Below are 144,179 nucleotides of genomic sequence, written 5' to 3'. Positions count from 1 at the left end.
ATTTGAGCAAGTTTGTTTTTGATTTGGGGTTTTCATTAATCTTATAAAAGATCAACCTGCGTCACCTGCTCAGCCTGGACCCACATTTCAGATTCAGTTCCTGGCTCTCACCTCCAAGGCTGGGGCGGGATTCCTAGGGGACTAGGCCCCTGCAGCCCAGAGCTAATCTGATGGAGGGTCAGCTACATGCTTCCCAACTTCAATCAAAAAGTTTGATGTTAGGGGTGTTGGTAGAATTTTCTCTTAAACAAGATCCTAAAGTCAGCAGGACAGACCAAAAGTGCTCACAATCAAAATTATCATTCAAACATGGGCAGATTACTTTTCCCACATTGGTACAGGTACAGAATCACCACAACAGTACCATGGGCTTGTATTTTGCAGGCTGCAGTTTTACCTTCTGAGGGGCTAAGACTGTAGCATCTCACACACACTCTGTTCATGCACAGATGCTTAGAAAAGGCTATACACAATGACAATTGAAATGGTTCTCTCTTTCTCTCTATGCTTTGCATGGACATTCAGATGTTGCACATTTGCACTCTTAAACATTAAATACATGGATGATAGGACCTGATTGCACCCGTGGGAGACCTTGAAAGACATAGAAACTTAGGGAAAAATCTAAGGTTTTTAGACTCATTTAAAGAGCAATTTCCTTTAAATTTCACACTCTTCTGCTAGAGACTTGCTGGCAGTATTTATTTCTTCTATTTTGATAATCCAGACTATTGTCAGATACTCTTCTTGCTTATCTTTTTGCTGACCAACTTAGATTCTCTGGCCACTTTTATAAGGACGTGAGGCATCTGACTTTCCATGGTAGACCAGATGCATTTAGAGCCTGTTTTTCATGCTTCCCTGCGTTCTACTCCCTTGGGAAGAGCCCTGCACACTGACTCTGGGAGAGGCCACATTACTTGCTTTGACCGGTGGAGCAATAGCAAACTCGGCACACACAGAGACTTGAAAAAGCACTTGTGCCTTTCTGCCCACTGTTTTCAGCCCCTGCCACCCCTGATTATAGGACCAGGCCTGCTGGAGAAATGTGAGGGACACGTGAGGAAGGCCAAGTGACCCTGCTGACAGCCAGAACATCTGCAGCTAAGTTCACATGGGTAAGGTCCCAGCCAACTGCTGTCTAGGACCTGAACGCCACCAGCCTATCCCTTGCTCGCAGACATGAGGCCAAAGGATGCTTATTGTTGCACACCACCAAGGTTGGGACTGTCACTCAGAGTTTGTGTGGCAATGGATCCCTGATACTTCCCCTCATCTCAGCGTCTGTTTTGGCACATGTGGCATCAAGAAATGCTTTGTGGAAAAGAAAGACATAAAGTAGTTCAAATTTATAGCCAAAAAAAAAAGGAGCATTAGGGACTCTCTGCTTAATAGTATTTTTTTGCTTTTTTTAAGATTTCAGATTAATATGAGGGTACAAACAATTGTTAGGTAAGGTCCCTCTTGTAGTTGTGTCCCACATCCAGGAGCTGTGCCACATACCCTTACATTGTGCCCATTAGGTGGGAGCCCACCGGTCCCTCTCCCTCCTCTCAACTCCCTCTTCCCTCCTCCCTCCTCCCCCCAACTTGAATTGAATTGAGTTTTTCTCTGGTGTGGGTGTGTATTAGTTCTTCTACTGGCTTCAAATTAGTATTGTGTACATTTGTTAATAGTAGTTTTTGAATTTTTTTTTTAATTTATTTCACTCAGACTGCGTGAAAGGGAGAGAAGAACGATCATCAATGGCAAATGGCAATTGCACTAAAGCAACACCAAGAGCCAGCTTCATGCTCAGGAGAGAACGCTGCACCGCCTCCTCATGGTTTCCAGTGCTCCACACATTCAGAGAGACCTCTCTAGTAACCAACTATAGAAATGACCCCTGAAAGTATAGTCTTGTTTCTGAATGTTTTTAAAGCAGAGGAACTTTTATAATAGGAAATCATATTCTGGATCCATCATATAAAAAATTGGATTACTTGTGGCTAAAGTGCATGCACAGAAGAGTTAACAACGGAGTATCACTCCCACTGCCCACCCTTAGCCACACAGAGGCACCTTCCTGGGGCTCCAGATCCCTGTGGGCATAGTTTGAAACCACTGCCTGTTTTATAGACAAAGAAACCAACACTGTAAAGGATCCAAGCAATGTGCCCAAGCTTCCTTATTGGACATTACCAGAGATTCAAATGGCTCCCAGATGAACACTTCCTGGTCATCTACCTGCAATAAATACCTACTATTACCTCCCAAAGGCTACCGCCAAGGGCCCCTCCCTCATGCCTTCCAGACTCCACAGTTTGGCCACAGCACACCTATCCTGGACACTATTTGGCAAGAGAAAATAAAAAGTAAAACCACCTTATAATTGTGGAAATTATCTCAAGATAGATAAACCATATACAGCTACAGTAACACCAATGTTCTAGTATCCCTTAGAATTTCCTTTTCCTTCCATTCACTTTCCTTCTCTCCTATCAGCTCATCTACGTAATCCTTCCTCTTCATTTTTTCCCCTGGCTTTTACACTTTGGATCCTGAAACAAGTGCTGCTTTTTTGTCCAGTTTCTTCACAACAATCTTATTTCTTATTATGCTGCCTTTTTGGTTTTCTTACTTCTAGTATTTCTACAGTTCTACAACACTCGTCTTCTTACAAATATCAAGGTATCTAAATCCATGTTTAAAATTTCAGTACTTTTTTATTTATTTTATTAAATCATAGCTGTGTACATTGATATGATCATGGGGCATCATTCAGTAGCTTCACAGACCGTTTGACACACTTTCATCACACTGGGTAACATAGCCTTCCTGGCCTTCTCTCAGTTACTGTGCCAAGACACTTACATTCCACATTTACCAAGTTTCACATATACCCTTGTAAGATGCACTGCTGGTGTAATCCCACCAATCCCCTTCCTTCTACCCACCTCCCCACTCCCTCCCCTCCCTTTCCCCCTTCCCTCTATTCTTAGGTTGTAGCTGGGTTATAGCTTTCATGTGAAAACCCTAAATTAGTTTCATAGTAGGGCTGAGTACATTGGGTACTTTTTCTTCCATTCTTGAGATACTTTACTAAGAAGAATATGTTCCAGATCCATCCATGTAAACATGAAAGAGGTAAAGTCTCCATCTTTCTTTAAGGCTGCATAATATTCCATGGTATACATATACCACAATTTATTAATCCATTTGTGGATCGATGGGCACTTGGGCTTCTTCCATGACTTAGCAATTATGAATAGGGCTACAATAAACATTCTGGTAGAAAAAAAGGTGATCAAGCATATCCATATAGGGTCAGAAGAGATCAAACTTTCGCTCTTTGCAGATGATATGATTGTATATCTGGAAAACACTAGGAACTCTACTACAAAACTCTTAGAAGTGATCAAGGAATACAGCAGCGTCTCAGGTTACAAAATCAACATTCATAAATCGGTAGCCTTTATATATACCAATAGTAGTCAAGTTGAAAAAACAGTTAAGGACTCTATCCCATTCACAGTAGTGCCAAAGAAGATGAAATATTTGGGAATTTAACAAAGGACGTGAAAGATCTCTGTAAAGAGAACTATGAAACTTTAAGAAAAGAAATAGCTGAAAATATTAACAAATGGAAAAACATACCATGCTCATGGCTGGGAAAAATCAACATTGTTAAAATGTCCATACTACCCAAAGTAATATATAATTTCAACGCAATCCCTATTAAAGCTCCACTGTCATACTTCAAAGATCTTGAAAAAACAATACTTCGTTTTATATGGAATCAGAAAAAACCTCGAATAGCCAAGACATTACTCAGAAATAAAAACAAAGCAGGAAGAATAATGCTACCAGACCTCAGACTATACTACAAATCGATAGTGATCAAAACAGCATGGTATTGGCACAAAAACAGAGAAGTAGATGTCTGGAACAGAATAGAGAACCAAGAGATGAATCCAGCTACTTACCGTTATTTAATCTTTAACAAGCCAATTAAAAACATTCAGTGGGGAAAAGATTCCCTATTTAACAAATGGTGCTGGGTGAACTGGCTGGCAACCTGTAGAACACTGAAACTGGACCCACGCCTTTCACCATTAACTAAGATAGACTCTCACTGGATTAAAGATTTAAACTTAAGACATGAAACTATAAAAAATACTAGAGGAGAGTACAGGGAAAACCCTTGAAGAAATGGTCTGGGCGAGTATTTTATGAGGAGGAACCCCCAGGCAATTGAAGCAGCTTCAAAAATACACTACTGGGACTTGATCAAACTAAAAAGCTTCTGCACAGCCAAGAACACAGTAAGTAAAGCAAGCAAACAGCCCTCAGAATGGGAAAATATATTTGCAGGTTATGTCTTCGACAAAGGTTTAATAACCAGAATCCACAGAGAACTCAAACACATTAGCAAGAATAGAACAAGAGATCCCATCACAGGCTGGGCAAGGGATTTGAAGAGAAACTTCTCTGAAGAAGATAGGCACGCGGCCTTCAGACATATGAAAAAATGCTCACCATCTTTAATCATCAGAGAAATGCAAATCAAAACTACTTTGAGATATCATCTAACTCCAGTGAGACTAGCCTATATCACAAAATCCCAAGACCAGAGATGTTGGCGCGGATGTGGAGAAAAGGGAACACTTTTGCACTGCTGGTGGGAATGCAAATTAATACATTCCTTTTGGAAAGAGATATGGAGAACACTTAGAGATCTAAAAATAGATCTGCCATTCAATCCTGTAATCCCTCTACTGGGCATATACCCTGAAGACCAAAAATCACACCATAACAAAGATATTTGTATCAGTACGTTTTCTGTAGAAAAAGATGTTATAATCCTGAGTCTACATAAAATGTACCCTTTCTTATTGTTTCCTTTCTTTAGAGAGCTATCCATATTAAAAATCTAAGTAACTTATTAATTGATAGAACCTCCTTTTTAGTGCATCAGACCTTCTCTCTCAAGGTATCCTGCAGTTCTAGAACTAGAAAGTCAATTTAGCCTTTGGTCTGCAGAAATCAATTTAGCTCATTTTCTTGGACAACAAATATAGAATCAAGACAGTGGATCCTGTCACTTTGATGGCAATTTTCATGCATGCTGGAATTTTCTAGAACCATCTCCCGGTGTTCTTCTGTTTACTAAGGACAAAATAACAAAAGAAATTGTTTGCAATTGAGTGCAAATTTTTTAGAGGCAAAAATTACAAATTGTTTCAGAGAAGGAAGTTTTGAATTCATGACTAGGAAGGTTAAGATATTTTTCTCAGCCCCCATCAAACCATTTCAATATATCAGAAAAGATAAACCTTTTGGAAAAGTCAGTACAGATTACATCTCCCATGGTTCTGAAGAGACCTAACTAAATTAATAAGAAGTTTGGAACTGAACAAAATTGAGATTTTGTGGAAACCTGATCTATACACTGATATATTTGAGCATAGTTATTTTTTTTCTTGCCTTCAGGATACAGAAAGATATTGTCATTTGTTCTCTTGGTAGGCATGTGCTTTTCCATTTTTATTTATCTATTCATGTATTCATGAAGTAATAATCACTTGTGATCAACTGTCTGTTTTCCACAATTTCAACACAGATCATTTTTAATACTCAGTAAATGCCTGTTATTAACAATTATATAAATATGTCCAATTAAAATGATCGAAAACTTTTTTGAGGAGTACAAACCCGATTTTGTACTGTCTCCAACATCCTAACTTAGAAGCCACCTTCTCAACCCTTCAGTGGGAGCATGGGTTTGGGAGTAGGTGTGTGGTGTGGGAGGGGATTTAGGCCTGAAGGCAGATTTGCTATAAAAATCCACCTCTTCATCTGCATACAAAAAGACTAGGAATCTGCCAGCACAGTCTGAAGACAGGTATTGCTATTTTGCATTACTATTATTCATCATCACAATGCATCATCATTTTGCTTATTCCTCCTTTTATGGCCTAGAAAGAGACATGAATAGGACAGAAACACCTCCACTTCTCCCCAAATGTAGAAGAATCAAGTATATTTAAGCATCTACTATTACCCGCATATGTCACTTTCCAGAACCTCTAAATGCTGGATGTTCTCATCAATGTACCAGCCAGAAGTTTACTTTTTTAAAGGAAAGGAAGAAAGGTAATCACATACAGAATCTTCCAGATCACTGCCCAGGATTTGGTTAAAAGATATTAAAAAGAAAATAAATATATTGAGCTGATATTAAGATAGTACATGGTTGGCTTTAATGGTGTTGGTGATGTAAATTAGGAGGAAAACTTTACTGGATTTGAAGATGAATGAGCTATTACCTTGTCCTTTTTACTAAAGGATGGCGCATCCCTATGCTCTTTTTGTTTTCCCCTCTGCTATGTTGGATCTACTTTCTTGAGCAGTACAGAGAGGTGGGGGACGTCCTCAGAGAATAGAACTATGAAGTTTCCTGTAGGCCACTCTGCTCCCAGCTGCTTTGGGAAATAGGCTTCCAACAACCTTCCCTTGGCGCACCCTGCTCTTTGTTTATAAGATAGCACTTACAAAGAGACAACAAAAAGAACCCCTGGACCTTGTCTCTTCTCCCTTCCAAACTAGGTTGCTCACTCAGAAGTAGACAGTAATTTCAGGTGCACTCTCATTTCCTAAAATACGCTCACATCTACCTAATGATTCTTGGCTCTCCTATGTCTTGGGACAAAGGTTTTAAACCCAACTATAATTCAAGTTGCTGGCTAAGGTGACACATTGACTAAAACTCACTTTCAATAAATATTTTTAATAAATGAATGAATAAATGAATTCCCACTGAAATATAATCAGGTAATGAATCAATGAGTGAAAATTCTTCATGGTTTTAAACTGTGGAGAGGGTACTGGGTATCTGAAGTTGGGTGGAGAGGAAGGGAAGAGGAGGTTTCCAGTGAGTCTAGTTGCAGAAAGGCACCTGGCAGGAGAGGGCACAGCTCCAGGACTTATGGTTCAAAGTGGGATCAATCTTTTTTGCTTTGACTAGGACAAGGACAAACAGAAGCCTTTTCAGATGGCATTTTTGTTCAGTTAGTACACTCAGGCCAATCTGTTTTTTTATGATTTATAAGGAGTGAGTCTCATTTTTAATATGGGCACTTTATTATAAAAGAGCTTTGCTCCTAGGGGATTTGTTAATTGAGATGTCACTGTATTCCTGACGGTTGTGAATCTTCATCCTCAGAGGACAGATACGACCTTTTGGAGATAGCCAAAAGTCATTTAGAACTGTGTGGTGTGGGTGAAACAGGCAATCCAGCTGAGTAACACAGTCAAAGGACAGAATAAAGAGAAGCCATAAAACAGGGAGAATGATTCTGACGTGTGGCCTATAAAGGGGCTGAAGCCAGCTAGAGAGGACCCCAATATGTTGGGAGCAACAGCTTTAGAATAAATTCATTACCTTCCATGGTGGCTCCTCAGAAAGGAGACTTCATTTGCATGTCACCATTTGGATATATTTACATTAAAACAAAATTTAACATGTAACTAATATTCATATGTGTCATGGGTACATAGTATTTTTAGACTGCACAGGAATCTTTTAATTCAAGATTTAAAGATTTCAATTCAAATCTTTTAATTCAATTTAACTCAAAAAGATGTATTTTGCACCACCAATTGTATACCAATTACTACGGTAGGCAGATGCTAAACATCTGGACAGAAATCGTGTAAACATGGTTTATATATGTAAGTTAATTTCAGGCACGCATTTTCTTATGGATGCAGGTGGACAGAGTGGCTCGGGTCTAATGTAATGATACAAAACAATATTCTCTGTCTCATTCTGACTACTGAGGTTTCTCCTCCAATAGTCCTGAAAGTGTCTAACAAAGTATCTTGTTTCCCTTTAAGTGAACCAAAGTTTTAATGAATAATATCCTTGAAAATGGTATAGTTCCCAAATTTAGAAAATGAAAATACAGGACATATTGCATGGGAAATCTTACACTAAAAAATTATTCGTCATTTATCTGAAATTCAAGTTTAAATGGACATCTCGTGTTTGTCTGGAAATGCTACAAAAGGAACTAAAAAGCAGGGGGTCGGGGGTCAGCAAGAACGATTAGTGGAGAGAGAGGTCTTTGTGCTTCCCTCAGCAGGGAATTGCAGGGTCTCCACATACTTAGAACAGCACAGACAGGTGTGTCGGTGGGGGGGCCCCAGGGAACAAAGAAAGAATCTGTGCAGGTGTTGTTTCTGGGAGGTAGGGGGGCTGGAGGATTGACTGAGGGGTTTCCAGAAGCTCTGGAGACACTGCATGTGAAGTGTTGCGGGTGTAAGAGAATTGAAAAAAAAAGAGAAGGAAGGGGATTTTTCCACATATTGCTGTAGATTATGAATTGGATCCCTTTTAACAAGTAAAGATTAAAATTGCTTTTTAAATTACTTTCAGTTAACTGGATTGTGTTTCTTTCAGAGATATGCGCTAAGATTAAGTCATAAATCCTTTGGGCTTTATTTGCTTTGCAAACTGTAATTTTTCCTGTTTTCCTCCTCTCCAGTTCCCTGTGGTGGAATATGCCGCCAAGCTACCACCCTGGAGGCCACTGCCAGGAAGCCACTGGGCACACAGGTGTGTGACCCCTGCCCCTCTCGGCATCTGCTTCAAGCTTGTCTCTCCAGCCCACTTCTGGCTTGGTCTAAGACGTCATCAGGGGAGCCTGAGTTTTCCATGTCTAACAGATTATAACAAAATATTCTCCCTGTGAGTGTGTGTATGTGTTTGTGAAATGTATGTGCTTATGTAGTTATAGGAGTTGCCCACTAACAAGGACTAGAGTTACTGATACGCTAGAAGACTGAAACCATTAAAATAAGACAAATAAAAAGGGAGGGAGGCTTTTCTGGAACTTCAGATACCTTTAAATTAGAGAAAACAATGACCTTCTTCCCACCCTTTTCATCTGGCCTCCTAGGATACAGTAAAGAATGGATTTCTTTCGAACTGATTCACCTGTCAATAATGATCTTGCTATTCCTTGAAGATAATCTTTTTTATTTTCTTTTTAAATGGTCTTTTTTATTTCAGATAATCTTTAACTTACTTGTGTATCTCATTATGTTTTGGCATGTTTCCCTTTATGTTCACTACCATGTTATCTACTAAATTATCCAGGCAACTAAATCTAGGCTTTAATTCCCAGTATGTTTTCAGAGATTTGTATTCTTTCCTGTTTCTACTAGCACAGAGTTCTTAGAAGAAAAATGTATCTGTCTCAAATCACAATGAAAGGTCGTCTTTAATGGGTAACAATTAACTTAAGAAAAGTTCTTACATACTTCTGAGAGTACGTAAGTAGTATTATTTTCCAACGGGTTTAATCTCTTTAAGTTTTCTTTTTCCCATTAACTTTTTCCCCTTTTTTTCTAAGAAATGTGTAGTTGGCATTTACTGCAAGATACTAAACCAGAAATGCCAGATGATCTCCTTGCCATTCAATAAACCTCTCACTCCTGCCTTAAAAGTTAACAGGGAACAATTATTGTGACAGAGTAATTTGCAACCATGATGGGACGTTGTGAATTGGCAAAGAATTTTCATCGACACCAGTAGGTGCTTAGGAAGGAGGCTATTTTAGTTTCTAAATTCACACCTTCTTTGAAAATTCAATTTTCAGTGGGAAAAAGTGATTCTTTCACTAGTTTATCTAGAGTCTTAGAGTATTCTTAAACTGCATCTCTTTTTCCCATCAGAGGCAGCATTTCATGGAAAAGAAATAGGTAGCTTTCCACTCTGTGTGATTTGAGGGGTGCTCAAAGGGCAGGTTTCTTTTGCAGTATCCCTACCACAGGCCTGTCTTCCTTTAAGGAAGAGAAACCCTCTCCCATGCAACTTTTTAACATCTTTTTTTTTTTTTGAGTCAGAGTCTCATGTTGTTGTCCTTGGTAAAGTGTGGCATCATCGCTCACATCTTTTTTTAAATCTTTGCATCCAAATAAGAGACATATAACACTTAGGTCTGCCCAAATTAGGCAGTCTTTGAATGTATGTTTGTGGAATGAAATTGAGCTACCTTGCCTGAAGGCAAAGGACAAACAAATTAGCAAGTAAACAGAGAAATATGCCTAAAGTGTGAGCAGTAGGGCTTGAGTGATTTCTATCTAGGAGTTCTCTAGTTCTCTCTTCCATTGCAGCCTGCACAAACTAGCATCAATGAATGGAAGAAAAATTAAAAGGCTCATCAGATTTATGGATGACCTAAAGTGATGAGGAATATGGAAAATGACTATATCTGGATACTAAATGTTTTTGACAGGCAAAAGCAATAATGAGCTGACTAAGATAATCAGATTTAACAGGGATAAATAAAATGTCTTGCAGTTGGGCTCAAAAATCCAACTGTATATCAGCAATTTAAGTGAGATCTAGCTTAGCAATCTTTGAGGTTTAGTCTATAGCAGTGACTTTCAACCAGTATGCCATGGGAGGATCTTAGGCGTGCCACAAAAATTTTTATAGATCATTAATTATTTTCAAAAGAAGTTTAAAGGGGCGGCGCCTGTGGCTCAAAGGAGTAGGGCACAAGCCCCACATGCCTGAGTTAGCAGGTTCAAACCCAGCCCCGGCTATAAACTGCAGAAAAAAAAAAAAAAAAAAGAAAAGAAAAAGAAAAAGAAGTTTAAAGTCCAGTAAGTATATTCCTTTTTTTACTCTTTTTTTTTATCAACATAATTTAAATGTGTTGCAGAAGTTTAACTATAGCTTCAAGTGTGTGCTGGGATAAAAAAAGGTTGAAAAACATTGGCTCTATAGGAAGTTTAATATTTTCTAGATTTACCCTAAGAAAGTCATATCCAAGGCTAGGTGCAGTGGCTCATGCCTGTAATCCTAGCACTCTGGGAGGCTGAGGCAGGTAAATCACTTAATCACTTGAGCTCAGGAGTTCAAGACCAGCCTGAGCCAAGAGCTAGACCCTGTCTCTAATAATAGCTGGGCATTGTGGCGGGTGCTTGTAGAACCAACTACTTAGGAGGCTGAGGCAAGAGGATTGCTTGACCCCAAGAGTTGGAGGTTGCTGTAAGCTATGACTTCACAGCACTCTACCCAGGGTGACAGAGTGAGACTCTACCTCAAAAAAGAAAAAGAAAAAAAAAAGTAATATCCAAAGATGAGGTAGGGATAAAAACCAAAAGCAAAAGTTAGTAGCTGGAAGAGCAGGTCAGACATAGTTTATAGAACAGGTCAAAGAACGCTAGTTGACAGAAAATCTATACGTTACAACCTGGTGCTTGGTGCTGAATTCTCTAGAAGAAAGAGTCAAAGGCAAGAATTAAAGTACAAAAACTCAGGGTGCTGGGAGTATAGGAAAAAGGGACAAAGGTAAAGAAAGATGCTAATCAGCCTGCAGTGCTGCATTTCTATGCTGGTCCTACTTCGTAAGTTAAGAAGCACAGTCAGCATGTGAGTGGCAAAGAGGACTTCTTCAGAAGGGAGGCAAGAAGACAGAAAGGACAGGGAATTTGGCTGCCTCCTTCCTTTCTCCTGTTACCTATTGGGCAAGACCCAAGTAAACTCATCTTCACTTTCAGGTAGTATTGTCTAGCTCCTTGATGGCTACTCATGAAAAGGATGCCACCCAGATGCATCGGTGTGACTTTCTATCCAAGATTAGTGTTGGGTTAATAAGTATGATTTCCTTAAGTACTAAGTCTGACAGTTGGTATCTCTGACTTTGACACGTCTTGTTTTATTTTTATTGTGAAGGTCCATCCTTATTCTTTCAAATATGCATTTTATCCTGTGATTGTCTTTCAAAAATTTTTAGAGAAATTTATGTGAAATCATGCATAAGTAAAAAATTCCTGTTATTTTTTAATATGAGCTCCTTCATGGAACAAATGCAATGCAGGCAGCTTGAAATATCAATGAAGAGTTTGGGAAGGATGCAGCTAATAAATGCACAGTAGATGGTCTGAGAAATTCTGTTCTGGTGATTTCAATCTTGAAAATGAGCCACAGGATCAACCTGAGACCAAGGATAATGATGAGCTGTAAACTGTAGTGGAAATGAATACATCTCAACCTATGTGTGAATTAGCAGCAAAGTTTGACTTTACTATTTCAACAACATTGGACCGTTTGAAACAAATCCAGCAAGGTAAAGAAGTTGGATGGGGGGATTCCTTTAATAGTAAAGGAGCAAACTCATCATGGGTGGGGTGCTAACCAAGAAAGAGAAAGATGGAGACAATCAAGGGAAAGATGCACATAGTTTTGTCCAATAGAGGATCCTTTTATCTGGTTTTTGGCATGTGGAAGATGGGCAGATAGGGCAACAGAAGAAGACATGCTGGGCCAGAAAGAGAAAATTGAACAATGTGTCCTCCCAAAGAATCACTGCCATCTTAAGCTATATCATGGATGTAATGGCTCTTCTATCTCAAAGAATGTGAAAGACTCACTGTTATTTAGTCATGAACAACCCATTACTCACAGCCTGTGTTCTTTTCAAAGGCCCATAAAAATGTTTTAAGACCTCAAAAGATTTACTGTTTCCAAAATATAAAACTGATAAACCGAAATTAATAAATGTTTAATTAAACATCTACAAAATGTAACATGATATCAGCTTTATTATTTGTTATAGCTAGTGTTCGTAAAAAATTTTATTACATTTGAAAACAATTTGTAGGTTATATTTTCTCATTTCATAAGAATTTCTGAGTATGAACAATGCTTGCCAAAAATCATTGCCAATCATAAATGAGTTACTGTTAGATAAAATTTTCTTCAAAGATGTTTTAAAATGTGTTCAAATACTTTATGATAAAAAAATGCATTTCATGTGGGCTATCAATGTACTTTACTGTGCTTTATATGATGTAGTAAAATGTCCAAAAGTAAGGGTTACTCTTAAGACCTATTTGCTGTCATGTGAGGAAGATGGTCTTTTCTTCTATGAACAAGGCAGACACTAGGCTTTGTCTTCAATCCCAGGAGATAACCCTTTTTAGAAAATAGTCACATGGAGTTTTGGGGATGAACTTTTGTTCAGGTGTCACACATACCCCATATTAGCTGTGTGAACCAAGGTCACTTACTATTTCTTTATGAGACACAGTTCCTCATGGCTAATACAGGATTGATAAACTCCACCTTGCAGGGTAGTTGGGATTATCATAGGACCTATTTCAGGACCTAATGCATAGTGGATCCTCCATAATTATCCTTAGTAATGGTGTTTTCATTGTACAGGCTGGAGGAGGAGAGCCAGATTGCAGAAGTGTCCATATTTTATAAAAAGTTGAAAAAACTAAGGGATTTTATACTGAAGAAGAGACAGAAACACAAATGGACAACAGACTTGTTAGGGGTGGATAAAGGTCTACTCAACTATGCATAAGACCCAATTGACACTATAAAATGCACACTGAAGGAATTAATAAATTCATAAACGAAAGAGAGCTGCATTTCAATACACAATAGGCTGTAAAGTGGGAGAGAGATTAACCTTCATTTTTTTGATTTTAAAGGGCATAACTAAGAAGAGTTGTCCAGGCAGCCACGCGGCCACGGGCCCAGGCAGCGGGCAGGGACGCGGGCACCCTCCCCGCTCCGGCCCCCGCGAGATCTAGAAAAAATAGTTCCATGCTTCCTAGGGAATCAGAAAGATCCTGAATAATGAGTGCAACCTTATGTAATAAGAACCAATCTATAATTGCTTTACTAGGTTTATACCCAGAAGACGAAAGGTCACAATATAACAAAGACATCTGTACCAGAATGTTTATTGCAGCCCAATTCATAATTGCTAAGTCATGGAAGAAGCCCAACTGTCCATCGACCCACGAATGGACTAGCAAATTGTGGTACATGTATACTATGGAATATTATGCAGCCTTAAAGAAAGATGGAGACTTTACCTCTTTCATGTTTACATGGATGGAGCTGGAACATATTCTTTCAAAGTATCTCAGGAATGGAAGAAAAAGTATCCAATGTACTCAGCCCTACTATGAAGCTAAATTATAGCTTTCACATGAAGGCTATAACCCAACTATAGCACAAGACTATGGGAAAGGGCCAAGGAAGGGGAAGGGAGAGGGGAGGTTTTGGTGGAGGGAGGGTAATGGGTGGGGCCACATCTATGATGCATATTAGAATGGGTACAGGCGAAACTTACTAAAGGCAGAATACAAATGTCTACATACAGTAACTAAGAAAATGCCATGAAGGCTACATTGAACAGTTTGATGAGAATATTTCAGATTGTATATGAAACCCGCACATTGTACCCCTTGATTGCACTAATGTACACAGCTATGATTTAACAATAAAAATAAATAAAAAAAAGAACCAATCTGGAAGTATCGCTTTACCAGGCTATACTACATGGCTATCATAATTAAAGCAGCATGGTACTGGCATACAAATAGAGACACAGACCTGTGGATCACAGCAGAGAACCTACACATGAAACCATCCTCATAGCCCCTCTGATCTTTGACAAACCAGACAAAAACATACACTGGGAAAAGGAATCTCTATTCAATAAGGGGTGCTGGGAAAACTGGATAGCCACATGTAAAAGACTGAATCAGGACCCACATCTCTTGTCACTCACAGAAATTAATCACAGTCGACAATAGACTTAAACGTATAACAAGAATTCTAGAAGAAAATGTTGGAAAATCTTATAGATAGTGGCCTTGGTAAAGAATTTTTGAAGAAGACCACAAAGTAGTCACAGCAACAACAGAAATAAACAAATGTGATGTGATCAAATTAAAAAGTATATGCCCAGCCAAAAACACAATCAGTAGAGCAAATAGACAACCTACAGAATGGGAGAAAATATTTGCATGCTGTTCATCAGATAAAGGGCTGATAACCAGAATCTATAAAGAACTCAAGCAAATCAGCAAGAAAAGATCAAACATTTAAAAAGTGGGCAGAGGACATGAACAGAAACTTTTCAAATAAAGATAGACTAATGGGCAAAACACATGAAAAAATGCCCCTTGTCTCTAATCATCAGGGAAATGCAAATTAATACCACATTAAGATATCAGACTTAACTCCAGTGAGACTGGCTTATATCAAAAAGTTCCCAAGCAACAGAAGCTGGTGTGGATGTGGAAAGAAAGGAACACTCAGACCCTGTTGGTGGGACTACAAACTAGTACAACCTCTATTGGAAATTCTATGGAGATACCTCAAAGAACTAAAAGTAGACCTCCATTGATTTGGCAATCCCACTACTAGGTATTTACTCAAAGGAAAAAACAAAAAAATTTATGAGGAAGACTCTTGCACTCAAATGTTTATTGCAGCATAATTCACAGTGTCAAAAAGATGTGGAAACAACCCAAGTGTCCATCAATACATGAGTGGATTAATAAAATGTGGTATAAAAAAAAGAAGAAGAAGAGTTATCCAAAGTTATATGGGAAGCAAGTATCTCCTTATTTTAAGGAACAAGTTTATCACATTTGAAACTGGCTAAAATGAGGGTGGAATTACTGGGATGGGGGTACATTTCCTAGAAAGAGACATGTGGAGGAGAGACTGGAGGGCTTGCTACACTACATGACACCAGGGACCCGTTTAGCAACGTTGCCCTTCTTATTACCACTTCGGCTTGGATCAGACAATAACCTGATGGTCAGTAGGTTCTCAATTGTAATTCCCAACCTTACCACGCTAGCACTGAACAATAAGATGAGATCAGGCCTCTGGTTTGGGCCCACTGAGAAAAACTCACTGGTTTATTGTGGAACTCCCACCCAAACAGATGTGAGACAGGAGGAGAAAGAATGAGGGAGGGTGTCTCACCCTGTCCATTGAGAAGCTGTTCTTCTCTTGGTTGCTTCCTATTCAGTTATGAATACGAGCCTAACAGAAACCATAAGCACTTAATACCTTGGATAAGAGTAAAAGAGAAGCTGCCCCAATTCTCTGCACGTGGCCAGGAATTCTCAGATTAACTAGAATTCAATCCAAGTGCTGGCTGAATTGAAAAGTAATGTTAAAAGAAAAAAATATTTTTGGACAATGGATAATTTGTTGAAGTTATCAGAAAGACAACATACTTAAAATGAGGTGTAATTTCTGCTGTGATGCTTAAAATCTACTTTATCTGGGGGAGCAGTGTTGAGTGTCGTGGCTGTGTTCTTCCGGAGGTCTAAGGTTATGATTTAGTTTCTGGGCTCCACTGAATGTCAGTGGCCACTCAGTGCCTCTTTCTGACTGCCTTATGTTTGATATGGACAACTTCTTAGTTATTTCTAGAAAGGACACAGCCTCTCCAGATCACTAGGTCACCATTGCACAAACAAGTGTGGCGTGAAATAAGACAATATTTGATCAAAAAGGGCAGGCCAGTGATGTGCTTTCAGGTGTGTTTTCAAGTTTCTGTTCTCAGCTGTGGCCATTCTTTCCTCCCCTGTCTTCATTGATGTGTCTCAGATTCTGACTTGTGAACCAGGGCCTGGGCCTTTTTAGCAAGGAGTACAGGAGACCTCTTATCTATGCCTGTTTATATTTTGCAAAAGAAAACTGCAACTGAATTGTGACCACATGTTTCTCTTTTTATCATTGGCCGGGTCATGGAAAAGAAGCCACTTTCCAGCTGGGCAATAAACCAGCACCTTTGGGCAACTCGGACTCCCTTTATTTTTCTCTGTGTCAGTAAAGCAGTAGCTCTGTCCTTGTAAGAAGCTGTGTCATCTAGTTTACTGGAAAGTCTAGAAGACTTAGGTTTAAGTCTTGAATCAGTGCTCATTCATGGCCCAATTTTAGGTAAAAAAGAAAATGTACTTCCCTTGATTTTAGGTCCTAATCTGCAAAACTGCAATAAAAATCCCTATAGCTACCATTTCACAAAGTAAAGAGAATGGGTGTGAAAATGTGCTCCGAGGAAGCCCCATCTTTCAGCCTTAATGAAACTTTTTACAAAACATCTTCCCTGAGTGTAGGAAAGTGATTCCACTGAGAAATGCCTTGCGTTGTTTTTCTAGCAGGGAGGGGAATTTGTGCTGCGTCATTCTCATTCCCTCACCTGGTTTCCCTGGGGACTAGATGGCTGAGTTTGGGGCACAGTCCAAGTCTAGGAAACAGTCTTTTTATTCCCCATTGTGTGAAGTTAATTGGCCCTTGTGGAAATCAGACCCATGCCCTTGGACTAATTAACACTATTGCCTATTAGCTCCAGCTGAACTAACTTCCTCAAACTTATACTCATTTTATTTAGTAGATAGCAATTTGCATTTTTAAAAGATAGCCTGCCCACAGCCTCTGGCTACTAAATATGCTTCAAATTCCATACAAACTCAAAGCTGTACAGATTGAATATTACACTCTGGCTCCTGAGGTGTTAGGAACTATTTAAATCTTGTTAATTTGTCAATGTGGCACGGGTGGGGGTGGGGTATGGGTGTAGTGACTCTGCCACTTACTAAATGACCTTCCTGGAGTAAGTGATTAGCCTCTCAGGGCCTATTTCTTCTTCTTCAAAGTAAGAGAGTTGACTCAGTGATCTCTAATGCCCATCCTGGGTTTACAATTCTATGATCTTTACAATGACATGCTTTGGGAGCATGGAGCTTCATTAATAAACAGTAGTGTTCACGGCCAGGAGGAGAGGAAGGCTGGGTTAATCCGTGGTCCTCTTCCTCATGCCCCATACACGTAATGCTTAATGAAAGTTAATGGGAATTAGAAACATCATGAGCAAAACAATCGATGCCCAAACCTTTAGCCAGTGACCTCCTAGTATGCTGTCTTGTTGCCTGTACCTGGTCATCTTTTCATAACTCAGGAGGCCTGAACACTGAGCACAATGGGCTGATACGAGATTGACGGCAGGACACACTGACCTCTGTGGGGAAGATGGGATCTCATCAAAAGCCAAATCCTCGTGGCAGAGAAGCCAAGAGAGATTGGAGAAGGAGACGATGGAGGCACGTGCATCCCACCCCGCCCTTCCTGGGGTCCAGAATGAGGTGCGCCCAGTAGAATCTGCCAGAGGGATTCACAGGGAGGTCTCACAGTATGCTCTTCTCAGGAAGTATTTCTGCCATATGTCATTGTTGCAACCGGCATTGCGACTGTGATTTTAGGTTATTAGAGCAATAGGACCTGATGATGAATTATATGTAAGTCGATGTTATTTAACCAATGCCTCATGATTTCAGTTAAATTTCCTGGCTTATTTGTACAGAGGGGACTGGCAGACCCCGGTCCAGGATGGTGCCTCCTCCACTGCCCTGGACTGTTCTCTGGCAGTGTGACCCACTGTGTGGCACCACGGTCCCAGCACAGTCTGCGGTGGTTTTCTTTCCTGCAGGAACCAAAGATAGCAAACAGGAGGAGCACACGTGAAGGAGCCTTTCCTGCCGAGCACCAGCTGGACGCTATCTGGGATTTCTCACTGTTCCCTGCATTCTTACCCTTGACCCCTTGGTGCTATCCAGTTCCCCCTGTGTCAGATCCCTCTGGAAGTTGTGATTTCCTCTCCTGTCAGGCAGCAGGAAGGGGAGAAAACTGCAGGCCAACCTTTGCTCTGAGAGAACTGGAGAGTTATTATCAAAGGAGGCACATGACAGGGCGTGCTCAGGAAATATTGATAAAGTGAGAGAGAGAATGAGGAGAGAGAGATGCCTCCCTGGGCTGCACCACCCCCACTGAGTCACCCCTTCTCTGGAGCTTGAGATACTATGTCGGCTATTTTGAAGGCTGGCCCAAACAGACTTCTGTAATGCTTCCTACCTGCATTACAGAATTGTTCCCAGTCAAGTCTGGCAGATGAAGTCATGGGCTCCTTATCAATAAAATGAGAATAATATTAAAACCTACCTTGTATGGAACAAATGAATCAATATACAGAAGAGGCTTAGAATACAGCCCGACATAAAGTAAGTACTTCATAAGAGTAAGTTACTGTTAGTAAATTATCATTAATTATCATGTGATCTTGGGGACCATAACTATGGTAATAGACCATTTCCCACCATAGTTTTGCTCAACAAATGGGCAAGAAGACCTTCAACTTAGCAACATAAATGCATTCCCATACTTATTGCTCTCTGACCCTGTTCTTGCCGACTCCAACCCTTTTCTGCAAATCTTGGCCTTTGATTGACTTTAGGCTGTCGGAGTTTTACTGTTTGCACTTGTTTTTTTATTTAAAGAATGTATTGAAAGCCCAGGTATAAAGGCAGAAAAAACTGGAGCTGGTCTCAACCCAGATATTTACCAGCTATTTAACTTTGGACAAGTTCCTGAGTATTTCAGAACAGTTTCCTTCTTTGTAGAATGACATGGCAATGCCATTCATGCCTGACTGTCCCATGATCCAAGAGACACTACAGTGTGAAAAGACACTGGGACGTGTACATTACTATACAGACAGAAGCAGAGACTACAGATCCTTGAGTTAGTGTTTTTCTATAATGGTTAGCCCAACACTTATTACAAAGGAAGTCTTTATTGATGGAGATTTGTCATGAGGCCTAAGAATCATTAAGTTGCCTCTCATCGCAGCTGCATCATAGCTTACATGTTCAAAAATCCCAGGCTCCTCATGGAAAGAAAGCTTGGCTGTTCAATATTCGGCAATGCCACCTTCCCCACTAAATTTTAGCACTATAATCACGCTGCAAGCTCTGTCTGTTCACTGGAAGGTTTTACCTCTTGCCTTTAATGAAAAATGACAGCAAAATCTTCAGAAGGTTTGGTGTTGAGATTATGTCTTTTACATTCCTACAGTCTCTGTTGTTTAGTTCAGCTTGTCAGGCTGTCAGATAAAGGCCCATGGAGCGTTCTACAGGAATTATTAACGAAGATTCGACTCGTTTTTCTTCTAGAAATGGATCACTTCACTTTTCATCTCACTGCTTTTTACATTAACAAACTAAAAATAGCCATGAGTATTTCAGGCTAGGAATTATCAATATTTGGCAGTGGATTCCTTGCTTTCCAGCTGTTACATTGGGTTCTTTGTCTAGTTAGGACACAAATAAATGAATAAATCGTAATAGCATAATCTCCAAATAAGTATTTACGTATTTTTACTCAGAATGTGAAAAGCTGAATTGGTCCCAGGACACCTTGTTTCAAGCATAGACCTTATTTTGCTTACCCTGGAAAACAGGCATTTAAACATTAAGTGTGGCTATAGGGAAGTGGCCCACACTGAATTCATACTGTCCCAGCCCAACTGCTGTCCTTCTGCAAATGTCCATTCAGAACGATGTGGACAGCTGAATCTCTGCTGGCTATTGGCTCATAATCACACTGTTATTGTTTACACGTGTAAATTCACTGTGGTATGTTGCAGTTCCCCCGCTCTGCAGAATCCATTGTCGTCCACCCTCATCTGAGCTCCTCTTTGACAGAGCAAGCCACGTGTGTCAGAATATCATATGGATGAAGTTTGACATCTTTATTCATCTTCTATTTATGGGATGAACGTACAGTTAAAAGGTGGCTTGAGACCATCAAACCCACGTCTAGCTGTGATCTAAGTGGAATTTAACGTAGGTCTCCTGAGGTGAAGGGAGAAATGAAGGAAAGAAATGAAGTGCCTGTTTCAATTTAATACTCTAAGACTTTTTTTTTTAGGGGGAAAAAAATCAAAAGGCTAGGGCCTTCCTGGGCCCCCTGAAGTTTTAGGGTTTCAGATGCTCAGAGATACAATCTGTGCAATTTCTTGGCATCTGTTTTTTCCAGACAGTGTATTAACACTATAAAGTAGCCTGAACAGTGGGGTCCTCCCTACTGGGGGCCCACTTCAAAGGCAATGTTTGAAGTCCCCCTAATGCTGGCTGTGGGTGAAAGTGCTGATTGTTGTGTTTAGTTTATTAATTACTTGAAACAGAAAAATAAAAGCTAATCTTCCTCTAAATTTCTCTCTGCCTTCCTTCTTTGAGTTAACATCCTCCAGTGTTTTTTTTTTTTTTTTTTTTTTGTCAGACACAAGCAACTTCACTTTCAAATATTGGTATGTTCTAATTATTTAACACCTTTTAATCTGAGGATATGGATATGTTTTTCCCAAAAAGTATATGTATTTTTTGCCCTATATTCATAAAACAAAACCTTAGAGAGTAAGAGAGAACAGTACACTCTCCCCAAGTTAAACCATGAGACATAGATGGGGATAGGAAGAAAGCCCAGATATTTTACTCAATTTCATCAGAGAAGGAAAAGTCTTCCCAGCACATGTGACTCTAAAATCTCTCTGAAACAGGAAAGAAAAAAAAGTTTCCTTGCTTCCCCACAAGCCAAATATCCCCCCAAGCTTTACTTGCAATTAGTTGTTTCACTCCAACCACAGCCTGCTTTTTGCTAAATATTTTCTCAAAACTAAATCCAGTCAACAGAGTTCTGTGTGGTGTGATGCAAAACAAAAACACTCCAACGTTCATGTGTTGTCACCAGACAAAAATTTGCTAAGAACAAGCAGAAATGAGGAGTTAATGGATCCCATATGTGGCCACTAACATAGGTTTGAGATTTTTCCAAGAGATTTCTATAGCAAAAAACTAGATCAAACTCCCATTTTCCTGTGAAACAGGACAACTAATGCCCAACCCATAGTCCCCCCCACTTTACCTCAGCAGACATGGACAGAAAATTTGGGTACAGTATTTGTTTTGCAAGGAGCTGACTGCAACATGTCATCTCCTGGAGATGGAAAGAAAGCATCTGAGGATATAACCGGTTTCTACACAGCACAAGCAGACCAGCCTTCACATCCTGCCTTGCTTGGTATTAAATTTATCCTACAGAGGAGGCTACTCAACTGAGGGGGATAGTTGTAGAATTTTCTTCATCCAGGAAAATTGCACTCTCGCAAAAATAACTGTTTTCTTCAAATGTCAATCAGGTCTTTAAAATGTCGAACTTGACGGAGGGGTCAGGAAAGGTATTTCCTTTGGACATGTTTCAGAATCACATCGGGCAGTTGCTCAGCACACGTGGTTTCCCACACTGTGACTGTGGCTGTGTTGGAGTTAACCACATTAGGCACGGGCTCCAGCACTGTGGCTGTGGATGTGTTAGAGCTGACCACCTTAGGCACGGGCTCCAGCACTGTGGCTGTGGATGTGTTAGAGCTAATCACCTTAAGCACAGGCTCCAGCACTGTGGCTGTGGATGTGTTAGAGCTGACCACCTTAGGCACAGGCTCCAGCACTGTGGCTGTGGATTTGTTAGAGCTAATCACCTTAAGCACAGGCTCCAGCACTGTGGCTGTGGCTGTGTTAGAGCCGACCACCTTAGGCACGGGCTCCAGCACTGTGGCTGTGGCTGTGTTAGAGCCGACCACCTTAGGCACAGGCTCCAGCACTGTGGCTGTGGCTGTGTTAGAGCTGACCACCTTAGGCACGGGCTCCAGCACTGTGGCTGTGGCTGTGTTGGAGTCGACCACCTTAGGCATGGGCTCCAGCACTGTGGCTGTGGCTGTGGCTGTGTTGGAGCCGACCACCTTAGGCACAGGCTCCAGCACTGTGGCTGTGGCTGTGGATGTGTTGGACCCGACCACCTTAGGCACGGGCTCCAGTACTGTGGCTGTGGATGTGTTAGAGCCGACCACCTTAGGTACGGGCTCCAGCACTGTGGCTGTGGCTGTGTTGGAGCTGACCAACTTAGGCACGGGCTCCAGCACTGTGGCTGTGGCTGTGTTGGAGCCGACCACCTTAGGCACGGGCTCCAGCACTGTCGCTGTGGCTGTGTTAGAGCCGACCACCTTAGGCACAGGCTCCAGCACTGTGGCTGTGGCCGTGTTGGAGTTGACCACCTTAGGCACAGGCTCCAGCGCTGTGGCTGTGGCTGTGGCTGTGTTGGAGCCGACCACCTTAGGCACGGGCTCCAGCACTGTGGCTGTGGATGTGTTAGAGCCGACCACCTTAGGCACGGGCTCCAGCACTGTGGCTGTGGATGTGTTAGAGCTGATCACCTTAGGCACAGGCTCCAGCACTGTGGCTGTGGATGTGTTGGAGTCGACCACCTTAGGCACGGGCTCCAGCACTGTGGCTGTGGATGTGTTAGAGCCGACCACCTTAGGCACAGGCTCCAGCACTGTGGCTGTGGATGTGTTAGAGCCGACCACCTTAGGCACAGGCTCCAGCACTGTGGCTGTGGATGTGTTAGAGCTGACCATCTTAGGCACAGGCTCCAGCGCTATGGCTGTGGCTGTGACTGTGGCTGTGTTGGAGCCCACCACCTTAGGCACAGGCTCCAGCACTGTGGCTGTGGATGTGTTAGAGCCGACCACCTTAGGCACGGGCTCCAGCACTGTGGCTGTGGATGTGTTAGAGCCGACCACCTTAGAGACAGGCTCCAGCACTGTGGCTGTGATGTGTTGGAGCCCACCACCTTAGGGACAGGCTCCAGCACTGTGGCTGTGATGTGTTGGAGCCCACCACCTTAGGCACGGGCTGGGGGAAAGATCATCCTTGTTGTGGTGTTGTTGTTGTTGTTGCTGGTGAGGCAGGACAGCTGATGCAGTTAAAATGGTTCCCACTGTTAGTGTTTTCTTTCCCCCTTTGTGTGTCATGAACTCTGATCTACAAAATTAGAAATATGTCCAGTTTTGTCAGTGGAATGGCTTCCGTGAGGAAATTCAAGACACCAGAATGTCCGTGTGAATTGCAAAGACGACTACAAAGGTCTTGGAAACTGCGGAATGACCGGTGGGCTGACCCCCGGCCCCAGCAGGGACACAGAAACCGCCAGAGGAACGGGGACCGGCAGGAGGAGGAAGATCAGGAGGACAGGGAACCTGGTTGAAATGTCAGGCCGTAAAAAGGTATGCTTTTTCCATAAAATGTCCCCATCAACCCAGAGCACACGGACGCGCAGGCTGGCAGCTGGGAGCTGCGCTGGGCGGGGAGACGTGTCTGCCGCAGACCGGCTGGCGGTCCCCGAGGCCGGGCAGAGCGCAGGGCCGCGCGCTCCGTGTGTGAAGAGGCAGCGTGATCTACAGAGATAATGGACTGTGCAGTCTGACCTCCGAAACGGCCGATCCAGGAGGAGAGGGATTCTTGCTGGGCGGGAAGGCAGTAATTGTTTTTAGCATGACAGATAAGACATGCAGGAAACAACTGCATCCAGTGTCAGCGTTAAACATGGAAGTTCAGGCTACAAACGCCTCACCTTCTCCCCACCTCCTCCTGCCTGATGACTCTCAAATAAAAACATCCTTCCTTCTTAATTTTACACTCCCCTAGGTAAAAAAAGTCATCAATTTTAGGAAATAGTCTGGTTTTAATCTGACCCAAATAGTAACCTTCTAAGAGATGATAGGAAGCCTTAATTGTGTAGCTGGGATTCATGCTGGAGAGAGACTCATAAATAAAGCCCAGGGCATGAGCCCAAGACGGCAAAAGCAGAGAGAAAGCAGAAGCTAGTGGAGATAGATGCCTGATGTCTCCTGCTGGGCGAAAACACATAAATACATAAATAGTTTGTTCCCTCTGAGCTTATGTACAGTCTAGTCTGTCCTTGGGTGTAAAGCCGTGGTCCAGTGAATAGCTGGACGGGTATTTCTACGGCTTGGAAGGAAAACCGTCTTCTCCGCACTGATGCCAGTCCCCATGCCTGTGTGATCAACCGTCCCTCAGTCTCATTTCCAGGGGTGACAAATATTTAACCTGCACAAACATACATTTCAGAGAGATGCTACTCTGTTTTCTCCCCCGTCTGACCCAACTCGGTTATTCTTCAAAACATCTGACAAAACAATTCACAGAATAACATCGCCTCCAGAGAGGGATTTTCCCATCCAGTTTCCCTCCCACTTCTACTGGGTCAGTTTGTCTCTCTTCCCTCCCACTCTGCGACTCCCCCTCATCCTCCCCCAGCAAACTCTGGAAAAACAGTAGTAACTAACATTTGTGCCTTTGGCAATAAAACCACAGGCCTCACAAACCCCAAATGGCAAAAAGACATTTCCATTCCAATCCCAGTTTTAAATTAAACTGTAATGAAAAATCAGCAGTGGCAGCTGGGACCAGAGACACTGATTGTCTCTAGGAACAAAAAGGAGGGGAGAAGAGGGGGAGAGGAAAAAGAAAAGAGACTGCAAGAAGCCTCGCTCTGGTAATAAAGCAGCTGGTAAACCTTCAAGTAAAAAGAAATTAGAAAAACAAATCTAGTATAGAGACAAGCAAAGATGGCTGTTTCCCTCTACAGTCACAGTGAGGCGGATCACAAATCACCCTCCACTTTATGAATGGACAGGAGGGGGCGGGGAGAGAGGGAAGATGCGTGGGGCTGTACTGACACCTGGAGGAGGATCTGGGAAATTCTCAGGGGGGGGGCCCCGCCCCCACACTCCGTGAATGAATGGGGCCTGAGGCTTTCTGAGCGATCATAGGCAATTGTGAGGCTTCAAAAAAAATGGGGAGACGTCATTGCCTTCATTTTTATTCTTTCCTTGGTACAGAATAATTGCACATATGGAGGGGTAGTGGGATACTACAACGTGTAATGAGCAAGTTAGGGTATTTAAGATATCTATCACCTCAAACATTTATCATTTCTTTGTGTTGGGAACAATTCAAATCTTTTCTTCTAGCTATTAAGATATATATTATTCTTGTGTTATATGCATAAATGTATGGGGTACAAGTATAATTTTCTTACATGGATACATTGCATAGTGGTGAAGTCAGGGCAATATGTTATTTTTTATAAAGAAAAAAATGCACTGAGAAAAGCACTGAACTTCAACACAAGTTGTGTAGCAAGTACTACAGCTGGGCTGAACCCAAGCCTGCAGCTTTAACCTCAGTTGTAAGGAGTACATGGCATAAGCATCTTCATCAAAAATGAGAAAAGAACTCAAGATTCGAGTATTTTCATTTTGTGGTTTTCCAAAGCTTACATCCTCTACAGATCTTTCAGAATTTAATTTTTATATACATTTTCTTAGTGGCAGTGATCAAAAATCTAGAAAAAGACCTGTAATAATCTGTGAGAACCAAAGATGCTGCCAAGAAGGGCAGAGGTCAAGACAGTGAGTGAACTTATAGGTAACATAAAAATTAGAGATCAGAAACACCATGTTCCTTAACCTTATTTTGTTCCTAGACCTCTTTAAGAATGTAATGAAATTAATGAACCCTCTTTTAAGAAAATGTACTTAGGTACACACACAATTGCAGATGTTTCCAGAACAATCCCCAGCCAATCCATGGGCCCAGACTGAGAATGGTTTCTCTAAAGAAAGAAAAGGAAGATTGCACTCCATTCCTTCATGAAGACAATTGAGATCCCATTACAAGAAGAAATTCAGATAAACCTTAAAATGTATAATCACCTATTTAGATGTCAAAAGAGATTTCATTATAGAAAGGAAAAGAGCTGTAACCAAAAATACACAAAGATCTTTATAGAATAAAAAGCCTCTTCATAGTATGACATTTAGATTGGCAGATTCTGGGGAGACTCCAGAAACTTGGCAGATTCTGGGGAGACTCTGAAGAGGGTCACCATCAATACCAAATGGCAATGCCAAGTGAATTTATTATTTACGTACAAAAATCTATTAAAAATTGAGATTACTTATTTTAACTAACTGGGTATTGTTTGTCATGTGCCTGGCATGTAGAGCTGAATGTGGCCATGGTAAAGCTTTGGGTGACCTTGGGATAGACTCTGTCTTGATAGCTGGAAGAAAATAATATATCTCTCAATGGGTCCAGCTAACTTCTACCAACTAGTCCAGTAAAAACTATTGATTCATTACTAATATTTTAAGCATAATCTTAGATTTGGCTATTGTCTTCTGATTCTCTGCTAAATTCTTTGTTTAGCAAAATAAAATAAATGGCTTTGGAAGATTCTGTGAGCAGAAATGTTTTCAACCCCTTCTTTTTGGTCTAGTTAGTTCTAGTTCGTTCTCTCAGATTCTACTCTTCTCTCCTACTTCCTTTTCTTAGTTTTTATACTTTACTTTTAAGTCTCTATGTTACTATTACTACAGGGTTAGGAGAAGGAAACAGAGAAAAGAAATCTTCAACTTCCTTAGAAAGGTTAGACGTAGAAGATGGCTATAAATCTCCACGGAAATAACTTTAAGGTTTAAATTAAGAAAACTAAACAATAAGAAGAATAATTTAAATATTTCATTCTGACGGCAGTGCTATGAGATTTTCCCCTATAAAATCTAGCCATGTACCATAATATATATCAAAGCTTATTTCCATCAACTCTATTGAATGGCATTCAGGTTATGTTTGCATAATATGGCACCTTACTAGTAAATGAGGATTCTATAGTAGCAAGTATTTTTATTTACAACTCTTCGTTTATTGCTTCCTGAGATGTAACTAAAAATACCTGATGTGTGTTTTAAGACTTTGGTTTCTCTCCAGTCTCTCATTTTTCCAGTGGTCTTCTTTTTAATTTTGGGTTTGAGCACATAAACGAAAAGGTCATATGAATCAGAGGTTTCCTTCTCTTCACTTCTACATTTCCCAAACATGAAATAAATCCTCATCATACTGGCTTCCAGTCCATTAGAAATTATTTACACATGTCTTAGGAAGAAGGCAATCAGGCATTTTACTGGTGGTGGAGATGGAGAAGGTGGTGAAAGAGCTACAGAAGATAAATGCTCTATGGCTGAGGCTGCGGCGGAGAATGGAATATGGATTGGGGAGTGAGACAGAACAGTATTCCAATCTCTGATTTGCTGCATACAGGCCTTGAGGTTTTGCCAAGCTCCCTAAATTCTTTGAGCTTCTGTTTTACTTATCAATTGGGGAGAATATTATCTTGTCAAAATGGGCTCAGTATTTGATTAATACCTATTTTCCTCCCTAGAATGTATGTTTCCCAGGGCAAGGCTACGTTTGATGAACTCACAGTTGGGCCCCAGCATCTGTCCAGGGTTGGTGCTCCACACACAGGCAACGAATGAAAATTGCACATTGTGGGGCATTGAATGGCTTACAGCAAATTTTATTTAAGTTGTAAATTAACCGTATTATAGCTAACATTCACAGAGCCATTTTCTATATTTTGGACACCTTGCTATGAACCTTATGCACATTTAGTGTTTCACAGAAATCCTGCACATTATCATCTTCATTTTATAGAGGAGGAACTGAAGTTTGCCTGAGTCCCTCTAGTAGGCAAGTACAGAACCAGGATTCAAACCCACATATCTGGCTCCAAAGTCTCTACACATATCACTTCATTACTCTCACCATGTGGGGATGGACGGAAGGATACATTAAAATAAAGGTTGGAGAAATATAATAAGTACCTGAACCCTCCCTACCAGGTCTGCTCACAGACGTGATGAAAGTCAGCCTATTAACAACGCTGCTTATTTCCCACCCAAAGCCCAGAAAAGGCTGAGTGAAGACAAAATTGTGAGGAAAGGAGTTTTCCCTTAGAGACGACCCTCATCACTCTAGCCATCTTCACCTCCAGCCTTGCAAAGGGTCTTCCTGTTTGCTAGGAGTCAGTTCCAGGAACCCACTGAAACCACCGCTCTCTGTTTCTGAGGGAGGGGTGACCTTACCCTACTTTCAAAAGATGAAGAATCTCCACAAATGAATATCACCTTAGAAACAAAATGCTCAGAAGCTATGAACCGCTGGAGGTTGTAATTTCACTGAACTTCCTTTCATTTTCTCTTTATTTTCCCCAAAAATTTCCACTAAAGAAGCAGCACTGTTCTTAATTAAAGCCATTGTCAGAGACTACAAATGGCTTCTTATGATGGTTTCTAAACCTGAAACACCATGGGGCACATCTTCGTATTGTTTCTGAATCATAGCAAAGAAATTGAATTCTCTTCTCATATCATGAAAGATTTAAGTAATATAAATATTATGTTTGTTAGTGCACTGTATGCAAAACCCATAGAGACCACAAATGGTTATGTAGAATCAAACATACAAAATCCATACATCTGTGGGAAGTAGCACGCACTGTACTTTAAAATTGTAAACCTGTTACACATATGACAGTTCAGTCTTACATCAATTCAAATGATCCTCCCCAGTGAAGGATTTATTGGCAGCGTTTCTCAGAATGTGATCCGGGTCTGACTTGCGTTGAATCATCTGCATTTGAGTCACCTGAGTGCTTGTTAAACATGCAGATTCCTGAGCTCCACCAAAAAACAATGAAATTGGAATCTCTAGGGTAGGACACTGAAATCCTCATATTTAACCAATATCCCTGAATGACTTTCAGCTCCCGCCAAAGTCTGAGAATCATGGATACATAGCATAGTGTAGGGTTTTAGAGCATGGACTTTGGAGTCAGTCAAATTAGGGTTTAAACCCCAGTTGCCTCATCTGTTATGTGATGGTAATCACCCCTACCTTCTAAGTCTATTGGGACAAACAAAATGCTGTCTGAGCAGCAGAGCTGAGAATATTAAAGTGGAGTATTCAGAGCCTCTCCTCTCTACCCTCCTGAGAGGATGCCTTGTACCGCTGCTTGGGTCCTGGTTCAGCTGAGTGGATTAAGGGTAAGGAGGATGAAAAATGTGGATGAAAAACAATCTGGAAAGTGGGAAAAGTGGAAGACTCAGCCAGTGGGCCAGCAGGGACTAGAAGCTGAGCATTGGATGCAGCAGAGGTGTGGCAAAGGCAGAGGCTGAGACAATGTGTGGAGCTTTAGGGAGAGAGATGAGTAAAGATTTTTTTTAGGGATCTTTTAAGTGTGTTACTAAAATTCCCTCCCTTTGCAACTTTGAAAGTCTTTCCAAAATATATTTTCAGAACACTTAGGAGTCAACTTTGAGTTTCTTTTGGATGCATTATCATTCAGAAACAAACTCTAGACCTAGAAGGTCCAGATTAGATGTTAGAGACAGGTAGATAAACTTAAAATAGCGCTTAGTAAATAAGTACCCACTTATCAAAATTCCTGATACATCTTTATTGGATGCAATTATTCCACATGTACTCATTTTATGCCCTACGCCTACATTTTAAAAATTTGTTCCTACCCCAATTTGCCCTAAGTTTCCATTGTTTATTGTTCTTTTTATTTCCCTTTTACCTACTCATGTTCTATAGTATCTTTTATTTATTTGTATTTCTTCTTTCTCTTTTCTATGACATTTTTTCCCGCCCTTTCTCAAGTCTCTTTCCCTTCTGTCTTACCACCTACCAGAGTATCCTGTCTCTGCAAAGTCCTAGAATTCAAGCTTAAAGTGGGCTAGCAAGGAGAGCCCACAGCCTGGCTTTTCTGACTCCAGGGAATCTGGGCCCTGCAGTTGTGACAATGTACATCCGGTGCTTTTGCTATCTTCCTTGCCACCACCCACATTCCTTGTATCTGCGGGCTGGGACCTCTGCATGCTGGAGGGCTCACAGTGAGCTGTCCTTTAGTGATGGCCTTTCTGAGACTTCTATAAGATCCTTTTCATCCTTCCAGAAACCACTGATTATTTTTTTCTTCACAGTGCTCCTCTTTTCATTGAAAAACTGCTCTTGTTGACTGGGATTGTTAATTGTGTGCCCAATTCAACAAATTTCAGGCCTCGCCAATACTGGTGTGTTATCCCTTTAGCCACACCCTTTGGCCCAAGGACAGCCATATGACCCAACTAACTCCAAAGAGTCTAATAAGGAGTTTTAGCATTTGGATATGTCTTCTAGGATAAAGTACTATGAAAGCAACAGAAATTAGACATATTTTTAGGTATCTTTTTTAACTCCATGAAAAAGATCTACGGATCAGAGTTAATACCCCTGGAGCACCTCAAGCAATAAACAATGGAAGTAGGTAGACAAATACGCCAGCTTTTTCTACACACAGTGGTATGGTTCTAAGGCATATCCCATGTACTCTCTTGATGGTTCACAGCAGAGTGAGCCCAACTGCACAGAACAGAAGCCTGCTCACGAACACACTCTCTGCTGTGGCTTTTCTTGCAGTGCTTCCTGCTATCATATCACAAATAAATACTTACGGGCGGCGCCTGTGGCTCAGTGAGTAGGGCACCAGCCCCATATACTGAGGGTGGTGGGTTCAAACCTAGCCCCGGCCAAACTGTAACAAAAAAAACAGCCGGGCGTTGTGGCAGGCACCTATAGTCCCAGCTGCTCTGGAGGCTGAGGGCTGAGGCAAGAGAATCGTGTAAGCCCAAGAGCTGGAGGTTGCTGTGAGCTGTGTGATGTCACGGCACTCTACTGAGGGCGGTAAAGTGAGACTCTGCCTCTACAAAAAATAAATAAATAAATAATTGGAAGAATCAAAAGGGTGGCATTCGCCACAAATAAATACTTATACCTAAGTCTTCGTGTAGCCTGCAGAGTAATGTCCACTTCCCCCGCTTAAAAAAAAGTGTTCATGCTAATCTTCAGGACCTATAAATAGGGTCGGTTATGCAGCAATGCTTAAAGTTGGAGATGTGCAGATGAAATGAAGGTTTATTAATCAATTGACCTCAAACTAGGGAGATTATCCTGGATTTTCAGGTGAGCCCAACATAGACATAAGAGTCTGTGTAAAATTGGAAGAGGGGATTGGAAGAGATAACCTGATCTTGCTTGCTTTGAAGATGGAAGAAAGGAGCCATGTGAAGCCTCTAGAAGCAGGAAAAGACAATGAGATGAATTCTCTCTAAAGCCTCCAGAAAGGAGTGTACCATGATGACACCTGATCTTAGCCAAGTGAGATCTAAAGTTCTGATTGATAGAACTGTGAGATTATAAATTTGTGTTGCTTTAACCTATTAAGTGTGTGGTATTTGTCATACACTGTCACAGCAGCAGTCAAAAAAAAAAAAAAAAGCAAGCAATATTCTTTGGCTTGGGATACAGTTTGGCCGGGGAAGAGGACCCAAATTTAAGACAATTGTCTTTTCTGTTGTTCTTGGAGAGTTCAGTCCTGCTTTCTCTAATACATGATGCTTGGTGGACATGACTGCCAAAAACAATGTAGAAAATTGAACTCATTTGGAATGATGTCTGGATAATTACATTAAACCACTGTTTCTTTGGCAGAGAAGGTCTTACCTTGGAGTGCCAGAGAAGTCTCACTAGGGTAACAATTTCAATGAGTCCAGTTCTTGTTTCATATCCAACACCTAGTTCTGAATCTATTGCTATTTCTCATTTAAAACATGAAATAATCTAAACATTCCAGCATTTGAAATAATTATTCTTAGAGACACTGGTAGGTTCGGCTATTACCTGGATACAAATAGTTTCATATTTTACTATAAATAAAAGTATTTCTATCTTTAAAAATAATATACCTCTCCAGATCCCTTAATGTAGTAGTCCTTTAAAGTAAAAACTCTAGAAATGAATGACCATAACCTTCTTATTTATTTATATTTTAAATCCTCAAAGCCTTGGCCCATCTCATTTTCTCAGTCAAAGCTTGCTTCCCAGTTTTGCCCTGCTAATGACCTCAGCTCCCTCTCGATGCTTCAGGACCAAATGCTCTTTGATTAATCATTCTCTGTGTTAATATCAAACAGCCCTTGCATTCTTCAAACAGATTGCTGCTTCTGTTAAATAATGCCCTAAAATATACAAAGCAGATAAATGATGACCATTGAGCCAATGGGAACAGAACCGAGCTCCAAGAGTGCATTGCAATTATAATGAAAAGACACATAACTGATGAGCTCCATATCTGACTTTAAATGATTTGTGAAGCATAAGATCAAGAGAAGTACAGACTGAGGTCTCAAGTTAGAGTTGCTATGATAGAGTATAAACTGGTGCCAGAAAGAATTTTGAAACTGCCCAATGCACATGTATATGTGTGTATGTCTGTGCATATATTTTTTTTTTCTTTGAAATGCTTAAATGCTTCAAGGAGTGCAGCCTCTTTAGGGGCAAAGGCCCAAAATGATATGCATCAGGGTTTTATTTCATTTCAGTCTCTTGCTTATTTTAATTTATGAGGTGTGGAGAATATTAGTTTTTTTGGATGATTTAATATTTTATGTTGTAAGTGATCTTCTGCAGTCAGTTTGTTAATTAGATACCTCAGACAGGCTGTTTAATATTGTGTGTTGACTCTGCAGGAAAGAAGGAAGAGAGAACATTTCTGATAGGCAAAAGGAATTGAGGGCACAGGATCAAAGTTCTCTTAGAGACCATGTGTTGAAGGTGCTTTGCTATAGAACAAATTGTATTTTCTCTTATAAAGGCTCCCTGAGTGTGCCAGAGATAATTGAAGCCCTCTCTTGCTTTGCTCCCTTAGAAGTTTTCCAGAGTTAGGCAGGAAAAGAAGACAGGAAACTGTACCTTTTATTTAAATGAAAAAAACCATGTCTGGGAAAATTAGAGTACTTTTGGAAGTCTGGAATTGACATAGATCATTCCATTAAAGTTTCCTCAAAAGACTCAATTTGAAGTAACAGTTTTATGTTATTTCCTATTAGCCCTGTCCTCAATATCAATATCAATATTTCCTAATAAATAAGTTTCTCAAGATATTAGTTATGTGTTTAGCCTTTTAGTTGGAGAAGCTAGAAATGGGGAAAAACTGACATTGAAAATACAGATGCATCTTCTTCTACCACTGCCATAGGAGGGGCTGTCGGCTGGCTTCTTTGGTTGGTGCCTGCTATGCGGTCCAACTTTGACAACTAAAGCTTCGCAAGAGTAAGAGAACTCACTAACAATGGGCTTTATCACAAAACTCCCTTATATGACTTATTTTTGCTTTGTGTTACTTCAGTGAGAACATTTTAGTGAATATTCAAAATATGTTGTAAGGTCAAAAGAGAAATAAATTAGGTGCTTCATGTTGAGATAAAGTTCATAAAACTGAAGAGTAACAGTTTTCTAAAATAAAATTACTGCTAGCAGGTCAACTTTTATAAGCAACAAAACTCAGAAAAGCCACATTTCAGTGGAAAGAGAAGCAATTTCACTTTGACCATGTCACTGCCTTCAGGTGCGCACAGTGCCCAATATGGTTCCCTTAGGCCTATGGTTTCTCCAATAGGAATCAGAGACCCACAGTAGACATCCAGCTTCTCTAGCATTCTGAAATGTCTTCTGGAAAGCCTACTTCTGTCTCACCTTATGTGGAGCAATGGGGCAATTGGCAGAGCTAGACCACCTGGGGTCAGCTAGGAACAGAGAAGGGAGCTAAAGTTCACAGTAGCCAGCACATAAATGTTGGACATCCTGGCTGATGGCCTTGACTGATGAGACAGCCCACCCACCTGCAGAAGCAAGCCAGTGGCCCCATCTGGCCAAGGAGCATGGTGAATAGTTCTTCCTAGCTGGGCCCCCCAGCTACTGGTTTGAGACTTGGCCACAGAGCATAACCAGAAACTTCGCCTAGTTGGGGTGGGGGAGTCAAGCCAGCATCCCTGCCTGGCTACACAGTTCTACATGCAGTCCCACCTGCGTCGGGAGCCAAGTCGACAGCTCCACTCAATGGCAGATCACAGCCAATGACCACAGCCAATGCAGAGCATAGCCTGTAGCCCCACCCAATTATAAAACCCAGAATAAGTCCCTACCCAGTCCCAGAGCCAAAACTAAGTCTCTACCCTATCAAAGAGCCCAGTATGAGACACCACCTAAACAGAGAACTCAGTCTAAGGCCCCACGTGAACACAGACTCTGCCCCACAGAGTCCAGTCAGTGGCATCACCTTCCCAGGGAGGATACATAGCCTGAGGGTCCATCCTTCCAAAAGAGATAGCAAATCCCAGACAACAATCCCACCTGAGTATGACACTTAACCAGAGAACCCACCTGACTGTAGAGCCCAGCTAATATGCCTACCAGACCTCAAAGCATAGGCAGTGGTCTTGCTCAGCCAGAGACCTTAATCGAGCAGGAAAAAGGCGGCGCCTGTGGCTCAGTCGGTAAAGCGCTGGCCCCATATACCGAGGGTGGCGGGTTCAAACCCGGCCTCGGCTGAACTGCAACCAAAAAATAGCTGGGTGTTGTGGCGGGCGCCTGTAGTCCCAGCTACTCAGGAGGCTGAGGCAAGAGAATCGCTTAAGCCCAGGAGTTGGAGGTTGCTGTGAGCTGTGTGAGGCCAGAGCACTCTACTGAGGGCCATAAAGTGAGACTCTGTCTCTACAAAAAAAGAAAAGAAAAAAAGAATTAGTAGAATTTGAGAGAGACCATTTAAAATTATCCAGGGAGAGGAACAAAAAGAAAAGAATGAAAAGAATGAAAAAAGCCTACAGAATTTGTATGACATCATCAAGCAAAACAGAAGACATATTTTGGAAGTCCTAGATGAGGGTAATAAAGAGAAGGAAATAGAAAGTCCATTTAATGAAATAATGGCTAAAGACTTTCAAATTTGAGCAAAGAAATGCACACCAAGATTCTTTAGGCCCCAAAGTCTCTGAATAGGTTGACACCCAAAAGATGCACAACAAGATACATGATAATTACATTGTTAAAAGTCAAAGACAAAGCATTGGAAAGCAGTAAGAGAAAAGCAACTCATAATGTACAATTCCATAAGACTATCAGTAAGTTTCTCAGCAGAAACCTAGCAGTCCAGGAAATAATGAAATAAAATCTTCAAAATATTGGGGGGTGGGGGTGGGGGTGGAAATATGCCAACCAAGAATACTATACCCAGCAAAGTTGTCCTTCAGAACTGAGGGAGAAATAGACTTCTCAAAAAACAAAACAAAACAAAACAAACAACAATGAAAAAAAAAAAAAAACTAAGGGAGTTCATCACCACTAGACCTGCCATAGGAGAAATACTAAAGGGAATTCTTTGAGATTAAATGAAAGCATATCAATTAATAACATGAAAACATATTAATGTATGAAACTGACTGGTAAAATTAAATATATAGTCAAATTCAGAATTTTCTAATATTGTAATGGTAGTACATCAATCACTCTCAACTCTACTATACAAGTTAAAAAATAACTATTTTGTTAATAGATGTGCAATATAAAAATGTAAATTATAACATCAATAAACTATGTCAGACCAGAAAAAAAATTATTGTTTTAACCTGTGATCAAGTTAAATTCTTAATCAGATTAAAATGAGATGTTATAAGATGTTTTATGTAAGTCTTATGATAACAACAAAGAAAAAACTTGTAGTAAATTAACAAAAGATTAAGAGAAAGGAATCAAAGCATATCATTACAAAGTCATTAAAACACAAAGGAAGATATTAAGGGAGGAAAGAAGAAAATACCAGTCAACAATTAACAAATGACAATAGTGAGTCCTGACCTATCAATAACTATTTTGAATGTAAATAGATTCAATTCTCCAGTCAAAAGACAAGGAATGGCTGAATGGATTTTCTAAATGATCCAACTGTATGCTGCCTACAAGAAATGCACTTTAGCTTTAACAACACATATAGGTTGAAAGTGAAGGCATGAAAAAGATGTCCCCTGAAAATGATAATCAAAAGACAGTGGGATTAGCTATACTTATTTTAGAAAAATAAATTTTAAGTCAAAACCTGTCACAAGGAACACAAATATCTCATGATCTCACTTATATGTAGAATCTAAAAAGGTTGAACTCATAGAATCAGAGAGTAGAATCAAGGTTACAGGAGGAGGAGGTAGGGAGGTTGGGGAGAATACAAAATTTAAAGAATACAAGAATTTATTTAAAGAATACAAAATTTCAGTTAGGAGGAATAAATTAATAACAATATATTATATTCTTGAAAATTACTGACAGTAGATTTTAAGTGTTCTTACTACAAAACAAGTGTGTAAGGTAATAACATATGACCATTAGTACTGTCTAGCCAGTCTATAATATATATGCATATTTTAGAGCTCTATATTATACATCATAAATATATAATTTTTATTTTTTTAATGAAAAACAAGTATTGTTAATACTAATAAAAATTTTAAAATACTATCACAAGAGACAAGGAAGGTTACTGTATGACACTAAATATGTCAATTTATCAAGAACAACAATTATAAATATGTATGCACACAGCATCAAAACACCTAAATACATGAAACAAATATTAATAAAACTGAAAAGAGAAATAAACAGCAATATAATAATACTATGGGACTTTACTCTCCTATTGTCAACAATGGAAAGATCAGTCAGATAGAGAATCAAAAAGAAAGTAGAAGATCTGAAAAACATGGACCTAATAAACGTATATAAAAATTCCATCTGACATCAGAATAATATACATTTTTCTCAAGTGCACATAGAACTTTCTCCAAGATAGATCATGTATTATTAAGCCACAGAATAAATCTTAATAAATTCAAGAAGATTGAAATCATATCAGATATAATTTCCAACCAAAATGAGACCCAGTATCTTCAAAAATAAAAATAAAAATAAAAATGTAATTTGGCATGCACCTGTAGTCCCAACTATTTGGGAGGCTGAGGCAGGAGGATCATTTGAACCTCAGTATTTGAGGTTTCTGTGAGCTATGATGATACCACTACACTCCAGCATGGGGGACAGAGCAAAACTTTGTCTCAAAAAAGTGGGGAAAGGAGTTGGAGGTTGCTGTGAGCTGTGATACCACAGCACTCTACCAAGAGTGACAGAGTGAGACTCTGTCTCTAAAAAGGGGGGGGGGAAGAATAGAATAAATCAATAACCTTGAGTTGGTTTTTTGAAAAGATAAACAAAATTGACAAAACTTTAGTTAGACTAAGATAAAAGGATAAAGTCTCAAACAAAATCAGAAATGACAAGACCTATTACAACTGATACCAAATACAAAGGGTCATAAGAGTCTACTATAAACAATGATAAGCTGACAAATTGGACAATCTAGATGAAATGAATAAATTCCTAGACATACACCAAGACTGAATCACAAATAAATAGAAAAATCTAATAGATCTATACCAGGTAAGGAGATTGGATTAGTAATTGAAAAATCTATCAAATTAACCCAGGATCCGATGCCTTCTCTGCTGAATTCTACCAAACATTTAAAGAAAAATTAGTGCCAATCCTTCTCATACTCTTCCAAAAAAATTGAAGAAGAGGAAACATTTCCAAACTCATTTTGAGGCTAGATTTACCCTGATAATAAAGTCAGCCAGGCACGGTGGCTCACACCTGTAATCCTAGCACTCTGGGAGGCTGAGGTGAGAGGATTGCTTGAACTCAGGAGTTCAAAACTTGTCTGAACATCTCCACAAAACATAAAAACACCCAGACAGGCATCATAGCACATGATTGTAGTCCCAGGTAATAAGGAAACTGAGGCAGGAGGACCCCTTGAGTCCAGGAATCTGAGGTTGCAGTGAGCTATGATGATGCCACTGCACTCTATTCAGGGCACAGAATGAGACTCTGTCTCAAAAAAAAAAAAAAAAAGGCAACTAATAAGAAAGCAAGATAAGTGTTGGAAGCAATAGAAATCAAAATAGTCTGATACTGGTATAAAAACAGACATATAAGCCCAAGTGCCCATCGATCCATGAATGGATTAATTAATTGTGGTATATGTACACCATGGAATATTATGCAGCCTTAAAGAAAGATGGAGACTTTACCTCTTTCATGTTTACATAGATGGAGCTGGAACATATTCTTCTTAGTAAAGTATCTCAAGAATGGAAGAAAAAGTATCCAATGTACTCAGCCCTACTATGAAACTAATTTATGGCTTTCACATGAAAGCTATAACCCAGTTATAACCTAAGCATAGGGGGAAGGAGGTGAGGGAGGGGAGGGAGGGGGAAGGGGGAGGAGGGAGTGTGATTGGTGGGATTACACCTGTGGTGCATCTCACAAGGGTATATGTGAAACTTAGTAAATGTAGAATGTAAATGTCTACATTTGTTAACACAAATGTTGTTAACACAACAACTAAGAAAATGCCAGGAAGGCTATGTTAACCAGTGTGATGAAAATGTGTCAAATGGTCTATAAAACCAGTGTATGGTGCCCCATGATCACATTAATGTACACAGCTATGATTTAATAATAAAAAAAAAAAGAAAGAAACCCACTTGTGTATTATCAACTAATATTTGACAAGGATACCAAGAATACACAATGGAGAAATGATAGTCTCTTCAATGAATTGTATTGGGCAAAACTATATATTCACATGCAAAGGAATGTAATTGTATTCACGCCACAACTATTTATACCACTCACAAAAATTAACTTGAAATGGGTTATAGACTCAAATGTAAGACTTGAAACTTAAAACTCCTGGAAGAAAACACAGGGGAAAATGTGCTCAACTTAGTCTTGGCAATGATTTTTTTTTTTTTTTTGATATGACACCAAAACCTCAAGCAACAAAAAGCAAGAATAAATAAATGGGACTATGTCAAACCAAAAACTTCTACACAGAAAAGGAAATAATCAACAAAAATTAAAAGATAACTTATGAGATGGCAGAAAATATTTACAAATCATGTGTATCTGAGGAGGAGTAAATACCCAAAATCTAAAAGGAACTATTATAACTCAATAGCAAAATAAAAATAAAAACAAATAACCTGATTTAAAAAATGGGCAAAGGACATAAATAAATATTTTGCCAAAGAAGATATACAGTGGTCAACAGGTACATGAAAAGGTGCTCAACATCACTAACCATCAAATGGCTACTTTTTAAAAAGACAAAATATAATAAGTGTTGGTGAGGCCACAGAGAAGAGGGAATCCTTGTGCACACTGCTGGTGGGAATGTAAATTGGTATAGGCATTTATAGAAAACAGTAGAGAGGCTACTCAAAAGTTAATGATAGAACTACCATATCATCCAGCAATGCCACTTCTGGATGCATAATTGAAGAAAGTAAAATTAGTATCTCAAAGAAATATCTACATTGGCATGTCCAGTACAGCATTATTCATGATAGCTGAGCCATAAGAACAACCAAAGTATCTGTCAAGAGATGACTAAATAAAGAAAATATGGTGTTCATATACAAAAGAATATTGTTCATCCATAAAAAAGAAAATTATGTTATTTTGATAATATAGATAAACCTGGAAGGCATTATGCTAAGTGAAATAACACAGAGAAAAACAAATATTGCATAATCTCACTTATATAGGAAATCCAGAAAAATAACCTCATGGAAACAGAAAATCGAATGGTGGTTTCAGAGACTGGTGAGTGGAAGAAATGGAAAGATGCTGGTCAAACGTTATAAGTTATCAGATGAATTAAGTTCTAGGGATCTACTGTACAAAATGGTGACTATAGTTAATAATACTGTATTTTATATTGGAAATTTGTTGAGAGAGTTGACCTTATGCGTTCTCACCACATGAAAAAAAGGTAACCATGGGAGGAGATGGATGTGATAACTAACTCCTTGATGGTGATAACTTTATATATGCATGTCCAATCATCATCTGGGACATCTTAAATATATACAATTTTATTTGTCAATTATACCTCAATAAAGCTAGAATAAAAAGAGTTGGAACTATAGAACATACTATAGAGGGTGCCAAAAAATGTATACACATTTAAAAAAACAAAACTGTATTAAAATTCTAATATTCAATATACACTGATAAGGTTTGTTATCTTGTATATTATGTCTTATAGCTCTTGCAATTCAGAAACCAAATGTGACTTAAGTATATACATACACATATATTTAATTTTTTTATATGTACATATAAACTTAGCTTTTGAGATTCTCTTGCCAAAAAAACAAACAAAAACACTCTATTCCCCTTATTGGAAGTAATGGGAAAAACATGAACACTTAATTTTCAGAGCTGAATGTTGTACATTTAGTAACAATGGAAATTTAGGGAATGCTATTGACTAATGCTATTAGAACCTTCAGTAGTCTACTCTTAGGCATCAATTGCTAACCTATAGAACATCTTTTATACCTTTAATATATAGTGATATTATAAGAATAAAGTCGTCTTGATCCTTCAGACGAACGCATTTTGCTCTCTTAATGTGGAGATTTTTTTTAAACCTCAAGGCTCTGTTCCAGTTGGTTTCAATGTACTGATCTAATATCACTCTATGGAAATGTATCATGTACTTGAAATATATATTTAATAAGATAATGCCATCAACCAGCATGGCTCTAAAGAAATTATTTTTTTTCTTTTTCTATCAGCTGTTTAATTTAATTATGATTTCTAAAAATTCTCTGGTAGTGTACAGCTGCTCCACTGTTAATAGCCTTGAAATAGAAATGTGTTACTCTGCTTAGCAAGAGACATCTGCATACTGTAGAAAAACAAAATCATTTGATGTGATTAACACAGGAAGATGGTTATTCGTATTTTTAATGCATATTGTTTAAACTCAAATATGTTTGCCTTCCAGCCATTTTTAGATATGTTATTCTAATCTATGATTTAAATCTGTGATGCTTTTAGGATCTACATTTAAAAAAGAATGTTTGCCAGCCCATCCAACACCTCCTGCTGCTAGTTGGCTGGCTTTCTCTGAATGTCATAAACAGAGCTTTTGATATGGTACCCGTGGGGCTCTTTATCCAGGATGATGTAAATAACTACTCCCAACATTTGGTCCTTCTACCATCTCTGATCATGTTGTTTTGAAATTTGCCCTTGCGATGAGCAAGTCTTTACTTTCACATTAGAAGAGTTCACACTGTATTTGAAAATACCAAAATATATAAGCCCTAGGTGGGCAATAGGACAGGTTCAAAAGTTTGCAGATAGATGGGTTATTACAGGCTTAGAAATTACAATGAAAAAGTGTATACGTGCCTTTTCTCATTCCCTCATAGTCATGAAAATCTTTTGCTAAACCATAAATCTTCCTCTGTCTGTGTTCCTATTCTCTAGGCATTTCACAAGTGGTCAGTCTTGATCTTCAGATTTACGTGCAGAGCCTTGGCACTGACCTCCTCGGAGGGCACGATTTATGAGGCAGAGCCAGAGACTGAGTGTGGAATAGGATCCCACCCTCTCGATGTGAGAATGAGATGCTCTTAGCAGACTGTTCTGCTTGCCATTCATGGAATATCGTCTCTTAAAGGGATTTTGAAATGTGCTTACGTCAGCTCCCTCCTTTAGCAGGTAAAGATGAGACTCAGATGCCAAGGTCTAACTGAAGATTAGAAATCAAAGAAAAATTGCTCTTTCTACTTGTCTTAGTTTATTTTGTGCTGCCATGACAGAATGCCTGAGACTAAATAATTTATAGTGAACAGAAATTTATATGGCTTGTGGTTCTAGAGGTGGGAAGTCTAAGACCCAGGGGCTGCATCTGGTGAGGCCCTTCTTGCTGACATAACACAGTAGAAAGTATCACATGGATGAGAGAGAGAAAAGGAAGCTAAATTCATTCTTTTATAAGGAACCCATTTCTGCAATAATGCACCCATTCCCACAGTAACAGCATTAATACATTCATGAGATTAGAGCCCTCATGACCTAATCATCTCCTAAAGGTCCCTCCTCTCAACACTGTTGCATTGGAGATTAAGTTTCCAACACATGAATTTTGGGGGGACACAGTCAAACCATAGTACTATGAATCCAGAATGCCTGTCCCTGTCATCTCTTTAAGAAAATGCAGCCTATATTCCTGCCATAACCTGGAATTCAAGAAATATGGACTACAGAGCCACTAAGCCCTCAAGAGTTCTTATGAAAGGAATTCTGCCTTTCTTGCTCTTCCATGGTTTCTGGAGTCATATGATGACCTACTAAAGAACTGTGGCAAAGCTAGGAGACTCAGAAGTTCTTCCCTGTCCCATAAGACGGCCCCCAACAGCTTTCACAACAGGCCAGTAAGACTAAGATATTCAACAATCTTACTCCATTTAACAATCACTGCTGAATTTAGTATATGTTAAAAGTGGCAGCTCATACCAGTGGAATAAAGATGAACTATCTTATAAATGGTGTTGGTAAAAAAGGGTAGACATCTGAAAAAAAATGAAGTTGGATCTACATGATAACAAATTCTAAGTGAATCAAAAATTGAGATGTTAGAAATAAAGCCTACTAAAAGCACTAAAAGAACCTGGTAACATTTTAAACCTTAGAATGGAAAGATTATTTTAAGACTCATTCAAACTTTAGAAGCTGTTGGTAAGTCTGAATATATAAAATAAAAGCTTCTACATCTCACACACACACACACATACACACACACACACCAAGTCAAAAGATAGAAATTCCACAAGGAAAAAATATTTGCAACACACATTTAAACAAAGAGCTACTCTTTTCAGTAGATTAAAAGTTCCTACAGGCAGAGAAATAAGAGTGCAATAAGCTAATAGGAAAAACTAGGCAAAAGATATAAACACATGGCTCACATAAAATGAAATATGAATGGCTCTTAAACATTTGGAAAAATGCTTGGCTTCACTCATAATAAAAGATATGCAAATTAGAACTATATTGAGATATTTTTCTCCTCTCAAGTTGGCAAAATCCCAAAGTCTGATAATATACTGCATTGGTGAGTCTGTAGGAAACGAGCCCTCTCATACGTCATTTGTGAGAGTATATGTTAGCATAACCCCATATGGAGAGCAATTTAGGAAAATCCATCAAAATTACAAATGCATATATCTTTCTCTCCAGCAATTTTACTTTTGGAAATCTATGTTACAAACATACTTGCAAATGAACGAAAGGACATATGGTTAAGGTATTCATCACAGTATTGTTTGCAAGACCCAAAAGTCGAAATAACAAACTGTTAAATCCAGCAAATTGCTAAAATAAACAGGTTAAATAAATTATGATACATTCATACAACAGAATACTGCAAAACTTAAAAAAATATATTGAAAGAATAAGATGCTGAGAAAAAAATGTTGAATGGAAAAGAAAAATGCAGAACTGTATTTAAAGTAAGCTGCCTTTTATGTAAAAAGGAGGAAAATAAGAATATGAATTTCCATTTATTCTTACACATAAAAAACTGGAAGGACCTACAAGAAACTAAACATAGTGGTTCCTAGTAAGAAGCGGGCCTGGGAACTGGCATCATGTGGGGTACAGAAGTACCAAGATTTCTCATTGTTTATGTTTATATATATTTGGAATCATACGAATAGATGATTTTCAAAAATTATCGTTTTAACTCAGAGAAAAATTGAGTTCTTTGCTTGACTCTAAGGCAATGGTTCTCAACCTGTGGGTTGTGACCCACAGAAACTGTATTAAAGGTCTGAGGCATTAGGAAGGTTGAGAACCACTGCTCTAAGGAGACTAACAAGTCTCCACCTTAGCATTAGGTTAAAACTCTAGGCTGCGGATCTTAATTCACTCATTTGTCCTTCCTTCCTTTATTGGAGAGATACTTATTTGCAATTTTCTGTATGATGGGTGCTAAACTCTAGAGGTACCTGAAGAACAGACCAACTAAATCTTTGCTTCACAGAATCTACCTTCCAGTCCAGGGTCTCTTCAGCATGCAAGTACTCTAGGACTCATATCAGCAAGTTTTACTTCATTGTGACAGTGTCTCAAGTGTGAGCACCTTAAATCCCCATTGGTATACAGTTCAAAAATTCAATATCCTTGATTTTTATGAGCAAACAAGATGTGTACAGGCTTGAGGCATTTTTGGTTTCTCTCAGTGGCACCTCTTTGTAGAGTTCAACAATATCTTTTATTGCCTATAATACTACATAATTTGAAATTCTATTCCAAATATGGCCCCTGCTTATACTTATCCAGGGTTATAATAATTTCCTGTGATTTGTATTGATGCCTTTTTATTAATGCTGCAGAATTATACAGTATATCACTACTTTCTTTTCCTTTCTGTTTCCCCCTTAGTTTTATTAATTTACATTCTATTATGATGAATTTTTCAAGTCAAATATCTGTTCCTTGGTGTTGATACCAGTCCTGCAAATAGCATTTCCTCCTTCCCCTGTTCTCCCACCACATTGCAGGCAGATGAGAGCTGATGGTGAAGCTACACAACAACCAGCTCTATGTGTGTTTGTGTGTGGATGTTTGTACATCTGAGGCCACACCAGCATGTTACAGGACTGAGCCCATTAGGTTATTGAACAAAGCAATGTTCTCAGGGCTGTCCAAAAGAGCTTTCTGCAATGATGGAAATGTTCCACAGTTGTGTTGTCCAACATGGCAGCTGCTAACCTCTTGTAGCTATTGGGCACTTCAAATGTGGCTAATGAAACTGAGGAATTGTGTTTTCCATTTGAGTTTATTTAAATAAATTTAATTTTTTAAAACTGGCAGGAAGAGGACGATGTGTGAAACCAAGGTATGTGGCCGTAAGAGAGTAGCCATCCATCCAAATCGCAGTACTCAAGAGTGGAAGTTCACAGCAGTAGGAATCTCTGAGCCTTGAGTATTCCACTCAGATGGTAAAGGTTTCCTGCTTTGTGAGGGGTAGTTCACATAGATTAGGAGATGGTTTCCAGCTTGTTGCTGAGATAAGACAGAGTACAATGCATTCCTCCAACACTCTATCATAAAAATAGTCAACAAGCTTCAAGAAGGTTTGGTTAAAGAACTAGGCAGGCTCATTAGGATTCAAAGCTAAATTCCACTCCTTGAGTGCACAGGAGAAACCTGGGAGAAAATGCCTTCTCCTGGACAGAGCACAAGCCCCAGGCATCGTGAATGCCTGACTCAGGTATGGGAACCTAATTCCAGACCTCACTCACTGGTGGGAATGGACTCCTAATATGCAGCCCACCTAGGAACATGAGCTCAAGACCTGCCTGCAATTTTACTCAAGGACCAAAGTCTCCAGAATCTATAAATAGATAGACTAGGAATAGTAAATGGGGGCTGACAAGCTGCAAGTCTATCCAGCTCAACCTCCTTCATTTGTCCCTCCTTACTTACCCCACCCAGCACACATACCCGCCAGAGAGAACATTAAAGGCTTTCCACAGGGGGGCCATGATGGCGAACTAGAGGCTCTCCACAATGTGGAGCCCACTCTTCTGCTCAGCTGTTGTCTTTACAAATTTCCCACCTGTATCTTACATTCTCCAGTCAACCGTGACTGTACATGCCACTTTAGTATCCATGTTCTTACTCATGGGGTTGCCAGAAATGCCTTCCACCACCCACCCCCCTTTGCACACAGCTCACCTCCATGCGCACTCCCTGAAATTGTCTTCCTTGAAAGCCACAGTGTCTGTGCTCACTCCCTCCTTGGAGCCCCGGGGGACTTGATCTTGCTGCTGTTTTGGCACTTACTCCATTCCTGCTTATATTGTGAGCCATAGTGAGTTCATCTAAAATCGCCTCCTAGTTTTTGAGCATTCTGTGTCATTCATATTCTGTGTCCCTGTCAGTGCCTAGCACAAGATTGGTCTCCAGGAATTATTGTTATTGAACTGGCTTAAGGACAATTATACACAAGGGGAGCATTTCAGCTGCACTCAATGAAAAAGAGATCTTTTGCTCCAGAAGGTGAGAGAGCTCATGCAGTTCTCCGCATTTATCTGAAAAGTGTGTTATTGTAGCATGAGACAGTTTTCAAATCAAAGGTAGCAAAGTGGTGAACCAGAGGTCATATGTGGCCTGTATACATGTTTTGTTTGACACACAATGTTATATTTTAATTGTCAACATTTAAAATTTTGAAGAGTTCATATAAAAATCTGTATTTTCAGATTTTCTTAAGAAACAAAAAATCAGATCTAGCATATCAGGCATTCATTCCTACCTGACAATTTGCCAGTTCACTCACGCCTTACTTAGCCCACTTACAAGGATGAAAGTGACTATTTTTCCCTCCTCCAGTCAGATGTGCATAGAGTCAGTGCACCTTCGACACTGATAATGCCCTTTATGAAGCTCATATTGCCTATTTTTAAGTCATACGGGTTCTGATAATGTTAATCGGAATTGTTTTGGCCTCCTACTTTCTGTACCGTTCATCAATCTCCCAAGAGTGCATGCTATGTTCAGATAAAAATATAATTTAAATCATTTTTAAGAGGTGTGATGGCAGCTCCATGTCCATTGTCACTCTATCTGTAAGTGTAATTTTTAGACATTAGAGAATTAGTCAAGGGACCTGGAGTGGCAGGGCAAGAAGCAAACTTGGTGAAAGTAGATGTGGCAGACACTTGAAAAAGAATAAAGAGAGCAAGTGCTGTGTGACATGGGGTGCTAGCATTTCATCGCACATCCACAGCACCTTTTGTGTGACACTCAAGTAGATTTCTGGCAGTACTTGAGCTTCCCAGTATTTGATGAGAAGGAAAAGTGTTTTCTTCATTTGCTGATAGAGGAAACTGAGGCACCATTTATTCCCAATTGTAAGAGAATTGGTAGTTAAACCCAATTATCCTCATGTCTGGCCTTTCCCTTAATCACTCATTCTTACTCTTTGGTTTCAAGGGTAGTTTATGTTAGATCAATTTAGAGTCACTCTCAGAATTTAATCAATACCATCTGTAACCCCTAGGCTCTCCTTGTCTAAAGCTTAATCTTCAGAAAAATGTTAGGAATCATAGAACATAAACAGGCTAAATATAAAATCAGATGGGCCACTCTTTGGCTTGTAAGCAAATGCCAGTGATTCAAACTCGCCATCTTCCCCATTTCGCAGCTCCTGCCGTTCTCTCCGCTCGCCTCCTTACACCTCCCTGTACCAGTTAAAGACAGCATCAGTGGAGCTGCCTGTGTTCAGCATTTATTTTAAAACCTTATACTTGAAACATCTGAAGGGAGGCTTCTCATTTCTTTGACCCATGAGAAGTTTCATTTAAAAAAAAAAAGATTTAGTTAGCTAAATCAACACTTCAAGAATCTGGCAAGTGCTTTCAGTCTAAAAATGAACAACAAGCTGCCTTAGACTGTTAAACCCATTACTCTAATCACACTTTAAATGAACCAGTATGAGGCACCCATTTAGTATAATATCCCTGAAAACAAAGCATTTCCTGAGAGTAGGTATTAATAGTATTTTGAGAAGGAGCTGGTCATTACATATCCTTTGTAATAATCATTAGTGATCAAAATCACCTCTCCTGAAACATTATCTTCCTAAGGTATCTCCCTAACTCAGTAACTAAAAACAAGTAGAGAATTCTGGAATTAATACTAAATCATATGTTGCTTCACTGAAAAATTAAACTTCTTCACGAGCCAACCTTTGACCCCAGGAAGGAGTGGATTAAATACCACTTAGATAAAGGTAATTTAAGAGCTCTCTTCCATGCATTTTTAGAACAAAGAAAAGAAGGAGAATACACAGACCTACCTAGAAATCATTGTTGTGGGAAAGAAAATATACAAACAATATTTAGTTTGCCTTTCATGTCTCTTCAATAGGACCTTGATATCAGCAGATGGCGATTTTCTCCAATTATACTAAGTAGAGTTTTGGATGCCCCAAGTGTGCTCTAGGTGAGCAAAGCAAAGTTGTACCAATTTAAGCCTGGAGCTGTCATCTCCCCCTAGATGTGGCTAAGTTTCACGCCCGGCTGCTACACTTCTGATTGGCCCTTTAGAGCCTTGGTGTCAGCTTGCTTACAGCTCATCCCAGCATGTCCCTTTTACTACACTTGATCAGACCCTTGGATCATCAGCTTGTTCTATCTGTCATCTCTTCTTGTAGCCAGGTGACCTGCCCTGAATCATTTCATGTTCTGTATTTTTCTAAATTACATTGTTCTCCGGAGTCTGTTGCCCAACTGAAAGAGTTACATTTTCTTTCTCTATTAGTTACTCAAAGTATCAATCATTCTGTAACCACCTGTACTACCTTTAACCTTCTTCCTGTCTTCCAAATCAAAACCCATTTCTCACTTCCATATGTCAACACCAGAAACATACATTGATTAAATGTCTTTCATTTGAAAGCACACACAGTCCTGCTATCCTGCCTATGTCTGAAGGCCTCCCATATGCTCTCCATGCAAGCCTAATTCCTCTGTTCCCGTCCTCTGGAAAATCATTCTTCATTGTAATAAGTTGCCCAAAGTAAATGTATTCATCATCTTTTTCTCTGACAACCATGTTTCTCCACTACGGGAAATTAAACACTGCAACATATGGCCTGAGCAGCAAACTTTAGTGCTTGCTCGCTCAATTGTTTTAACGCATTGCCGCCTTCACATAATATTCTGTTTGCCACTAGCATGTCAGGCTTCCGCTTGACATATGCATTAGACATGTTATGGCAAGTCAGAAACCAACTGAAGCTCATAATATGACGAAAGAAGGGCAAGTGCCTATTAATTACTAAAATTCACTTTTTTCCACTATTTAGCGGGGGGCGGGGGGACCAAATTAATGCCTTCAGAACATGCCACCACATTAGCCTGTTGTGGTGCCATCTGACAGATTTTTTAAGCCATAAGTACTATGGAAGTGCTTTGTTTAGATTAGCAAGGCCATATAAATGACACCAATGCTCTCCCTACTGCCATGTGCCTACCCTATTGGTCTGCTCTTTCTGCATCCACCATCCATCCGCAGGTACCCACAGGCATGCTGTAGTTACTGAATTCCTTATGTAGCCATTCAAACACCACTTGCCCCTGACCCAGGATTCTCTTCCCTATTAGTTAAACACAAAAACTCCTCTGAAAGCACATTCTGGATGCTACACATTTAATAAAATCAGTAGAACACAATTTTCTTCTGGGTCATCACTTCAGAGATCAGATTAACTGATTACAAATTTTTGCACTTCTATTGGGAATCTACTGACTCTGAGTTCATTTGATAGTTGAATAATTTTGATCTCAGAATTAGTAAAAGAGTTACCAAATTTTAGTTTTTTAGATCTTTATTTTTAATTAAGGCCCATTTATTTTCAGTGTATATACTTACGATTTATATGTGTTCCTGAAGAATAAAAAAGTTTATATAAGTTTTTCAGTGGATACTACATTGAATGTTCTTCTCTACACTGAATATTTTTTTTACGTAAATAGAGCTATATTTGAAGCATGTGTTGTATTTGATGCTGGAGGACATCCAACAGCCAGCAAGTTTACTAGAATCTCTGAGTGTGATTCATCTGTGTCTTTGCAACATTTCCTGAGCTCTCAGGAGTCCATGACTACTAAGGTCATTCCCCATATCAATAACCGTATTATCTTAAACTCAGTGTCAGCCAGTAGTTACCTAAAGCTTAATTGGAAGAAACAATTTATGGAGGTGTTCTGGTGTCCACCCATGCCTCTGACCTTCTAAAAATCTATTTTGACATTAAGCTGGATAGCAGAGAGCTATGCCCCAAGACCCCATCAAATTCGTCCTCTGTTGAATTACTTTTACCATGAGTTCAATGTCATTAGCCTATGTATCAAGAGACATTACCAGAAGCAGTCCTGTGAAGCTCATTGTATTATCTATAAGGATGTTGTTGAAGGTACCATCAACTGCATTACACAGTGTCTTCCCCTATGGGGACTTTGGAACAAATACCTTCTGGGCTTCAGGAATAATTGGGCCGCTCCTGAGCACCTAGTTTTATCTTATAAAAAGTAGAAACACTGAATTCTGGTTTATACATTGCCCGTTAGAGAACTTAGAGCAAGTATGTAGGACCTCATGACTTCGGTTTTTATGCCCCAGCCTCTTTGATGCCCTTATTTTCCTATTGCTCTAATTCTCTCAACTATTTATTTTTAATTGAATCAAACATCATAATACACACTCATACTTTGTTCTGTGACCTTATGACCTTTCTGAAATAAAGTAAGTTATTAAGCAAAAATATGCACAAAACCCACACTTTAGAAAGTATACATTTCTGAATATTTATAGACTTATTTTTAACACATTTTGAAATTTTATCATTCAACAGAAAAAAAATGCACCAGGTGACTACACTTGCTAAGTCTGGCATCACATAATACCAGTGTGAGAATTTTCTCTATTTTATAGAGAAAAAACACTTTGCCTATTGAGTAAGAGGCTATAAAAGAAATAACAGAAATGCATGCATACTGTGCATTTACACATCCATACAAACAATTGCATATAAATATACTTAAGAGTTAGGAGGTTACAGAAGGAAAAAAAAAAAAAAAACCAGGACAGTAACTTTAGATCATCTTGCTCTACCAGTCTGCAAATGTCTATAATAGTACTGTTAATACTCCCAGAACAGTTATGCATATGAAAGAGTTTTGATATCATCAAAATCTATATCCATTCATTCATTCCATAAGCACATATGAAACAATGTATTAGGCTCAAGGGGTACTTCAGTGAATGAGACTTAGCTCACTGCCATAGGAAATAGGAAACTTGTAAGATATACATAAGCGTCCTGCAGTGTTTGACGTGTCTGTGAAACGTCCAGGTAGATTCTGGAGTATAACCGAATAGTGTCAACATCATAGCCCGACCTAGCCTTTTATAGTTACAAAATAAATGTTGGGTGACCCAGTGCAGCTTATCTTGCTGGATGAGAGGTGTTCCTGGGGTGAAGGTTGGGCACTGGCAACTGTGCTCCTTTTTAAGATAGCATTGAGGGAATGGTTGAATTAATTCAGTAAATGGTATGTTCATGGCTGCCAATGCTGATGCTACCCAAATAGTAGTTTATAATCTTGAAATTATCACTATAATCATTGCCTTTTCTTTTTACTTATCTATGTTTTTCAAATAATTTTCAAGTAAGTCATCATGTGAAAATTTTCTGTTGTCATTATGTGAGCCAAAGAGAACACAGAAATTGTGCACTGAGCCACGAGAAAGATCAAGAAATGTGGGCTTCTTTTTGAGAACTGTGACTCCAAAGCGATCTATTTGGATTAAAGTACATCCTAAATTTTCCAGGTTAACATTTGCAGCTAAGAGGCTCTTTGTTTATTTCGATATTTAAGTAGGACCAAGGAAGAAAGCAGCCTATAAAATTGTTTGAGTAAGTTGAAAGATCAAAGTTACTGAGTTGAATTGCCTCTGGATCAAGATGACAGTAAATGCAGTCTTCAAACACAGGTATAACAACCTCTCTATGGCATATCAATTAGGTGACTGTTCAGCTGCACCCTGAATTACCAACTAAAGGATCAAGGGGGACCCCTGATCACAAACATTGTAATAATTCAATTACTAAGGTCCTGGACGTTATTGAGAAGTCTGATAAAAGTCCATTTGCTTTGTTTTTCTGCTATATGTAATATATGTTATGAGGGAAGCTTGGTACAGTAACCCATTGGATACAAAAATCAATTTGTGAGTCAGAGAGCTGCAAATATCTTCCCATCACAAAGGCTAGCTTGCGGGATCTCCAGAGGACAGAGTATTTAAGATCTTAGTGCCTTAATATGTCTTGCCTCAAGAATGTGAAAATAATGGGGAAGAGTGTGGAATGACTACTAGCAAACCTGATTTCTACTGGAGAGTCTCGTTGCTGTTGTGTTTATCTGGTTTTAGATATAAAGTTTCACCACATTCCTAATGTTCATCAGAAATGGAGACTGCAGCCTTGCACCAGCCTTGTACATTAAAAATTCTTCCTCCTTATTTCTTTCCCTTGTCCCGCATTGATCTATACCTGCCATGGTAGACTTTCCTATTTACTCACCAAGATTTATAATTGCTCTCTACTGAGGGAACATCACATGATTTTTCTGGGCCAGTGAATGTAAAGAAAGTCATTTAAGAATTGGTGTGCAATTGTCTGTCTTCTCTTTTGTGGCCGTTATGAGAGGAAATTGTCTCAAGCACAGAGGAGGACAGATTCTGGGAGAATTGCCCAGACCCATGGCAGACTATTTGAGAGAAATATACCTTTTTGTCATGCTAAGCCACTGGAAAGTTTGGTGTTTTTTACCTCAGCAGGAACTAGAGTGGACTATCCTAAAACTTCCTGTTGCCATGTCTCCTACCCAATTCCAATACATGAGGTTTATAAAGGATTTAAAAATATTTCCTAAGCAGAAGGAAAATACAGAAATTGCATTTGAGTTCTAGGTCTTGCCTTACCCTTCTACTGGTGAGCACAAGCACCAAAGTGCTAGCACAATTGTGTGAATCACAAATCTTGAATGATATAAGCTCCAGCACAAAGCCATCTTTCTTTTGGGGGTGGGGGGGTGGGGAGGAGATTCATTGAGGGTACAAAGAATTAGGTTACACTGATTGCATTATGTCCTGCCCCTAAGAGGTGTGCAGTACACCATGACCTCCCATCCTCTTCCTCCTCCCCTCTCCCTGCTCTCAGATTCCCCTAACCTCCATGATGTATTAGGTCATCTACTGCCTTCATATTAGAATTGAGTACATTGGATTCTTGCTTCTCCATTCTTGTGATGCTTTACTAAGAAGAATGCATTCCACCTCAATCCAAGTTAATTCAAAAGATGTAAAGTCTCCATCTCTTTTAATGGCTGAATAGTATTCCATAGTATACATATACCACAGCTTGTTAATCCATTCCTGGGTTGGTGGGGATTTAGCTTGTTTCCACATTTTGGTGATTGTAAATTGAGCTGCAATAAACAGTCTAGTGCAAATGTCCTTATGATAAAATGATTTTTTTTCTTCTGGGTAGATGCCCAGTAATGGGATTGCAGGATCAAATGGGAGGTGTAATTTGAATTCTTCCACCTTTCTGAATAATATATTCAGTCCTTCATTTAGGCAGATAGTCAACTTATATTAATAAGAAACCATGACAGGGCAGGAGCTGATCTATCTACTGGCAATGTTATGAGTGAGCAAAAGAAGTATGGGATACACTTTCTGCAAGCCTCTGATCTAGTAGGGGGATCTAGTGAGTGCAAGCACACACACGTACACAAACAGAGAAAGAGAGAGGACAAAAATGTTGTCAGTACTACAAAAAAAAAAAAACATACGAGAATGAATGAATGATAGTAGAGGATACTATTTTATATAAGGCTTCTCTGAGGAAATGACATTCACAATGACAAGAAAGTTAGCAGTGCAATAATTTGGGAGAAGAGACTTCAAGAAGATGAACCAACAAATGCAAAAGCTCTGAGATAGGGACAAGCTTGGCTTGTTAGGAAACCCAAAGGAAGGCCAGCATAGCTGTAGCAGAGCATCAGTGAAAGTGGTTGGAAAGAGCTACAGTCAGAGGGGAACAAGGGAACCAAATCCTGTAGGACCTTGAAGGCTCAGTAAAGGGTTTGGATTTTAACAAAAATGCCTGGGGTGTTTCAAACGGAGAGGCGACTTGCTATGACTTACATTTTTAAAAGATCACTCTAGCAACTATATAGACAATGGTGAAGGGAAAGAGTGAAAAAATTGATCAATTGGCTCTGCAATTATCCAAGCAGTGGAGATGAAGAGGTATGGTATAATGATTTGGGAGTTGAGATATATGCCAGTAATTCCTAAACTTAACTGCATATTACAATCATCTTGGATGTAGAGCTTTTAGATTTTCCACCACCCAGGCCACACCCAGACCAATTAGATCATAATCACTAAGGATGGGACATAAGCATCAATTTTTTATTGCTCTTGGCTCATTTCAATGCACAGACAAGTTTGGGAACCATTGATCTATACTATTTTGAAGACAGGTCTCTCAGGACTTACTGATAGACTTAATGTAGAGGAGGAGATAAAGAAAAGTTAATGATGCTGTCTGGGTTTGTGGTGTGAGCTATTGGGTGGATGTTGGTGCTATTTATTGAAATTGGGAAGACCTAGTAAGGAATGGTTTTGGGTTGGGAGACACTGGAATCAAGAGTACAGTTTGGGATGTGGAAAGTTTGAGAGGCTTCACTTTATATACTTTATATAAGTTGACATCACATAAGCAAAGGGAAGATCAAAGCTAGTGATACAAATCTTTTAGATGTCAGTATAAAGACATAATTAAAGCATGCAACAAGAGGAAACCACCTAGCAAGTGTAACCTGAAAAAAGAAGAGAGTTCAAAGGTTCTGGAACTTGGTAACACCCTATAGCTTGGATCTGCTGCTCTCCTTCCTAGTCTTGCCTTGATTCCTTGCCCTTGAAGGAGAAGGGAAACTTCCTTTCTGGGACCCACACTTGGACTCCACATCACTTCTTTCTTTTCTGTGCCCACTGCTTCCAGACTTCAACACATGCTTCTCCATCTCTGTTTTCTAAAGCCCTCTAGTCAAAGTCCCGAGATCTCTTGGGGTCTTGCTCTGCCACTTCCTAGCTATAGGGACTAACTCTGAGTTATATATAAAATATCTAAATGAGAATACACTAACACCAAGCCCTGTGCCATGCAAGCTGAGGAGAGCACAGCCTGACTTCTCCTTCTGGTCCATAATGACTCTCTTTTAACACACTGTGGGTAAAACAGCTGATTCCAGGGGGCACAAAATGATGTTGTTTCTGCCATACCGTTTTAAGCCCTATGTAGCACTTACTTCTTGAGCTTTCATATGGTCAAGTTAGTGCTGTTGTTCTATCACTTTGAATCAATGAAGTCCTACCAGAATAGTTAAAAAGGTCTTGAAATCAACATACCTGAGTTAGCTATGTCAGCCACTAGCGATGTATCCTTGGACAAGTTCTTCTCCAGGCCTTAGTTTTTCTCAGCTGGAGCAAAGGTATGATAACTAATAGCACCTACCCCTGAGAGTTATTTTAAGAGTGAAACAGGCTAATGTAAAACACCTGGGCAAGATACTGCGCACAGAGTAAGTCCTCCGTAAATGTTTGCTACCCTGCTCATCCATGGCCTCTGTCTTTGAGCTGCAGAGAGCTCTGGTTCTCGGGCTTGCTCTTAACCTGCTGATTGCTTCAGTTCCCCACATAGGTCCTTCTCTACTGTTTATACTCTTTTCTTAGTTTTTCTGCAGTAGTTGTTATACACCACCACTTCACCCGCCCTCCAGCCCAGCTACAAACGCAAAGGTTGCCATAAAGACCTCCACCTGCCAGAATGACCACTGTTTTCATTTTCTACTCAGTGAATCCATTTTAGCAGCTACATCCATTTCCAAGTAAACTAATGAATCTATCGGCGATGGATTCCCCCAGGGTGACTTTCCAAGGTTACCTTATTACAACGCAATATCTTTAATCATGTTTAATTGTACATTGAGACAGCAATACAAATAACTCCCACCTGACTATAATGGAATCTTTTTCAATATTATGCATAGCTATTTAAGGGCCTTTCTCGAAAAGTAATATACAAAGTGTCCTTAGTAGCTTGAATAATATTAGTATTACAGGATGTGAGTGTTTAGGGACTTTAGAGGTGAATCAAGAAGTTATTTATTTTCCTTAATTTGTTGAATGATTTAATAATCTATACCCTTGAGATTGTGTTGGTGATCAAATTTTCTCCTACACAAAGTCCAGCTTACTTAAAAGGTACTTCAGTGTTTTGAGAGGAGAGGAAAGAGGGGCTGAAAAAATTTTTTAAAAATATTCAATAAAAAAAAGAAGGAAAGAACAATTAATGTATTTTACAGTTTCCTTTTGGAAACAGTTCCTCCCAGGATTGTGAAAATGCAAGGGGCTTTTTGAGGACATAGAAAGATCTTTGCAGTTTTCCAGCCAAAAGTCCCTTGAGATTCTCATCAGTTAGAGAGCAAATCCCGGTGTGGGCCAAATAATCTAAAACTGATTTTTACAATTCCACATCCACAGTGGATGTGGAAGGCTCAGGAGTGTTGCCCACACACCAGCTTTCCCAAGCCCAGCCTATGGATCAGAACATAGGAAATAAGCTACACATGTTCCCCATCAGCATAATCATGCTGGTGAGCTGCCTGGATGTCATCATAAGAGATCTGGTTTAAAAAACTGGTGTGATAAAAATAAATAGTAAAGTGATATTTTGGGTTTTGGTCCAGCCTTTCAATCTGTATGTGGGAGAGAATATCCACGGGGCTCTTTCTCCCCATAACATGCATGCATAACTTTTATTAGCATCCATGAGAGGAACAGTGCTCACAGAGGAATATTCGAGACCCCACAGTGAGCTAGAAGTGATTCTGGCTTCTTGATTATAATTTTTAGCAACTTGTGAGATGAGAGCATGGTGCTATTCTGATTACCCAATTTGGAGGAAATGATAGAATGAGAAGCATTTTGTAGGACTCATTCATATATGTGTATGTGCCTATGTGACCCAGGAAGGTCAGCATGTAAGAAAGAAGCGACAACGTGAACATGCAATGAAAGAGACAGCAGTGCGTGTGCATGTGTGTGGTGTATGCACTCATCCATTGCAAGATTCTGAGTTTATATATGTATGAAAAGCAAAGACAAAAATGAACATATTCTAACCTCAAAAATATTGAATTTGACCAAACAAAGATATTACTTGCAAGTACCTCTTTTCTATTCTAGAAAGAATAAATTGGGATCCAGGATGTACTTTAGATTCAAAGCTGTGCCCGTCACTCCTCTGGTCAAGATTCGATCCCGTGGCTAACAGCTGCTGAGATGGCTATAGCCTGTCAGAGCCCTTCCCTTCTTGCATTTAGCCATGGAAAGCACTTACAGAATAACATTTTCATTTGTGTTTTTTCTACACAATGCTAACCAATAAGACTACTAAAAATTACGAGGTCATGCTGTTATTTTCAAATTAGAAAACACTTTGTAAGCAGTCTTGACAGGCGTGCTCTATCACAGTAAAGAAAAATCACCTCCTGGTTTGAGGACGCTGAGTACCGACCTTGGTTGCTGGAGGCCCTGGCATGGGGCAGTGTGCAGCTACTTAGCTAATGACAGGAATCTTTACACACCTGCAGCATGAGTTGTAGAATTGGCCTGCCTGCAACGAGAAGAGTTCTGCAGCATTGAGGAGTACAGGTGACCTTTTGGAAATGCTTTTGATCCTGGGCTCAGGGATCAATTTTAACATGATTTAAGTAAAAAAAAAATTGAGTTACAAACATCTGCCCAACAGTGACTTAGTATTTCCAGGTAGGGTGATATATTTCTGATACGGACACTCAGATGCTGCCTCTCAATGATGATGTGCCCTGATTTGTTACTGTCAGATTATTTAAAGAAACCATTTTATCTGCTTTCCTTTGTGATGTTTTGGGGAGGAAACGGTAAGAGAAGTAGTATAGCATTTCCTGTGTGTGTGCTCCGTGCTGGACATTCTACTAAGCACCTCACATACATCACCTCAGTAATCCTTAGAACAACGCGATTGGTCAGTGCCATATCCCTAATCAAGAGATGAGGAGATTGAGATTTCAGGATGTTTAGCACTTTGCCCAAGATCACCCAGCTAGGAATTGCCAGATAATGACCCAAAGGCTCTGCCACAAAACTCATGGTCTTTCAACCCTCCTCTGCTGCTTCTGTAATAAAGGAAGGATCTCTCTCTTTGCTTAAGAGGAGAGGAGGTAATAACACCCTGGGAGTATTAATAAAATATGAAATGCCCACACCAGGGAGAAATTCTTTTGCTATCCCCAACATCACTGAGAGTGGCAGGCACTGTCCCTGCTCAGCCCTTAACCCCTCAGGTGTCTTCCCATTTTTAAGCACACCAGTTCCCAATAGCCAATGCCTGCATCCCTTATGCTGAGAGAGCCTACTGTGTGCAGTGGACAGAGTACCTGGAGATTTATGTTCCTGCAAGGGCAGCCCTTAACCAATGACTTACAAGTCTGAAGGTAACAGTACCCACATGCTTGTTCCTGATCAGGACAGCCTAGGTGTGATACACATTGATATTAGAGCACCTCCTGCTGGACTGAATCAAAATTATTCTCTCGGGACTTTCTTTGTCCATCTTCCCTCCATGAAACTACTTCCATACTTTCCTACATTCCCACACATATAATGAAGTAGTGAGGATAATTTCACTTGTAGACAAAAAGACTAACTGGTGGTTTAAACTTTATATCATTAAAAATAGTTGCTATGATCAGGAAAACACTAAGTTTTCTCTGTTCCAACCTCCGCAGACTACCAGTCAAAACAAATGAACTACATGGGGATGAAAATCACAACTAAATATAAGAAAGACTTCTTGATTGTAAAGGTGTCTAAATACTAAAGCTGTCTCTCTCATCCTTCAAGATATTTCAAAAGGAAATGGACACCTAGATTGCTATGAGGCAGTATTACACCATAATTGAGATAATGGGTTTGGCTGTTACATGGACCTGGGTTTGGCTGCAGTTTTCCACGGGCTGCTTGGTAACTTCTCTATGTCTCAGCTTCTTAATCTGTAAAATGGGGGGAAGGAAAACCTATCTCACCTGTTATTTTGAAACTCACATGAGATTTAATGCACTTAGGTTTCATAACATATAACAAGGACTTCATAAATGCCAGACATTTTTATTGACTTTAATATTTCTAGAAGCAGAATGGTCCTTTGAATTCTTTTCTGGTGTCATTCTATGTCCATATGCCTCTCCCACCTTTACTAAAAGCCTGACATTAGAGGTAGAATCCTGGGTGCATCATTACTGGGAAGTAGAGAACTTAGGAAATTCCACCCCAAAGTATCACTCCTTGGTATAAAGCGTAGTTTGAATTAAAGGCCTTTAGAGCTCAATAGGACTTAGAAGGGACTGTCCCTTTGTCTTCATAAGCCAGACTGGTTTCATCAAAAATACACTTGACTTCCTTTCCTCCTTCAGTCATCTCAATATGTTGCAGGAAAGAAGATCAAGAATGCGACCAGATCTGGCACAACCCTTTATTTTGCCCCTTAACAGAACCACATATATTCTCCATCTTTCCCTCCCTCTAAAAAGAGGGTATAAAAACTTCTATACTCCATTGGGATACTGGATAATTGCTCTGTGATTCTCTGCATGTACGGGGTAAATAAACCTCTGTCTCTTATTAATCTGCCTCAGTTGTGAGTTGATCTTTCAGCAAACTTTCATGGTGGGGTTAGAGGAAGGAGAAGCGTCCCCTCATCCTCACAGAAGAAAAATAACCCAGGAGAGGTAATGAGGGTGCACCACCTTCATTTCCCAGAGAGAGTGAAGGATTTTATTAATATGTGCATCACCAAAGGTAATTGCTACCTGCCAGTTTTGAGGCAAATATTACCCTTTCAAGTATATTTCACAAAATAAGATGCCATTTATCAAGCTTTTACTATGTGCCAGGAACAGTGCTAAGTACTTTATATACACAATCTTATTTAATCTTCTTTTTCTTTTTTTTTTTTTTTGTAGAGACAGAGTCTCACTGTACCACCCTCGAGTTGAGTGCCATGATGTCACACGACTCACAGCAACCTCTAACTCTTGAGCTTAAGCGATTCTCATGCCTCAGCCTCCCAAGCAGCTGGGACTACAGGCACCTGCCACAACTCCTGGCTATTTTTTTGTTGCAGTTTGGCCGGGGCTGGGTTTGAACCCGCCACCCTCGGCATATGGGGCCAGGGCCCTACTCACTGAGCCACAGGTGCTGCCCTTATTTAATCTTCTTAACAGTCATCTGATGTAGCCATTATCCACATTTCTAGAGGGAGACATCACAGCTCAGAAAAGTTAAATAACATCCCCAAGACTGGGTGGTAGGGCTGCACCTTTATCCAGGTCTCCAGGACTCCAAACCCTGTTACGAGTGAACTATACAAACCAATGTCTGAACACGGATTTTACCTTGCATAGTAACAGTTATTGAAAAAAAGAAGTATGGAGTTCAACAAGGTCATTGACATCAAGAGGTAATTTCTACCCAAGGGGAATTTTCTAAAACCAAGGCAATACCCTACCTTATTGACATATCCCTTAACCTTGTGAGAATACACTTAGCCAGCAAAAGCTAACCAGCATTTCCAAATTACCTTTCTAGAATCTATTAAATTGTTTGAGATGTCCATCAGGAGCAAGACTGCTGGCAGACTCTTGGCATTCAGTCCTTGAATTTCTTTAGATTATGGAGGGATACTCTGATAGTCAAACATGGAAGTGTTTCAGAGGACTTTGTAATCTTCCTAGCAGTCCACCTAATGAGCCTTGAGAAAAATCATGGAAGATCCACAGGGGCATTCCAAGATTCAGCCTTCCTACTCCATAAAAGAGTGTGCTCACACCAGGGCTAACAAGCAGGGTGAGGGGACAGGGTAAGGGAACAGCTAGGGGCTGCCTGCACCATTAAGTTGGCTTTAGCCTCCTGCTGAAATTTTAGGAGACTTGTGCAAGGGTGACCACTTGCTCTTGTTTAGTACAGAGGCCAGACATTTTTCCATTGACTATTTTTTTAGACCTGCAATTCCCACAGGAGCCCCTGTGAGCCTAATGCAATTTGCACTAAAGAGGAACCGATTCTCTCTAAAAAAGCTGTATTCCATTCAAATGTCATTTGAGTAATAACAGTAGGGGGTTTAGAGAGAAGTAAAGCCTAGATTTGCACTGAAAATAAGTTAGGGGCAGGGTTTTCTTTGGGCTTTACATTAAGACAAAGAACTAGTATTAAGATGAGTACAGTCAAATTCCCTGCCCCTTCAGGAATCCATTCCTTTTTATTATGCCATATGCATAGCTTGAGGTTATATTGGAATGCATAAATCTCTTGTGAGCCACAAAACATTAAGCTGCCATTGTCCTCATAATTTCATTATCTCAGTTTCTGCCCTAAAACGTTTAACACTAATTGAACACCCGAGGTTTTCCTGTGAAGTTTATTTTCTGAACATTACTGAAGTGCTGTTGATAAAAGTCAGAATTTATGGAGTCAGCACTCCTTAAAATGCCATGATAGATTTGAGCTGGAATACTTTTTTTTCTTCTTACTTAGCCACTTGATCAAAAATTTTTTTATTTTATTTTATTTTTTATTAAATCATAGCTGTGTATATTAATGCAATCATGGGGCACCATACACTGGTTTTATAGATCGTTTGACACATTTTCATCACACTGGTTAACATAGCCTTCCTGGCATTTTCTTAATTGTTGTGTTAAGACATTTACATTCTACATTTACTAAGTTTCACATATACCCTTGTAAGATGCACCACAGGTGTAATCCCACCAATCACCCTCCCTCTACCCCCCTCCCCCTTCCCTCCCTTCTCTTTCCCCCTTCCCCCTATTCTTAGGTTATAACTGGGTTATAGCTTTCATGTGAAAGCCATAAATTAGTTTCATAGTAGGGCCGAGTACATTGGATACTTTTTCTTCCATTCTTGAGATACTTTACTAAGAAGAATATGTTCCAGCTCCATCCATGTAAACATGAAAGAGGTAAAGTCTCCATCTTTCTTTAAGGCTGCATAACATTCCATGGTGTACATATACCACAATTTATTAATCCATTCATGGATTGATGGGCACTTGGGCTTTTTCCATGACTTAGCAATTATGAAATGGGCTGTAATAAACATTCTGGTACAAATATCTTTGTTATGATGTGATTTTTGGTCTTCTGGGTATATGCCTAGTAGAGGAATTATAGGATTGAATGGCAGATCTATTTTTAGATCTCTAAGTGTTCTCAAAACATCTTTTCAAAAGGAATGTATTAATTTGCATTCACCAGCAGTGTAGAAGTATTCCCTTTTCTGCACATCCACACCAACATCTCTGGTCTTGGGATTTTGTGATATGGGCTAATCTTACTGAGTTAGATGATACCTCAAAGTAGTTTTGATTTGCATTTCTCTGATGATTAAAGATGATGAGCATTTTTTCATATGTCTGTAGGCCGTGTGCCTGTCTTCTTCAGAGAAGTTTCTCTTCAAGTCCTTTGCCCAGCCTGCAATGGGATCACTTGTTCTTTTCTTGCTTATATGTTTGAGGTCTCTGTGAATTCTGGTTGATTTCCTCCAGCTCCATAATAGTTGAAGATTTCAACACTCCTTTGGCAGTATTGGATAGATCCTCCAATAAGAAGCTGAGCAAAGAAATTTTAGATTTAAATCTAACCATCCAACATTTGGATTTAGCAGACATCTACAGAACATTTCATCCCAACAAAAATGAATACACATACTTCTCATCAGCCCATGGAACATACTCCAAAATTGATCACATCTTCGGTCACAAGTCTAACCTCAGTAAATTTAAAGGAATAGAAATTATTCCTTGCATCTTCTCAGAACACCATGGAATAAAAGTTGAACTCAATAACAACAGGAATCTGCATAGTAATACAAAAACATGAAAGTTAAATAACCTTATGCTGAATGATAGCTGGGTCAGAGATGAGATTAAGAAGGAAATTGCCAAATTTATGGAACAAAATGACAATGAAGACATGAATTATCAGAACCTCTGGGATACCACAAAGGCAGTCCTAAGAGGGAAATTTATAGCACTGCAAACCTTCTTCAAGAGAACAGAAAGAGAGGAAGTTAACAACTTAACGGGACATCTCAAGCAACTGGAAAAGGAAGAACATTCCAACCCCAAACACAGTAGAAAAAAAGAAATAACCAAAATTAGAGCAGAATTAAATGAAATTGAAAACAAAAGAATTGTACAACAGATCAATAAATCAAAAAGTTGTGTTTTTTTTTGTTTGTTTGTTTGTTTTGTAGAGACAGAGTCTCACTGTACTGCCCTCAGGTAGAGTGCTGTGGTGTCACACGGCTCACAGCAACCTCTAAAAAAGTTGTTTTTTTGAAAAAGTCAATAAAATAGATAAACCTTTGGCTAACCTAACCAGGAAAAAAAAAAAGAGTAAAATTTCTAATCTCATCAATCAGAAATGACAAAGACGAAATAACAACAGACTCCTCAGAAATTCAACAAATCCTTAATGAATATTACAAGAAAGTTGATTTAAACCTTTGGCTAACCTAACCAGGAAAAAAAAGATTAAAATCTCTAATCTCATCAATCAGAAATGACAAAGACGAAATAACAACAGACTCCTCAGAAATTCAACAAATCCTTAATGAATATTACAAGAAACTTGATTCTCAGAAATATGAAAATCTGAAGAAAATTGACCAATACTTGGAAGCACGTCACCTTCCAAGACTTAGCCAGAATCAAGTGGAAATGTTGAACAGGCCAATATCAAATTCTGAAATAGCATCAACCATACAAAACCTCCCTAAAAAGAAAAGCCTGGGACCAGATGGCTTCACGTCAGAATCTACCAAACCTTTAAAGAGGAATTAGTACCTATGTTACTCAACCTGTTCCAAAATGTAGAAAAAGAAGGAAGACTACCCAACACGTTCTATGAAGCAAACATCACCCTGGTTCCCAAACCAGGAAAAGACCCAACAAGAAAAGAAAATGATAGACCAATATCACTAATGAATATAGATGCAAAAATATTCAACAAGATCCTAACAAACAGAATCCAGCAACACATCAAACAAATTATACATCATGACCAAGTCGGTTTTATCCCAGGGTCTCAAGGCTGGTTCAATGTATGTAAATCTATAAGTATAATTCAGCACATAAACAAATTAAAAACCAAAGACCATATGGTTCTCTCAATTGATGCAGAAAAAGCTTTTGATAATATCCGGCATCCCTTCATGATTAGAACACTTAAGAAAATTGGTATAGAAAGGACACTTCTTAAACTGATAGAGGCCATCTACAGCAAACCCACAGCCAATATCATATTGAATAGAGTTAAATTGAAATCATTTCCACTCAGATCAGGAACCAGACAAGGCTGCCCATTGTATCCACTGCTCTTTAACATTGTAATGGAAGTTTTAGCCACCGCAATTAGGGAAGAAAAGGTGATCAAGGGTATCCATATAGGGTCAGAAGAGATCAAACTTTTGCTCTTCGCAGATGATATGATTGTATATCTGGAAAACACCAGAGATTCTAGTATAAAACTCTTAGAAGTGATCAAGGAATACAGCAGCATCTCAGGTTACAAAATCAACACTCATAAATCAGTAGCCTTTATATATACCAACAATAGTCAAGCTGATAAAAACACTTAAGGACTCTATTCCATTCACAGTAGTGCCAAAGAAGATGAAATATTTGGGAGTTTATCTAACAAAGGATGTGAAAGATCTGTATAAAGAGAATTATGAAACTCTTAGAAAAGAAATAGCTGAAAATGTTAACAAATGGAAAAACTAATCATGCTCATGGCTGGGAAGAATCAGCATTGTTAAAATGTCCATACTACCCAAAGCAATATACAATTTTAATGCAATCCCTATTCAAGCTCCACTGTCATACTTTAAAGATCTTGAAAAAATACTACTTCGTTTTATATGGAATCAGAAAAAAAACTCAAATAGCCAACACATTACTCAGAAATAAAAACAAAGCAGGTGGAATCACACTACTGGATCTCAGACTATACTATAAATTGATAGTGATCAAAACAGCATGGTACTGGCACAAAAACAGAGAAGTAGATGTCTGGAACAGAATAGAGAACCAAGAGATGAGTCCAGCTACTTACCGTTATTTGATCTTTGACAAGCCAATTAAAAACATTCAGTGGGGAAAAGATTCCCTATTTAACAAATGGTGCTGGGTGAACTGGCTGGCAACCTGCAGAAGAGTGAAACTGGACCCACACCTTTCACCATTAACTAAGACTCTCACTGGATTAAAGATTTAAACTTAAGACATGAAACTATAAAAATACTAGAAGACAGTGCAGGGAAAACCCTTGAAGAAATCGGTCTGGGCGAGTATTTTATGAGGAGGACCCCCCGGGCAATTGAAGCAGCTTCAAAAATACACTACTGGGACCCAAACTAAAAAGCTTCTGCACAGCCAAGAACATAGTAAGTAAAGCAAGCAAACAGCCATCAGAATGGGAGAGGATATTTGGAATACTTTTTTTTTAAGTAGGAATATTTTTATGACTTTGCCTGGAATTTCAAAGTCTTTCAATCATTTTACATTATAAAGCTGTCTATTTCAAAGTGCATTTTCCAAGAACCAAATTACGTTACTGAACCCAACCTGTTCATTTACGTTTCATGACATACTTGGCTATCAGATTTATCTCACATTTCAGGTTGTCTCTTGATGCTTATTTTGTTCCTGATTAAAAATATTTGACTTCTTCCCACCCACACTCACCCTTTATCATCTGGTTCAGGCTACCCAGAATAAGGCAGTCTTATTGGCAGTCTTCTCACTAATGACAGTTCATTCTTTTTTCTCTGAAAGAAATGCATTTGCATGACTTTTTAAAATGATCAACCATCCTTTAGTCCTTTAAGGGAAGGAATTGTTTCCTGTAAGTTTTAAAAATATCATGATAAGGAAGAGCCATGTGTTAAATCTATCTCTTGGATATTGTTTGCATTTCAATTAATTTCACATTCTCTGTCAGAAAGTAATTTAGTTCAAAAATGAGCTATGATCGGTGTCTCTTATGGATTAATATTTATGCGGATGTCTGCAAGCACAGATCGCGCACACACACATGCAATTTATGGCATACAGTACTATTCAGAAGTGGAATCTCTACAAAGCATATGACTGCATCTTGGCTTCTGAAAATGAAGCCAAAACTTAGAGTTAAGTGTCCATTTCCCATTTAAAAGAAGTTAAGTTGTTTCTGGTTACTATAGTAACTGGCAACAGACTAGCATTTTTCTGTCATTATTATACTTAGAAAAGCAAATAATCTATTTTAAATTGTAAAACATGGAGAGGCCTATGCATCTAGAATGACTCCTTGACTGCAAGGAGATACAACAGATACAGGGTGTGTGCACACGAACTTTATGGCCACCTGTATATGTCACATTTGGGATTGAGACTTCACTTTCCTAGACCAAAATATACTAGTTGAAGGGTTAAGCAAGGGTAGTTAAGTTTTTTATCTGGATCCAGGAACTACAATGGCAGGAACGAAAAATGATATGATATTTCCATCCTGGGTCTTAAAGTAAGTTAAAAAATTCAAAACTGCTTTCACATAACCAAAAACTCATGATTTCTTTAATGTTCTAGGAGCACAATCCACGTGTCTCATTGTACATATTCAGTCTCTGCCCTCTATTACCACTTACTACCACCACCTGCAAGGGATAATTTATTTTACTCATAAATGAAAAGACTTTCTCTCCCTTGTAGTGAACTCTCCCTATCTTCACCTTCCCCCCATTTAAAACCTTTCATTTTGGACAAAAAGAAGGCTGAAAACAATAAGCCAAAATATTAACAATGGGGGATGCAGAGTGAATCTAATTTTGTATTTCAAAGTTAAAAATATATATTCTACAGTGAATTCATACTTTCTTTATAATCTAAAAAAATTAAAACATAAAAAACGAGATAATGAAACAAAATAAACTTTAAATCACCCAACGTCCAAAAGAAAGACTTTTTAAGATAAAGTAATCTCTACATAACCCAAATAAAATCAAAACACTGTATATCAATATTTATATGCTACTGCTGAAAAGACTCTTGAAGGGATATTTATAACTTTATTCTTTATATTAGGATATAAAAAGTAGAAATTGATGAACTATAGATCTATTTTTTTTTTTTAGGATGAGTTAAATCCGTATTTAAAAGGATTTTCTTTCATCAGAGTTTTTTCTCTTTGTATTTTATTGTGAACAATAAGTGAAATGCTGTGCATGAAGGCTTTCAATCCAGTAGAATTCTCATGTGTGTTCTAAGGATATGGGACAACTAAAGACTTTCCTATATTTATCTTATTTATAGGGTCTCCCATAGCCTGTGATCTCACATGTTGCATAAGAATTGGAAATGACATGTAGATGGACTCAAATTCTCTACATTCATATCCCTATATTTGTATGGTTAATCTGTAGTATGACTTCTCATATGTACAATAAGATGTAAGAAATTAGTGAAGACTTTGCCAATGCATTTTCTCTAGTGCAAATTCTCATGTCTCAAAGTATGTAGGACAAGCAAAATTTTAGCCACACTCCTTGTATTCGGATAGTTTATCTTCAGTGTATGTTCTCATACATAAATTTTTGAAAACTTTTTAAAGGCATTTCTCCAATTTTTACATTCATAGGACTTCCCTCTACTGTGAATCCTTAAATATTGAATGAGGGATTATGTATTACTTATGTATTGCCACTTAATAAATGAGCACAAACTTATTAGCTTAAAACAACACACATTTAGTATCCTACAATTTCTTTGGGTCAGGAGTCTGGGCATGACTTAGTATTTCTAATAGGCCACCATCAAGATAACAGAGGGCTGGGATCTCATCCACAAGCTCAACTGAGGAAGGATCCACTTATAAACTCACAGTGGCTGTTGGTAGGATTTAGTTCTCTGATAGCTGTTGAATAGAGCAGCTCTCAGTTCCTTGCCAACAGGACTTTCCAACATAGAAGCCTGTTACATAAAAGCCAGGAAAGGGTCCCCTAGCAAGACAGAAGTCACAATCTTATGTAGCTAAGTCCTGGAAGTGATATCCATCACCTCTGTTTTATACTATTTGTTAAAAGCAAATCATCAGGTCACCCCAAACTCAAGAGAGGGAATGACTCAAAGATATAAATACCAGGAGGAGGGGTCCCTTGGGGGACATCTCAGAGTTTGCCTGTCACATATGAAGACTGATTAAAGTCTTCCCCACATTCTTAATTAACACATATGCTGAACTTTTCCAATGAAATGTCTCTGACATGTCTCCTCAAGAATGAGGAACAACAGACAACTTCTCCAAATTCTTTGCATTTATAGCATTTTTCTCCACTGTGACTGCTTAACAGAAGTCCTTAAGTATGAGGGACAGGAATGTTTCCATTCCTTATAATGAAAGAATTTGTGTCCAGGTAAAATCTGACATGATTCTTAAGAGAATACTGCATGCTTAGAATTTCACTTTAATATAGCTTCTCTTCAGCACCCTAAGATTTAAAAAATGGCTGAAGGTTTCTCCACATTGATTACATTCATTGCTCTTATAGAGGCTATCCACTTTATAGCTTCTCAAATTGAATGACATATTCCCAGTTTTCTTCTTATGTGGAGAACCAGGAGTCATTCCTTGTTGTTCTTACTATTTCCTGTTCATTGGAATTTTTTCTCCATAAATATTCTGCTGGGCAACTGAATCAAGGGTTTTAAGTTGAATCTCAATATCTACAGAAGCCCAGAGTCCTGCAGCGTTTTTCCAGCATCACATCTCTGCAGGGACTCCGTTGAGCAGGAGCCAGCAAAGCCTACATCTTCTAAGTGAATTTCATAGCCACGTCCTTAAAGACCCGTAAGTCCATTTCCTGGCTCAAGCTTCTGGAGGTTTCTGTGGGCATCAACCACAAAGTCCAGGAAGACAAAAAAGGAAGATTGGGGCCACCTGGAGCAATTTGGAGTCAAAGGAAAAACGTTCACACCACTCAGTCTGGCAGAGCAGCTGACGTTCTTACTTCTCCCTTTTTCTATACTATTCCTTGCCCCTTGTGAATATCTTTCCTATTCTATTCTTTTCTTTCTTTTTTTCCTTTCTTTCCCCTTCCTTCCTTCTTTCTTTCTCTTTCTTTTTTTTTTTTTTTTTTTTTTTGTTAAGAAAAAAATCTCAATTTGCTGCCCAGGCTAGAGTGCCAGGGAACATCAACCTAGTTCACAGCAACCTCTAACTCCTGGGTTCAAGCAAACCTCCTGCCTCAGCCTCACAATGCCTGGCTAAGTTATCTATTTTTAGTGGAGACAAGGTCTTGGTCTTGCTCAGGCTGGTCTTGAAGTGCTGAGCTCAAGCAATCCTCCTGCCTCTCAAAGTGTTAGGATTACATGTGTGACCCACCATGCCCAGCCTGTCAAGACCTTTCTTCTCTTATCGTTATTCTAGGGAACTAGAGAAAGCTATTGCAATTAAAGAATTCAGGTAAGACCATCCATTTTTTAATGGAATTTATCTAGAAATCCTTAGACAAATATGTGATCTATTTTGAGAGACAATATATAAACCGACAGTTGCCAAACCATCTATGCCAGCCGAGTTCTGACCTACAAGCTCTGCAGACATCAATCCAGGAAGCTGAATCCTAATCTCCACAGCAATTGGCCCAGAACAATCAGAACCAGCAAATGACTGCCAGTTTCCCTATTTTCATTCCCTCCCCTTCGGACTCACAATCAACCAGAGAAAGCTGAGTATGCTCCTCAAGGATGTCCTACTTCCAGGCACAGCCTCCAGCTGGCTACAATCAGAGGATAACCTAGGGGGAGAGATATCTTTTCTTCCCTTTGCTAGGTTTATGGCCGAAATCCTTTTAACAAAAGACAGATTAATAAGAGAAAAGTATACAGATTTATTTAATGTAAGTTTTATGTGACATAAGAACCTTCACAAATAAGTTAAAACCTCCCCCAAAAGGTAAACATGTATCTTTATGTGCTTAGGTTTAATGAAGAGGTGGATAGTCATGGAGATTGGACAAGGGTGGTACAATCTAATAATAAAGCGAGGGGAACTTAGCAAGGTCTCTTTGTTCATTTTTCTCTGTCCCTGAGTCTTCAGAGATAAGGATGTTCCTTTCTTCTGAGTATAGGAGGCACATCTTGAATGAAGGTCCTATGAGCTGCTTCATTCAGGGAAGAAGGGTGAAATGAAGGTGAGAGTGACCTTCTAGGTTTTAGGACCCGCTTCTGCTGTTTCCTTAAATGCCAAGGGGCTACATTTGAGGGCAGATGTCCTGAAGCCCATCAATACCTAAGGCCTTTCCCTTTCTGATTTTTACTACAAAACTTTTCCCTTCTACTGCCTGCCTTTGAGTCTGTGTCAACGTCAAGTGCTGGTGGCTGACTCCCTTGCAAAGCAACCTACAAATAAATAGAATGTTCTCTTTCTCTCTCCTTCTCTCATTTCTTTCCACAATTTTGTTAGTCCTTTCTTTATTTTCATAAATTCAAACACCATTGGTTCAAAATGATCCAATCTTGGGTATCAGTTCAGATTTAGGGAAATGAGATTTTTCTTTACAGAACTAGGTATCTACCATGTTATGGTAGACACTGCATTCATATTAGAAAAAGAAGAAAACTTGTATGAGTAAAAGGAACACTTATTCTCACTCTGTTTTTATCCCCTGTAACATTTCCTGAGATATAATTTACACACCATACAATATACCTATTTAGAGCGTATCATTTCAAGAATGTTTTGTATATTCATAGAATATGCAACCATCACCACATGCATTGATTTTTAGGTTTCAGGATTTAACAAGATTTTATCTGTGCCAGACTGAGATAACGTAAAAGCTAACATTCATATTAGGCTTACTATGTGCTGGGCATGGCACCAGATGCTTCATGCCTATTAACCTATGAAGCCCCTATGGCAGTCACAGGGAGCAGGTCCATAATTGTGTAACTATACAGCATTATCACCTGGATTGCACAGGTGAGAAAACAGGAGCACAAAGAGGAATCACGTGGCTGCTAGAGTGGAGCCAGGCAACCTTGCTTCAGAGCTTTGTCTTACCTCCACCCCACCTGTTTCAGTCAGGTCACTTGAAATCTGCTACTTTATTATTATTTTTATTAGTCAAATAGGTTTTGCTGTGCTTTTTCCTTAAAAAAGAATAATTTTCCTTTTTAGGTCTTTATACACTCACTTCTAGATGTAGTCCCATCGGGCTTCCTGAGACAACTATGTTCTATGGACTTTGTGGCATTTCCAAAAATAAAGTAAGTTTCTCCCATTGCTTACCACTTGAATAAGTTCTATGTTCACATCTTCACATTTCAGAATAGATTTCTTCTACCATGTAATTGCTTGTTCCATTCTCTCTCCTATTTTCTACACCTGCCACCTTCTCTTTCTCCCTCTGCTTAAAATTATTTTTGATTCACGTGCATTTTTCATATTTATTTCCACTAAGATGACCACTGAACCATTTCTGTTTTAGGATATTTCCTAAATTATTCCTAGAGCAGGAACTACAAGGATCGGCTGCATCTGTAGATAACCAACATAGTAGTAATACCAACTAATAATGCCAAACCATCTATGCCAGCAGAGTTCTGACCTATAAGCTCTGCAGACATCAATCCAGGAAGCTAAATGCTAATCTCCACAAAAATTGGCCCAGAACAATCAGAACGAGCAAATGACTGCCAGTTTCCCTATTTTCATTCCCTCCTCTTCCGACTCACAATCAACCAACAATACCAATCTCATACATGTCTATGGTTCAATCAACATTTTCCAAATATTTATATCTCTGTCCTTACGAGGGTCATTATTCATCTGATTATTTCCAAATTGTTCCTATTTTGACATTGTTTACAGCTTGTGCATCTCTGTGTTCTGTATTACCTTCTTAGAAAAAGGTTTTGGTGATGGAGAGAGGGTGCGTGAAAGGTAGACCAAGGTTATCATCATAAAACACGGAAATCATTGATTCCTCTGACCAAAGCATTACTTCAGAAGCAAATGTTTTGACCAATAAAATTTTTATTTTTGCCAGCAAATAGAGATTTTACTTTGTTCTGAGCTTGAAGAAAGGAGGGTGTTAGAAGCGGTGGCTTGCCAACTGCCATGTGACAGCCCCTCTGGGTGCTGATTGGCACCTGTGCCTTGTTAGTTGATGCCGATAGATGCCCTGCTTACCAGCTTCAAAGGAAGGGTATTGAGGTTGGCTATTTCTCAGTGACTGAATATCACTTAGGCTGAGAAGCTTTTCTGATATGATTTAGACTAGATTAGAGGTCAAACTAGTTGCTGAAATTGGCCTTTTGCACTGTAAAACTTGTTCAAACACCAGCTAATATTCTCCCAGATCCCCAGCATGCCCTGGACAAATCACAGAAGAACAGCCATGTTCTCCAGACTTAGGCGTCAGGGAGTGACTCACACAGCCCCTTCCTTGCCCCCTCTCAGTCAGTATGCAGGAGAGAAAATCACGTAATATCCCCCCCACACCCCCTTAAATGAGCCAGATGCACTAATCTTGCTGACAGAGAGCTTTGCTGCTAGTCAGAGTTGGGCTGGCAGTTAATTATACCCAGAGTTAATTGAGTGGTCAGATTAACAGTCTGGTCTCATGAGGTCTAAAAGATGATTCCAGAAATTTAGGTGTATAAGACCCTCCAAACGATGTCGAATGAGACATTATGTTCTTTTTGACCTTCACTTTCAATTTGGGATGATGATTTCATTAATCAGGATTCCTTCCCCCTGTCATTCGCTTCTAATTGACAGATGCTAATTAAAATAGCAAACGGGATCCTCACGGGCAGTTTCTTCTGTGTTTCTTTAGAGAGCATTCCGTTCTTGAATGATTTAGCATGGCTCTTTCCCCTCAATTAACAGACAAGTTAAACTTTATATTCCCTTAAATTTTTATTACTCATAATCAGGAAGTGAAAAAAATCATTTTGCATTTTACAACTTCAAAATGTAAAAGTAAATTGGGTACTCAAATAATGTGCGATTAATTACCTGATAGGAGGTTAGCAAGAATCAGGTGGCACCCCACACCTGCCTGTGTGCCCTGCATCTGCTGAGGCCTTCACCCTAGCTTCCTGCTTCAAGCCAATTATCATGGTAGGGAAATATTTTAAGGAGCTTAATTTTTAAATTTTCCCAATAGTAAAATATAAATTCTAAACTTAAAATCATTAAACAACAACAACCAAATGTTGGCTTTCATTCAAAAACCTGGGTGGTGTGTTATTTCCATTCCTCCTTAGGTAAACCCGGAGGACCTCGTGTTAGCCTAAACCCTGTAATTCTGAGCAACCTGGCACTTTCTTACCTTGTAAGTACTCAATGACTCTTACTCAGATGACTCACCTGTGTCACCCCTCTGCATCACATACCCTTAACTTTGTTTCGTGCTCTTACATCTGTTTTTAACATTTGGCGACACTTAAAAATGAGTAACTCGAGCACTGAGGATCAAGAAGTAGACATTGTAATGGTCTTTCTTAAAAGTGTTGCCTTAGTCTAATCCCATAAGAAGAAAGAGTGAATATTAAATATTGATTACACCTTACCCCCAAAATAAGAAAGAGGAAATTAACCATGAATGAAAGAATTTACATTAAAACAAAATATGCCAGGTAATTATCTTTAACGGCATTTTATTTTTTTAAATATGAATTTTTATTAAAATGTAATTTTAAGTTCTGGGCTAATCCATAGTTTTTTCTCTGAACAGAAAAGATCAGACTTCAACTGGTTCCATTTTGACTCTTAAATAAACATTGCTCTTTGCCTCAGAAGCGAGATAAAAAATTACCTTTGTGGAATTACATATTTTGGAAGGCAAGTGGAGCAGGATGCTGGGAGGAAAGTGAGATTTCTGATTCTTCATTCTTCCTTGGGAAAGGCCTTGTCATTAAACATCAACAATCATTTTCACATCCCATTAGAGTTAGAATACCGGCACGGTCTCCGGCAGTCACAATGCAGCTAAGGTTTTTCACAAGTGCCTCAGAGAACTCATGCTCAGGGTGTTTACACTTTTGGGTAACACAAATGCATTATTGAAAACCAGACAACCATGTAAATGTCTCAGGAGGCAGGAGAATGGGTTATCCTGAAAATTAGCCCTGACTCAAAACTAGCTGCAGGAATCATTCCCTCCTCACCTAATTCATAGATGTGCCAGAAGGGCCTGACCCCTAGAATCCTTCTGGGACCAAAACAGTTTCAGTGAGCATTTGTACAACAGCTAGGAAGGAAAGCTGCAAATATTTTGAATAAATTGCAACAAGTATTCAGTATTCTCTTCTACCCTGGAGTCTTATAATAAAATTAGGGGGGTGGACATTATAGCATAACAACAACCCCTCTTGTTTTGCCCAGGAACAATGGGGTCAGTACTAAAACTGACAGTTTGGGGCAAACCAGGAAAATTGATCACCTTAAATTTGACAATCAGAGCTGTCCATGAAAGATTATGTGCATTTTGAGCACCATTAAGGGTTTTGTGTGTGTGTGTGTTTTTTTTTTTTTTTTGGTTGTTGTTGTTTTTAGCATTCCTTAGACACTAAGCTAATCCTCTGTTACAGAAAATAGGGATACCCTCCGATCCTAGATTTAGTGATTAGAGCTGGGGTGGGGAAAACAAACCTGCTTGGGGGGAAAAATTTATTGGCCAGTATTTTGGGAGAAAAAAGAGATAGTGCTGAATTTAAAAAAAAAAATAATAAAATCAAAGGTTTATTTAAATATAATCAGTGCCAACGTCCCAACTACCCCCACCTTCTCCTTATCCAAAGAAAACTAGTAGATCCCCTCACTCTTTCTTTCATCCATTGGAATCTGGTTACCCTTTCTTCCTGGAAGCCTGGCTTTCATTCCCATTTCAACTAAATACCATATGTAAATATTGGTAGAGGTGACCTTGGGGTCTTCCTCTACCTCAACTTCCCAACATGAGATCGTAACATTGGCCAGGGAACAGTCTGGCAGAGAGATGGATTCAGAGCTCATGAAGTAAGATTTCTTCTCTTTTATTATTCTTTACTAATCAATGACCTAGCCCACTACCCTCTTGTACTTCCAAATCTAACAAATAGAACAGTAAAGATATCCTTGCTGTCAGTGTCTAGTGGAAGCCAAAGGTTACACTTAAATTTTTCAGTGTTCTAAGTAGGTGCTACATGCCACAGAAACATTAAAACTCAGAAAACCAATATAATGTGAAGCCCTGGAGAGTGAACATGCTCCTGTGAAGATTCCCACTTCTTACCATGTAGGTTGTGGCGAGGAGGGACCTGAATCTGGGAGTGGATTGTGAAATACTGCAATGGACAAGGTCACTTAGAAGTTCTATCTGCCCCTCTTTGGAGATAGGCTGGAGGCATCTATAGATAGTCTTCCATCATGGCAGAAAAATAAATATTTTTCCCTAAGTATCTTCTTTCTCTTAGTGTCTTCTTACTGTTTCTACCTGGACTTGGAAAATCCACAGCCACTGAGATGAGGGTACCAGAAGCAACACACGTTTTAACTCAGTGACATAGAATTTACACAGCTACAAATATTTTGTAGGGAAAGAGTTGATGTGCCTCAGTTTTGGAGCTGAAGAGACATTTCTGTCACTTCTGGAGACACGGACAACTTGCCCAACCTGTCTTTTGTTGACTTTCCTCATCTGTAAGACAAAGATGATCGATAATAGTAAATCCCGTGGGGTTACTGTGAAAATCAGAAGAAAACGTATCGGGAGTGTGTTGCACAGAAGTAGGTCCACGGCACTCTTTATTTTGTTGTGTCCCCTTGTACTTACAGAGCGTGAGGGACTCAGACACAGATTGCCACATTCAGGACTTAGATCAGTGCCTTTCAACCGTGGGGAGCATTAAAACACACACGTACACACACACTCACACAAGCCTGGGTTCTACCCCAGACCAGTTACATTATGATTACTAGAGAGAAGGGCCTAGGCCTCAATATGTATCATTTTTTAAGCTCTGCAGGTAAGTCTGAAGAGTAACCAAGATGGAAAAGCACTGCTTTACGGACTCTGTTGCTTGTGTCTTAAGACCTAACAGCAGTCAGTGGCTATCTGACTGTCAGGCTGCACAGGATGTGTGCGACATTCTGGAATAATAGGTTTCAACTTGATCCCCACCTTGGACTAGTAAATTTGCAGTGGAAGTGTCATAGAGCAGGGCTATGTGGCTCTCTGGGGGTTGAGAGAAGTGGGTGGTGGCAATCAGGAGGTGACTCTTGGCTCTTTGTCACAGTCTTCCCATTCCTTAAAAACAAACAAACAAAAACCATTAAAAAAAAAAGAAACCTAAGAGTTTGAAATTATAGTTAAAACCTAAAGAGGGGCACATGCTTCCACTAGGGCCAAAAGGAGGTGCCAACCTCCAAATCAGCCCCAAATCATCTGCCATCTGCTAGGAACCTGGACATGAACTCATGGCACCTGATTGTGGAAGAAAACAATACAGATTCTCCTCTCACAGCCTCCAAACCAGGGGATGGTTCTGAATCTCCTATGAACATAGCAGGCAATCTCTTAAGAATGAAGAATCCTATGTACTCAATTTTGATATGAGGACAATTAATGACAATTAAGGTTGGGGGGGGAGCAGAAAGAGGGATGGAGGGAGGGGGGTGGGGCCTTGGTGTGTGTCACACTTTATGGGGGCAAGACATGATTGCAAGAGGGACTTTACCTAACAATTGCAATCAGTGTAACCTAGCTTATTGTACCCTCAATGAATCCCCAACAATAAAAAAAATAATAATAAATAAATGATCTATTCAGAATTAAAAAATAAATAAATAAAAGTAAAAAAACAAACGTGCACACTTAGTGTATGTATATTTGTATTATTGTTTCAATATATTGTATGTGCCATAAAATATTTTGAAACAAAAATTTTAATGAGATAAAAATAAATCTAAAAAAATTTCTAAAAAAAAAAAAAGAATGATCCTGTGGCTTTGGGGGTCTGCTTTAGTTTCTTTAGATTAATGACAGATATTTGGACTTGTATTAAGCTATCACCTGCATATTAAAGCAGTGGGATTTATTTGTCATTCTCCGAGCTTCTGTTTCCCCAACTTTAAAATAGGAATAGTAATACCTACCCCTTACTTTCCTCAAAGGGAATCTGTGATGATAAACAGAAATAATGTTGCACATAAAACTTAGTTTGAGCTCCTAGAAAGAAAAAGTCATAACTTAAATCAAAATAATATTGTTGTCCTAGAGGAAGGTGCTAGAACTAGTTATTATTTTTTATTTTTATCAAAGTACTATCTTTCTGGGCAAAGCACAGTTTCCCCAGGAGAGATTTCTCTCAAACATTATCCAGTAAATCCCAACATTCCTTTCCTTCTAATAAGCCACACATTAAAACTTGCTGCCAAGATCTATAAAGCACCCAACAGTGTTAAGGTGGTCACACAAAGTTTATGTTAACCCCCAAATGAGTTCCAATCTATACCCTGACATGTTTAATAACAGTTCTCATCTCCTTCAGCACTTTGAATACCTCACCAAGGTGAGTAGTGTATGCCATTCACACATTTGTGGTTGCTATTATTTTTTGGGCCACTGACACTTTTCTACAAAACTAGTTTAACAGCCCCATGGGGCTGTGAGTATAGGAAACAACGTTAAGTCTAACCTCCCCAAATGAATCTTAAATACCTCTTTCTTTTCCATAATGGACTGTCCCAGTATTATTAAACTGTAACCACTTTATGGAGCACCTTTCACATCTCTCCAGAATTTGCTTTGCTTTTCTACTTGAGCTCGCCATTCCTTTTTAACTAACTGTTCTTTCCATAGACTCTTAGTAGTATTTCCAATCTGATAATACATTATAGCTTTGAGGCACATTGAATCTTTTGTATAGTCTGTATCCCAAAGTGTTCTCAAGAATTAAAACAGGGGAACAAGCAATGCACTCTAATCTTTTGAAAATTCTGCTCTGCAAAATTTAAGTGTGCAGTATGACTAAAAACCTGGAAAGGAGAGACAGAAGTGTGAAAAGTGGGGAAGAAATACAAAATATGAATATCTTTGAAGAAATGAGAAGTCAGGGAGTTGGAAGATAGTATTACTGTGGTAAAGAAATATTAGTATGTGTAAGGGACAAATGATGATTACTCAGTGGACACAGGATTTTGGTGAGATGATTAAAATGATTGTAACCCTTCTTTTGTGCCACTTTGGAGGAGTCTCCAATCAGCAAATGGCAGTCTACCTATGGATCTTTCTAAGTTGTTAATTGCCATAACCTTTCCTGCTTTCTGATGTGCTTCACAGTTCCCTAGGAGGACAGCAATGGAGATGACTGTTAACCAATGTCCACTAGAACACCTGTTTCTCAAGGAGAGTAGAATAAAAATCAATGTTCAACACCTTTTCATCCAATGATATTTGGCATCCCAATTTTCTCCTGAAGAAAGTCCTCCTCCTAGAGCCCATGTTGTTTGGGTGGGACTAAAACTAAATCAATCAAAGCATTGCATCCTGACCATGTGACCCAATGGGAGCTGATCAGAAGCCTTGAAATTCTGCATCTTTGTATGGGATGTGCTGGATCTGGTACCACACAATCCTTCCTTTAAAATACAGTTGTTGTATGAGAAGGAAAAGCTAAGCAATGGAAAAGAGAAGTTGGGACCTAGTGGTCTCATCTCAACTCTGGTCAAGCAATCATCTGAACATTTAAATTATGTGAACCAGTCAATAGAGTTTTTGTTTGTGTTGGGTTTTTGCTCACGTGTGATCAAAAGAGTCTATCTAATATTGACAAAATCTGTGTTTTAGTCATTCTATTTTCTCAGAACCTAATGTGGGAACTGGCACATAGTTGGCACTTAATAGAGATGCATAAACTGCATACCTAAGATGCTACCCTGAACAATTAAAAAAACAGTTATTTAATATCTTCACTCTTCCTTTGAATTTTCCTGGCCAATTATTAAGTGAGTACATTGACTTTCAACACCAGCAAACCCATTCCCTTTTTAATCATGCTTTGGTGTTCCACCACAATATCCCCAAAGGACTTTCCATTCATTTCAGAAGTTGTTGCTCTGAGGTTATTGACATTTGGCTTTTTGACTTGGATTCCTCTAGGGGCAAATTGCCAAACAAACCAAAAGAATGCTTTTATAACACAACACTTGTGACTTGGAGTTGGAAATTAACTGAGAATCAGAAGTCTTGGACTTTGTTCTTGGCATTGCCAGTTACTTCCAGCATAACTTGGTTTTGCTTTTCCCTCCCCTCTTTGAAAAATAGAGCTAAGAATAACTCAGAGAATGGCACTATATAAAGACACACTTAAATATTAGGATCTTCAGTCTGTAAATACGATAGTGGGTAAACTGAACACTGACTTGTTAAATCCTAAAGTATTCGGAGCACAGACTGAATTTGCAAGGGGCACATTTAGGTATAAGAAAAGAGAATTATACTTTATATATCAGGATAGAAGTTAATTTTTAAAAAATCCACAAATAAGAGATCTGTAAATGGATTGAAGGAACTGTGCTGATTTGTGGTATGTGCCACAGAGAGAGAGAACGCTGAACTTGATTAATCTGGGTCTAATCCATAAAAAAATCTTATATTTATGTTCTTTATCTGACTATAAAATGAATTTCAAAGCTCTCATAGGGTTTTGTCGCTGAGGGCCTGAGAATGCCTAGCCTAAGGAAGACATAAATACGAATGTTGTTATTTATACTCAGAGGTATCTATATACACAGGATCCTGGAAGGATCCTGCCCCCATCCTTGACCAATTCTCCTGTCCAATATGGTTTGTGGTATGACTAAAGCACAGGCCACGGAGTCAGAGGCCCTGAAACTTAATAGCTAGTCTTCTAATAACTAGTGATAGAATCAGTCTTAACCACATAATTTTACTTCCTGAGCCACAAAAGTCTTCATTTATAAAAGGAAGTTTGGATTTGACCCTTAGGCCTCTTATCCCTAAAATTGTTTAAATCTAGCAAGGAAGCTCTGCAAAGAAAGGCTGTAGACTTTCTTCACTGGGAAAGAACTCTTACACATCTTTAAATCCAAGATGATTTGTACCAGGTACACAGCAATGAACAAATGGTTATTGTGCATGGACTAAATGGCAGAAGCATGGACTAAATGGAAAAATAAGTAAGCATCAATCTACTACCATGAGGGCTCCTTCCTAGTTATTCTGTTTCTCTCAGAGAAGCTGAGCACTGCAAAGATCAGGAACATGAGGGTTAACTTTGCTCCTTTGTGACTGACAGTGCTGCAGGCTATGACAAGCAATCTTTCATTGCAAGACTAGATAACAATGGAAATAAGACATCCTCTCTTTTTTATCGAATACAATATTTGCCATTTGTTGTTAGGGAACATGGTGCAATTAAACTACCAATCTTACCCTCTGTGTTCCTCTCTCACTCACAATTTACTCAAACAAAGTGTTAGCTGATACTTTGGAAGCTCTTAGGCAACACTGGATCTTGAAAATGTTTGCCTTATTCTGTCCTGTGTCCAACTTTCAATTTAAAAAAAAATGAAGGATAAAGAGGATTTTCCTTGATTGCAAATTCATAGGGGAGGTTTTAAATTTTTTGCAGACAAATTGCTTTAGGTATATCGACTTCATAATTTGTGTGCAGCTAATTGGATTGCCTGATTATAGGATATGGCCATTGTTCCAAGCTAGCAATTGCTGGACTGGGTGCTGTGGTGGCTGGAAAGGCCTGCAGTGTGTAATCCTATACCTCTGATTTGATGTGATTAGTGGTGTCTGAAGCCAAGGGACGCCATGAGACTTCTCATGACACTCATGCTGGTGAGAAATCTAGTCTTCCCACAGTCTCAGGGATTCTCCAGAGTCCTACAGCACCTAGTTCCTGACCCTTCCACATGTGTTAAGCCCAGGAGAGCTTCCCTGGGTGCATGTTTGTCAAACTGCACTGACACTGATACCTTATTAACATTAGCCTGTCACTAGGCCAACCACTAGTGGTCCCAATCTTTGTATGCTTGCCTGTCTTTATTAAACTATCCATTATTAAACTTAGAAATGCCAAACATATTAAACAAACAGGCCTAAAATGTCTATTTCATATAAACCTTTTCACTAATGCTTTGATGGTATGAAATGGCACCTGATCCTAGATCTCATTTAAGTATATGGCACTTAGATGAGAGGGTGGAATATACTTACACAAGAGCTCAGTGCGTTTGATTTTGAACTTATCCCATTTTCCACCCCTAATTTCTTGGGTATCCAAATAAAAGTCAAGGGAACCCAAAATATAACCTAAAGCAAAGCTAAAATTGCATTTTTAAATTTTTATGTCAGGAATTGCAAAATTAATACTGTCCTTGTAATATTACTCATTAATATTGTACTTAGACTAAGCTATAGTTGTAATGGCCTAATTCAAAAGAGTGGAAATTTTTATTTTACTTAATTTAAATCATTTAGATGTATGAGCTATTTTATTTCCACTGACACTTTTTCACATTGAATGTAAATGGGAAGAAGTTGGTCTCAAACTCTTTCATAGAACATAAACTCTTGATGGCCTGCAATGAAGCTGAGCCTCTGAATACTCAGGACTATAATAAGCTGGGGATCTGGAGAGCAGGCCTTCTGATTGGGATACCAAAGGGAGACAGACATCCACGTGATCAGGTCACAGAAAATACACAACACAACTGGCTCAGAGGTTACTGCTTCTCCATGTGGCTTACCCACTGGGAACAGCTGCAAAGTGGACCAACAGGGTTGTGGAGGTGACCAAATGTCCAGAGGTTCCATCAAGCCTGGTAAAGGAAGAAACAGAGGAATGAAGGGTACAAGGCCCAGCTTCTTACCCAGCATGATCCACACACCCAGCTACCCCTCAGGGTGTCTGGCCTCTCCTCCCAGCACTGCTGCCACCTGGAATGTTTTCTACCCTACAACAGGATAATAATGGGCTGGACGAACTCTGAAATTCCAGCCAGCACTGGTGTTCTATTCTGTGGCAGAATAGCTCCAGGGGAATGGAGTTTCAATCACTGTCATAGGAAATCATGAGAAATAGTTCCTCATTTATTACATATACGCTAGTAACAGCACTATTCACAGTAATTTTCTTTTTTACAATGGATATATGGTATAAAATAAGCATTTGGGGTGTCTCCCAAAACAGCATAATCATTGCTATTAACATTTCTTATGAATGCCATTGTTTTCTGTACTACTAATTTCAGCCTAAAGAAATAAAAATACACAGAATTTTAAGGTAATTCAGAAAGTATCAATGTCAGTCAGTGACTTCCTAACAGATTCCTTTATTCCTTCATTCTACTCATTGCAGATACATTAAGTGAAGGAGGATCTGAGGGTAAGAGAAGCGAGACTTCCATTTTTCTTTTCTTTTCTTTTTTTTGTTTATATATATATATATATATACATATACATGTGTTTATTTGTTTCCACTTTTTGCCTTCACAAAATTTAAAAGGCTAAAAATTTTCACCCCTAATTACTGGGGTTTCCAAATAAAAGTCAAGGGAACACAAACTATAACCGAAAGCAAAGATAAAATTGCATGTTTCATTTTTCTATAAAAATTTTTAACAGACTTTCATTATTCTACAGCATTTTTTTCTCAGCATATAGTTGTTATTAGACCATCCTACTTATTTTTAGAAAGTAAACTGACCTTAACAGTAAATCTGCAATGAGAAGGGGGGAAACTGAGACCAAATGGGCCACAAGAATGGGATTAAATACAAGGCTGACCTGTACAAACTGTTCCCCATCAACACAGAAACCTTGTATAAAGGAAGGTGGAGATTCTGATGCAGGACATGGTTAACAGTGAGACCACAGGGGCCATACTGCCTAGGTTCAAATCTTACCCTCTTACTGCTATCTGTGTGTCCTTAGGTAAGTAAGAAACCTCTCTGTTTCTTGGTTCCATCTCAGCAACTCTACTTGCATGGCAAAGTTAACTTGCTCAAAACAAAACTCTTTATTTCTACCATCACCCCCAATTTGGTCTTCACACAACTGCCCCAACTTCCTTCAGTAAAAGGAAGTTTCCTTACTTTCCAAAAGTATCTTGGAGTCATCCTTGACCCTTCCATTTTCCTCGTATCCCACTTGCACTACATCAGATAAATACCATCAGATCAAGCTTAGAGATGCACTCCCAACTGGTCACCTCCAGCACCTCTGTGTCTACCTCCCTTGGCCTCCACCATCTCTCACCTAATAACTATTTTAAAGACTTCCAGAAAGCCGTCTTACTTCCCATCCTTATCTCCCAAAAGGTCCTTCTCCTCAGAACATCTAGAATATTCTTTCTAAGCCCAAATCCTCTGATGTCATACTTCAACTCCAACAATCCAGGGACTTTCTTTCTCACTCAGAGTCAAATCCAAACTCCTCATCCTGGCCCATAAGACCCCACCACATGATTTCTGCTGCTTCCTGAACCTCAACTCCCACCGTTCTTCCTATTTATTCATTGTGCTCTAGCCACATGAACTGCTGTGTCATTCCCAGGACAAATTAAGGAAGCTCTTCTATATCTGCCTTGAACATTATTTAAACATCTATAACCTTGACTCACTCACTTCCTTCAAGGCTCTGCTCAGATGTCACCTTATCAGAGAGGGAGGTGTGCCCAACTCACCTACATGAAACATGACTTGTGCCCGCAGCACCCTCCATCTTCTCTCTCTCTGCATCCTGGCACTCCATATGGTATATACACATTTATTTATTAACTGTTTATACTTCCTTACTAAATGGTAATCTCCATGACAGCAGGAAATTCATTGGGTTTCTTCACTTCTATCTCTGCAATGCCTCAAACAGTAGGGATACAATACATATTTGTCAACTGATTGAATCAATTAATATAAAATATTGAAATAATCATAATTATGAAAATATGAAATAATTGGGATAATAATAGCTTCTACCACATAGAGTTGTATGGATTTTAAATAAGATAATAGATGTGAAATGCTTTGAATAGAGAAATTCAATAAACATTAACTACTAATGTTAATATCAATCAAACTTACTTTGCTATTGAAGAAGTTGATCTAGTGGTAGGGACAAATCTTAGGGTAGAGGGAAAATCAAAGAGTCCAAAAAGGACTCAGTAGGTGGTTTGAAGGAACTGAATCCAAAGAGAGAGAAAAAGATATCTGTTAAGACTCAGTTGCTGGTTAGAGCCCCAGGAAAGCTGAGTAGGGTTCAAGACTGTTGGAGTCAAAGTACATCAGAGCTCCAGTAAACTGAAAGAATGTCATGAGGCAAAGACTATTGCTATGCACTCTAAAGAGCACTTAGACATTTGCTCCTTAGCTTCATTCTCCCTCCCAATTTCTGGGGATAAAAGTAAGAATTACATGGACAGATTCTCTCCAGGGTGCATAGCAAAGGGGCAGATATTCTGGGTCTTGAGAGCACTGTGGTCTAGGGGTACAGCACACTGAGAGAAGGTGAACTGAAGGGAGGCAGGCAACACGCCAACCAGAGAGAGCCCTGGGAAGAAGAATCTGAGACTGTTCATTAGCTCAGGAGTCTGTGTGTATCTAAATAGATCTCTCTCTCTCTCTCTCTCTCTCTCTCTCTCTCTGTCTCTCTCTCTGTCTGTCTCTCTCTCTCTCTCTCTCTCTCTCTCTCTCTCTCTCTCTCTCACACACACACACTGGAGAGATTACACGGAGGAACATGGGACCTTTAAGGAGTTAGTGGCTGAAGGAAGACTACATCCTGACATTAAACTTTTCACGAAAGATTGTGTTTTAAGATATACAGACAAATGTTTGAGTGGAGAAAGGAAAGTAGATGAAGCATAGTTGTTAGTGATCGTTGTGTTTTGGAGGAGGATTATAGACACACCAAACTGGATAACCCAGGAGTGATGAAGGCATGCTGAGGGCATTTTGCTACATGAAATTTGCAATCCCTGACTTTGGAGATACCAACCCTAGTGTGAGTCTTGATTCTACCAGTTACAAATACTTTGACCTTAATAAAGTAATGGTGAACTCTTTGAAAAATGGGCATGGTGGCACCTATCTCATCTGAATGTTAGGCTAATTCAATGGAAGTATGTAAAATACTTTTTATTGTTCCTAACATATTCTTAGTGCTCAATCAGATTGTGCTAGAGTTTATGGAGAAGTTATCCTAGGAGAGTATCTAATGTAGGACTTTTCACAGACATAAATGAGAAAATAATTCCCAGGGTGTCTATGAAAAGACAAGTTACTCAAAGTAAGATTTATCTTAAGGAAACAGGCCACCTGGAGAGATAGATATTCAGATGCCAGTTATGTGTCCTAAATAGTTTGTCTTACTCTCACAAAAACATTTCCATAAGGCTCTTTCTTCTTGATACTCTGCCTTTCAAGCCAGAGATTACTTTCATATTCTTGCTGACTAAACATATATTCTCCTTTCTTCTTTAAAAATTCTATCTTTTCCATTCTTGAGAATAAGAAGTAAAATAATAAAAGTATAATCCTTAATTCTGAGTTATAAATAAATAGAAATTCATCAAATTTTATAATACTAGTAAGATGACTTATGTTATATATTTCCTCCTTATAAGAATATGCAAACCCTCTCTTACTTTTGAATTTTTAATTTTCTTTCTTTCCATGTTAAGCAGGGATTCCCCTGAGTTTCTATTCTCCTGATGTGTGTGTAAAATTTAGAAAGTGATTAGAAAATCTTTCTTACTATGAAAAGCAATCAGAGCTAATACACATAAGGACTAATTACTGTGAAGATGGATGATGTGTTTTGGTATCTAATCATGTTTTATTTGTTAAGGGTGATGCATTCTAAGTGGCTCCATCTTGCCTTCATTTAAATAGAAAATGAAAGAAATAATCACTAGATGGGAAAATCCAGCGAAGATTCATCCCGGAAGTCCTGGGACCATTCAAACCCAGATTTCCAGGTGGTTTTGGTTTTAAGGTTCTTGGTTAGCATTCATTACTGCACAAGCCCCTCTGAGCCTATGTTCCAGAAGTATGGGAGAAGATTCAGGTAAATGTTAAGTAAGCTCATTTATCTTCTTTTCCCTTTTTACACATCAATGGGAGGTTCATATGTAGAAATGGCTCATGGATCTTAGACAATCCATAATCTAAATCACATTATATGCATGAACATTAACCCTTTCTAAAGAAATTTCACATAACTCATTCATTTTTTTCACCTCCGTGAGCTCACCCTACTCCTTCACTCACTCCTGAAAGAATGTCATGAGGCAAAGACTATTGCTATGCACTCTAAAGAGCACTTAGACATTTGCTCCTTAGCTTCATTCTCCCTCCCAATGGGAAGTAAAACTTCCCTCACTGAGGTCACCAATGACTCTCACCAAATCCAAGGGGCACTTTTCTTTTCTTTTTTTTTTTTTTTATTAAATCATAGCTGTGTACATCAATATGATCATGGGGCACCATACGCTTGTTTCATAGAATATTTGACACATTTTGCACTTTTCGGTCTTTGCCTTCATTGGCATTTCAGTAGCACTTCACCCTCATAAGCATTCCTTCTTAAAATATACTCTTTCTTTGGATTCTAGGGGACCATAGCCCACAGCTTTTCTCCAACATAAAGGGCTTTTACTTTGCAGTTACTTGTCAGGTTTTGCTTTGTTTTCTTTTATTTCATTTTGATTTGTATCTAAGTTAAATTATACAGAGTTTTAACAAAGCTTACGATGAAAAAAATACAGCCTCTAGTTCTACCTTTAATTTCCTCTCCTCTCTCTTCGAGGTGTTTGCTCTGGTTTTTATCTCCACCTTTCTAAGTAGCATGCTATTTCTGGATTTTTTTCATTTTAGATATAGCTACTGATTTCCAACTTAGGAAGATGATTATTTAAATCTCTTAGATCTGCCTTTCCTGTAAAACATACGCTTTTCATCTCTCTATCTTCTCTTTCTCACATTCTCTTTCCTTTTCCCTCACCCTCTCAAGAAATTATAGCATAAATTTTGGCTAAATCAATCATTAGCATTTACTTCCTTAAAATTCTACAAATATCATTCATGGCTATTTTTTATAGTATACTAAGGTTATAATTTCTTTCTTATAAAACTTTTTGTTTTCCCTGCTATTAATATGTCCATAATATTACCATATTTCCCTGGTATTACTATTTCCCCCTCTGTGTTTAGTAAGTTGGCTAGTTTCTATAACAAAGAAACCTCCTAATCTCAGTGGCTGAATGCAACAGAATTTTATTTCTTACACATAGAAGCTCCAATGCAGATGTTTTGGTTAGTGGGACACTGTTTTTGAGTGAGCTAGAGACCCAAGCTCCTTCCACCTTGATGGTCCTTTACCCTTGGGGCCTTGACTCCCCAGTTGAATCCTCTCTATATACAGTGAGGCCAGGGTGACATTTTTGTAATATAGGTTGGAAGTGATATATATATAACTTCCATTCATACCCCCAAGGCATGCAGCCCAAACTCGATTCAAGGGAGATTAGAAATGAAGTCTATGTTCATAAGAAGGAAACAAATTTGGTTCTGGTAAACAGATTGCCATCTCTATCATTCCAGTCAGTATATATATGTTTCAACTACTTTGCACAGGCAGACCACAAACCCAAAGCCCCAGCAATCACTGCTCCCCATCAAAGACCAAGATCCTAGGTAATGCACAGTCCTCTCTCTCTTTCTCTCTCCCTCTCCCTCTCTCATTGTCGGGTTCAGATATGACTCTTCCAGGCTAAGAACCTACAGACTAAACAGACAAGTAATTTGCTGTCTTCACTCCCCCATTGGGGGAGGCACACACACACACACTATTGGCAGTGGGAGAGATCAAAACTGAAGAACAGAAGACACACAATAGTCATTGACACGTAGCAATTATAACATGTGCTGGGCAGGATTTCATCTTTTGAGTATGGGAAAAGTTCTTGCTTAAACCCTGATTCAGTTCTCTAGATAGAAATTCTTCATCTTTTGTTTTCCTTGGCTCCTGAGACGTCCCTCTGGGAAATTCTTCCTCGTTCGTTATTTTCCATGGATACACCTGGATTGGGTGTTGAGGTGTCTGCCTTCCCTGAAAACTGCCGGGGTTTAACAGCATCCTTCTGCTGGGAGATTGCCTCAAGATTTACTGAACAGTTGAATGATCAGTAGATTTTAGTATATTAACATACTGTCTTGGACAATAAAATGCCCTCAAAAATTCAGTAGACTTCAGATCTATTTGCTGCCAATCATTTCCATATGCTGTCAGAGTTCTTTCCTAGATGTAGTTCTTAATTCTGCCTTCTTCTCAATTCTTCTGTTTCTCTCTCTCAATTCATGGTAACTATCGGAAGTCATCTGAAATCAGAAGCATAGGTGGGAAGGTAATAATGTCCTTAATGGGGTCTTTGCTGTAAGGCTAAATAATTTTGGTTAGATGAGAATTCTTGAAGTCTATAAATACGTCATGCTTAAAGTCTTTATCAGAAGTGTAAATCTTTTGTTAGGTTTAAGCACATCAGGGTATTTCTCCCTTTTATTTTTTTCTTAAAGAGATAGCTCCTGGAGCCAAGTCCTCCTGCTTCATTTGGAATGGAAGTCTGTCATATTCACCATAAAAATCTCATTTTCTTGCTGATATTTTAAAGCCCCTGTTTACTAGATCCCGTGATCAGGATTTGGGATTGGATTTTACTCTATTTACAAGATAAGCTAGTCTATTTTTGTTTCATGGATGTTAGAAAGATAAGAGACCCCTGGGTCAGAAACAAAGGACTTTATTAATTATGGCACAGTATGCAGCTTGAGTATTAGTTTCCTTGGGGCCCCAAGTCTCATGGGAAGGCAACAACAGGGAAGGGCTCAAGTGAATTCTATGCCCATATCTAATTGGTTTACAGGAAGAAAATACTTAGCTTGGAACCTGCTATTTTACAGCAAGCAGTAAGCAAGCCTGCTCTTTGTCCCAGAGAGAGACATTGCCTCATTCCTGAAGGTTGCAGTGTCCATTTTTTTATTTTGAATATTTGTTGTGTTCCCTTTTCTCTCCTCAATTCTCTCACAGTCTATCCATAATTTCCAGAGCCTCTCATTCGCCAAACTCTGTGACTTATCTGCTGATATACGATGATTAGATAAAATAATATTAGCTTGTAATCTACATTTGCCTAACCCTAAAGTCCATATGCCTTGAGATGCTATAAAATAAAGGTTTAATTGTTTGTTATCTAATGAGCCCTCATGGTTTCTATGGTGCAGTGACTCTTAACCAAGGCACCCCCACCCCCTAGCATTTTTGATGATCATTTGTGAGGTAGGAAATGTGCTGGAAACTAGTAGGTATAGGTTAGGAAACTGCAAATATCAAGAGAGCACCCCCACAATAAACCAGTATCTAATCCAAAGTGGCAAGAGTGCAAGGTTCAGAAGGCTGCCTGTAGTGTGGATGGATGGTGTTTCTTGGTATCGGTAGCACTACATTTCAGTTCTTATGTCAGCTGCACAGAAATCTATTATTTCCCCCTTTTTTCTGTCTCTTTAGCATCTCAGAAAACTAAATTTCTCTTTCCCTAAAGCTGAAGTTATTGTTTGAACACAACTATATCTTTTTTATTTTTTATTGCACCTTTGTCTCTATAAAAGAAATCTGTGAAAAAGAATGTAACATGGATTTAAGATTCATCTCTAGTTCAAATTTCTCTGTGCCCACCTCATCACTGCCTCCTGACCATACCTATACCTCTCTCTGTGGTCTAATTTATTGCTAGCTTGGGTAACAAGGACACCATAGGTATATCGTATGATATCTTGCTTTAAGCAGTAAAATTGAGTTTAAGACTATTTCAAAAGAGCTACACCACCAATTTAACACTTTATTCAAATAGTAGCCCCACTTAAACCTGAAGTCCCTAAAAGTTTAGAAGACCTAACCATGGTAACCTATAATTTGCATTTAGCTTGGGTCAAGAAACAATGTAAACTACATAATCCACCACCAGATAAGTCCCTATTTACACAGCAATCTAACAGCATAAACAGGTAAATCAACACAGGGAAGTTTGACATGTGAGCTTAACTTCCAGACCTAAGAGATTAGAGATGAGTTTGGAGAAATATAAGCACAGACCTGCAAGTGTACCCAGATTGCTTTTAACCCATCTTAGACATAGACTTCCTTTGCATCATCTGTTTATTCACTCATCTGACATCTCAAAGGCTTTGGTTTGCATCACTTTCTGAAAAGCATTATAACCTTTGGATTTTTCCCACTTTCCACTAATATTGGGAACTAAATTGCTGCGTGGCAGACTGAAGTCCAGCCTAAAACAGTCTGGGTCTCTCCTAACTTCTCAGTTCCCTGTATGTAGCATATGTGGCCTTCCCTGGATTCCACTACATTTCTGTTTCTCTTAAACATTGTCCTGGCACCCATTACCAAAAAACCCTTTCCCCTCTCCAGCTGCCAACTCATTTTTCCTGTTACCACCCTTATTTCTGGCTCCAAAGTGATCCACTCAGCAGTGATCCAGACTCATAATTCAAGGGTGTGACTTCACATCCAGAAGCAATGAGCTGTTTTTCCATGAAAGGATAGTTAGTGCTGGAACCTGTATCTTCTATTACAGGAAATTACATCAAGCATTGATTTAACTTATAAAATCTCCAACTTAGCAGGAGGGGAAAGAGAGGGCTAAGAAGAGAAAAAGAATCCCCAAATAGATTTTTGTTGAAACATACCAGAAATGGAGCTTGAAGTGCCAGCCAAATGTTCCAAACACCATTTTTTTGATAGTTTACCATGAATGTAAAGAGTGAATCTAGCACACAGTTTATTACTGGAATTGGAGTTTGTCTGATACGACAGTTAAAAGGCTACAATAGCTTCCCATAACTCAAGCAACTGAAGTCTAAATGAATGGACCGGGAAACTGATGGAAATGTGAAGGAATGGGGGTTTTTTTCTAGGCAGCAAGACATTTCTCAAAGCTCTGAGACAGAAAGGAAGTGAAGATGGATGGAAGATTGTATCAGAAACTAAGGAAAGTTCCCCCTTTAAGGAAAGGGGAACTATTTTTAACACATTCATCTTCTAAGGGAAGAGGTGAAGGATAACAAAAATTGAACGTTTTAGTTAAAAGCTCAGTAACAGCTTGTTCTCATTTGGTTTAATTTAGTCCGACAGATAAAGTACTGTGTCCGACTCCCATCCAAAACTGTCATGAGATTTTACTTCACTGAATACCTACTCTTTTCCCCCCTTTTTTCAGAGTGTGTGTTTGTCTTTCTTCCTCCTTCTTCTCCTTTCCTCAATACCATATTCTAAGCAATAGAGTGTTACTAATTTTTAAAGGAAAATGCCAAGTAACTAAAGCCATTTCAGTGAAGGATGATGGGAATGATTACTTACAAAATGGTCCCTGGGTCCTAGTGGTATAATAAATGGTTCTTCATCACCTCCCCTCCCACCTTGCCTACCCTGCAGGCCTGCCCTGGAAAGACATTAGAAATAAAGGAAACAGTAGAAACTGTTTAATGACAACATTTGAAAAATGAAGAATCTTGGAATTGAGGGGGAGGGGTATGTGGATTAGACAGAGCTAAGGGGCGGTGAGACGTCTAACTATTGGCGCATAGGGACATTCACACTTTTTGCATGTTAGCTGTGGAGAGGAAGGGGTAACCATCGGCCATGGGACAGCCATTCCTCTTTCTCTTGGAAACTTTCCCATGCATCTTGACTTCATAGGATGGGCCTAGTTATCCTTATTTCTGGCTGGTAAGGAAAAAATGTTGTAAAATGAGAGAAAAAAATACCTTTCAGATTTGTTCAAAGACACAGTGTCATGAATCCACTTTGAATAAGTTAAATATCCATGTACAAATAATTTGCATTATGTGTACTTTTTTACTTTTTTTTTTTTTATTGTTGGGGATTCATTGAGGGTACAATAAGCCAGGTTACACTGATTGCAATTGTTAGGTAAAGTCCCTCTTGCAATCATGTCTTGCCCCCATAAAGTGTGACACACACCAAGGCCCCACCCCCTCCCTCCTTCCCTCTTTCTGTTCCCCCCCCATAACCATAATTGTCATTAATTGTCCTCATATCAAAATTGAGTACATAGGATTCATGCTTTTCCATTCTTGTGATGCTTTACTAAGAATAATGTCTTCCATGTCCATCCAGGTTAATACGAAGGATGTAAAGTCTCCATTTTTTTTAATGGCTGAATAGTATTCCATGGTTTTTTTTTTTAAGAGACAGAGTCTCACTTTGTCACCCTCGGTAGAGTGCTGTGGCCTTACAGTTCACAGCAACCTCCAGCCCTTGGACTTAGGTGATTCTCTTGCCTCAGCCTCCCAAGTAGCTGGGACTACAGGTGCCTGCCACAATGCCAGGCTATTTTTTTGTTACAGTTTGGCCAGGGCAGGGTTTGAACATACCCACCCCCGGTATATGGGGCCGATGCCCTGCTCACTGAACCACAGGCGCTGCCCCATTATGTGTACATTTTTATAAGCTCCTTTTGAAAGCAAGGTTCTATATTTTTTAAATGTTATAAAGAGTAAACTCTATTTTTGTTAATGAAAGACATATTAGTCAACGAATCAGTCCACCTGGTGTCTATCTTCATACCATGAAGCCAATAGCAAGTCATCTAGCCTTGATCATCCATCCATCCATTCCTCTCTGCTTCCCTAATACTCTACTTAAATCCAGGATAGCTCCTCAATATTTGAAGGTAATTATCTATTAATCTATTCGTCTCTGTCTATAAGTTTTTAAAAGAAGACTGTCTCTTTTAGCTCTGTGATTCCCTGTCAGGGATCTTTAAATGTTGAATAAATGAATAAATGAACTTTTTGCATCTCACTTTACTTTCTTATTTCTTATTGAAGAACCATCGTGAGCATTAAATGAATAAAGGTAAGTAAGAAAGTCATTAAAATGCAATGTATCACCAGTAATCACTTAGAGAGGGAAGACAAATATGGAATGTGAGCAGATGAAGGTCAGAAATACTTTAAAGGAGTATCCAACCGACAGCACTTGGCTGTCACCACAGGCATCTTACAAAGGTCTCGAATATCTGAGGAAGACCCAAATTGAAGCTACCAAAGGAAAAGACCATTAAGTGATTACTATTCATTGTACTAGTTCTCCCTGTTGTCCAATTTATGAGACCAAACTTGTGTTGTTTTTGGAAAAGTCTTCCTACGATGATGATCCCAGAGGAAGCTCAGAAGCATGTACCTCTCTTGGACTTCCATTTGAGGTTGATCTAATCCAGATGGGAAATTTTTCATAGACATTATAAAGTACACATCTGCGAAGCAAACAAAAGAAAGTAAACGACAATGAGCTTTATAAAAACCGAATTACCCATTAAGGGGTTATGTGGAGGTCTGATAATGAATTAACTTGGGGTTCTGAGAATGCTGCAGATACTGCTGAGAAAAAAACACTTTCTTTCCTCTGCCTGCCCTTTTGAGGGTCACTGAAATTATGAATGTCTTTACCAGTTGGCAGAAAAATATACTTCCTATTTATTACTTGAATACATTTAGTTGGCCTTCTAAATCCCTTCTGTCTTGGTGAGCAAGACGAGCCCCTTGGTAGTAGTGTAACCATAGGTAATTTTTTTTTTAACATTTTGAGCTTCGGTTTCTTCATTTATAATGGAAATAGTATACTTAGCCTATAAGACAGAAGAAATAAATGACAAAAACTTCTATAAAGGCCTTAGCAAAGTTAACAGTGCATAATATACTATCTATATCAGGGGTCCTCGAACTGCGACCCACAGGCCACATGAAGCAGTATGATTGTATTTGTTCCCATTTTGTTTTTTTACTTCAAAATAAAATATGTGCAGTGTGCATAGGAATTTGTTCATAGTTTTTTTTTTTTTTTAAACTATAGTCAGGCCCTCCAATGGTCTGAGGGACAGTGAACTGGCCCCCTGTTTAAAAAGTTTGAGGACCCCTGATCTATATGATGGTAGTCAATAGTGTTACCAGGCTTCTGTAATACAATTTTTTAATGTTATCATGCTTTGTCATTTGTTTGTATATATTTTATCACACTCTGGGTTCACTGTCCCATTATACCAAAAAGCAAGAAAGAGATGAATCTGGCCAAAAAAGCCAAAGGGCCACTGTTTCCCCAAGGTGATAGCTAGAAAGTCTGAGTATCAGTAGCATTGAAGTTAGATGTAGGAAGACATGTATTAACATATAATGGTGGCCATCCCAACAAAACAACCAAAATTTAAAAGAATGACAACATTAAACATTGGTTAAGTCGTGGATCACCTGCCACTTTGATCTGTTATTGGTAAGAACGTAGATTGTACAACCACTTTGGAAAATGGCCTGGCAGTTTCCTATACATTTGAATATACACCTTTCCTATGACACCACAAGGCCTTTCTTAGGCATTTGCCTAAAGAAAATGAAAGCATATATTTACAAAATACATGATGAGAATATTCACAAACACTTTATCATAATAGTCAAACACTAGAAACAGTCCAGACACCCATTTTCAGTGGGATAATGGATAAACCCAACTGTGTTGCAAGTAACAAAATACTAAATGTTACATGAATCTCAAAAACATTTTCTTGAGTGAAAGAAGCCCTACACGAAAGAGAACATACCATGTGAATCCTTTTATATGACATTTTATAATAGGAAAAACAAATCTAGGACAGAAAAGATTCTGAACAATAGTTCCTTCAGAGACAGGGCATGATGGTTGGGAAGGGGCATGAAGAAACTTTTGGGGTAATGATAATTTTCTATATCTTGGCAGGAATTGAGGGTTATGCAAGTGTATGTTTTTGAAATACTACACAAATGCATATTTAAGATCTGTGGGTTTCATTGTATGCACATTTTATATCAAATGAAAAAACTATACATAAGAATCAAACTCTACTTAATTAGATTCGAGGTGAAATATTTAGGGAAAACACTGATGTCCATAATTTATTTGGAAATGTATGAAAAAATAAGATGGGTTAAAGATGAATAGAGCTAGACAGGCATGCAAGTAAATGTTAGTGGTAAAACTAGGTGGTGGGTATACAGGCGTTTGCTGTAAAATTCTTTCAATGTTATTATATGTCTGATAATTTTCATAATAAAACATTAGGGAAAATGTAGTGGCAGCAAAAGATTTTTCCTACCTAAGGGGAGTAATTTTCTAACTTTCCTTTGCTATAAGGAGTCTTGCTTTATTAAAGGAAATTATTTCATGGAGTATGAAAAAGGAATCTAGCAAAGGTAAGGGAAGATGACCAAAGATATCTCTTCAAAAGATAGAGCTAGTCAAAATCAGGCACCCTTTCACCACTTTCTCTCTATTTCTTTCCGTGTTTTGTTGGTCTGGTGATGCTCATTGACTAAGGGCTGTATGAAAAGGAAGGTTCTGCCCATTTGTGGTCTAAGTTGCAGGCTGTTAGATAAGACCTCCACCTCAGTGTCAGTTTAGGAGAGAGGAAAGAAAAATGTGAGATAGAAGATGGGAGATGGAACCAATTTCCTCAGCAGAGACCAAGCTTCATGTGAAATGATTATGGTGTGTATGCCTTCACTCTAAAGATTGAAATGCTCTCATTGCCAACATATTAACGTAGTACATATGGAGAAAAGGAAAGGCTTGTTTCTCACTGAGCTGGGAATAAGAGCAGTACCATGTACGAAAAATGGGATTTTCCTTTTGTTAACAGGATCTGATTTTCCATTTTTCCACATCAGGACTAGCTGGCATAGTTATTTATAGGGTCTGGGCCTATACACATTAGCCATGTGCTGATTTTGATGCTTTTTCTTGGTTAAAATTTTATAACAAAGCAGCAAAAAATAAAATGCAATCTCAAGAAAGACTCTATCAGGGAACTATAGTTTGTTTTTGTAGAAATATCACAGGATTTTGCATTTTATAGATGGACGTGTGATCTGCTTATTTTGGCACAAATACAAGGAAATTTAGGCAGAATCAAAGGAAATGACCATACCAGGGTTAATAATGGGCTGACAACACTTGATTTTAATGAACACATAAGTGAAAATAGTAAAGCATAATTGTTAATTTTGCCTTGTACAACTTCAGAATAACCACACTTTCAAGAGATGGAAGTACTGCTGGCGGCTTCAAGGAAATAGCCAATGAGTAAATAACTTCAATAGCTTTCCCCACTGTCTTTTCTGGGAAGGTGATAGGAAACAGCATTCAAAAAATAAGCCCAACATGGTCGTGGACACCATTTGTATCCACTTCACCCAAGATGGCCTCAAAACTGACACCCACTTAGCAGAGAATTCATCTTTCTAAACTTCTTCAGGTTAGCTCTCATACTTTGTTAAACTTTCTTAATAGGGACTGACTTAGTAAATCAAAAAGTAATTACTACAAGGGCAAATGAGTCAAAAGCTTCATTTTTAGTGTCTATCTGAAGAAGAGGAACATCATTTATTGAAGGTATTCTTTGATTTTCTGGAGATGGAAACTTTAAAAGGTTATTTTCATCTTATGCTGCTATTTGCTTTTCCTCATTTTTAAGAGGCAGCATTTAGAAATAAGAATGATCACAAAAAAAATACACATGACCAGTAAAAATGAAAAAGTCCCTCTCATTAGTAATCTAAGAAATACAAATAAAGCAATAAAGCATCATTTTCTGCCAGCATCAAACTGGCAAAGACAAAAATTGGCAAAAAAAAAAAAAAATGGAGGGGGAATTCTTACCAACAGCTTTGTATGGAGGGATATAAATTTGCTATAATTTTTTGCTGTAACCTTGCTGGTGGTAAGTTTTGGCAATAGTGATTGAGAGTTTTAAAATATTCTATTTTTAAACTTTGGTACTGAGGTAATAATCAGAGGTACACATGAAGATTTATGTTTTTAGAAAGGTTTATTGCAGAATTTTTTACAGTGGTCCCAAATTGGAAGTAACCTAAATGTCCACCCACAAGGGACTGATGAAATAAATAATGATCTATCCACACATGGAAACAACATGCAAAAAGTCATGATTTTAAAGAATATTTGCTAACATGGTGATAATATGCCACTAAGTCAAAAGTGAAAACTCTAATGAAAATCATATTTAGATAGAGCATACTAGAGCATTGTTCTAGTTTTGGAGACAGATGTCTACATACATGAAAATTCTGCAAGGATATATCAATATTTGTGTAGTGGGACTCTGGGCGACTTTTGTTTTCTTATATTTTCTGTATTTTCGGCAATGAGCACATTCCAACAGAAAACAATGAATCAATACTTGGAACTATACAAACAGATTTGCACTGTGTCTGGATCTCACAAGCCATTGTCAGTCAATTCAGTTGAACGATGGGACGATTCAGTGAAGAAAAAAAAATTACACATCTTGGTTGGTTGGCAGTTTATAGACAAAAGAGTTGGCTAATTTCCCATACTTGTAATTTTTCAACTAGTTGGTTTGGCATCACATAAATACAGCCAGCATTGGAACATTCGAAACTGAAAAAGCTTTAAAGCCAAAAATCTCTTAGACTCGAATTGAAAAAAGATGAATGTGGATTTTCTTTTTCTACTACAGTTTCTCTCATACATAAAAATGAACTAATAAAGCGAATCCTCCCTTACCACCAGCTACCTCTTCAGCATTTAAAACCATGAAAGTAGTCCTTGGCCCATCCGGGTGTAAAAGAGCTGTTTGTTAGGCTGCGAGGAGCATGGAGGGTGGAGGGTCTGGGGAGAAGGGAGAACTCCCTGCTTCAGTGTATCTGGGCTTCTGGCTCCTTCATCTTTGTCACCTTCTACCGTGTTGCTGCTTCTCTGTTGGTCAACTCAGATAAGGTCAAATTAACCATGATAGGTGTTATCTCGTAGAGGTTGCTGAAAGGCCACCCGGTATAATGTTTACAACCGCTAGAACAGTCTCTGACATATAATAGGCACTCGGATAACCATCGGTGGAAAGCATCTACAATCTAATTCATGCCTAAAATTCTATCACTGTTCAGACACTTCTTTAGCTTAAAGCTTTGGGAGAAACATTTGAGTAAAAATTCCCATCCTTAGAGTAAAAGTTTAAGTTGTTATGAGTAATTTATACTTAAGTGGGTGCAAAGTTTCAGGCCTCTGAGAATGAATTATGACTGGAAAGGAAAGTCACGAAAGAAGTTTCAGGGTGCCACAAAGAAGAAAGGAGACAATGCTTTCAGCTGCAGAGGTTCCTATCTTTAAGTAAACGGTTCTATCTTTAAATAAATAGAGGTTTCTAGTAAATACAAGAAAAGGGAATTGTTTTGAGAGCAAAATAGCCTCACATCTTACAAGGTGCTTGCACATATCCTACATCACTTATCCTTGCAATAACCTTTCCTGGAAAAGGTATCTTATTTCCATTTTTGTGGGTAGGAAACTGAGGCTTAAACAGATTAATTAATTTGTCAAAGGCCTAACAAGTAGAACGTGAAAGAGTCTAGATTTATTTTACTCCAAAGCTCCAAACCATAGGGGAAAAATAGATAACATTTTTAAATTAGAGACTGGGACTGCTCTGAGGGAATTCAGTTGTCTCATTAGTTTTGTTACGATCTGCCAGGCTGGTGCCACCGTGGTAATCTCTCAACAGAGCCAAGTTCCTCTGACGGCTTTGTGCCAAAATAAATTTATAGAATCACTTCTCCGATTAAATAGGCAAGACTGTTGTAAACCTACTGCTTACCATATTACCTTCACAAATGCTACAACATAGCTGTACCAGCCTCCTGGGCAGTAAAAAAAAAAAAAAAATCCTCCCCAAGCACTTCTAATATCCTTAAATAAATACTGGGAAGTTCCAAGCAAATACCCTGAAAGCAAAGGTTGAACTGAGAGCTAAACAACATTAAATTATTTAAATTCCTAAATATCAAATAAAAGAACCAGACACTAGGTAAATCAGTGGGATGTTTACACACCAATGGGATAATTTCTAATCTAATTTGCAGCAGCATTTAGAACATGGCTGACTATTTGAAATAAATATGCTGTCTTAGATTCAGATGATTAGAGGATAGTTTGCAAAGATCTGTTTTATTGTACAATGCTGTCTTGTGAAGGAAAATTGCTTTAGGAGTAACTGTTGCCAAACTAGGGTTTGTTTTCAGAATATACATGCCCGATGATAATTGTGTGGAGCATGAATCTTATCACCATAAAACAACTCAAACAAGTTTTCATGAATAGTAGCTCAGACTGAAATAAATATGATTTAGAGCGCTTTTATTCCAGGGAATAATTGTGCATGCTGGCCAGCAGTTGAGAGCTATAAATGATGTTCGGAAAGTCAGAAACAAATATTTTAATTTTAGCGAGTTAGAAAGTTTATGAAAGAACATCTGAGTAGAACAAGCCTGCTCTTGAAAGGAAGAGTAAAAACTGACTACTCCCTCAGAAGGGCAGCTGTCCAGAAAAGGGCTTTGAGAATTGGAAAGTCGGACTCACTTCAGCCAAGCTTCCTAATTTCTGGAGCTCTGGTTTCCTCTTCTGCCAACAGGAAAGCAAGGGCGTATGTGAAAATAGAAAATGTGCATTTTCAGCAAGCCTTGTTGACTTTGCAGCATTCACATGTCTCAAAGCAAAGAGCATAATGGATAACAGTGAGGCTACACCATCAAAAGAGGGAATTTTAGTCTGCCCATGTTCCAGACTAATGAGCAGGGTCAGATAAAATTTGTGACAATAAATAGATTACTAGATATAGTTATAGAATATTGATAATATTATGAACTAAGAGTACATAAATATATGTATTTGATGTCAGATTCAAGGGTGTAGTTCTATAGGTCAACCATGTTCTGGTTTTAATATTGATTAAAATCTAGTGTGTGATTGCATCTAATACCTTTTGTAGAAGAGACAATATTATCAGAAACAATTTCAACCTTCTGATAAAGGAAAAGGGAAAGAGATGGAAATTCACCAAAGGTCAGCTACATGTCACACACAGTTTTAAGTATTTAACACATAATGTGGCAACACTTCAAGGAGTGTATTTGTATTTCTATTTTATGAATGAAATATACATGAAAACAATTGCAAAATAACACAAGATCGTCTATCATTAAGTCTTATATTGAATATCCTCAGATAATATCATTTATGGTTCTCAGAAAGTACTATAAATAGTCCAGAAGGGATGAAATTATTATTGACTAGGGTGACTAAAGATGGCATTGTGAAGGAGCTGGTTCTTGGAACAGATTTAAAAGTACAGGTAGAATTTAGATTAGATGAAACAATGTCTGGATGGGAAGAAGTTGGGCAATGGGAGTAAAAGCTACATAATCAAAAGCAAAAATATATGACTCAAAAGTGTGCATAGGGTGGCGCCAGCCCCATATGCCAGAGGTGGCGGGTTCAAACTCAGCCTTGGCCAAAAACTGCAAAAAAAAAAAAAGTGTGCATGGGGCAGTGGACAATGGATAAGAAGACAGGGTACATTAAGTAGAGTATAAAATTAGAGTTGAAGAAAAGTCTTGAATGTTTAGATTCTGGTTGATCCAAAAGGCATGGGGAGACAATTGTAGATTCTTAAAAATAAATGATATGTTGATTCAAATTTCAAGACAGTTTGATCAGCAAATTCCTAGAAAGGGAGGCTGTTCCATTTTTGGTGGCATTTGGGACACATGATCATGGAAAATATTATGCTGACTCTGAATTAAAAAGGTATCAGTTGTGTCTGGCATGGGAGATATTAGTGCAGGAGCAAGGAAACTGATATATTCTCTTTCTTGTGACAATGGCCTAACCTATAGTTGTGGCATCAGATATACAGAATAAGAGAGGCTTCCGGTTAAAGGAGAAATCCATAGACCTTTGTGATAGACGTGGGACGGGAAAGCAGGAGGGCAACTTCCAGATCTCTTTCTAGGCAATAAAGGAACTCCCAGCAAGGTAGGAGTACATTACAAAGAAAGCACCTAAAATTCAGTTCCATTGATGCTAGGCCAGCATCAATGTCTTAACTAAGTATCTTGTTCCCTTCCTTACTCAATACCCAGGATTCCAAGTTGACTCTGGCGGAAGGAGTAGAAGGTAGAGGGGATGTTTGTAATATTTACATTTTAGTTCAAATTTGTTATCTTTCCCTAGGAGAATATGAAGGTGGGAATGAAGGGTGTTGCAAAGAGTGGCCCCTACTACCCATACCCATACTACCAAGAGATTGAAGTGAGATTATTAGTTTCTTTGACCTTGGAGATCTCACAACAATTTCACAACCTAACGACAATAATCTTACCAACACCGATCGCCCTTGCCTTTTCCTTGCCCTTAACTATGAAATATGGGGGTGTTTTATTTAAGAGCAACAGGACATGTAGAAGATTTTTTTGTTGAGTTAAATAATTATGCTAAGAGCAAGAAAAGAATGCTGGCCGAAATTGAGATTGGGGCCCTGATGACTGGATTAGATGGTCAAATAATGGCTCAGCACATGATGAATTTCTGGCGCAAAATCAATAAATACATTATAAAGGAATAAACAAAGTGTCTTATTTTCTTTTTAGCTTATATTTTGCCTTTATTCAAAACAATTCCAAAGGGCTTCACAACTCTGGCCCTGTGAAGAATGTTAGTGAATAGCTAAACTTAAGGTAACTGTGGGAATTTTCCAGCACAGTGGAGTGGAGGGAGCATTTGGCTCAGGAGACCTGGGTCTGAGTCCAAGCTTTGCCTCGAATCATCTGTGTGACTTTTGGACAAATCACTTCTCTCTATGCCTCCATTCTCTGAATGGTAGAAAGGGGACTGGGTCAGGAGGAAACTCAAATTTACTCTGGTCAACAACCTCTGAATCTATACAAGCTAGACTGAAACTAGTTCTAAGACTATCTCAAACTCTTCCCAGAAGATTTAGTTAACTAAAATTTCTGCTCTGACCTTAAAATATGACTTAGTAGGATTTTCTTTTCATTATCTGTCATACGTCATTCAAAAGGTCTTCTGTAATAACCACAATAGAGCTGACCTCTAAGCCCTTTTAAGACCTTTACACAAATATGACAATTATTCTGTGACATCCATGAGTCACCCATGAATTTGACCACACTGGGCATATGATTTGTTAAGAATTATTGGTAAGGCTCTTTACACAGGAAACACCTGCTGTGATGTAGGTCAGCCCAGCTGCTCTAAATGTGAAACACTTCTATACACATCCCTGTAGGAATAGAGATAAGCAAGCCAGACTCAGCAAAACCTAAAGCCTGCAGCTTCCTCTTCCTTCTCCCTTGTTTCCTTCAGGGCATGTCTACCATCTTTCCTAGAGATTTCACTATGTATCTTCTTCCCAGGAAAAAGAGCAAAGGAACCATACTAGCATGTGCCCTTCTACCAAATTCTAACCAGATTTTAATTGCCTTGGTTATATTTTGGTTTTAAATCTTTTCTTCCCCATTAAAAGCAGCCACAAGTTAATGGAGATTTTTCTTGGTGGGAAAGTATTGAGTGACAAGAAATGGATCTGAATATCATAGATGGTTTTAGAGCTCTGTCTTGCTCTATTTTCCACTGTGCCATTTCCTCTCTTCATAGCTCCAGGGCTAGAGAGTTGCGTCCTGGCAACCCTCATGCCTCCACCCTTACCCCTGCTCCTTGAAGTCAGTTGTTTTCCTCTCAATGCTCTGGTCTAAAACTCCCAGCTGTTCAGTTTCCCCCTTGCCTTCCTCATTCTCCTGTGACTTAACCATTAGCCTACATCCCCATCTTTCTATAAAGCTGCCCTTCAGGGAATCCAGTCTCAGATCTTGGAATTACCATGCCTTCAAGTGACCTAGAAACTACACTTGGGGAATGTTACTTTGTTTTTTTGAGACAGTCTCACTAAGTCATTCTCAGTAGAGTGCTATGGCATGACCGCTCACAGCAACCTCAAACTCTTGGGCTTAAGGGATTCTCTTGCCTCAGCCTCCCAAGAAGCTGGGACTACAGGTGCCCACCACAATGCCTGGCTATTTTTTTGTTGTAGTTGTTTAGCTGGCCCTGGCTGGGTTTGAACCTGCCCACCTCTGTGTATGTGGCTGGTGCCACAACCACTGTGCTACAGGCACCGAGCTGGGAATGTTACTCTTTTAATAAATATTCAACCACAGCCAGCTCTGTGTTAGGTGTAGAAATATGATAGCAAGTAAAACCATCAAGAGCAGGAGTGGGGGCAAGAGATGGTTCAAAGACCATTTGTGAAAGGGTAGAAAAGAGCTGGAGGAATGTACTTGATCTGTTTCTATCTGGAACCTAGCAATGTGGCCTTATTTGGAAATGGGTTCTTTGCTGATGGAGTCAAGTTAAGATGAGGTCAGTGTCGCGACCACATAGACTGCATAAATGATTACGTGAGGCACGGATTGATAGTACATGCTGCAAGAGGTGAGGCTAACCATAGGAGCAACACAGCTCCGAGCACTTCTTGCAGAGTCCTTTTATTGAGAAGATACATAATGGGAGGAAAGATTACTAAGCAAAGACATTCAGGGGCTGCATGCTCAGGGAAATGATCTCATAGGTGCCAACAGAGTATGTACTCAAGGAAATAATCTTCAAGAGTGGTAAGGGAAATGATCTCCAAAAATACTACATGCAATTTTTCTCCACTAATCCTTCAAGGAACTGCCATAAAATGCTTAATGTTCAACATTAGCCTAATACAGGATTGAACTTTGGTCCTCCAGGATTACTGAGTTACTTGGTGGCTTGCGTTCCAAGTCACAAGAGATTTCCAGGCTTTCCAGGAGAATGTCTTATTCTCAGTAATTCTTCAGATGAGTTATGATGTTGGTGATTGTTGTAGTAAGTATGATGTTTAATCCTCTATAGTCAGAGTGCATTAGGGTGGCCCCTATGTTCACTATTACAGGTGTCCCTTTAAAAAAAGAGAGAAATTTAGATGATGAGACACTTGGGCGAAGACCAAATGACAATGGCAGGAAGATTGAAGAGATGTGAGCCAAGGGGTTCCAGTGATTCTTGGCCACCAACTAGGAAAGGTAAGGAAGGGTCCTCCCCTAGAGCCTTCAGAGAGAGTATGGCTCTGCTGATGTCTTGATTTAGAAATTCCAGAGTCTAGAACTGAGAGAATAAATTTCTCTTCTTTTGAACCTCTACCTTTGAGGTAATTCGTTATAGCAACCCCAAGAAATTAACTCTGGTTATTGAGGGGATTAGGCAAGGATAGACAAAGCAAAACCCTGATAACCTTGCCCTGGGCCACAGGAGGATGGAGGATTCCCTCAGGATGGAACTGCAGATTCCCCCAAGATTGGGATCCTAATCCAAACCTTTGTCCTCCAATACATCACGTGGAAATCCGAGTATGTCATTGTTCAGGGAAGATGATCATGGTGACAGTAATGGCTACAATTGTCACTAAGATATAAAAAGAGAAAGAACAGAAGAGGGAAAATGGAAAAGAAATAAGGAGATGAAGAAAAGCATGATTGTAGAATTGTATGACAGTATTGTTAAGATTTTTATCTTTGGCCAGAGTAAAGTAGAAGGAGGAATTAAACACTAAAATCTGATTCTTTTGGATAAAACAATATAAACTATGCAAACTACTCATCATGTATGCCTAATGACCTAACAGCACAATAACAATTATATGTATTGTCAAATATTAGATTTTAAATTTTTAAATATAAGACTATAAGTTTTATTTGATCAAAGAAGAAAACTCTATGTAAATAGCCTTCATAAATAGTTGCTCCCACCATAAGGTCAATAGCTCATAACCTAAAACAAAAAGTGTAGACAACATTGCTTCATACCACTCAGGTATAGAAAATATGGCATGATGACTCATGCTATTTGTAGATTTTACTCCCAGACAAAGACTTAATAATAAGGATTAAGAGAAACGAAACACATTATCCCATATGAAAGAATGCTGAGTCCAGAGTGTTGACATATCCTTTTATATATAGTATTCCTTGGCCAGAATGAAAGTGCTGTGTGTTCAACAGAGGAATTTGAAGCTTTCTTTGGCATACCTCTGACTTCTCTGCTGCCTGGGTTTTAACAAAGACTGTTTGTCACTAACATGTGCTTGCTGGTTTGTATACCACCTCCACATACAAAATAAGATCTCTTTTCCTGCTTCCACCAAGATTTAAGAAAAATAACCTGCAAGTATGAATACACAATCATGTATAATTGTCAGAGTTCAACTGAACTTTGTCTCTCCTATTTTGAGACCATGAACACCATCTCAACAGTTTTCCTCTCCCAAATACACCAGATTTTTTCGTTTAATGATCAGTCTGGATTTAAGCAAAATGCAATTTGTTTTTAAAGATATTCGAAACTAAAATAGGAAGTCTCGTTATTGGTTTATTGGTCTATAACTAAGGTTCTTTTCCTGTAGAGAGATGTTTTCAACATTCAGTGTGAAACATAGCAGCTCTCTTTCTAGGGACAGGGTGTTGGTGCCCTCTTGAGGCAGAAAGAACAAGGAAAAGGAAAAAGAGAGTTGAAGGAAGTGGCTGGAAACCAGAATATTTAGCTAGCCAAGTGCCTCAGACAAATCCAGTCAATCTCAAAAGACAGTTTGATCTGCTTGGTAGATGGCCAACAAACCCTATGCATTTTTTTTTTTTTTACCAGCACAAACTCACATATTATGGTATGTAGAAGAGCTTTTTATTTACAGTGTGTTTGCCAAGGTCATGCTCATTTTGATGAAGCAGTGTCTCCCTTGCTTTCACGTGTCTCACAGTCAAGAATGACTTCTGATTATTAAATCCACTGTCGCCTGGACAGAATCTTCACCATCCAAGCTGGGGTAGCCATGCTTGAGGAGTGCAAGTCCCAAAGAGCTTCATCTGTCTCACCCTCACTTCCGCACATTCAGTAATTTCACCCTTCCCTCGTCATTCATGTCTGCCAAGGTCCTCATCATTTGTCTTAGGATTCTTTGAACTCAGTCCCATTTTCTGCCTACTTCGGATCTCAGGAATATGGATTCGGAGAATTTTTTTTTATATAGGATGAGTAATATGTTTCGTTAGCATCTCTACTCTCCACCCTCAGATTTGGAAGTCCCTTTAAAGATTTCCTTGAAAGAAAATTAATTGACTGATGAACAATCCCAGAAAATGGAAGAGACTTTAGCAGCGTTTCAGCGGAGGCATCCCAGTGGGGCACCAGCAGCAGACTCTCTGCAGTTCTGCCTTGGCATGTGCAGGATGGCATTCGCTCTCCATCTGTTCCCAGTGCAGTTGTGGACTTAACCTTTCTGCACTCTTCATTTCCTACTTAAGTTACTATTGTCTTGGCTGTGGTCACTGTAACGATACAAACGTGTTGCATCTCTGCTTTATTCTGCTTTTGAGAGACGGTATGCTCTAGCACAGTGGTTCTCAACTCACAGGAACGGGGGTCCCTGTCATGATCCACAGGAACTGTATTAAAGGGACACAGTATTAGGAAGGTTGAGAACCACTGCTCTAGCACATCAGAGGACCCACCTTTTCTTTTCTTTTTTTCTTTTCTTTTCTTTCTTTTTTTTAAGAGACAGGGCTCTGTCATCCAAACTGAAGTGCAGTGGCCTGATCATGGCTCACTGCAACCTCAAACTCCTGGTCATAAGCAATTCTCCTGCCTCAGCCTCCTGACTTGGTGGGACTAAAGGCACACACTACCACATCTATCTAATTTTTATTATTATTATTATTATTTTATTACCATGTTGTTCATGTTTTATACAGTGGGCTAGCTTTTTTTTTTTTTTAGGACTCTTTTTTTTTTTTATTGTTGGGGATTCACTGAGGGTACAATAAGCCAGGTTACATTGATTGCAATTGTTAGGCAAAGTCCCTCTTGCAATCATGTCTTGCCCCCATAAAGTGTGACACACACCAAGGCCCCACCCCCCTCCCTCCATCCCTCTTTCTGCTTTTCCTCCCCCCCATAACCTTAATTGTCATTAATTGTCCTCATATCAAAATTGAGTACATAGGATTCATGCTTCTCCATTCTTGTGATGCTTTACTAAGAATAATGTCTTCCACTTCCATCCAGGTTAATACGAAGGATGTAAAGTCTCCATTTTTTTTAATAGCTGAATAGTATTCCATGGTATACATATACCACAGTTTGTTAATCCATTCCTGGGTTGGTGGGCATTTAGGCTGATTCCACATTTTGGCGATTGTAAATTGAGCTGCAATAAACAGTCTAGTACAAGTGTCCTTATGATAAAAGGATTTCTGGGTAGATGCCCAGTAATGGGATTGCAGGATCAAATGGGAGGTCTAGCTTGAGTGCTTTGAGGTTTCTCCAGACTTCCTTCCAGAAAGGTTGTACTAGTTTGCAGTCCCACCAGCAGTGTAAAAGTGTTCCTTTCTCTCCACATCCACGCCAGCATCAGCAGTTTTGAGATTTTGTGATGTGGGCCATTCTCACTGGGGTTAGATGATATCTCAGGGTTGTTTTGATTTGCATTTCTCTAATATATATAGATGATGAACATTTTTTCATGTGTTTGTTAGCCATTCGTCTGTCATCTTTAGAGAAAGTTCTATTCATGTCTTTTGCCCATTGATATAAGGGATTGTTGGCTTTTTTCATGTGGATTAATTTGAGTTCTCTATAGATCCTAGGACTTCATTAAACTGAAAAACTTCTGTACAGCTAAGGAGACAATAACCAAAGCAAAGAGACAACCTACACAATAGGAAAGGATATTTGCATATTTTTAATCAGACAAAAGCTTGATAATTTTTTTTTATTTTTATAGAGATGAGGGTCTTGATATGTTCAGTCCAGGCTGGTCTTGAGCACTGGGCCCTAAAGGATCTTTCCACATTGCTGGGATTATAGGTATAAACCTATAAACCACTATGCCCAAGTAGAGAGTCATTTTTAAACTATGTAACCTTTAGTTCTAACTCCCTCCTCTGCCGCATTCTAATTAGGTAAATTCCAGTCAACTTCATGTCTCTGGGCTCCATCTTCTCACCTTTAAAATAGGAATGGTCAAAGTATTTTGACCCGTGCTAGGAGACCCTGGGACAATCCGATGGCACATGCCAGGGCTTCCTTTTGGCCACATGTAACAATTGTTCCTGCATCTTCGAACATTTGAATTTATAAAACTGCCAAGAAAGCAGAGTTTAAACCATTCTATTTCAACAAAACAATACATTAAGTCAAAATAAGGGAACCAGAATAGAGCATAGGGTATTCTTTAACATTGTTCTGAACAGCCATGAAACAATTGTGGTGTTTTGCATCCTTGCTAGTTTATAACAGCCTCTCCCAAGGTGCCTCAAGCAAGAAGTGATAGCTCATACCATCAAGGGCTGGTCCTCTTAGATATCAGAGAGAAGCTGGTCACCTCGAAGGGAGGAGCTGTGAAGAGTGTGCAGGGTCCAGGGTGCTTCTTCATTGACAAGCGTATCATCGTCTGATCTGCCTAAGAGAGAATGGGTGTTTGGTGGTGGAGGAGGCAGGGACAGACCTTTATCTCCATTCGGAGCTCTAAAACCTTAAGAAGAGAGATCTCTGTATCAGAAAGCGGAAAACCAAACCAGGTTGTGTAATGTCTGATTGTTATGTAATATGATCTTGTTTCAAAAATAAAGAGAGTTTTCTGTGGGGGGGAAACCAAACCCTTCTGACTCTTTTTAATCTGTCTCAAAATTCTGAACCTCTTTCTTACTGTCATACAACACACACACACAAACACACACATTTATCAACTTTGGCATCTGAAGGGCATCTCCTCTTTTTTAACTAAAAAATGCCCCTAAAACAGGGGGGCACATCCAAACTTTCTTTTCTTTTTTTTTTTTTTTCCTGGTACATATTGGCAGAGTAAGAGTTGTCTTGGGCCACACATTAAATACACAAACACTAACAAAAGCTGATTAGCAAATAAAATGTCCATGTATGCTTTTCATGATCTCCAGCACCACAGATAAACAAAAAGTCCTCACAAAATCTGCACGTGGCCCATGGGCTGCAGGTTGGACATATATTCAGATGGTGGTTGTGAGGAGTTCCTGAGACAATGGTTGTGATGTGCTGAGTCCAGACCCAGTGATGTGACTGTACTCAGCACAAGGACTGAGCCCTCCCTGGCACATCGTACTTAGCTCAAGGAGGTTTGCTGCAGGAGAAAAGCCTGTGGATGCCCGGAGAGGGAAAATGTTTGCCCCTTTGAGTCTGGACGAGGTCAAACAAGAGAACTGAGACACATCCCATAGTTACGAACTCACCAATCAAGTCCACCTTCATTCTGGTAGGACCTGTCTCCATTTAAGCCCAGGGGTCTGTTATCGAGAATTGTCGAGAAGCCCTTGCCATTTCCTATGGCATGTTCTGGATGCTTGTTCCTATTATATATACCTAACACTCTGCTCTCTTCCTCACAGGGCCAGAAAGAGCACCTCTTGAAATGTGGAGAATTACATGTGTTAGTCATTATGTGCCATTGATTATTTTATTGATGCAATTCATGGTTCTTAAAGAAGAGACTGTCCTGAACACAGACGGTCATTTTTTCCCCATTTAAGGAACAGGATTTTTTTTATCCCAGAAGCCCACAGAAATCTGCCTTAAATCTTCTCCAGGTTGAGAACAGTTGGGTTTGGATACAGCACAAAGCTTACACACCACATATTGTTACTTGTGAATGTATCTTTGTCCACTGGGCTTATTGCCTGCAAGATTAGAAAAGATGAGATTTTATTGATAATAAGAAACTTCTTTTTTTTTTTTTAGAGACAGAGTCTCACTTTATCACCCTTGGTAGAGTGCCATGGCATCACAGCTCACAGCAACTTCCAGCTCCTGGGTTTAGGCGATTCTCAGCCTCCCTAGTAGCTGGGACTACAGGCGCCTGCCACAACGCCCAGCTATTTTTTTTGTTGTTGCAGTTTGGCTGGGGCTGGGTTTGAACCCACCACCATCGGTGTATGGGGCCAGCGCCCTGCTCACTGAGCCACAAGAAACTTTCATTTCTCTAGGCTGGACCTCTCACATCTCAGCATGTACTAGTCTATTGCACATCAGACTCATCCCGCTGGTCAGTGTAACAATATTTCAGCTCAGTGGAGATCAATACAGGCTTACGAGAGGAGAGTTTGCTGTGGATCCGTGATACTTGAGGCAAGTAGCCACGAAGAACAAGACAACAACCTTCCCAAATATCCCCAGAGTCTAACTGCCTCATTTGTTTCTTATACAACCCACAAAAGCAACAGGGCTATCCTTTTGCCTCAAGTGGCTTGTTAGCTTACAGAGGCATTCTTGAGACTTAAAATATAATCAAGCACAAGTGAAAGTTTAACTTATGCAATATGTGTATGGATATGTGACAGTGGTTTAGGGAGTGGGGTGTGTGTGTGTGGTTTGGGTTTTTTGTGTGTGTGAGAGAGGATCTAGTGTTATTCTTTAATCATCTCTTTGCTTCTAACATGCTAACACCAAGATCCAATATCTCAATTGCACTTTGTAGAGTTTTCCCTGTTACTTTGGAGTCCTTGTAATGTGGTCTTTTCCTCATTAAAAATCAGCGATTGTATGTATTCCATTCTGCAGAAGCATTTTCTGATAAAAGACTTGTTTTTCTTAATGCTGGATAGTCAGAGAGTAAAATTGGCTAACTAGAACCATTTAGATGCCATCAATCACAGAGATTAAACAAGGCTATCAAATTCTGTTCTAACATTTTTTGAGCTGACTTCCAAATAGACTGTTCAGTCTGCAGCCACGGACTCCAAAATATGAACTGAATATGAAAACATTTTAACTTTCATGTTTTAATGATAAGAATGTTGTTGGCATTAATATTTGAACATTTCAGCAAACCTAGTTCTGAAAGCTATGTCATGGCAGGCTCAGAATCCACTGGCAGACTATAAATAAAATCTTTCTATAAATATACTTTATGCCAAACTACCGGCAGAATACATTTTTCATCCTCTAAACAGATGGTGTAAGAGAAAAATCATGCATGTATATGATTAATCAAATGTGCTTTTGCTGATAGAATTTTCATTACCATTACCAGCATGAGTTTTGTGTGTTTTATATTTTATTTTGAGAATTAATGTACTTAAGGAAATGGTTTAATATAAATGAAGATGGAAAGATGACAGGATGTCACATCTTTGCCTACTTTGAGGTCCAGTGGGCCTGAGATTTTTTTTCTGCAAAGAGATAAGCAGGCAGGTTCTTTTAGGCCTGTGGTTGAATGTTCTCGCCCCTCACCTTCTTATTATCCCAGCCCTTCTCTCTCCCAAACCCTCACTGGTCATTTGTCAGAACTCTTACTCCGCTAAGTAGTTAGCCTTTATCAAAATACTTATCTTTGTGATGCTTTCGACCAGTATGTAAGATACTGAAATCAAAGAGAACTTACTGGGGAAAAAGCCATAATAAGGGCTTTTGGCATGGTATAAATAGTACCCAATGTGGGTATGGTCACAAAAGAGTAGGAACTCCTCTACATTCAGATGATCTGGAATGAAATACAGTGCATCACCGTACTAAGAGTGCTGATATTCTACTCCATATCCATTCTCCCATCTTTCCTTCATAGGCCTCCCAAAATTGTTATCTGGGCAAATTGTCATTTAGAATAAAAGATAACCTTCTAACCACCTTAGTGGCTAGGTGAGACCGTAGGATTAGGTTGTACTCTGGGACAAAATTATAGCCAGTACTAAAATAAGATGGCTTACTTTTCTCCTTCTGCCTTTCATCTTGTTTCTAGATTTATGGTTTGTATATGGTGGTTGGAATTCAGCAGCCACTTTTTTTTTCATTTTTTTTTTATTTGCCTAGATTCATGGAGTACACGTGCAATTTTGCAGGACTGATATACTGCATTGTGGTGAAGTCAGGCCTTCAGGGCCCATATCACTGAAGCAACCCACATCATACCCAGCAAGCAATCTCCAGCAGCCATGTTGAACCGTGAGGATAGAGGTGGTGTGCTAGGATGGTGGGCAGAAATTCAGAACCAAAGTCCCTGAAAACACGGAGGAGCTCCCACATCATCAGCAGCCTGCCTCCTGGTAGGCTTCTTGTATGTGAAAAAGAAATAAGGAGCTATGTTATTTAACATACTGGCTATGGACCTCTGGCAGGTTTTTTTAATTTCTCAATACCTTAGCTTCTGTGCTTATAAAATGAAGCCAGTATTGATGTCTAACTTGGAGGGTCGTTATGGGTGTTAACCAAGACAATGCACGCACAGTGCTCAGAGGAGGACCCTGTGCATAGTAAGCACACAAGCTGCTTCTCTTACTTAGATGCCTGAGATTTGGGTATGGAACAGTCTGTTTTTTTAACAATCGAAAAGTAACCTGGGAAGATCCTCAGCAAGTTATTATTGTTCAGTGTTCTGAAATGTGAATTTGAATAATGCCTTCTGAGAGAGAATGAGTCATTTAGCTAGCCAGGGAGTCTGGCATCTGCCTATCAGCACACTTTTGCTGCCCTCTGCCCATATAGTAACTCGCTCACGGTATGACTAAGACGTTGTTTCTTCATGTAAACAGTCCTTTAAAAAGCCAAATGGCAGCACTAGTTGGCAGTAGTAAAGAAAATACTTAAAAAGCCTAATAAGGAAATAAAGTTTTCCTAGTAAGAGTGCTGGCATTATGGTGAGGGTTCTGAACCATGACTTGACCATACTCATCATAGGCTCCATGCCAAGGAAGCTATAGATTATAGAGGCCATTTTAAGTACGAGCATTTTCAACTGTCTCCTGACGTATCATTGACAAATGTTAATTAAGGATCTGTTATGATGTATTATCCACAAGCAAAATCCACCCATGATAAAAGGATCAAGTGAAATAATTAAAGGGAAATAGAACCTGCAGAAGATGCCACTGGGCATACTGTGTTTACTTCAGAAGAGCTCCAAGACTGAAGAACCTCAGCCTAAGGGTACGACTGGCCGCTACCATGGGCTCCTGCTATACTCCTGTGGTTTCCCTGTGCCCTGCTCACACCTTTGGAATGGGTTCCTTGGCCTATAAGCCACCCTCCAATTGCCCTGATTTAGTGTGCCATCTGTTTTCCCTCAGGATCCTGATGTAGTTATCATACCCCTGTCAAGATTGTTTCCTGTCCACCAGCTTTCATATGTTTTATTCTTCAGAAGATTTTCACAAGGGTCCTGTGGCAGACAAGTCTGTAAGACTGAAAGGAGATTCTTGCTCTCCAGAAAAAAAGATGGTACAGAGATGGCAAAGGTGACATCCTAATAGGAGACTCAAAAGAGTCCAATTTGGAGCCTGACATCAATGTACTTTATCTTGGGTTTCCCTGAAAGTACAGCCTAAGTCACAGGCTTGCTTGAATATAGTTGGTTTCTGAATGTGACCTCAGGAAGCACACGTGAGAGGTGGAAGATGTGAAGAATATTGAATTGACTATAGAAAATGGGTATTTGATCACACCAAGATCTTCTGAAGATCCTTACAAATGTGACTCAGACCATGTATCAGGCAGATCAAAGAAGGTGGCATTTATCAATGGCTCCTATGGTCCAGTGGTCCAGAATGGCCTCAGATAGTCTCTGTATTTCCAGGATAATCATACAGGAGTGCCAGGCAAATGACTGGAACTTTCATGCTCACCCTCAGAGAAGAATCAAGGCCAAAAACTGAGAAAAACTTGGCAGAGACCTGAAGTGAGGTACTCTGTAGTTATAACTGCCTGAGGATGGTCAAAGCAGCACTGGTTGGACCCAAGATGTCTCCTCTGCTAAGTGAATGGTCAGTTTACTTCTGTGTAGTGGCAAGCTACAAATTTACCTAGAGAAGTGCAAGACATCAATGAAGACACTTAGAATCTAATGCTATTGCAGAAACATTCTTCTTAACATGAAATCTCTGGAGGAGTTGGCAGGAACTAGAAATCAGACATGTTCTCAACCACCAAGTGTGAAGATGGACGCCTGGATGGAGCTTAAGAAGTTGAGAGGAACCAAATTGAGCTCCTCCTCTTTGAGACCACTGCATATCTACTGTCAAAGGTTGTGGCAAGATGTGCCTGTCAGCCCAGGGACAGTCCCCAAGGGATATACATGAGACTCTAAGACTCTCCAATGCAGGTGTGGTTATGGGGCATTTTAGCCAGTCCTGCCATGATAAGAATTTTGGAACCTAGAATCTATATTAGTCCTAAGTAGCAGAACTGTTGCTTTGCATAATGCTTAAGTGATTTCTGGGTAAAAATATGCCTGTAGGTATAAAAGGCTGAGACTATACTTCTCTGACTTGGTAGGCCTCATGCTTCATTCATACAGCCAAAACCACCAACCTCCACTATTTTTGAATGACAAATGTGTTCAGAAATAGTAAATCACAGCCAACCATCTGTATCTCTCCCGTGTGTAGGTAAAAACACTTAGGAAAAGAAGTTCTTGAACTCAATCCAAGTTTTTCATGCTCATCCTGCAACCCAAGTCATACTCCATGGTCTAAGAGGAAGGAAAATTACGAATTAGGTGGGCAGAATTTTTAGTGGTTAGATATGGGTAAAATTATAGAGCATAACCAAGTAAATATAATTTATCCATAAATCACACTTTCAACTCCCAAGCCTGGCCAGTGGCTTGCAGTGGGGAAAAAAATCAGTTCTACTTTAATGTTTTTTCTGCCTTCGGATTGAAGGATAGCAGATAACTCTCATACCCTAGTTTAGGATATAACTGCTCTCCACATAGCAACCAGAATTGAGCTTCTAATCATATACATTGTAAACTGTATGTTAGTTCAGATTACTATTATCATGAGTATTATTCAACTTTTCACCTTGTAGTAAATAAAGAGACCTGAGTAGTATTTTCAGTATTTTTTTCTTCTCCACATGAAATGTACTAGGGTGAAACACCATCACGATAATTTGAAACTGCTCCTGATACTTCATTCTTCACACTTCATTCTTCACACACACACACAAACCTTTGAAAAAAGCTTGGAATTATCCCTTTAAATGCAAAGGAGGGAGATAGGGAAATTTGTAACTTAAAAATAATGGTTCTTCTCCACTTCTTTTCACATTCTTTCAGCATGAAGGAAAGTTGGAAAATAAGTTAACCATCAACCCTCATGACCTAAAAAATTTGGAAAAATTAAGTACCTGTGTTATGTTTCACCTACTCCAGAGCACATGCTCTTTTGATCCATAGGTAGGATCATGTTCAATTCATACCCATTGAAAGAGTTTCACTTCAAACATTGTAGCTAAATGACAAGACTATAATAAAATAAGACTGAATTTCATCTGCAGAAAATTGCAACTTGACCTTGCCTTTCCATTACACCAATATGTCAGCAATAGATTGCCTCTCCCTCAAGATTCCACATCTTGTAAGGTGTCTGAATGCATCACGAATGGGGGTAGCTGCATAGTCTAAGATCTGAATACAACCTTGAGCATGGTTGGCAGCTGATAGCATTTCAAGACATCTCAGGTATCCTACTTCCTCCAAATGCCCTCAGGTACACTTTGCTGAACAAACATGAAGTAAAAATATTCATATTATTTGGACCCTCTGGGTTCTGTGCTGCTATATTTCTTTATAGGTCTAGAACTTCCTAATAAAAAAAATGGCAGAGAAATCTACTAATTAAGGGCAGTGGCAAAAGGGAATGAGAGGAATGATCTGTGGGTAAATTACTATCAGACAGAATTGGAGCTGTGGTAAAAGATGTTTTGACTCAGTAATAAGTGATGTAACTTGACAAGTATTTGAGGAAATTTAAGAAATTGAGAGTGCCTTGGCTTATGGCCAGCGAGAACAGAGTGCTGAGCTAAAAAGTAACACTTGGCTTCCTTGACCAGAATGTCTGGCTCCCAGAAAACCAGTAAATCATTAGCATAAGGTGTGAAGTCTATGGCCATGTGCCGTTTCTTCCTGCTGCATGGTAATAAAGGCAGAAAGTGCTAAGGGTTGACAGAAATTCACTTTTTATGACATTGTGTCAGCCTTAGCTATGACCTGTAAAGAGCATGGAAGTTATTACAACTGCTTAATGATGAGAAAAACTAAACAAACTGAAAACTAATGACATTCCCCTGACCTACAAGAGAATCAAGGTTTTCCGGCAAACTGTCACCCTGAAATCTGGAGATACAAGGGCATCCAGAAAGACATAAGCAAGATCAGCTTTCCTGGAACAGAAGCTGCTAGAGACATAAACTGGTCAGAACACTGCAGCAATCATTTTGATGGATGACTAGAGGCTGAGTAGGGAGTAAGGTGGAATAATGTGAAGTGAGAAACTCCTGGGGGGTCAAGTCTTAGAGGTGATTCTCCCCACCTTTATGGGTTTTCCTTCCAGATTCTCATGGTGAATATGCAAGAAACATGCCCTCTGAGCTTTGGGGAGGAGAAAGGCATATGGTGAAATACACCAGAGCCTTCTCAATTAAAAAAGCCTACTACTCTGTAAGGGGAAAAGACTTTGCAAGAGCCTTATTCCAGTGATGGGAAGGCATTATTCCATCCCAGCTCCCTCTAGCCTTCCTGTTTCATGTAAAGGAAGAAAGAAAAAAAAAAAAAAAGAATTCATAGTCACCAAGGCTCAGAGCTTCAAGGAAATAGACTGGAAAGGAGTAGTAGGCAGGGAATAACAGTTGTACCTATGAGAAACATTTGTAAAAGTCACATTCCAAGACACAGACCAGATAAAAGACTGAGATTCAATTGGAAGACTATAGAACACTCCTTTTACTCCCAAACTTAACATGTATTACAACAGTGAACTATAGCTGAAAGAGCTGTAAGACACAGATTTTTTTTTTTTTTTTTGAGGAGGAGTACTTAGGGAAGCCTAAAGTATCTACTATTCCTGTCATAGCAGCCAATACTGGTAAAATATTTCTCTTATATCCAATCTTAGATCAGGTTGATAACTGGTCTTATTAACAAAACCCCACAATACCATGGGATCTGCCCATCCTGTGTCTCTGTAGGATGACCTGACACCCAGAATATATCTTGGCAATCAGTTGTTATAAGCAGATACAGAAAGAAGAGCCATGCCTGATAAACTTTCCCATTTCTAATCTCTGATAAATGGGCATGTGGCCCCCTCAGGCACAAAGTTCTTGGCTGTCCTATGGCTTTCTGTGGTATTTGTGAACTTACTTGGCTAAGTCTCTGAAGAATCTTCTTGCCTAAGCTCATCCTGAGTTTCAGGAGAAGCCTGTAAGATTTACCAGTCTTCTGGTCGTATATATGATTCAATTGATGGTCTAGATGCCTCAAGTAGTCCAAAATGGTTCATCATGGAAGTTTATAAAAGGTCCTTTGCAGAGTTGCATTAGCAAGATACTATTGATTTAGCATAAGTCATTTTCCTATGTGCATTACTCAGGTAGAGTAGATGTCTAACCCAATGACCTATGTGTGGCAGTGAATGATAACCTTGATGTTCCCAGCATGATAAAAGTACTATTAAGACTCCTCATAATACCTTCAGAGAGGGTTTTCTGGATTTACATTTACATATTTACATATGGTGGCCAATTCTACTGGACAGGATCCTCTAAGTTGCAAGCAACAGAAATTTAACTTAAACTGGCTTAAATGAACAAGAAATTTATTGGTGTATATAATTAGAAAATTGTGTATAGAACTTTTTTCAGGAATGAATAGGACTTAAAGGCAGTCATTAAATGGAGATCTGCCTATCTCTTGGTGTTTCTCTCTTTTTTTCTCTCTCTCTTCCTTGTTTACCTCTGCTTCTTAAAGTGCGTTTCATTCTCTCTTTCTGAAGATGTTTCCCTCAGTTTGATGTAGAAAGTGGCCAGTATAACCCCAATTCTAGAGCATTCTGATACAGAAATCCCAACAGAAAGGGTAATTTTATTTCTCCAAAAAGTCCATGTAATAATCTCAGGGAAGGATCTGATTGGCTTGTTTGATCATGTACCTTGGACCAAGTATTACTTCTAGAAGGAAGGCTGCAATGATTGCCCATCCCTGTGGCCAGATAGTACTGTGACCAATAACTCCATCGACACCCTATGGAATGATAAGGGGCAATTTCCCACAAGAAAAGAGGAAAATTGTTGCTAGAAAAAGGGTAAAGACATCTTAGGATGACAAAAACAATAGATTCTCACTATGTTCTACCTTGTGGTTTTCCAGTATGTACATTTATTCTTTATCCAATACAGATGATTTCAAATGTGCCCTCACCTAACCAAGAATTTGATCATCTGCTCCCTAGAAAGAAGAGACTCAAAATCACAACCCAGTTCAGCATCTCTAGATCATGTACATTGCCCTGATCCAGATACAATTTCTTTGTTGTTGTTGTTGAGACAGAGTCCCACCCTATGCCCTGAGCAGAGCACAATGGCATCATAGCTCACTGCAACCTCAGACTTGGGCTGTGGGCATCCCTCTGCCTCAGCCTCTGAAAGCCACTGGGATTATAGGTGCTAGCTGTGGTGCCCAGCTGGGTTTTTCATTTTTTTTGGAAGTTGGGGTCTCACTCTTGCTCAAGCAAGTCTAGAACTTAAATAATTCTTCCTCCTCAGCCTCCCATAGTGCTGGGATTATAGGTGTAAGCCACTGTGCCCAGCCAGATACAATTTCTCACAGCAGTAGAATCTGTGGCTAGCGGACAAAGTTATCCACCCTCAACATACCTAATAGAAAACAGTAGAAGAATATAGAGTAACTACCATGGAAACTGCCAGTTGGAAGAAAGAATACAAATGCCAAATGCTATATGCCATACCCTGCTGGATGGCAATTGTGCAACTAGGGCTAATTCCCCTAGAGGGGAAATTCTAGGGTCACTTTAGCAGCCCAATACTCACATCAAGGTTATGGGGGCCTGGGATCCTTAGGGGTTGAGCAATCACAGGTCCCTTCTTAGACACGAGGTTTCTCAGATAGAGTAACTGCTTAAAACTCTAAGAAGTTGTTAAAGGAATCAATTCTAGAAAAACACCATTAGCTTAGAACCAATGCCAGAAATCTTGGCCAGTCACAATTTGTAAATCTGAATCCTGACTTTCAAGTTCCTATTGCTTAGCAACAAGCCTTGGTCCTTTGCCCATGCTCCTGGCTCTCTGTTTTATATGTCAGTCTTGGTCACAAGACTTATACGTGACAATAAATCAGGGAGGTGAGGCAGAGTTAATCTGTCCTTGGAGGCCAGGCTGTAGCCCACTGTATGAGGTCTTTGTGGAGGACTAATTATTACCTTTATTTAGCAGGAGTGACACACAGCAGGAATATTTGGGAGGAATTCCTATATTCTCTGACCTTTCTATGATTCCAGTATAATCTCCTTTTTTGGTACTAAATTAGGAATATAACACATATTTTGAAATTTGCAATTCCACAGATATGCAATTATCTTTCTCTTTTTTTTTTATTTATTTATTTTTTTATTGTTGGGGATTCATTGAGGGTACAATAAGCCAGGTTATACCAATTGCAATTGTTAGGTAAAGTCCCTCTTGCAATCATGTCTTGCCCCCATAAAGTGTGACACACCCCAAGGCCCCACCCCCCTCCCACTGTCCCTCTTTCTGCTTTTCCCGCTTTCTGGCTATCAACAAATAATATGGAGGGTTTTGTTTGTTTGTTTGTTTGTTTCAGCTTTTAACATATCAACCTGTCCCTTTCTTTCAGGGCAATAGTAATGACTGCAAAAATGTAGGCAACCCTCTCCGTCATTCTGATATTTTTCAGCAAATCCTCTGAGAGTTCACCCTTGGTAGGTTCATAGTCTAGGTCCTAAGACCTGAAAGGTGATCATAAACTGGCTATTCTGCTAGGGCATAGCCAAGATTTAGTTTTCTCAGCCTGGGATGGGGGATAGTTCTCAGTCTGCTACTTTACCTCAGTTCAGGTAATTCCATCATGTAAATTCTGTCACTGGCAATGAGTCACTTCTTGATATGGATTCCTGGGTTGGCCAAACCACTTTTGCTTGCAAGTGACAGATATCTAACATAAACAAGCTTAAACGAGAAGAATTTACCTGCTCATGTAAAACGGGTAGGGTAGGCTTCTCCCACAATGAGATCTGGAGTGAAATGAGGCTCTCAGGTCTCCACCTCTCAGCTCTGCTTTTCTCTGAGTGTTGGTCTTATTTTTCTTAGGGCAGATGGCCTCCCCCTAGTGTGGTGGAGAGAAGGCCCTTGGCAATCCTACAGCATCCCAGTACAACAACTAGCAGAGTGGGAAGCATCTTTCTCACAGCATCTAATTACCAGTCCCATGAAAGTTCTCTGATTGGCCTTGACTGGTGGGTCATATGCACAACTTACAGACTCATCCCTGTTTCCAGGGGAGTAAATTACAAAGAAGTTGCAAGCCAGAGGCATATAGCCTCCCCACGGAGGGAGCTTGCATGAAAGGACAGAGGTTGGGCTGACCGCTCTCTACCACCTCATGGAAGGGGATCTAACAGCCCTCCAGAGGAGAGTGAGTCCCATTGTTTGAATAAGGGAAGAGATATGAGGAAGATGAATATGGCACTTTTTCCACTATGCCGACCTCCCTCGGGCTGAAATTTCTAATCTAGCATACACTGCCTTGACTGAGCCTCTGAGGCTCATGGTCCACAAAGCCTATTGATTCATTAAAAGAAAAATCAACTGAAAGAAAAAAATGGCTGTGCTACTCACAAAGGTGTCTGATGAAGATATTCACACATGAAGCCTGTGAAGAGAAACACATTGAGCCATGGAAGCAGGCCAGGGAGCCTCTAGACAGCACTGCCACCACAGCCACTTACACTTCCCAGGAGTGACATTCTCTCTGAGTGCCATGTTGGCTGAACATGAGGACTGCACATCTATTCTTATACCATGGTCACTTCTGGAGTGATTTTGGAACTATGATATTCAAGGTCTAATGTTCTGGTCATGTCTGAGATGCTAGGTAAAAAAGCTCCTTTCAGCAGTCCATACAGACTGAGCAGAATATCACGCTGGAGAAAGCGGAGCCAGAGGGAAATACTTTATATAGGGAAGTGATGGTCATAGCAGGGCATGTGGTACTGACTGCCAGATCTAGGAAGGAGCTGGGAGGTGGTAAGAGACGTCAGGACAAATGGTTCAGAGCTAAGAACATAAATGATACCACAGTCTTCAGTCCTGCTTTCCTGTGATTCCTGAAAACTCCTGGGGGAAAGTAGGCTTAAAGTTGAAAGGAATTGGAGGCCGAAGAAGGATGATGATTATGCATTAAAGTCAGTGCCTAGGTGCTCAGTTGTTTTACTCTAAGTTTTTTAGACATATTTTATTGATTATGTTGAAATAAAGAAAATGTATCTTGCATACTGATTTAGAACAGCAGTTCCCAACCTATTTAGCACCAGGGACTAGGCTCGTAGAAGGTAATTTTTCCACAGATGAGGGTGGGGTTTTGATATGAGTCTGCAAGCAATTGATTTATGATGGTCTCTGTGCAGTCAAACCTCTCTGCTAATGTTAATCTGTATTTGCACCAGCTCCCCAGCGCTAACATCACCTTCTCAGCTCAGCTCTACCTCAGATCTCAGGCATTAGAGTCTCATGAGGAGTGTGTAACCTAGATCCCTCTCATGCGCAGTTTATACTAGGGTTCTTCCTCCTGTGAGAATCTAATGTCCCTGCCTTCTGAAAGGAGGCGGAGCTAAGGCAGTGATGTGATCGATGGAGAGCAGCTGTAAATACAGATGAAGCTTCACTCACTCCTCCCCCTCATCTCTTTCTGTGCAGTCCGGTTCCCACCAGGCCACAATCAAACATCAGTATCAGTCCACAGCCCAGAAATCCAAGACTGCAGATTTAGGGTATTTTTGTCTCAAGGCTATTATATTGCTTATTTTTATATAATTAACATAAACATCATAGAATATAAAATTGTTTTATATTTTATAAATATATTTTATAAAATATAATAAATATATTTATTGTATATTTAAAATATAATAAATTTTATTTATTGTTATATATTTTATATTTTATATTTATAAAGCACAGGGAGCTTTATAGAACATTTAATCCCATTGTTCTCATACTTTTTTATCAATAAATTCTTTTTTCCCCTCCAAATAAAATCTTACAAGAAGTTCAAACATAAAAGAGGACATTTATTTAATATTCATTTAACAAATATCTATATTCCAGACACTGAGATCAGCCATAAAAACGGGCAGGAATCTAACAAGCTCTGTTAGAACTGCTCTCACTGAAGCCTGAGTGAAGCCTGGAGGCTTCCAGGAGGCACCTGTCACCTCTTACAGCAGCCTTTAGGGTCCCCTGAGGCCCTGGCAACAGCTCAAAGTCTGATGTAGGCTCACTCCCTTATTCAGAAGGCGAGAGCTCTGAAGTCAGAGGGTGAGCCATTCATGCAGCATTTTGCAACTTCACTACCAGAAACTATAACTGCATTCATCATTTGTTTCTGTTGCTTTAAAATAAAAAGAACAGCAGAAGCTGCCTCTCTTCTGCTTTCTAAAGAAAAAATAAAAACTATTCCTCCTACATCTGCCTTCAAAATTCTTTGGCTTCAAGTGAACAGTGCAATCTTTTTTCTCTTTCTTGGTACTTTTTTTATACTGTCATCTGGTTTCTCAGGAAATCTACATGAGAGGACAAAAGTAGAGTTAAGACAGAATTAAGAAAGTAAATAATGGTCCCTGTGGTGTAACAGAAACCTTGAGATGAAGAAGTAGAAAATGCAGAAATCTGATTGTGATAAAATTCTCAGGAAAGAAAGCCTAAAAGTTGAAGTTCAAGAGGAGAAGAAGGAAACCATTCACTGGGGATTCTGCATGGATAACCAGAGTGTCAGGGAGGGAAGAGGAGCATTATTAATGAGGAATAAGTTGTTGAGATCATGGGATGATTGAAAGAAATGTGTATTTTTAAAAAACTTTCATGGGAACACATTTTCTTCATGAATATCATCTTGTCTTGCCTCCTTTGTGATCAAGGAAACACTGAGGATGCATTTGCTGGTCAAACTGGAGACCAGCCTGAAACACTGAAATGAAATATAATGTCACTCAAAATACACTAAGTAAGCACCTGTCATGGGGCTGGGTCTGTGGCTCACACTGAGGGACTAAAGGACAAAATTATAGTTCTGCCTCCCAGGAGCTGTCTGGCTGGAAAAGGAAAAAGACCCAAAACAAACACATATACCATTGACTCGTTGTTTGACCATTGTGTACTCAGTACCTACTCTGAGCCAGGCAGCACTGGGCTAGACAACTGGAGACAAAGGCAAGCAATGACAGAAACATTTTCTCCACTCTTAGCAATGAGGATGTGAGGGGAGGTGTCCAGTCATCAAATGGCACAGGTAACTGTAGAATCACCTCTGTGACAGGACTGTGAGGATGAAAACAGACACCCTATGAGACCTTAAAATGAGGTGAGTTAATCTAGTCACAGAACTCAGGAAAGGCTCTCCCTGGCTGAGGTATGATGACTGGGAATGATGACTAGGAATTAACTAGGCAAGGAGAGGAGAAAGGGCCTTCCAGGGAGAAGCAGCAGTGGTCAAGGGCAGGGAGCCAGGGAAGGGGGGCTGGGTGCAACACTAGTGAGGTGGGATGAGACTGATATGGGAACCCATGACCCACATTGACGTATTGATTGTCTTTATCCTCAGAGTAATGGGGGCTACAAATCCTTCATAAAAGTTCTATGTAGGAAGTGCTATGGCATAGAAAAGGTGTAATTAATTCTTCTTGTAGGTGGAAAAGTCTGAAAATGCTCCTAAAGAGGATGTGACATTTGGGATGAGCCTATCAGATGAGTGGACATTTTTCCAGGTAGTGATATTGGTTAAAGCCATTCCAGGCAATGCCAATGATATGAGAAAAGGAACAGAGGAAAGGAGAAAATAATTTGGCCAGGGATGGGAAGCATGGGCTGGCCGTATGATATTTTGGATGTGTTGGCAAGAGCTGGCAGGATCTTGGATGTTGCTGAAGGGTAAGGAGGACATTGAAATGGTGAAAATAAACCAAAGTTGGACAGCTGAGACATATGACAGAAATATGGAGGAGAGAAAGAGGAACAGGTGTGAAGGGGAAGACAAAGCCAGTTGACCCAGAGAGACATTAACCTGGAGGCTTACTTTGCTTTTACAATAGAACCTGTTGAAAATTGTCTTCCATTCCCCCTATAGGTGGCTGGGTAGATGAAATTGCCTCTGCCATCAAAGTTATATGCTTGCACTCTGAGAATCTGGTTCTGACCCTGGGCAAGAAGTCCTCAGAATGCCGGTTCCCAGCAAGCTGCCTTCTCATTTCTGCACTGCAGAGCTGATCTCTATCATCTTTGCACTCCAGACCCTTTCCCTTCATCCCAAAGTTGGGTTGCTCAGATTCTCTGTCTGAGGTTCTTGAACCTGTGTCATATGAACTCTATCTTATTGCCTCCATTGCCAAGTTTCCCATTCTGGGCTTTTAATCCTCCAGCTTGACTTCCTAAGTTCCTCACTGCCAAAAATCTGACCTCTTTAAGGATGTTTAGATTATTCTGTCCACTATTTCCCCAGCCAATTCCCCACCTTGGTTTTTGCCAACTTTTCCCTTTTGCCACCAAAGCCCCTGTCATAAAGTGTCATGTTTAAACCCACCCAGAATGAAAAAAAAAAGAGCCCCAGTGGGTTTTTACAACTTTCCTGGGATCCCACTACCACCCATTCCTGTCCTCTTTTAGCCCATTTTTCTCTGCCCTTTGACAGTCCAAAGGAGTCCAAGGGCTCCTGAAACATGTCACACATAAATTGCCCCCATGCACTGGTCCCCTGAGCATCCAGTTTATAACTGAATCAAACAAACAGAAAGCTGAGGCTGGTGTCCATTTCCTCTGTCACTTCATGATTCTGGGAAATGATGTCAAGTTGAACACTTTCTTTTTCAAGTAAAATGTGGCCTTTCGGGGTTTCATGAAATTATGTTGGTAACATGATAAGCCCAATGGCTTATCACACACACACAGCAAGGGCTCTTTGAAAGATAGCTATTATTAAATACTCTAGCAATGAAAATATATATATGTGTGGTACTTTTATCTCATATTTTCCTGAGATTAAATTGTATGGAAATGGGCTAATAAGCCAAACAAGGAGTAAATGATTTAGATCAGGAGTTTGAACCTTTTCTGTAAAAGGCCACATAGTAAGTATTTTAGACTTTGCAGACAATACCATCTCTGTCACAGCTAGCTATTCAATGTTACCTTTGTAAAGCAAAATCAACCATATTCAGGAAGTAGTAACTAAATGGGTATGGCTCTGTCCCAGTAAACTTTAATGACAAAAACAGGTGACAAGACAGCGGGCCATAGTTTGCCAACCTCTGGTGTTAAAGGTTACCTACCATACTGACTAGTTGATTAATTAATTTATTAATTTTAAAAACATTCAGTGAGAACCTACCATGTTGAGTGCTGGAGATACAATGGTAAGACAAATGGATGGATGTTTGTAGTTCCTGCTCCATAGGGATAACACCTAAGGGCAGAAGATGAACATTAATCAAATGAACACCCATATAAATATGAAGTTATAGCTATGATTAGGGCTATGAAGAAAAGACATTGGATGTTATTACACTATTTGATAATAAGGTGTGTTTTTTGCTTATGCTTGGTGGAAGTTGGTTAGAGCAGTTTACCTAAGGAAATGTTGTTTAAGCCAAGATCTGAAGGGTAAAAATAAGCTCACCACATTGAAAATGTTGTGAAAAGTTTACCTAGGCAAAGGACATAGCATGTGCAAAGCCCTATGATCGGATGAAACATGAGGCATCCAAAGAATTGAGACAAGACTGGTGTGGCCAAAGCATAAGTCACAGGTATACACAATTTAGGAGACAAACAGGGGAGAGTGGCCAGGGCCTTGGTAAAGATTTTGGGCTTTAGCCCAAGAGCAAAGGAGAGACAATAACAATCTTTAAAGCATGATTAGATTTGCTTGTTGAAAAAATTATTTGTTCAGCTAAGGTGTTGAAAATCGAATGGAGGGGGACATACGACATTGCAACGAGAGACATTTAAGTTATGGCTGGATCACTCTTTTGAGGGAGAATGGGTGATTTGATGATTTGCAAGTAAAAACTCTTTTCTGCATCATGGAAAATCACTTGACCTCTTCTGGTCTGCGGAAAATGAAGAAAAAAATGAATATTTATACTTTATCAGTGCCAACCTTTTTATCTCCTCAATGTTTCTCTTTCAGTGGTAAAATGCAGATGAATTTACATAAAAGTTTATTCACACACAGTTCTGGTAACCTACTGACTCAACTTGTTTTTCAACTTGACTTATTTTCCACACGTGAAATATTTTTGCTCAGACAGCAGACACATTGTAATAAAACCTCTCTCTTGTTTGAACTAAAATACTATGAATCAAAACTATTTAGAAGTAAATCAAGTATTTTTAAAGATCAAAAATTGATAATCCGGGTGGCGCCTGTGGCTCAAGGAGTAGGGCGCCGGTCCCATATGCCACAGGTGGCGGGTTCAAACCCAGCCCCGGCCAAAAAAATTGATAATCCAACATGCAGGTTGGTTACCTAAAAAAAAAAAAAAAAAGAGATTTAAAAAATAACCCTTGGGGCTTTTTAATTTGTCTATGTTCTTTCTAATGGCACCAAAAATAAATGGGGTCTGGAACAATAGTTCTCAACAATGGGTAGTTTTGCCTCCCCAGGGGACATTTTTCATTGCCACTGCTCTGGGGGAAGGGGACATCTAATGTGGAGAGATCAGGGTGCCATTAACATCCTACAATACACACTACAAACCTCCCCATCCCCACTAACAAAGAGTTGTCCAAACCAAAATATCAATAGGGTTGAGAAACCCTAATCTATAGTAATGTTAATCCACAAATTCTCTTCAACTCTTCTCACTCCAGGTACTCTTTCATTCTTTCCTTCCTCCTCCCTCCTTTCTTTTTTCTTTTCTCTTTCTTCTTCTTTCATTCTTTCATTCTCCCTTCCCTACCCTTCTCTTCTTTCCCCCACTCCTCTCTGTCTTCTCTTATCTTCTCTCTCCTTCTATAGTATATGATCTAATTTTAATCCCTGTAGACATCTCTCCTTGCACTCCTCAGGTACTCCATTGCACTTAATCTTCTCCTCATTACCAAAGTTTGCCTTTAGGAAAAAGCACATTAAAATCTACTAAGATATTGATTGACAGACCGATCAATCTGAATAGCTCTTGGGGAATCCTGATTTGTGCAGAGGATTACCCAGTCGAGAATCCAACACAGTAATATCCTTGAAAAGGATCCACGGTAGTCTCTGCCAGAATATTCCCAATGAGCTTAGTTTCTGAGCCTCCCTTCTTCATTTAGAGGCAATTCCAACTGTTTAAAAGTTTCTCTGTATTTTGAGCCAAGATCTACAACCTTATTGGTGACTAGTACGTCTTTGTTGATCTACCTGTTGTCAGTAATCTGAAGGGAGACTTCTCAACTTTTTCAGAAGTCATAAAATATCTCACAGGTCACTTCTCCTCTAGTGTATATTAGAATTCATGAATGACTGGCTTAGCGCTAATCCTAATGACTTGTGCCCTCAGAATGTCAATCATCATCTGTCACTGTGATGCACTTATCTATCTCCTGCCTTCATTCTGTCACCTTTCCTCCACCAAGCAGCCTTTTAAACATATCGATTTAATCCTGTTAGTAAAAAGAAACTACAATGGCTTCCCAAGACAGCATTCAAAATCTACATTGGTCTGTAATACCCTGCATAATCTCTGCTCCACCATCTCCCCCTTTTCCAGTTTTGTCTTGTGCCATTTCTCCTCCTCACTCCAGCCATGCTGGATTCTCTCTGTCCCTTGAGCATGCTATGCTCTGTTCTAGCTCAGAGGATTCTCACAGGCTCTTCCCTCTAACTGAAAAGTTGATCCTTTTGCTTACTTACCTAACTCCTACTTATTCTTCAAGTCTCAATTTAGTCACACTTTTTCAAAAGAAGCTTCCCTGACACCCAGACAAGGTACATAGCATCAGAACACTTAAGAATATTTACTTATTTCTGTGTTATCTTTTTCCATGTTCATGTTGAGCTTTTCCACTAGACTGTAAAGCAAATCATGAGGTGGTGTTCAAAAAGAACCGTGCATTTCAGGTTGTTCCAAACACTTTTGATCTTTTATCTGTAAGCATGTGTTATGGATCTTATGTTTCCTCTAAGAAAAGAGTAGACTTGGGAAAAATCTGTAACTAATTCTAACATTTCATTGTAGTATTGCACAAGGAGCCACATTTATTGACCTCATGCCAAGGTCATGTAACCTGTCATATTTCCTTTGCTTACTGTACTAGACATCTTTTGTGCTCCACCTTATATTCTTGTGGATCACTCCCCACTCTAGCTTTTGTTACAGTTGGTGTAACTTGACATTAGCTGTTCACATATCTCTAGTTTTCGGCCATGAGACTTTTATGATTTATCATGGGACACCTCAGGGAAACTGCCTGGACTCATGAATGTGAAGCTTAGAAGTGCAAGGTATTCAAGGACAACTCTTGGCCAACAATTTAGGAGCCAGTGTTCTCCCACCCTGTTCTGGAATACATTCTATGTGTGCTCCAGAAGGGCTTAGCTGGATGGAGCCCTAGATGCCATAGTTATGATCAAGCCAATAATATGTCCATGAATTAGCTTTACCTCCTTCCCTTTTACCTAAATCCATCATTCATGCTCCTAGAGACCACTTCCAAACTAAATTACCTTCATGTAAACCCTTGTCTTGGGCTGTCATTTTGTAGAAAACCCAGTCTAAGATAATTTATATTGGTGGAGTAGCTATTTAATCATATAGCAAGTGAATTCCACTCAGTTCCAAAAATCCTGAATCCACCATTGACAGACTACAATCATGCTGTCCCACCAATCCATTCCAATCTTACTCTCTGGCACCTGTTCTGTTATTTTTACATGGAAAAAGAGACTTGGCAGATGTGATTAAAGTATGAATCTTGAGGTAGGGGGATTACCGTGGATTAGCCAAGTGATCCATAAATGTAATCATAAGTCCTTATGAAAGACAGGCAGTAGTATCAAAGTCAGAGAGAAGGCAATGTGATGATGGAAGCAGAGACTGGAGTAATGTACTTTGAAGAAGGAAGAAGGTGTCACAAGCCAAGGAATGCTGGCCACCACCAGAAACTGGAAAAGGTGAGGATATGGATTCTTTCTTGTGGCCTACAGAAGAAACTTAGACCAATGAAACTGACTTTGGACTCTGATCTTTAGAACCCTAAAAGAATAAATTTGTGTTGTATTAAGCCACTGAATTTGTGGCAATTTGTTTCAGCAGTAATAAGAGACTAACATCTTACCTTTTCCTTGGATGACTCTTAGCTCCATGCTCATAGTGCAAGGATCAGCCCTCCATGCACACCCTCAGCTAGGACTCCCAAAACTCCAATTCCAGCATGATTGGCTCCTTTCTTGCCTACAGAGGAGTATTAAACATGTCATAAGTGATACAATGGAATGTCTATATTAATAAAAAGAACAACTGATATTTATTAATAAAAGCAAGTACTTATAATGAGTCAAATTCTGTGCTAACCACGTCTATATACTTCTCTAGTTCACAATAATCCTGTAGGTTTGTAGGTTTCCTGTTCACCATGGTGGATATCTTCTTTATGACCCAGTAGGTCCACTCTTTTCGCTTCCCTGCCCTGCTCTCTGCCCTGGGAAGAGGGTCCCTTTAGAGTGTCTCAATTGGCTCCCTTGATTTCTGGCTTCCAGTTGGGTGTGGCCAGTAGAGGAAAGAACAGGAGATGTGGAGGGTGGGAAGGAGCTGAGGGTGGGAAGGAGCTGAGGTCTCCAGCTATCCCCTCCCAGGGTATCATGAATTGATTGAATCCTTCTCCTAGGGTCATGGAGCATATCAGAGAACTCCTGCAGAGAGCTTGCTCACAGGGTCTTTGCTTCTGCTACCTATGGTAATTATACCATCACTTGTTGCTTTTCTGGAATCTTGCCTACATTTTTGTAAATGGCCTCTGATGAAGCATTCATTTAAAGACTTGGTCTGTACATGCCATCTTATTTCTGCCAGGTACATTTTACAACTAAGAGAACTAAGCCTCAGAGTGGCTAATTCACACATTTCATCCAAGTATAAAATAACCACAGAATGAGCAATGTAACAGAAGTTTCATCTACTTTTGCTGTGGTAAGGAGTATTTATTGCTCACGTTCTCCCAAACTTGAAGAAGAGAATCAAATTTATTGTTGTTAATGTTGGGTCTTACCCATCACATGCATATTTAATCTGCCTGCATTTTTATCAGGGCTACCACCCTTAAATGTTGTGTTCTAGTTTTGTAGGTGCACTGTCTGGTATTTTTTCTAATAATATATGCAAATTTTGTGAAAATATATCATTTCCTATCTTGTTTTGATCATCTTGACACCACATTTTCCTGTTACACAAACAATTTAGAGTGTGGTTTGTCCTCAAAGATCATGCCAATTGAGAGGAAATGTTTCTGTGAGTTGTCTGTGTTCGATGTGGCCATTTTTGATGAAGTCTGCAATTCTAACAGCTGTGTCCTAAATTAAGAAGAAGATGGGCATTTCTCCAGAGATGAACCAATTCAACAAGAACTCATCTTGCACATAACATAGAACTTTAATAATTCATCCCTACTGGGGGACTAGCCAGGCTGAAACATGTTGTTTAAAGAAACACAGTTTGATGATTTTGAAATACAAACAAGAACTTGAACTAGGTAAATAAAATGTGGCCAAGCATAATTCTCAGGAAATTTACTTGAATGAATAGCTAAGAAAGATTTATAATTAGAGTATCAATTATTTCTATGGGAGTGGATGTTTTTATGATGCTCAAGGGTCCTTTAAAAAGTTTGTTCTCATAAGTAATTTAAACATTTCTCTTGAAATACTATTTGCACTATTAATTTATGTAACAAATTAATCATAAAATCATAATATTTTAGAGCTGAAAGAGACCGCAGAGAAATTCCAGCGCCACTCTCCTTTTGCAAACCCTTCCTTGGATGACTCTTAGCTCCATGCATACAGTACAAAGGCCAGCCCCCCACATAGCCTCCCAGTCCTGCTTAGACTCCTGAGACACTAGCTCCAGCACTACCAGCTCCTTCTTGCCTTAAGAAAAGATCAAGCATGTCATAAACAACACATACGACACTTTTGTCACTGATCCCCCAAACAGAGCCTTTGTTCTGATCCACTGTCCCCTACCTTTTCTGCCATACTTGAATGCCTCCATTTCTTTTGTTCCCAGTCACTTCCACTATAGAAGGCTCAGAAGACAAACAACTTCTCAGTGTCTTGCCTTACTAATCTTCTTCCTACCTGCACTTCACCTCTAACCCTCTGAAGTTCCCATTCCACTGAAATGGCTTTTGCCAAGGTCACTAAGAATAGAGCTCAAGATGCAAATGACTCGGCCAATCCTTAACAGTATTTGGAGTGACTGATGACTCCCTTCTTGATGCTCTCTCCACCCCACACTTGGCTGCTATTACCAGGGCTGCCTTCTGGTTCACCCCAGCACACTGACCATTCCTTCCAAGTGCCTTTTGTTAGAGCTCCTATTTGCTGTCATTTTCTCTTTCCACTCTAAAGTTCTTCATGGGAAATCACAGTGGTGGTCGCTCCCACCATTTCCTCAACTGCCTATAAGTTATTTACACTCATATTTAATTATCAGGCCCAGATCATTCTCCTGAGTTCCTAACTGCCTACTGATACCTTCTGAAGTTCCACCCAATAGATGTAAAACAGAACTATTCTTTCTCAAAAACATGCTCCCCACTTACATTTTTCTCTCTGTGAATAGCAATATCATCCACACAAGTGTCCAAGTCATAAATATGACAGTTACTACATTAGTCTATCAATGGTTCCCCATAGATCCCAAGATAAAATCTAAATTTCTTACTATGACCATGAAAGAGGCTGAGATCTGGTGGCTGTTGGCCACGCAGGTCTCATGACTGCTTCATCTCTCATGACTGCTTCCTATAAGTCCTAACACTACTCCAGCTAAATTATCCTTCTCACGACCCTCACAGAACACTGGCTGCCATCCCAAAGAGTCAGTTCAAACATTATCTCCTCTATCAACCTTTTTCTTACCAATTTTCTCCTCTCTGGAAGATTGAGTCACTCCCCATGTGCTTTTATCAATGACACTTAACTATACACATTTGTTCACAGGCCTTTTTCTCTCCACAAGATTAAAAGTACATTGGGTCAAGCACAATGTCTAATTTGTCTTGATGTCCATTGGATTTAACACAGTTGTGTATAACAGTTATTGAAAAGGTATATTTGAAAAGACTGACACTAAGAGAATGAATGGATGAATGAATGAATGAATGGGTATAATTGGAATTTTTTAATGCCCCCAAAGTTACTTACTAATCCAGGTCCCACTGAGCAAGGCTTGTGTTTTTAGAGAGTCCAAATGTCAGTCAGTAGCCTGATAGCCCAGAATTCACTTGGGGTCAAGGCTAGGAGAGAGGGAAGGGGAGATGTGAGGACTAAACCAATTTTGTTGGAGCGAAGTCTTTTTAAAGGTTAAAAAGGTATGAGAAAAAAGTCTAGAAAGATAGTTGAAACCATATTATGATGAATCTTCACTGCTGGGGAAAGGTTTGGATGTCAGGATTCACTCCAGGCTCATAAACAGAAAAATAGCAGGGCTCTATTATTAATTCATGAATAGTGAGAATAATATCCTAATGAAAATCAAATTCTAGGAATTTTTACACCACCTTGTTTTACAGGATTAGAGACCAGAGTCAGGAGGAGTAGGTAGGCATTGATGGTGCAATTTACGTCCTGAGGTAAGATTCCGATGAGGTTATTGGCATCAGGAATAGGAAGAAAGAGAAAGATCCAAGTCAAATGAAGAATCCATGGTGTTGGGGAAAGTAGAGTTGTCTCAGTTAAGGTGAACCATGCTAAGTAACTACTTTAAAAATGAGAGATATTTAAAACTATTCCCTTGCTGATGCCTCTGTGTGTGGGATACTGTCCTTAGGCTCTGTTTACATCATGTCTCTGTGGTTTCTTTTCTTTTACTGCTGAGTTCTAGGGACAGGTATCTTGGCTGCTAATCACAAGCCGTGGGCAGGGAGAAGATAGGAGAAGGATCCAGATAAGGAAAAATAAAGGTGCATGTTTCCCTACCTCTAATCTATTAAGGCTAGACATGTGGGAAGAAACCCATTGAATGACAGAAGTTGTCAAGAAATCTCAGATTCAAAAGGGGATTTCACAGAACTAACAGCCTAGTGAGGATGAAAGCTGGTGTGATTAAAAAGGGAAAGGATTTGTCTGTGCTCGTTTTATTTACTTACACTGGGATGGATGACCTCTGTGGCTGTACTGTCTAGCCAAATATCCAGAGGTCAGTGAAATCTCCAAAGAGTCTCCAGGTCACACCCGTCTTTGCTTTTTTTCTTTCAAATTACCCTCAAGACCTCAAATGCCCAGAGCTACGAAAACCAGAGTTCTGACAGCAGTAACAAACAAGCATTGTCATAGCAGTCAGTCCTGACACTGTGGGTACTATGTATACATGTTTATTTTATGTTCCATCCTCTGAGTATTTAAATACATCATATGGCATGCCTTTATCCTTTGTCCAAATTCTTGCATAAAAATGTACAAGGTCTCTCTCACTAAAGATAGCTTATAGATGCTTTGGGGGTTAAAAATACAAATGTAAGAAAATTCTGAATCCTAAACTAGATAAGCAAAAGCCTTAACCGATAGGTTCCCCAGACAAGATTTCTGCAGATTTCTTCCATGAAGAGGCAGGATAAGTGGCCCTGCCCCTTAGTGGAATTTCAAGCTGTGGGATTTTACTGAGGAAAAAGGAGGAGGCTCCCCACATGATTAACTTTGTCTGGTTGAATTGAGAGTTTCTGTATGATTAAGAAACTAGAACTTGACTAAATCAGAAACCATGAAGTCTGTAACAGAAACCTTTTAAGGGAAAACAATATAAATCTGCAGATGAAGCAACAGATGACTTCTGTAACATCATAACTAGGACAAGAGCACCCATTTGCCCTCAGCTCTGAATCGTCCCCAAACAGAGGCCACTTCAGGACAAGGAAGTAAAATGCATGCTCATGATTTCTTGGAAAGGGAAAAAGTATCTGTTAACCTGAGTCCTCTAATTTATAGTAATAATGTCTCCATTTCAGTCAGGTGTGTGGTGCATGAATGTTACAGAGTGAGTTTTGAATTCCCTGCATTGCTAGCATAAACCATTTTTTACTTTGTAATATTTTCGAATGAAAAGGAAAAAAACACAACTCTCACTTAGAGGACAGGGCATTAACTTAAACTCAGGCATGAGTCTGCCTGAAGGGTGGGCACTGTGAGAGAGGTCCTTTGCATCTATTCTCACTTTTAGGAGTAGCAGCAATAATGATGGAATCTATTGGCAAAGCTATTGTGAACCAAGAACTTTCTACATGCCAAAAAAAAAAGGTGCTGTGTTTTAAACAGATCCCTCCATCTTTGGGTCTTCATGGTGTGGCATGTATCAGTACCGTATTCCTTTTTTTTATTATGTTAAAATTAGATTAAACTAATTCAAACTGGCAAAAGAAACCTGCTGTTGCCATGGAATGCCCCCTCCCATTGTGGTCTCAGCACCTCTCACTACTACAGTCATGTGCCACATGATGCCATTTGGGGCAATGATCCCACATATGACAGCGGGCTCATACGATTGTAATGGAGCTGAGAAACTTCTAGCTCCTAGAGACACCGTAGCCATTGTCATACCATAGTGAAGCCTGCTCACGTGTTTGTGGTAATGCTGGTGTAAGCAAATCTACCACGCCACTAGTGGTATGAAGGCCCAGCCATACAATTATGTATGGAACACAATATACTTGATAATGGTTGTAAACAACTGCGCTGCTGGTCTGTGTATTTACTGTACTATACAGAGAGTTCCACAAAAAAAAGAAAATGTATATGCATTTTAAGAAAGGAAAATACTGATTTGAAATTGTAATTAATACTCAAGTCACGTTTAACTTCTGTAATTACAAGAGATACAAGATACAATATACATGATAACAAATGTTATCGGCATATATTGAGTATTACAAGTTTAATACAGTTTTGTTCCTTTTTTAAAAAGTGCATACATTTTTTGGCACCTTCTATATTTGCTTTTCTGATTATTTTGCAGCATACTCCTACTTTTTGAAAGAAAAGTTAACTGTAAAATAGCCTCAAGCAGTTCCTTTAGGAGGTGTTCCATTGTCATCACAGGAGATGACAGCGCCATGCACGCTATTGCCTCTGAAGACCTTCCCGTGGGACTAGATGTGGAGGTGGAAGACGGTGATGCTGATGATCCTGACCCTGTCTGTAATATGTATGTTTTTGTCTTTATTTTAGCAAAACTTTTAAAAAGTAAAATTTAAAAAAAAAATTAAAAATGGGAGGCTGATGCAGAAGGATCCCTTCAGCTCAGGAGTTGAGACCAGACTGAGTAAAGTGAGACCCTGTCTCTACTAAAAATAGGAAAATTAGTGGAGTGTGATGGCTCACACCTATAATTCCAGATACACGGGAGGCTGAGGTAGGAGGATTGCTTGAGCCCAGGAGTTTGAGGTTGCTGCAAACTAGACTCAGGCAGTGGTACTCTAGCCCAGGGAACAGAGCAAGACTCTGTCTCAGAAAAAAATTAAAAATAGAAAAAAATCTCATAAAATAATGATAGACAGAAAATATTTTATACAGCTGTATAAGGTATTTGTGTTTTAAGGTAAGTATTATTATAGGAGTCAAAATAATTTTAAAAAATTATAAGTTCGTGAAAAAGAAATCGCCAGCAACCAGATGGCAGCCGAGTAACAGCTTCCTTGCATCTGGGTACCGTGAGTCTGGGGAGATAGGACTCCAGGCATCTCTGGCTGGTGGGATCTGCCTATCATCACCTCTGAGAGGATACAGGGAGTCAGCGAGAGACTTCTGGACCCCAAGAGGAGGACTAAAACAGTGGAAAACCGGCAAGTGGTCGCGTGTGTTCAATCCGTCTAAACACGCCCGCAACTTCCACAGGCACGAGAACTTAAAGAGCAAGAGGAAGTGAAAGGAAAATTAGGGCAAGGAAACAGATAAAAGAAATCACTCATGAGGAAGAATCAGCAGAAAACTCCAGGCAACATGAAGAACCAGTCCAGAACAACCCCGCCAAGGGACCATGAGGTAGCTACTGCAGAGGATTCCACCTATAAAGAAATGTTAGGAATGACAGAAAGGGAATTTAGAATACACATGTTGAAAACAATGAAAGAAATGATGGAAACAATGAAGGAAACTGCTAATAAAGTGGAAAATAACCAAAAGGAAATCCAAAAACAGAATCAAATCAGAGATGAACGATATGAAGAATATAAAAAGGATATAGCAGAGCTGAAGGAACTGAAACAGTTAATTAGGTAACTTAAACATACAATGGAAAGTATCAGCAACAGGTTAGACCATGCAGAAGAAAGAATTTCAGAGGTAGAAGACAAAGTTTTTGAGATAACTCAGGTAGTAAAAGAGGCAGAAAAGAAGAGAGAGAAAGCAGAACGTTCACTGTCAGAATTATGGGACTTTATGAAGCGTTCCAACATACGAGTTATAGGAATTACAGAAGGGGAAGAAGAATGCCCCAGAGGAATGGAAGCCATACTAGAGAATATTATAAAAGAAAATTTTCCAAATATCACCAAAGATTCTGACACACTGCTTTCAGAGGGATATCAGACCCGGTCGCCTCAACTCTAACCGAGCTTCTCCAAGACACATTGTGTTGAACCTGTCCAAACTCAAGACAAAAGAAAAGATTCTGCAAGCTGCCAGGAGTAAGCGCCAGTTGACCTACAGGGGCAAATCCATCAGAGTGACCACAGACTTCTCTAATGAAACTTTCCAAGCAAGAAGACTATGGTCATCTACCTTTAATCTACTTAAACAGAACAATTTTCAGCCCAGAATTCTGTACCCTGCTAAGCTAAGCTTCAAATTTGATGGAGAAATCAAATCATTTACGGATATACAAACATTGAGGAAATTCGCCACAACAAGACCAGCTCTACAGGAAATGCTTCAACCTGTTCTGCACACTGACCACCACAATGGATCAGCAGCAAAGTAAGAACTCAGAAATTAAAGGACAGAACCTAACCTCCACACTGATGCAAAAGATAAAACTAAGCAATGGACTCTCACCAAATAAGATGAATAGAATACTACCACACTTATCAATTATCTCAATAAATGTTAATGGCTTGAATTCCCCACTGAAGAAACATAGATTGGTTGACTGGATTAAAAAACACAAGTCATCCATTTGCTGTCTGCAAGAAACATACCTGGCTTCAAAAGACAAATTAAAGCTCCGAGTCAACGGTTGGAAGACAATTCTTCAGGCAAATGGAATTCAGAAGAAAAGAAGAGTTGCAATGTTATTTTCAGATACATGTGGATTTAAAGCAACTAAAGTCAAAAAAGACCAAGATGGTCACTTTATATTGATCAAGGGAAAAATACAATAAGAAGACATTTCAATTCTAAATATTTATGCACCCAATTTAAATGCTCCCAGATTCTTGAAACAGACCTTACTCAGTCTGAGCAATATGATATCTGATAATACTATAATAACAGGGGACCTTAACACTCCTCTTACAGAGCTGGACAGATCCTCTAAACAGAAATTAAACAAGGATATAAGAGATTTAAATGAGACCCTAGAACAACTGTGCTTGATAGACGCATATAGAACACTCCATCACAAAGATAAAGAATATACATTCTTCTCATCACCCCATGGAACATTCTCCAAAATTGATCATATCCTGGGACACAAAACAAATATCAACAGAATCAAAAGAATTGAAATTTTACCTTGTATCTTCTCAGACCATAAGGCACTAAAGATGGAACTCAACTCTAACAAAAATGCTCGACCCCACCCAAAGGCATGGAAATTAAACAATCTTCTGTTGAATAACAGATGGGTGCAGGAAGACATAAAACAGGAAATCATTAACTTCCTTGAGCATAACGACAATGAAGACACAAGCTACCAAAACCTGTGGGATACTGCAAACGCAGTTTTTTTTTGTTTGTTTTTGTTTTTTTTCCAAAAATAGCCTTTGGGGTTTATTATTACTTTTTTATTTTTTTTTTTATTGTTGGGGATTCATTGAGGGTACAATAAGCCAGATACACTGATTGCAATTGTTAGGTAAAGTCCCTCTTGCAATCATGTCTTGCCCCCATAAAGTGTGACACACACTAAGGCCCCACCCTCCTCCCTCCATCCCTCTTTCTGCTTCCCCCCCCATAACCTTAATTGTCATTAATTGTCCTCATATCAAGATTGAGTACATAGGATTCATGCTTCTCCATTTTTGTGATGCTTTACTAAGAATAATGTCTTCCACGTCCATCCAGGTTAATATGAAAGATGTAAAGTCTCCATTTTTTTTAATGGCTGAATAGTATTCCATGGTATACATATACCACAGCTTGTTAATCCATTCCTGGGTTGGTGGGCATTTAGGCTGATTCCACATTTTGGCAACGGTAAATTGAGCTGCAATAAACAGTCTAGTACAAGTGTCCTTATGATAAAAGGATTTTTTTCCTTCTGGGTAGATGCCCAGTAATGGGATTGCAGGATCGAATGGGAGGTCTAGGTTGAGTGCTTTGAGGTTTCTCCATACTTCCTTCCAGAAAGGTTGTACTAGTTTGCAGTCCCACCAGCAGTGTAAAAGTGTTCCCTTCTCTCCACATCCACGCCAGCATCTGCAGTTTTGAGATTTTGTGATGTGGGCCATTCTCACTGGGGTTAGATGATATCTCAGGGTTGTTTTGATTTGAGAGGAAAATTCATCGCTTTAGATGCCTACATTTGAAAAAAGAAAGAGAGCACATCAACAATCTCACAAGAGATCTTATGGAATTGGAAAAAGAAGAACAATCTAAGCCTAAACTCAGTAGAAGAAAAGAAATATCCAAAATCAAATCAGAGATCAATGAAATTGATAACAAAAGAATCATTCAGAAAATTAATGAAACAAGGAGTTGGTTTTTTGAAAAAATAAATAAAATAGATAAACCATTAGCCAGACTAACGAGGAATAGAAAAGTAAAATCTCTAGTAATCTCAATCAGAAATGATAAAGGGGAAATAACAACTGATCCCACAGAGATACAAGAGATCATCTCTGAATACTACCAGAAACTCTATGCCCAGAAATTTGACAATGTGAAGGAAATGGATCAATATTTGGAATCACACCCTCTCCCTAGACTCAGCCAGGAAGAAATAGAGCTCCTGAACAGACCAATTTCAAGCCCTGAGATCAAAGAATCAATAAAAAATCTTCCAACCAAAAAATGCCCTGGTCCAGATGGCTTCACTCCAGAATTCTATCAAACCTTCAAGGAAGAGCTTATTCCTGTACTGCAGAAATTATTCCAAAAAATTGAGGAAGAAGGAATCTTCCCCAACACATTCTATGAAGCAAACATCACCCTGATACCAAAACCAGGAAAAGACCCAAACAAAAAGGAGAATTTCAGACCAATCTCACTCATGAATTTAGATGCAAAAATCCTCAACAAAATCCTAGCCAAATAGATTACAGCTTATCATCAAAAAGTCATTCATCATGATCAAGTAGGCTTCATCCCAGGGATGCAAGGCTGGTTTAACATACACAAGTCTATAAACATTATCCACCATATTAACAGAGGCAAAAATAAAGATCACATGATCCTCTCAATAGATGCAGAAAAAGCATTTGATAAAATCCAGCATCCTTTTCTAATTAGAACACTGAAGACTACAGGCATAGGTGGCACATTTCTAAAACTGATTCAAGCTATCTATGACAAACCCACAGCCAATATTTTCCTGAATGGAGTAAGACTGAAAGCTTTTCCTCCTAGAACTGGAACAAGACAAGGTTGTCCTCTGTCACCTTTACTATTCAACATGGTGCTGGAAGTGCTACAATTAGGCAAGACAAGGAAATAAAGGGAATCCAAATGGGAGCAGAGGAGGTCAAACTCTCCCTCTTTGCTGACGACATGATCTTATACTTAGAGAACCCCAAAGACTCAACCACAAGACTCCTAGAAGTCATCAAAAAATACAGTAATGTTTCAGGATATAAAATCAATGTCCACAAGTCAGTAGCCTTTGTGTACACAAATAACAGTCAAGATGAGAAGCTAATTAAGGACACAACTCCCTTCACCATAGTTTCAAAGAAAATGAAATACCTAGGAATATACCTAACGAAGGAGGTGAAGGACCTCTATAAAGAAAACTGTGAAATCCTCAGAAAGGAAATAGCAGAGGATATTAACAAATGGAAGAACATACCATGCTCATGGATGGGAAGAATCAACATTGTTAAAATGTCTATACTTCCCAAAGCAATCTACCTGTTCAATGCCATTCCTATCAAAATACCAACATCGTACTTTCAAGATTTGGAAAAAATGATTCTGCGTTTTGTATGGAACCGGAAAAAAACCCGTAGAGCTAAGGCAGTTCTCTGTAACAAAAATAAAGCTGGGGGCATCAGCATACCAGATTTTAGTCTGTACTACAAAGCCATAGTGCTCAAGACAGCATGATACTGGCACAAAAAACAGAGACATAGACACTTGGAATCGAATTGAAAACCAAGAAATGAAACTAACATTTTACAACCACCTAATCTTTGATAAACTAAACGAGAACATACCTTGGGGGAAAGACTCCCTATTCAATAAATGGTGTTGGGAGAACTGGATGTCTACATGTAAAAGACTGAAACTGGACCCACACCTGTCCCCACTCACAAAAATTGATTCAAGATGGATAAAGGACTTAAATGTAAGGCATGAAACAATAAAAATCCTCCAAGAAAGCATAGGAAAAACACTGGAAGATATTGGCCTGGGGAAAGACTTCATGAAGAAGACTGCCATGGCAATTGCAACAACAACAAAAATAAACAAATGGGACTTCATTAAACTGAAAAGCTTCTGTACAGCTAAGGACACAATAACCAAAGCAAAGAGACAACCTACACAATGGGAAAGGATATTTGCATATTTTCAATCAGACAAAAGCTTGATAACTAGGATCTATAGAGAACTCAAATTAATCCACATGAAAAAAGCCAACAATCCCATATATCAATGGGCAAGAGACATGAATAGAACTTTCTCTAAAGACGACAGACGAATGGCTAACAAACACATGAAAAAATGTTCATCATCTCTATATATTAGAGAAATGAAAATCAAAACAACCCTGAGATATCATCTAACCCCAGTGAGAATGGCCCACATCACAAAATCTCAAAACTGCAGATGCTGGCGTGGATGTGGAGAGAAGGGAACACTTTTACACTGCTGGTGGGACTGCAAACTAGTACAGCCTTTCTGGAAGGAAGTATGGAGAAACCTCAAAGCACTCAAGCTAGACCTCCCATTTGATCCTGCAATCCCATTACTGGGCATCTACCCAGAAGGGAAAAAATCCTTTTATCATAAGGACACTTGTACTAGACTGTTTATTGCAGCTCAATTTACAATCGCCAAAATGTGGAAACAGCCTAAATGCCCACCAACCCAGGAATGGATTAACAAGCTGTGGTATATGTATACCATGGAATACTATTCAGCCATTAAAAAAAATGGAGACTTTACATCCTTCGTATTAACCTGGATGGACGTGGAAGACATTATTCTTAGTAAAGCATCACAAGAATGGAGAAGCATGAATTCTATGTACTCAATTTTGATATGAGGACAATTAATGACAATTATGGTTATGGGGGGGGAACAGAAAGAGGGAAGGAGAGAGGGGGGTGGGGCCTTGGTGTGTGTCACACTTTATGGGGGCAAGACATGATTGCAAGAGGGACTTTACCTAACAATTGCAATCAGTGTAACCTGGCTTATTGTACCCTCAATGAATCCCCAACAATAAATAAATAAATAAATAAATAAAATTATAAGTTCGTAAATAGGAAGATTGTAGTAAGCTAAGGCTAATTCATTATAGAGTTTAGTGTAGCCTAGGTGTACAGTGTTTACACAGTCTACAGTGGTGTCAATAATGTCTTCAGCCTTCACCACTTCTCTCTGGCTTACCTAGGGCAACTTCCGGTTCTGTAAGCTCCATTTGTGGTAAGTGCCCTATACAGGTGTACCATTTTTTAATCTTTTCTATTGTACTTTTTCTGTCTTTAGATACACATATACTTACCACTGTGTTATAACTGTCTACAGTCTTCAGTACAATAACATCCTCCATGGATTTGTAGCCAAGGTGTCTGGAAGGCTGTACCATCAAGACTTAAGTAAGTACACTCTGGGATATTTTCAAAATGACCAAAGTACACATATCCCCCTCATTAAGTGATACAGGACAATAATGATTTCCATACAATCTCTGCAGCGCCCATGTGAAAACAACCAAGGTTTTTTGTTTTTTAGGAGACACAGAGCATTATGCATCTTCTATTACTTTTTTCCTCATCTCTCAGATAAGTTAGCTTAGGAATATACCACCTATTTGTAAATCAGGGGAGAAAAGACCCAAGATCCCAGCTTGCATAACACGAGAGACCAGAAGAGGAGAAACAAGATTGTGAAAGTCTGTGGTCCTTGCATGTCTATCACATGGCGGCTTACCTGCAGGGCTTCCTAGCCATGGGAAACTAGGCCTCTCTGTGAATTCCCTGTTTCAATTCTTTTGTACCTGCTATCTGATCTTAATGATACAAAAAATTAAGCACCATTTCTACCTAACATTTGGATTTTTCCTGGTCCTCCATTAGGTAATATGATCAGAGACAGGCTCGCAGAGTTGGAGGCAATCTGGGTCAACATCTTAAGAAGCCTACCAAAGTCACATAGCTGGTTAGTAGCAGAGCTGGGGTTAGAGCTGAGGGGACAAGGCATTTTTCTTGGTGAACTGAAAGCAACATGTATGCACTTCAGAGTGAAAAGATCTAGCTGTGAATCTGCACCCTGCTACTTCTCAGCTGTGGAACTTGCATAAGTTCTTTAACCTCCCCAAGTCATTTCCTCCTCACAGGAGTGTGAATATTAAATGAGGTCACGTGTAAAGTGTCAAACATTGCATCTGTGCATAGTCTAAATGCTCAGTGTCCATTGTCATGCTTCATGCCAGAGATCTTAGGCTGTGGACTCTGAGAGGTCACTCTCTGGTTGTTGAGCAGAGCCCGTAGTTCCCGATTGCCTTCTCCATTTCTAGTGCAAGAAAAATGGTGGGTACCCGGCTCCCTCAGGTTGTGCCCTTTGGTGAGTTGTAACCTGGGTGTTAGTTGTCAAAAATGTCAGAACAGACACAGGGCTTCCTCAGATGAAGAGATGCTTCATTTGAGTCCTGAAGCCAGTGGGCCTCTCAGTCTCTGCTGTGGTTGTTCCACTCTGAGAAGCTCTGGGAGACTTCTGGCAAGAATCTTCAATAGAAAATAATAGTTTATTCTTCCCACTTTAGGGTTCTCACAGGTAAGAATGGACCCAGAGTGTAGCCTGAACTCTCTCTTAGGCCCTAAGCACATTACAACTATCTACAACCTATTCTGTGTAATTGAATTGTATTACTCATAGTCACAATTTTCCTATTACAAAATATTGTCTTAATTTTAACTAACATGCTTACTCTTTAAAATATCACTGAAAATTTTCCATACTAACTGAATATCCTAGCTAAACAAACATAAGCTCTATCTTTCAGCAATGCTTATTCTAAACTTCCTCCTTTTTTGTAGGTTATTGACCCAGGGTATTTTACATTTTGCTGTTGTCCCCGAAATGGTTCTGATATTGAACCTCGTGTTAACAATCCTTTACCTCATCTTTACAATCCTTTACCCTCACTGACAGGCCTCCTCCCTGGTACTGGCATCTAAATCTCTTCAAGGCTGTTACAGAGCTTACTTCAAAACTATCAACCTTCTTTTTTTTTTTTTTTTGTAGAGACAGAGT

The 144,179-nt window shown here is 39.3% G+C and overlaps 1 pseudogene; it reads right to left on the bottom strand.

The window, feature by feature from the left end:
* Positions 1–1,706: 1,706 nt before the first annotated feature.
* LOC128591127 (uncharacterized) lies at positions 1,707–1,901 on the bottom strand (annotated as a pseudogene).
* Between the last annotated feature and the right edge of the window lie 142,278 nt (positions 1,902–144,179).

This window comes from Nycticebus coucang, chromosome 7 (genome assembly GCF_027406575.1).
Source record: "Nycticebus coucang isolate mNycCou1 chromosome 7, mNycCou1.pri, whole genome shotgun sequence".
NCBI lineage: Eukaryota > Metazoa > Chordata > Mammalia > Primates > Lorisidae > Nycticebus > Nycticebus coucang.
The sequence above is the reverse complement of the archived record's forward strand: the minus strand, read 5'-3'. Positions and strand labels throughout refer to the sequence as shown.